Source organism: Cynocephalus volans, chromosome 4, assembly GCF_027409185.1.
Source record: "Cynocephalus volans isolate mCynVol1 chromosome 4, mCynVol1.pri, whole genome shotgun sequence".
Classification (NCBI taxonomy): domain Eukaryota; kingdom Metazoa; phylum Chordata; class Mammalia; order Dermoptera; family Cynocephalidae; genus Cynocephalus; species Cynocephalus volans.
In genome coordinates, this window is record NC_084463.1 from 109,942,922 (window position 1) to 110,087,100 (window position 144,179).

Sequence of the window (144,179 nt, forward strand, 5' to 3'; positions counted from 1 at the left end):
GCCATTCATTTTTTAAAAACCTATCAGAATTAAATAAAGGAAGATCATCTTTTTCTCTGCAGATAATAAAATCATGACTGCTATACTCTGGAAGAAATGAGAGTATAGAGCAGGAGTGGTTAAATCACAACCCTGTGGCCATATGCTGCTATTCAGTCCCAGATGTAGTCCCTGAAGCAAGCATGAAGAAGAAGGCATTGAGATATCAATATGACTAAACCATGTTTTTGGTAAGCATAATACACATTCCGTAAGTGTAAAATGAATGACCTAAAATTACATTAAAACAGTTATAAAACTGTCAGTTTTGTTCTATGTAATTTAAATTTTGATAAAAATTATCCATGACCATGTATCAGTGTCCATACTGAATTCCAGCTTTTACCCTTAGTGAAGTTGGCCACCACTGCAATAGCACTTCATACTTTGGCTCGTGGTAAAAAGAGGTTGCACGGCAGTTTACGTGGAAGGTTCTCTTGAAGATAGTACTGTAATCTCTATTGGGGGAAAGGGAAGATTTAACTAAATAAATCAGACCCCTAAGCTAGAAAAGGCTCTTCCTAAGAGAATAGAGATTCTTTAATATAAATATAATAAGATTTGAGTTGACCTGGTGATCCGAAGACCAGCATTAACAGCAGCTTAAACAGCATGCTTCTCCAAAGGTCTCCTGGACTGTTGGCTAGATGGCAGAGCTAGTTAAAGTGATCCCATGCTGTTATAGGCCCCCTTTATGTGTATTACATGGTCCAAGATAGCTTATCACTAGACTTCAAATAAATCAAAAGTGATGAAGTAGTATATCCCTGTCCTTTAGGGAGCAGTACAGCAAGCTGTGAACACTGCTGCCTCTTACAACTTATTCATATGACCATGCGTACAAAAGAAACTGGGCAGTGCAGTTTTTAAAATGGGGAGCCAAGTACCCAGACAGAAATCCTTTATTCTAGCACATGTGGGGGAGAGGATAAGTAATTTTTGTGTGTGAGATAATCATCCCCCCTCCAGGTTTTTTAAACACCAGATGATAATTCACCTTTATATGGATTCTGCTTTCATGTAGAGCTTGAAATTTTTCAATTAGAGTGAATATACTCCCTACATTTAAATGCTTCCTATCAGAACCTTTTAGCATTTATTTTAAAATGCTTTTAACAAGCCCAACAAACTAGAAAGATGGAACTTTTCTCACTCTGACAAAAGGCACCTACCAAAATCCTAAATCAACAGATGGCATAATCATATATAGAAAACCCTAAGGATTTCTATATATGAAGTTTACACATACAAAATGACTTAAAGGTTGCAGGATACAAGATCAATATACAAAAATAGGTTGTATTTCTATAGAGCAGCAATAAATGAACTTAAAGTGAAATTAAGAAAATTCGTTTTACAACAGCATTAAAATACTTATGAAAATGCTAAATTTATACACTGAAGACTATAAAACAATGTTGAAAGTAGAGCTAAATAAATGGAAAGACATTCCATGTTATGAGTTGGAAAATAATATTATGAAGATGGCAACATTCCCCAAACTGACCTGCAGATAATGGTGTAATCCCTATAAAACCTGTTACCTTTTTTGCAGCAACTCACAAGCTTATCCTAAAGTTTGTATGGAATAGCCAAAAGAATCTTGAAAAAGAACATGATTTAGTGATCATAATAGCGTGGTACTGGCATAAGCATAAACCAATGGAATAAGATAGAGTCCGGAAAAAAACCCTTACACTTGTGGCTAATTTACTTCCAACACGGTTGTCAAGATGATTCAGTGTAAGAGAATAATCTTCAACAAATGGCTCTGAGACACAGGATAACTACATGCAAAAGCTTGAAATTGGCCCTTTACCATACATCATACACACAAATTAACTAAAATGCATCAAGGACCTAAATGTAAGACTTCAAACTATATAATTCTTGAGAAAAAACACAGGCCTAAATCTTCACGACACTGGATTAGGCAACAGTTTTCTTAGATACAACACCAAAGCACTAGCAGCAAAGAAATGAGCAACAAAAGAAAATAATGGGTAAATTGGATTTCATCAAAATTTAAAATTTGGGCTTCAAAGGACACTTTCAAGAAAGTGGAAAGACAACCCACAAAATGGGAGAATATATGTGTAAATCATGTATCTGACAAGGGGCTAGTAGCCAGAATAAAGAACTACAACTCAGCAAAAAGGCAACCCAATTAAAAATGAGCAAAGAATCTGAATAGACATTTCTCTGAAGATAACACAAAAGGCCAGCATCACAGGAAAAGATGGGGAGTGACTGCTAGTGGGTATGGGGTTTCTTTGGGGGTGATGAAAATGTTTTGGATTAGATAGTGGTAATGGTTGCACACAGCCTTATGAATATACTGAAAACCACTGAAATGTACACTTTAAAATGGTGGATTTTATGGTATATGAATTATATCTTAAAAAGTAATTTTTAGGCTTTTGGTTAGAGTATGGTACTGATAACACCAAGGTCAAGGGTTTGAATTCCCATACCAGCCAGCCACCAAAATAATAATTTTCAGTTTTCTTAAAAGTCTCAAACGTGTTTGGTTAATGTTTTCTAAAAAGTAACATGAAATGTTTGTTACACATTTAATACAAGTTAAGAAGAGTTATGCTCATAGTTAGGCAGCTATCTGCATCTTGATGGAAAAAAAGATTGTATTCTCCCAAATATTTTGTTTTTCCATTCATTTTGTTTTCTAAATCCCATTACCCTATAGGACAAGCCCTACCTGGTGCCAAGGTCAAGGGAGGAATAAAACCTTATACTTTTATTTTCCTGTACATGTTGCATCTTCTATAAAATGATACCAGTCATGTTGCTTATTTGGAAATGTGAGCTTAACTTTAAAAAAAAAATAAAAAATACTGGCTGGGTTCTAACTTTGTCTCAAGTGTTTTATGTATATTAATAAAGCTATTGGTTTTCTTTTTGTCTGGAATGTTCTACTTAGTAATCAGAAGCCAAAATGACAGCTAGAATACTGTGGAGATAGCCAATTTCAAAGGAACACCTGGAATCTTTAGGGACTTTAGAGATAACATTTTGTAAATTAAGAGTATATTTTCCTCCTAGTTTGCCATTAACTAAACCTAATATACATTAATCACAATTGGTAAACCTTGGAGTTTATTATTTGAGAGACACAAGTTGGGTGATATTTTCAAAGATGAAATAAATGGGGTTAAGATGTAGACCAGGTTTAGAGAATTAATAAGATTGAAAATTTGCATTCATGCTGGAATTATTATAGGCCAGCTTGAAATGAGGGAAATCATGCAATTAGCCACTAACAAAACATTAGCAGTTGAATTATGCCTACAGATATGTCAACATATATACTGAGAACTACATATCTAAGATTGGAAAGGAACATTTTAAGTAATGTAATCATACAGTACTTCCAAAAAGTATGTTCTACTGAAACCTTGATTAACAATTAGTTCACTAACAATTAGGTTCAATAGTCACTTTCAGTGTGGAAGCTGAGTCAGGAGATTAACTAAATTGGTTTAGTCTGTAAACCAAAGATTCTTAACTCAGAGTCCATGAGTCCCAGGAAATTACAAACTTTTTAGTTTATTTGCTTACAGCTTTCACCAGAATCTGAAAGGAGTGGTCAAAGTGCTTAAGAAACCTCTGCTGTAAACCATAAAGTGAAATTGGAGGGAGAAGGGCTAACGTTTATTAAGCATCTGATAAGCACTGTTTTTTCATCTACATTATAAAACCTCCAAATTACATTGCAAAATAGGTGGTTTTACCTTACAGATGAGGTAACAGGTTCTGAGACAATGACACATCTATAGCCACAGCTCCCAATGGAGAGCAAGCCACTGGTTTGGTCTTAAATCCTTCAGGTTTAAAAAAGATCTACAAATCCATGATAGGAAAACAAATATATTACAGAAATAATTTAACAAATTAAAGTCACCTATAATCCCTTTTCCCAGAGATAACTGTTTTTTAAGAATCTAAAGCATCATTTCTCTACCTTTTTTTCTATACATATACTACCTTAATGATTATGTCATTGTATAAATATGCCAAAGTCAACCAATTCTCCAGAAAGTTTTGAGTTACTGAAATATTTCTGAAGGGGGTCTAGAAATAAGTTAGCTCTTAATGGGGAAATGGTCCAGCTGTATTTAAGAGGCTTGACTAGCGTTGATTGGCAGTGAACCATTTTCAAGCGATTAATTTAACAGGATGTAATAAGATAGAAGGGAGGGGAGGTGATTTGAGAAAAATCTGAAGATTATGGATGGCCCTGAATACTACGTACACTTGGACTGTTTTCTGTAGTCACTAGTAAATACTGTTAACACAAGGTTTCATTCATTACCTGTGACAAAATCAGAATTAAGGTTTCTCTCTGAGTCAGATTAGATTTATAGCATCCCATCTACCATCACCACCATTCAACTTTTACAACCATTCCAATAGGTTGTAGGATACAAAGATGTCCTGTAATTGCGATCTACAATTACACAGTGATTTTAAAATTTCTTCTGAGATTCTGTATTACAGTGCTTTCATGAGTAGCCTGGACGCATGGGACTTAACTAAACTGCATAAGAATACTTTGGTTAAAAAACACCTCTGATTACAAAACACAAATACAACATCCGGATGGTACAGAAAGTATAAATTAAAACCCCTTGTTTTTCATCTGAGCTCTTCTCCATAACAAAAGCAATCTATTAATTGGGTAAAAGACTATTTTAAATGAGCAGAATCCTTTAGTTTCAAGTAACCCGATCCAATTTTGTGTCCCTTTTTTTCCCCTAAGGGCCTAAAAGGTCAGCAGAACTACTTTAAATTTCTAAATATGTGTTCAAACGAAGCCCAAATAAAGTCGTGTTTTCCTTCGAATGCAGTTTGGGTACCAATTACAAAACTATGCTTTGGTTAGGGTCAGCCTAACCAAAGAAAGAGCAAGGTTGCAACCTCAAACTAGACTCAATTGTAAATCAAAACATTTTAACTTTCCTCAGGTACAGGACCGGCTATCTTTATCATCTTTTTGATTTATCCCCCTATCCATTCCATAATAGACTGAAATGCAAGACATCAAACATCATCCTGTTCTCTCCCAGTTTTTGTAAGCAGGATCAAATCTGCTACAGCGGGCCAGCCTCATCATTCTCTTAGTAATTCACTTCTACACCTGGCATGCTCTATTTAACAAATCTTAAATCTACACACTTGATCTCATTTTTACGTGGCCTGGTTGCCAAGGCATATATTTACAGAACGCTTCCTGAAATTACCAATATTTCCAACGGTTTAGAAAAAGGTTGGGTTAATCTATAAGAAACATTACCACAAACACCACAGCTAATCTGTACGCATTCTTAATAAAAGTCTAGAGAGCCCTACTTAATTCTTTCCCCACTCTTTTGACATTTAGTTCGCGACACACAAGAGGGAAAGAACTTAAAAAAGAACGTAGCGACACCATTTCAGACGACTAAAAATTGAGAGCCGAAACTACGTGAAAGCACAAAACCATCCGCAGTGTGTCCCAGCGGAGTCCAAGACAACTGCCCCGTGGCCAAGCCCCGCCGGAGTTTCTGCAGGAGCGGAAGGCTCACCCTCCCACCGCATGTGATGCCCCCGGCGACTGTGGAAGCGCAGGCAGGCTTGGAAGCCAGTCACCGGCATACAGCAGCTCTCGGGAAAGCAGAGCTCTCGCCCAAGACCAGGGGCCTCAGCCGGCACTGAGAGCCCCCAGGGAGCGCTCAGGTCTCCCATCCTGTCCTACTCCTCCCTTCCACTTCCTCCCCAACGGGACGATATTCGGCAATCGCTACACAAAGCTCATCCGGTCTCCACAACGCGCTCCGACAAGCCCACCGGGAGATTCAAGACCGCCTCCTCGCCCCTGTGGGGAAAATGGCGCCCGTCACCCCTTCTCTCTCTCGGGTAATCACAAGGACCAGCCTCCCTCCCTCGCTACAAAATGGCGCCCGCCGCTGGGGCCCCAGAATCGGCATAATTCACTTGTCAGTGTGGCGGTGTGAGTCTGGGATGAGCCGTTGTGCTAACCAGTCAGACGCAGGAGCTTTGATTCCGCATTTTGCGTAAGCCACTCAGGCGCGTGCCGTAAGGCCAGGAGTGGCTGACATCCCGCGGAGGGGGCGTGCGTAAGGAGGTTTCATTTTGCGTCGGCTAAATTTGGGCCAATAACAAGCAGGAAGCATCCAGTGAGTGACGTAATGGCAGCCCAATGGGGGATGAGGGCGTGCCTCAGACACACTATGCGGGTTGCGGGGCGTGGGGGCCGGACGGCTGTTTCCTGTCCTGGTGCATGGTGGTCGGACGAAGGAATTGTTGGAAAATTTTCTCGGAGGTTCGTATATAAATGTGTTTTTACCCAGTGTGCATTATTCTCCGCCCGGCCGCCGCCCTCAGCGCGGCGGCGCGGGCCCGCTTGGGCCCGGGCTCCGGCTCCTGCTGCTCAGCCTTCGCCGCAGGCCCTGCCGATCCTATGGGCCGGCCTCTGTAGCTGCGCCTCGGCTGAAGCGGAGTTTATTAATAACCCACGGCCGCCACTCTGGGGCAGCGGAGCCTTTCTCGCTAAGGACTCAACCCCCCCCCCCCCCCGTCTCTGCGCTGCGCCCCGCCTGTTCCCCTCAGGGGACCGCCAAGGGGAGGGAGTGACAGAGGGGAGGGTGGAGCCCTCGGGAGCCGGGCGGCGTTTCTCGGCTTGACCTCCGCGCGGAGCGAGTCCCCAGGCGCCGCCGAGGCGTAGCTCCTCGGGCTGGGACGTCGGGCCCACGGTCCGCAGCAGGCCTCAGCTGGGGCGCCGGCGGCAGGGCCGGCCATAGTCCCGTTCCGGACCCCGTCTGCAGATCGCACTCAGAATTTCCTCCCACCCGGATTGTGGACAGATTTGTTTCCTGACATACCATTTTTTTTTTTTTTGGTTAGGTCTCTGAGGCCTAATATCGAATATTAGAAATTTGGCAGTTTTGTCATTCTCCCTTTTTTCCTTGTTTTGTCCAATAAGTGAACAAATATTTATAGTCTCTTAGTAACATTTTGTTGTGGGACGAACCAGTTTTTATGCCCTCCTCTTTTTCTTTTTTAACATTGTTTTTTCCGACATTAAACTGAAGTTAAAAAGAGTAGGAAAAAAATACCATTGGCCAACTAATTATTTCTTTAAAATTAGCTTTAGCCTTTGCTTTGGAAGTGTCTAAATCAGCTGGTATAATCAAGTGGGGATGTAGTGAGAAGTTGTGGGTTTGAGATCGTGAGTTTTGTCCTGAATCTTAGTAAAAGATATGTATGTTTTTCTGTAGTTGAAAAAAACCTGTGCAATATTTGATATTTTTCTTTCTTGCTGGGTATGTAATTTAAATTAATTGCTAATGGTTTAGTAACAAAATGTGTAATAAGGAGATCACTCAAAGCATGAATAAGGATGCATAACTAATTTTTTTTTTACCCTGGTGTATTTTGATTATTTGGAAATTGTTTCATCAATTGACTGTCAGATTTTGAGTGCCTATATTTTACACAGCCCCCTCCCTTATTTTTTAAAAATAACATCTCTATTGATATAATTCAAGTACCTTACAATTCACTCATTTAAAGTGTATTATTAGGTGAATTTTAATATAGTCAGAGTTGTGCAGCCATCACCACAATCAATTTTAGAACATGTTCGTCTCCCTAAAAAGAAACTACAGTATGAGGGTTAGCAGTTACTCCCAATTTCCTCTCAGCTCTCCCTCTCCTCCTCCACTAATCTTATTCTGGACATTTCACATAAATGGAATCATACAGTAGTAGGCATTTGTGACTGGCTTCTTTCACTTAACGTAATATTTGCCAAGTTCATTCATGCTCTATAGCATGTATCAGTACTTCATTTCTTTTTATTGCCAAATATTTTATTGTACGGGCATGCCATATTTTATGTATCCATTCATCTGCAGGTGGACATTTAGGTTGTTGCCACCTTTTGGCTGTCAGGCATAATCCTGCTGTGAACATTCGTGTACAAGTTTTTGTGTAGACATAGATTTTCATTACTCTTAGGTACTTCAAAATGTTTGTGGAAAAATAGAGTTAAAAGATAATATGAACCTTTCCATAAACTTTTTGAAGGCCCTTGGTGTACTTAGGAGTAGAATTGGTGGGTTATATGGTAACTCTATGTTTAACCTTTTGAGGAATTATTGAACTCTTTTCCATCTTACATTCCTATCAGCAACTTATAAGGGTTCCACTTTCTTCACATCCTTCCGAACATTTATTGTCAGTCTTTTTGATTATAGCCATCCTCATGCATATGAAGTGGTATCTCTTGTGGATTTAATATGCATTTCCTTTATGGCTAGTGGTGTTGAGCATTTTTTCATGTGCTTATTGGTCATTTTTATATCTTTGAAGAAATGTCTATTTGGATCCTTTCCCATTTAAAGTTGGATTATTTGTCTTTCTATTTTTGAGTTATAAGAGTTCTTTCTGTACTCTAGATAGAAGTCCCTTATCAGATATATGATTTGCAAGATGTCCATAGTCCTTTGCTGCTGTCAAAGTCAATTAGAATATAGAGACAAATCTCAGAACAGTTTATTCAGATTCCTGTACCAGCTGGCCACACACACACACACACAAAAAAAAATTGGGGAATCACAGAATTGCAGTCCATGGTGTACACATAGACTGTGGTGGTCTCTGGTATGTCCAAAGAACAAAGAAAGAGCTGAGAGTTTTATTAGAAAGAGAAATACTGTGTATTGTTTTAAAAGAAAGCTCATTGGCATTGGAATTTGGCAAGCTCTGGTCGGTGAGTGATGGTGGTAGGTAAAACTAGTCTTAGAGTCAGGGCAGTTTGTTTCAACAGCTATTAGGTAAAATTGGTCTTGGGGTTATAATAGGCTGTTTCAGTAGCTGGGTTTGCAGAAAATTTTTGGAGTGGGTGCTATGTGCTTGAATGCTTTTTCCCCTTTGGCCCCTTGACTGTGATTTAGTTTCATATGACAAGAATGACCCAGTTTATATAACCAACTTTCATGCTGTACATTGGGATATTGCTATGAAGTGAGGGTTCATCTTGTTCTTCACAGAAAGGTGACCTAGGTGGATTGAGGAATTCTGCCTCTACTATTGCTTTAGCTGCTATTAATTAATTATAATGTGTGTGCAGCTTATGATCATGTGAGGAGAACTTTCTGCGTCCTGAGGTTTTTATAATTACTTAGTTTTGAAGTTTTATCTAGTGGTTTTTTTTTTTTTTTTTTGGAGGGGGGCAATTTAAATATAGGGTTTTTACCTAATTATGAGTCATTTTGCTCCTGCTTTATTTCAGGACATAGTGATTTTTGAAAGAATTGGGTTGCATTTGTCATTGCTCATTTCTGTGCTTAATTTGTATTTTAGGAGAGGCTTTGTGAGACAGTGTTCTGAACTTTATTGTGCTGTCAATGAAAATGATTTTGTTTTTAGGTGGATTTGGACTCTCCATAGAAAAAAAATTTTTGGAAAAAGAGTGAAGCACTTTTCTCCATATTGTCCTGTAAATCTAATCCCATTTTAAAACTGTGCTGCTGTGAGAACTCTGCACCCTATGAAAATATTTGTCTATTAATGTGTAAACATAGACATTTAATTCCAAATTACATTTCTTGTACTTAAAACAGCACTCCCATTTACTCAGCACTTAACTAACTGGCTAGGCACTGACTTAATTGATTTTGTTGAGTGGTTTACACATGTACACATAAACTCATAATCCTCACTACAAATCTAAGGCAAGTACCAGAGTTATCCCTATTTTGCAAGTGAGTAAATTGAAATTTAGAGTAACTTGTCCAGCTATTACACGGCAAAGCTGGGATGTGAACCTATGACTGACTCAAAAGCCCAGTCTCTCAACCGAGATTTTTATTTTATTTATTTATTTTTATTTATTTTTTTTTTCAACCGAGATTTTTAATAACCTACTAAGTACCCTCCTATTTAACTTCTAAAATATAAGGTGCCTGTGGTTCATAGAATGATACAGTATTTTGAATACTGTACATAAAATGATATAGCATGCATATTATTGTGTTATTTATACAGATTTTTCAAGTTAAATAATGACGAATGCATTTGACCCTGTATTAAAAATAGAGATTTATATAGTATGGATGTGATAGTCACAAGAGGTAGGAATGATTTAAATTAACAGCAGTTTATACATGATACACACATCCAGCAGCATGTTGTAAAAAGTGAGGCACAGTGAAAGGAAATTGGATTTCTTTTTCTTTCTTTCTTTCTTTTTTTTTTGGCGGCTGGCCAGTACAGAGATCCAAACCCTTGACCTTGGTGTTATAAAATGAAAATCTAATTTTTAATCTTGTCTCAAGCAGTTAACTAGCCATGACAACCTACAAATTGTATTCATTTGTTCAGCAAATATTTAGTAAGCACGTACCACTTGCCAGCATTCTTGTAGGCACTGGGAATTCAGTGGTGAACTGGACAGACAAGAGGCCCTGCAATCATGAAACTTACAGAGTTCAGTAATAAATTATGATAAGTGCTAAGAAGTAAATAAAGGTAGTGCTGTGATAAAGATTAAGGGGATGGTGGTAGAATGACACTTATTTTAGAAAGTAGGTGACACCAAACAATATGTGCAAAAGAAGGAAGAGTTAGATGTGTTCTAGAAACTAAAAGATCAGCATGGCTGGTGTGTTAGTCCATTTCTGTTGCTTATAACAAAATACTACGGAACTTATAAAGAAAATTTATTACTTACAGTTTTTGAGGCTGGGAAGTCCAAAGTCCATCTGGTGGTGGCAACAGTGACACAGGGGTCTCACATTGCAAGATGGTGGAAGCACAGAGAGTGAGAGACAGTCTCTCCTCTTCTTTTAAAGCCCTCAGAACCATGCCCATGACCACAATTTTTAATCTGTTCACTACTGCATGGTCCTCCAATCCAATCACCTCTTCAAGGCTCCACCTTTCAATTACCCTTATAGAATTTCCCACCCTCTAAAAGTCACATTGGGGGCTAAGCTTCTAATATATAAAATTTGGGGGAACACAATTCAAGTTTCAGTGAGTTTTGGGGGTACATAATTCAATCCAGTACAGCTGGATATGTATAAACTGAAGGAGGACAGATGTAAAGCACTGTGTAACATTCATTAGATGTTTATTGAACATGTAATCATAGGTTTCAAAAATCCAAAGATCCGTAAAATGCAGTAGCTTATGACAGCCGTATCAGGTGGGTGATCTCCCTTTTTTTCAAAAGAGGAAACAAACCCAGCAAGCAGACAAATTACCCAGGAGCTGAGCAGGATTCAAATGGATAGTATGCCAGCAAATTATACAACTGTGTACAGAGGAAAGCTATGACAGTAAAAACATGCTTAGTAATTCAAAGTGACCCGGACTACAAGCCAAAATAACAGCAAATGCTGTAGGATTCAGATGATAACTGAACTGCTATCTGGGAAGTGAAGGACAGACACCATGGAAGAGCCAGTGATGATGGTGTGATTAACGTCTGTTCCCTGTGCCTGGACTGCCATTTCTGCTCTTGGATCGTAGGAAATATTTACGTATTTATCTTTTTATGCTGAAATTCACATGCCCTCTTCTTTGTATCCCTGAGGCAAAATTAGGTACTCCTTACTCTTTTAATATTTTTGTTTATAGTAACCATTATCGTTTATTTATTTTTAATTGATGAATATTGATTGTACATATTTTTATGGAGTACAGAGTTATATTTCAGTACATGTATGCAATGTGCGATGATCAAATCAGGATAATTAGCACATTCATCATTGCAAAAATTTATCATTTCTTTGTGATGACAGCATTTGAGCTCCTCTCTTCTAGCCATTTGAGAACAGACAATGAATTATTTTTAATTATAGACACCTAGTACTACTGTAGACCACTAGAACTTATTTTTTCTATCTAGCTATGATTTTGTATCCATTAACCAATCTCTCCCTACCCCCCTTTCCTGTTTTTTTCCCAGTCTCCAGCAACCACAGTTCTACTTTCTACTTCTATAAGCTCAACTTTTCTTTTTTTTTGCTCCCATATGAGTGAGAACATAAGGTGTTTAACTTTCTGTGCCTGACTTAATTCACATAATATAATGTCTTCCAGGTTCATCCATGTTGCCACAGTAGTAGGATTTCATTCTTCTTATGGCTGTGTAGAATTCCATTGTGTATGTATATCACATTGTCTTTATCCATTTATCTGTTGATGGACACCTAAATTGATTCCATGTCTTGGCTATTGTGAAGAGTGCTACAATCAACAAGGGGGTGCAGATGTCTCTTTGGTATGCTAATTTCCTTTCCTTTGGACAAGTGTCCAGCAGTGGAACTGCTGGATCATATGATAGTTCTATATTTAGTTTTTTGAGGGACCTCCATACTGTTTTCCATGGTAGCTGTACTAATTTACATTTTCATCAGCAGTGTATGAGTTCCCTTTCTCCACATCTTCATCAGCATTTGTTATTTTCTGTCTTTTTTATAATAACTGTTCTAACTGGAGTGAGATGGTTTCTCGTTGTTTTGACTTGCACTTCCCTGATGATTAGTGATGTTGAACAGCATGTTTTCATATACCTGTTGGCCATTTGTGTGTCTTCTTTTGAGAAATGTCTTTTCAGGTTTTTTTGCCCATTTTTAAATCAGATTATATGGGTTTTTTTTTTTTTTTTGCTGTTGAGTTGTTTAAGTTTCTTGTATATTCTAAATATTAATCTTTTGTCGAAGAATAGTTTGCAAATATTTTTGCCCATTCTGAAGGCTGCTTCTTTGCTATATTGGTTGTTTACTTTGCTGTGCAGAATCCTTTTAGTTTGATGTAATCTCATTTATCCATTTTTTATTTTGTTTGTGTTTTAGAAGTACAGCTTAAATCCAGTGTTTCTTTGTTGATTTTTCTGTCTAGATGATCTATCTAATGCCAAGTGAAGAATATTGAAGTCCTCAGGTACTGTTGTATTGGGGTCTGTCTCTCCCTTTAGATCTATTAATATTTGCTTTATATATCTGGATGTACCAGTGTTGGGTGCATATATTTATAACTGTTATATCCTCTTGTTGAGTTGATTCCTTTATCATTATATAACACCTTTTTTGTCCCTTTTTATAGTTTTTGATTTAAGGTCTATTTTATTTGACATAAGTATAGCTATTTCTGCTCATTCTTGGTTTGAGAATGATATTCCAGATATCTTTTTTGAAAAGATATTCCATTTGTGTGGAATATTTTTTCTATCCCTTCACTTTTAGTGTATGTGTGTTTTTACAGGAGAATCGAGTTTCTTGAATACAAAAGATAGTTGCATCTTGTTTTTTAATCCATTCAACCAGTCTGTATTTTTTAAATGGGAAATTTATACTACTTACATTCAAAATTGTTACAGAAGAGCATCATGGCCTTACTCCTGACATTGTGTTAATTGTATTAAGGTTGTTTTGTATATCCTTTGTTCCTTTCTTCATCTTTTATTGTTTAGTGGTTTTCTGTAGTGGTAAGATATCATTTCTTTCTCTTTCTCCTTTGTGCATCTGCTCTACCAGTGAGTTTTATTTTTGTGTGTATTTTCATGATGGTAGTTAGTTACCGTCTGTTTCCTTCCAGATGTAGGACTCTCCCTTAAGGATTTCTTGTAGGGCCAGTCTAGTGGTAATGAATTCTCTTGGTTTTTGTTTGTATGGGAAAGAAACTATTTCTCCTTCATTTCATTTGCTGGATGTAGTATTCTTGGCCGGAAGATTTTTTCCTTCAGCACTTTGAGTATATCAACCCACTCCCTCCTAGCTTGTGAGGTTTCTGCTGAAAAATCTGCTGTTAGTTTCATGGGAATTCTGTTATAGATGATGACGTTTTTCACTTGCCATTTTTAGAATTCTCTCTTTGTCTTTAACTATTGACAGTTTGACTACAATGTGCCTCAGTGAGGATGTTTGTAGATTAAATCTATTTAGGAATCCTTGAGCCTCTCAGATCTGGAAGTCCTTATGTCTCCCAAAACTTAGGAATTTTTCAGCTCTTATTTCATTAAATATATTTTCGATGTCTTTTCCCTTCTCTTCCCCTTATGGAACACCCATAATGCAAATGTTTGTATGTTTGGAGTTGTCCCATAAATCTCATAAGCTTTCTTAATTCCTTTTTCTTCTTTTCTTTGTCAAACTGCTTATTTCAAAATAAGCTGTTTTCAAATTCAGAAATTCTTTCTTCTGCTTAACCTAGCCTGTTGTTTATGCTCTTGGTTGAATTTTTTATTTCACTTTACAAATTCTTCAGTTCCAAGATTTCTGCTTGGTTCTTTTTTATGATATCTATCTCTTTATTAAATTTCTCATTCAGATCATGAGTTATTTTTCTGATTTTGTTGAATTTTCTGTCTGTATTCTCTTGCATCTCACTGAGTTTTCTTAAGATTATAACTTTGAACTTCTTTTCAGGCATTTCATAGATTTCCTTTTCTTTGAGATATGATACTGGAGCATTATTGTATTCCTTTGGGTTATCATGTTTCTATTTTTTTTTCCTGTGTCTTGTATTCCCACTTTGATGTTTGGGCATCTGGTGGAATAGTCACTTCTAATTTTCTGTAGGAGCTTTTGAAGGGAGAGACTCTTTTCGTGTCAGTTGGGAAGGGGGTTTTAGGTTTGATTTGAGTGAGCACAGTAGTGTAGTTTCCATGTGATTTCTTTGACTGTATTCAGTGTTGGAGTTGTCTGCAAGTGCCTCTGTGGCATAGGGGCTGGGTCTTCAGCAGCTCCTTGCTGGAGTGAGTGACAATGGGCAGGATTGCTAGGTCTGCAGGTGGGACCTTGAGCCCCAGGGAGGTGCATTGGTGTGCTCAGTGACTCCTTAGCTCAAGTGGGAGACCCTGGATGGGATTGCTGGGGTTGCAGTTGGGACTTTGGGATTCTGGGAGAGTTGCTGTGGCAATTGGTTGTTCCTCCACTAAAGTGGGTGGGGTTGCTGGGGAAATGGGCCAGACTTTAGACTCTTTGGGAGAAGCTCTATAGTGCTCTGTAGCTCATCAAGATGAGCATAGAACCCTGTGGGAGGTTGCTGGGCTGCAACTGGGATTCAGACTTCTGGAAGAGGTGCTGTGGAGTTTTGAAGCTCCTCAGTTGGAATGGGAGACACTGGGCAGAGTCTCTGTGACTGTGGGCAAGATCTTGAGCTCTTAGGAAAGGTGTTGTAGAGTTCTGCAATTCCTCAGTGGAATTGGGGTGGGCAACCCTGGATCGGTTCATTGGTGCTGCAGCTGGGATCTTAGACTTCTGAGAGAGATGCTAGGGCACTCTGCAGCTTCTTAGGTGGAGTGAGCAGCTCTAGGCAAGGTCTCTGGGGCTGTGGGCAGGACCCTCCACCCCCAAGATAGATGCAGGGGTATTCTACAGCTTCTCAGCTGGAGTGGCCACCTCTGGACAAGGTCTCTAGGGCCATGGGCAGTACCTGGAGCCCCTGGCATGCTTTGCATCTTCTCAGATGGAATGGGCCACTCTGAGTGAGGTCACTGGGGCCATAAGCAGGACCCTATACTCCCAAGAGTGGTTTTGGGGTGCCCTGCAGCTCTCAGCTGGAGTGGGTGACATTGGGCAAGGTCTTAGAAGCTGTGGGCCAGACCCAATGTCCCTAAGAGGGATGCTGGGGCACTCTGAAGCTCCTTAGCTGGAGAGCGTGGATTTGGGTGGGGTTTCTGGATCTTTGACAGGTCTGTGTGTTCCCAGGAGAGGTGCACAGGCACTCCACTGAAGAGAGTAGGGACATTGGTGGTGGCAGAAGGCTCCAATCAGTCAGCTCTGAGGGTCTAGAAAGTGAAAGCATTGGCTCCCTTTGTCTCGGGGATGGCCTACACTGTGCTAGACCATCTGTTCCCAGGGGCACAGGATGCTGTGTGAGCTTGGGTGCTAGATCATTATGTGGTGGAATATTGAGGGGGCCTTAAGGATGTGGAGATGCCAGAGGTCTTGGGCTCCAGGGCAGAATGCAATTTGTCATTGGCCCCAATCACAAAATGGCTATGTACTGCAACAGCCTGGGTTGCAGGCGATTGGGGTACTTGGCCTGAATTCCCACTCTGGGAAAATGCAGTCGTGTGGGCTCCTAGCAGCTCCCTATACTGAGCTCATGGCCTGCACAGGCTGTGTGGCTCTCTTGTAGCTGGGATTGCAGGCATCTGTGGTAGGAGTGTGGACTGTTAGAGATTTTTCATTTACCTCATCCCCACAGTACAGAGTCTCTCCTGGCTCTGAGCTGATCCTGGTTGGGTGCTTCATTTGCTGCCATCTTGAGTTTCTGAGCCTCAGGGGGTCTTCACTATTTTGCTGAATTCCAGTGTTTTCTCTTACACACTCTATTCAGCATGTAATTATCTCTTTATTGTTTTCCCCTTTCTTTGTATAATCAATTTTGATTGTACAGGAGCTGGCTGCCTCTTGTCAGCCATCTAGAACCAGAATGCCTTATCATGTTTTTTAAATAACTAGTTTTATTTTAAATACCATGAAAATAATACTTGATAAAATATGTCTAGTAAAAATTTAAAGTTCCTTCCACTCGACCTTCATCGCCTAGTCCCATTCCTGGGGAATGTTTGTGGAAAATGGAATTAAAAGATAAAAATAAAAAATATAAACTTTATTTCTCATTATAAGCTCCATCAACTTCAAGACACTTTACTAAGTGATGATACCAGCCATTTAGTCCATCCCTAAAGAGCTGAGGGTCCTGGGAATTTAACCATGTCAATGCAGTCTTTTTAACAAGAAAAATTGGTGCCTTTTAAAGGTTTTTTGAGATTAGGAAACAAAAGGAAGTCATAAGGAGCCAAATCAGGACTTTAAGGTGAATGCCTAATGATTTCCCATCAAAACTCTCCCTTGTTTGATAAGAGGTATGAGCAGGAGCATTGTGGTAGAAAAGGACTCTCTGGTGAAGCTTTCCTGGATGTTTTTCTACTAAGGCTTCAATAGCAGTTTCAATAGAGTTAGGGACAGAAACCAGATGGTAATGGGAAATTGGGAAGTATTCTTAGCAACAACTTTTAAAGAAATCTAGGTGTGATAAAGAGGAAAGAGTTAGTAACTGAGTCTGAGGTAAGATTTTGCTTATTTGATTTTATTTTTGTGGTTTTTTAGTTATTGATGGGAAAGAACTGGGAAAGAGAGAAGGATTATGTCCAAGAGGTCCCTGAGGAGGAAAGATAGACAAAATGTAGAGAACAGTTTGGAGGAATTAGTCTTACCTTCTAGGAAGGTAATATGGCAGGAAGGTAGAAAGAAATAATGTGTGGAAATACAGTCAGGTGATAAGTCATCAGAGTGCCTCTCTGATGACTTTGACTTTCATATTTTCTGTGAAGTTGGAGGTCAATTAATTTGCTGAAAGTGAGGTGGTAGGGTGGAGGGGAAGGAGGAGCAGGAGATTTGAAGCAAATGGAAAATATTTAAAATAGTCACCATGAAAAAAACGCAAAGAAACATGTTTGTTGAATAGCTTTGGGGATTTTGAGGACGTTGGAAGAGTCCAAGAACTTTTATGGTCCTGCAGGACTATTCAATTTAACACTACCAAATAAATTATTAGATCTGAAAAGTGTTTTGTGAATATGAGACCTATACAAACAGTTATTTCTGACTAGAGGTATATGTTTTAACTATCCATGTTTAGTGCCATATTCAATGCACTTTTAGGCCAAGATCTACTTTGTTAGTGCTGCGCTAGGAGCGCGGAGACTCTCCCGCCGCGGGTTCCGATCCCATATAGGAATGGCCAGTGCGCTCACTGGCTGAGTGCTGGTCACGAAAAAGACAAAAAAAAGAGTTGTGTCAGGAATTCCCTCTGTAATTTTCACAATTGCCTAACAGTGTTTTGCTTTCCTTATTTTAGTCTTTCTGTGACAAAGATGAACAATTTGGGTAATAAAATAATAAATACAGTGTTCATCCTGGAGGAAATAAAGTACAATATAGCATTGTAATTTTTTTTCTTACTGAATCAAAATTGATTATACATGTTTTGGGGGTTCAACGTTGAGATATGTTGATCAAATCAATATTACAGCATACATATTGTTACAAATCATAATTATTCTTTATGCACCTTGTCCAATCTTTCCCCATCCCCCTCCTCCCTCTAGATTTCTTTTCTCCTTCTGAAAGAATAATGGTTACTATGTTGATTTGTTGCCTAGATCTGTCCAATGCTGAGAGGTGTGTTTAGGTTCCCCAATATTATTATAGAGCAGATGCTTCTTCTGTCTCTCTGAAATGGGCTTTGTGGAGAGAGACATTCTCTTCTTTTCTTATCTCTGCTGGTGACTCTCCTTGTGTCAGCCCCCTTCTCCATGACTCGGGTCCCCGGTTGTGGGAGGGGGGGTCTGGTCCCCAGATCCATGCCCCGGGCCTCCAGGTGGGGCCACAAGGTGCTGGCGGTAAGCCTGATTGTGGGGGGGGGGGGTCCGGTTACCAGCTCCATACCTTGCATCACTGGGCGTGCCCCGATGTGCTGGCACAATGTACCTGGATGTAGGAGGGGGGTCTGGTCCCCTTCTCCATGACTCAGGTCCCTGGGTGGGCCCCAAGCCACTGGCATGGTGTGCCTGGTTGTGGGAGGGGGGCCGGTCCCCTTCTCCATTCCTTGGATCTCTGGTTGTGGGATGGGGGCCTGGTCCCCAGCTCCGGGGCCCCAGGCAGGGCCACAAGGCACTGGTGGTGTGCCTGGTTGGGGGGGGGTCAGGTCCCTTTCTCCATGCCTCTGGTCTCCAGATGGGCTAGCATTGTGATTTTGAAATGACACAGCAACATCAGAAGTGGTGTTTGGAATATGTCAGCTCTCTTTCTTTTCTCCGCTGCTTCTGTTCCTCAAAATCCCTAGTCTCATTGAAAGCAACTATGGCATGCTTACCTAACTGCTCTGTGCAGGTGTGCCCTTATTAAAGTAGTGATAGTGCTCCTTTATTGGGGTTCGAGAGAATTTTTTAGTTATTTTTCACATCAATGGTTCAGTTAAGATCAAACCGTTACCAAAATGGACATTCCTGATGACTAGACCTAGATGTTCATTTCTAAATTCTTGTCTCTGTTCTCAGCTCTTTTTCTGTGTGTTTTTAGCTTTAGGCCTAGTAGTCCTTATCTCAACTAGTATTTCAAAGGTTTTAGGCTCCATCTACCCTGCTAGTTAGTTTCAAATACAGTATTTAGTTTCTGAATGGTCCTGAAACTAGACAGAGCCTTCAAGTTCCAACATTTCACCCATCCAATAGAATATTCTGCTGCCCCAATTAAAACTGGTATTATGAACCCTTTCCCCACACTTTACCCTTTAGCCTCCTGTGGAGTCTATGAAAACTCTACCTTATTTGCCAGCACATTCTAACTGCTCTATATTTAATTGAATTGCATTTCATCTCTGAAACATGCTTAGTCCCTGGATGTATTTAAGTATAGCTGAAGAGTTTTGAAAAACAGTTTTCCCCAGATGCTAATCAAAGCTGAATGACCAGGCTAACATGGAGAGGAACTTTTTATAGTAGGAAATTTATAAGGAAAATTTAGCATTCAGAGCAGGTAACAGAAAGACCAAGCTTCTCTTTTGTTTTTATTTGTTTGTTTTTTATTGACACATAATAAAGTTACATGAAAATCAACTACATTGTATATTGATAAGTTAAAATAAATAATAATAATAATTGTACATATTTGTGAGGTACAATGTGATATTTTGGAAAATGTGTACATTATGTAATTATGAAATCATGGTATTTAATATATCTGTCACCTCAAGCATTTATCATTTCTTTGTGGTAAGAACATTCAAAACCCTCTCTTCTGGATATTTTTAAATATATACTATGATATTGTTAACTGTAGTCACCCCACTGGGCGATAGAACACTAGAACTCCTACCAATTGTAATTTTGTTCCCGCTGACCAATCTCTCCCCATCATCCTCTCCCCTCTACTCTCCCAGCCTCTATAACCACTCTTCTACTCTGTATTTCTATGAGATCAGCTCTTTTAGATTCCACAAATGAATGGGATTACACAGTATTTATCATTCTGTGCCTGGCTTATTTCACTTAAAGTAATGTCCTCCAGGCTCATATATGTTGCCACAGACGACCAGATTTCATTCTTTTTATAGCTGAATAGTATTCCATTGTGTATATATACCACATTTTCTTTATATATTCATTCATTGATGGACACTTGGGTTGATTCCATATTTTGGCTATTGCGAATAGTGCTGCAGTAAACATGGGAGTGCAGAAATCTCTTTGTCATACTGATTTTCTTTCTCTTGGATATATACCTAGCAGTAGAATTGTTGGATTATATGGTAGTTCTATTTTTAATTTTTTGAGGAACATCCATACTGTTTTCCATATGGCTGTACCAATTTACATTCCCATCAACAGTGTGTAAGAGTTCCCTTTTCTCCACATCCACACCAGCATTTGTTATTTGTCTTTTCAGTAATAGCTATTTTGATTGAGGTGAAGTGATATCTCATTGTAGTTTTGATTTGCATTTCCCTGATGATTAATAATGGTAAGCATTTTTTCATGTACCTGTTGGCCATTAAAATGTCTACTCAAGTCCTTTATCCATTTTTAAATTAGGTTATTTGTTTTTTGCTGTTGAGTTGTGTGAGTTCCTCTTGTATTCTGGATATTAATCCCTTGTCAGATGCATAGTTTACAAATATTTTCTCCCATTCTGTAGGTTGTCTCTTTACTCTGTTGATTATTTCCTTTGTGTGTAGAAGCTTTTTTGTTTGATGTGATCCCATTTGTCTATTTTTGCTTTTGTTGCCTGTACTTTTGAGCTCTTATCCAAAAAATCCTTGCCCAGGCCGCTGTCATGAAGTGTTTCCCCTATATTTTCTTCTCGTTCGTTTATAATTTCAGGTCTTACATTTAAATCTTTAATCTATTTTGAGTTGATTTTTGTATATGGTGAGAGATAGGCATATAATTTCGTTTTTTTGCATGTGGATATCCGGTTTTCCCAGCACCATTATTTTTTTTTTCTTTCCTTTTATAAATTCTGCTTTTATTTATTTATTTATTTATTTTTAATTTTGGAAAATAATTGATTGTACATATTTGCAGGGTACAGAGCTGAATATCAATACCTGTGTACAATATGTGATGATCAAATCAGGATAATTAGCATATTCATCATTACAAAATGTAATCATTCTTTGTCCAGCACCATTTATTGAAGAGACTGTCTTTTCCCCAATGTGTGTTCTTGGCTCTTTTGTCAAAAATCAGTTGATTGTGTGTGTGGACTTATTTCTGTGTTCTCTATTCTTTTCCATTGGTCTATGTGTCTATTTTTGTGTCAATACCAGGCTCTCTTGGTTACTGTAGCTTTGTAGTATATTTTGAAGTCAGGTAGTGTGATACCTCCAGCTTCATTGTTTTTGCTCATGATCGCTTGAGGGTCTAGCGTCTCTGTTAAAAGTTCAGGTGAAACTGGCCTGAGATTAGGATCTGAGCTTGACGATTTCTGAAGGCCTAGTTTGTGTGGCTCCATGCAAAAGATATCTAAGATTTGTTAATCTAAATTTTGGGGGGTATCATTGCTTATCACAATAAAGATTATTTGTAGTTGGATTTCTTGCTTTTATACCTGGATCGTTAAATTTATGTTGTCGTAATACTTTGTTATTTGTTGGGAAATACAATGGGTCTTCAAAAAGTTCATGGAAAGATTCATGCTATTTTTTAATTGTATTTTTCCATGCACATTTTGAAGTACGCTTGTATATTTAGAAAATAAAAGAACTCCTACAACTCAACAATAAAAAAACAAATAACACCTGATGACTCTTTCCAAAGATGTTGTGTACATCTTACATGCTTATTTCCACAGAACCTGAGAATGTTGGTGACAGAAATGATCATGACATGATAATGGATATGGTATGAGCAACTGCAGAGTGTTCGGTCTGTCTTGTTTGGTCTTTTTCTTCACTATTGTTTTCCCCCATCATCATTTTCTAACAAAGGGCATAAATTGTACTACAGAGTCTTTTGAGAACTTTAAAAATAAGATGTGTTATGTACCTGCCATCACTTATTATCTCTGGTAATTGTAGTGCCCATTTGAACTCCTCTGAGTCCTTTCTCCCTTCACTGCACCATGTATTTGCCAGCAGTTTGTGTTCAGGAAAGAGTTGTCTCTGTATCTTTCATTTAGCATGGATATTTTTTCCATTAGGATCGAAACCATAATTGTTGAAACCTTCCTAAAGAAATTTAACGGTTACTAGCTTTTGGAAAAGAGAGAACTTTTATTTATTGCAGATATATCAGTTACCTGTTGATGCTATATGTTGTGGTTATTTGGAGATTTATAAATAATTAAATGGAAAGGATAATTGCTTAAGTTACGATATCATAGACATTTCTTAACATCATGACCAATTACCTTGTAATCTGCCTTTTGCAAAATTCATCTCTTAGATGAATACTGCAAAAATTGTGTACTGCTTGCTACATCTTTATAGGTGTTTTCCGTTCTATTTCCTTATCTTATTTCTGTAACAATAGTGACAATACTTGCTCTGAAAATTAGGCTATGCCAACCTTATACTTATCAGGGATCTTAAGAGCAGCATTCTAGTGTTACTTTGAGACTTCCTCTATTAGCCCCTGGAGGTGGCAAGAAAGTGTTGAACTTTCAGTCTGTTCTATGAGCAGTTATAGACTATGGATCTATGAGGAATACCTGAAAAATCACCTCTTGACTAATTTTTACTATAGCACTGATACTTTTCTGTGAATCTGAACCATAGTTGCCACCTTTGGTCCAAAGAGAGTGCAGTTCATAATGTTCCTAGACCAAAAATCTTCAACCAGTCCTAAACGTAAATGTAATGCAAATTGTTACTACTATCTGCATATTGCTCCTTCAAATATTGATGCAAAAATCAGATTTTTAGACCTGGAAAGGTCCTCAAGAGATCTTCTGGTCTGGTCCAGTTGCCTGGGTCAAGGCAGCTAAATTATCCCAGCTACTGTCTGAGATAACCCAAGGCCCACAGAGGTAAGGGGACCTGGAGGTAGAGGGAAGCAGGGCTGTCGTGGTGGTGACTGGGAAAAGAGTTATTAATTCATCCCTTCGTTCAATACCTATTGTGTGCCTACTATGTGCCAAGCACTTTTTAGGCACTGGAGTCATCAGTGAGCACACAGATAAAAATCTCTGTCTATTCTAGTGGAGGGGAAATAGATAATAAGCAAAATAAGTAAATACATGTAACATGTCAAATGATAAATACTATGCAGAAATATAAAAGAGGGAAGAAGGATAGGGTATACCATGATTGGGCACTTGGGAGGTTTGGTTTGAAATGGGGTAGACAGGGAAGCTCTCATTGAGGTGACATTTGAGCAAAGGCTTGAAGAGGTGAGGGAATGAACAATGAAGATACTGGGGGAAATGTTCCAGGTAGAAGAAACATCAAATGTGAAAGTACTGAGGCAGTAGAACACCCAGTATGTTTGAGGAAAAACAAGAATGGCGGTGTGGCTGAAGTGATGTGAATGGGATGGAGAGTAACAGGAAATGAGAGGCAAGATCATTGGCCTCTTAGGCCAGCGTTATGGACTTTTGGCTTTTACTCTGATGAGAAGTCATGGGAGGGTTTTGAGCAGAAGAGGGAAGTGACCTAACTTTTCCCTTCAAAGGGTACTGACCGCTGTGTTGAGAGGAGAGTGTGGGAAGGCTAATGGAGAAGCAGGGAGACAACTTAGGATGCTGTTGCAGTAATGTGGATGAGAGATGGTGGTGGCTTGGCTCAGGGCAGTAATAGTGAAGGTTGTAAGAAGTAGCCAAATCCGGGATAGATTTCTGAAGATTGAGTCAGTAGCATTTGCTGACAGATTCTAAGTGGGAATCTTCAGCCATGTTTAATCCAAACGACTCTAATCGTGAGAATTTTAGACATGGTACAAAACTGATGGGCAAGACTTATCAGTAAGCTCAGTAGTTACTGTTAAATTATGAAAAGCATGACTTGGACTTTGGGCTAATACTCTTACCCTGCATATAAAATGAAATTTCATCTTATTTCAAACATCATTTACATCCTTAGCAATTTTTTGTGGTTCATAAATAGTCTTTGTAGCTCTTATTTTATATGCATCATTCTTTGTTTTCAAGTGCTTTTATTTTTCTTCAAGGTAGAAAATGTTGTTAGCCCAAATAAATCGAGATTCTCAGGGAATAACAGAGTTTCCTGGAGGAGGAATGGAGGCTCAGCATGTTACCCTATGCCTGACAGAAGCCGTAACTGTAGCAGGTGAGCAGTTGCATTTGTAGGGATCGTGTGTATTTGTAAATATCACTTATCATAAGGAAAAATGAAAATTTACAACATTACGGTAACTTCCCTGTTCCTCATTTAGCTTAAGGTGACACAAACCTAAGCCTTTCTGTGAGCCTTTTTACCTTGATGTGGATTCTGGGTAGAGTAGGCAGGGAAATATTTTTTGTAAATGCTAAAAGAAATACCATTTGAGTCTGTTAAGCAAGCTGCCTTTTTCCTAATTAATTTCCAAAAAATTAATTTAATCAGCATGCATATGTGATAGTTGTCTAAAGGAAATAATTATTTTTTATAATAGATGGTGACAATTTAGAAAATATGGAAGGTGTAAGCTTGCAAGCAGTAACTCTTGCAGATGGCTCAACCGCTTATATACAACACAGTTCTAAAGGTATGTGCCTCACATATGGCTAATTGGTCAATACCAGCAATTTATAACATCAGAGTCGGAGTGTCTAGCAACTATGCTGCTGTTCCAATCTCTCCTAAATATGCTGATTGCATATGATCATTTTAAATAATGTTGATTTAACTTAAATTTTGTTTTGATAATTTTGGGACACCCTTTGAGATATTTGGATGATACTCTGGAGGTATCCAGATTAGTGGGGGAAAGGAGAGCAGGGAATGTCTCTGACCTATTTCTATTAAGACTTTTCTTGCTTTTTTACTTAAGTTATTTATTTATTCATTCATTCATTTAATATGTATGTATGTATGTATGTATGCATGCATGCATGTATACATGTATGTATGTATGCATGCATGCATGTATACATGTATGTATGCATGCATGTATGGCCGGCCAGCTGGTATGGGGATCCAAATCCTTGGCCATGGTGTTACAACCCTGAGCTCTAACCAACTGAGCTGACCAGCCAGCCCCAACTTCAGGTTATTATTTAATGTTTTTACAGAATATGCATAAGAGTACAGACATTTGGCTTTGCTTATGTAACACTTTCTCTGAGTCAGTGTTTACTTTGCTCCAGAAAATAGCCCAGCTCTCAAACTCCTTGTTTTTATGGAAACCTACTGAAGACGTGTGTGCAGACAAGTGTCATTATAGCCCCCAGGGGTGAGAATCACAACTGGCCTAACAAATAGCAACATATCTATCTCCTAGTTTCAGCTTCCCTGTGGTCAGGGTCACAGATCCGAAGTGGCTCTGAAAGGTATATGGAGGTTCGACTCATGTAGCCTGCTGTGATGAGCCACTCTTCCTCTTGAACTCATCTAAGTGTAAATTGGAGGGGAGGAAATATGGCTGAGGGAGGATTTTCTGCTTTCTGTAGGATCACTGGATGTGTTATTGAATTGCCTCAGAACGTTGAGGGAAGGATCAAGATGAACATGAGCTTGAGTAGTGTATGTTTTAATAGTTGATATCATTTTGAAATTGTATTAAGTTTAAGATTTTTGTTTATGCTAATTTATTGGCTTGAATCTTTTGTTCCAGATGGAAAACTCATAGATGGCCAAGTCATTCAGTTGGAAGACGGTTCTGCTGCCTATGTTCAACATGTACCCATACCTAAAAGTAGTAAGTATTTAAGGTACAGCACAGGAACCCTCCTGACTGAGTTCAGTAGTTGCTGTCTCCAGCTCCCTCTTACTACCTAAATTTGATCCTGATCTCTAGTCCTTCTTCCAAAAAAGGGAAATAAGTAGATGCCAAAGAGAGGATCTAAAGACCCTTTTAACTTTAACCCAAACCAAGACTTTCTCTCAAAGATAATGGAAAAGAAGTTATTGGACTACACTCTGGGGATAAATGGGCAGCAGTCCTAAGTGAGTGTTTCTCTTATTTGAGCTGAATCCTATATCTCTCATTTTCTTCTTTTTTTCCTGTTCTTTCAACTCTCCTCATCCCCTTGTATATATTTCTAAAACAAGTATTCTAATATCTTTGTAGCTTTAAACACATACTCAGAGCAGCTTTACTGAAATTATTTAAATGTTCAAAGACTGATAAAGCAAATATAGGTTGTTGTATAATGATTATTAATTCTTGTTGCTAAGTGAGTTAATTGGAATGTGCTGGAAAACATGGGATCTAAATGTAAACATTGTTTTTGAGCAGGGGACAGTTTGCGTCTAGAGGATGGTCAAGCAGTGCAGTTGGAAGATGGAACTACTGCATTTATTCATCATACTTCCAAAGGTAAAATAGCTTTGAAAATACTTGTATGAATAAAATAAGGGAAAAGTGGTAGTATGTGAAAAATACAACCTGCCTTTAGCTAATGAATTGTTGTCATGTAAAAGAATTGTGTTTGTTCTTTGAGGAACAAGATAGCAGATTTGGGCACAGTTTAAGGAAAAACTTTTTAGCAATTTGAGCTGTCCAGTAACAGGTTGAAACAGCAAACCCCTGGTTCCTGGAAGACTTCAAATACCGGCTGCTTTTAAAATATGAAATTAAACATTGAAAGTGAACTTGTTGATTTTATTTCTTCCTCTCAAATATAATTTCTTTAGCAAGGTCCTTTGCTTATTGTTTTTGTCTTTAATTAAATTTAATAAAAAATTTAAAAATATCTGAAGCATATATGACAAAACGTTAATGTTTATTAGCATCATATAGGGAGTACCAGGGATTTGGGGTGGAATGTGTAGAAGTGATGAGCACAGCTCTGTAGAGACTACCTAGGCTCAAATCTGGATTTAAAATTACTGTTTTTTAGCAGTGTGACATTAAGCAAATTACTTAACTTCCCTGTGCTTTAGTCTCATCACCTGTAAAATGAAGATTGTAGTAAGTATCCACTTCATAGAGTTGTTGTGAGGACAGAATGTGCAAATGTGTAAAGCACTTAGAACTGTACTTGTCATGTAATAAATTCTCAATAAATGTTAGCTATTGTTAGTGCTTTATAAAATATTTTGTTATAGAATGAAATAATATGTTTTAGAAAGACTTTATGTGGCATGGTGTGGGGGACAAGACCCCTGACCACAACCAGGCACACCGCCAGCACCTCGGGGCCCACCCGGAGTCCTGAGGCATAGAACCGGGAACCAGACCCCCCCCGCACAACCAGGCACACCACCAGCACCAAGGAGCATGCCAAAAACATCACCTGCATGTGGGTGGCCCACCACAGCCACCACAGTAACCACAGCTGCTGTGAAAGTGGCTAGACGTCACAACCACCATGCAGATGGCACACCAGCCACTGAGTGCATTGACATAAGGAGAGTCACCAGCAGAGACCAAAAAAAAGAATAGGATGTCTCTCTCCACAAAGCCCATTTCAGAGTGACAGAAGAAGCATCTGCTCTACGATAATATTGGGGGACCCGAACACACCTCTCAGCATTTGACAGATCATCTAGGCAACAAATCAGCAGAGAAACCATTACTCTTTCAGAGGAAGAGAAGAAATCTAGGGTTCTCAGTGGTGTGGGGGGAGGAGATGGGGAGAGATTGGACAAGGGGCATAAAGAATAAGTATAATTTGTAACAATATTCATACTAGTAATATTGATTTGATCAACATATGTAAGCATTAAATCCCAAAAATATGTATAATCAATTATGATTCAATTAAAAAAAAAAAGATACCACTACACAACTATTAAAATGGCAAAAAAAAAAAAAAAGAAAAAGAAAGATAACAGTTGTGAAACAAAGGGAAGGTTTTTTTTTAAAGTTAGAATACTTAAATTTGTAAGTAAATTTGTTTAACTGAAGTTGAGGAAAAGTAAACTCTGAACCTGTCTCTGTACCAATAGGAGTTAATTCACAGGCTCATTGTATGTGGCCAGATTTTTTATTTCCCAGTGCTATATATATCTTTGTATTTATAAGAAAAAAATACCATGGACTTTGGAATCATACTGACATGAGTTCAAATTCTGATTTCTTTACATTTTGACTTAATTATTAGGGTTTTTATTTTATTTTATTTTATTTTAATTTCCTGGTTCTTAAGGAAAGTAACTTTACTTCTCCAGGCTTCAGTACATTTGTACAATGTACAGGCTTCAGGGGAGTGAAGCACATGGTCCAGTGCTCATAGTAACTACTCAATAAAAGTTTGTTCTTCTCTTCATTTAAATATGTAACTGTTTATCAAACTTCACCTTTAATTTAATGCCATTCTCTTCCACTCCCTCAGATAGTTATGACCAGAGCGCATTACAGGCAGTTCAGCTGGAAGATGGCACCACAGCTTATATCCACCATGCAGTACAAGTCCCTCAGTCTGACACCATCTTGGCAATTCAGGCTGATGGGACAGTGGCAGGTCTGCACACTGGGGATGCCACAATTGACCCTGACACCATCAGTGCTTTGGAACAGTATGCAGCAAAGGTATGGCATATTATAATGTCAAGAACGTCCCAGATATACCTTCTTTATTTTTCATGAAAAGAAAAAAAAAAAAAAAAAAAACACTTTATCAAGAAACTAGCAATTCAGTGCCAAAATCAGTCAGCATCAAAGAGATCAGCATTTATCTGAAAACAAGTGAAGTGTAGAAAGAAATAATGGAAGAAAAATCAGGGCTTATAGAAACGAAATAGGTTGGCAAGTAATTAGTAAAAAGATGAGTGCTGTAAGAGAAATAGAGTATAAATGGAACTGCTTATGAATTACGAAATAGAGATTAGAAAGAGTGAAGGAAAGTCTCAATTTAAGTTTTACATCAGAAGGGCTGATTTTTTTTCCTGAATCAAACATATATCTCTCATGTAATTTGAAAGTTTTTTTTCTCCTTTTTACTATAGAAATTTTCCAACATACACAAAAATGAATTAATCCCCATGTACTTATCACCTAGCCTAAACCATTATCAAAATGCAAAACTTTTTATTTAATTCTTATAGGTTTCCATTGATGGAACTGAAAGCGTAACAGGTACTGGAATGATCGGAGAAAATGAACAAGAGAAAAAAATGCAGGTATGTAAAGCTACTTTTTTATATAAAAATTTCTCTTAACATTTCTAGCCCCTTCTATGGATGAGAGCAAGAATAGGGAAACTCACTACCTCTCCAGGAAAATCTCACAAGTGTGTGTATTAGGCAGCAGCTTTCTCAAACTACCTCAGGTGCAAGGTTTATTAATGGGTGGAAAGTGGCACTGAAGAAATAGAAATATCAGAGAAATCCAGGTGAAGCTTGCATCCTCGAATCCAAGACAATATTCTGGAATACAAAGCATTTTTAGAGACTAGTTGATATTCTGAGTGCCCCCACCCACGGCAGTTGTGGATCCTTTTTCTGGGATTCCATCATTACTATGACTGACTAACCTGTGCTACTTTGCTTTTTGTATCTTTTAGTTTCTTCTACTTCCAACTGATTCCCTCCATATTTTCCTTTTCAAATTCAAATTATCATTGTTCCTACTGGGCAAAGCTTTCTGGGCTTCACATGGCCTATGTGTTGGCTTCCCTTGATTCAAATGCTCACCTCGGGTCAAGTCATTGGCCATTCCTTACCCAAGTAATAGCTTAGAGCACCAGTGCTTCCAAAAGTTTGGTAGTAAGTACAAAGTAGTCACAGATGCATTCTTGAAGATTTCCCACAATTCAGAAATTCAAAACATGCATAATTCAATTGTTTTGAATTAGTGTTTTTGTGGTTTTTAGGGTATATTTCAGGAGAGTGTTCTTAGAGCTTATATAAATATAATCATTGTAGTGTATTCTTGCTTTAATACTACTCTTTATTTTCTCAGCAGTTATCTCTAAAATTTTGCTGACCGCTCCTTCATGGCAGTTTTTTTGCATTCTTCATAGAGTTTTGTCATATTTAACTCCTAAAGTTATTGCTTCAGGGCAACATTTTTAACTTAAGCATTAACATCATTCATTACTGACATCGAGTAATACTATTAGGGGTTATCAAGAAGATTTTACATTTATAGTACTAGCAAATGATAAAATAACAGGAATCACCAAGATCACTGGTAGAAATTTGATGCTTCTAAACATTGCTGAATAGCCAATATTTTTATTTACCAGGTAAAGTGGTACCACAAAGTGGCAATAGTATAAACACAGTTTGCAGTTCACTGAGCCAATTAGCTTTGAAAGTATGTGATTCTTGGCAAAATTTTTAAGTCTTTGAATTCATATTCATATTCTGGAATAAAATGAGACTTCAATATTTTTTATTCTGACTATGTCAAACCCACCTAAGTCAAACTCTTTTAAAATGCAGACACAGTGTAAATATATGCAAGTGATATAGACCAGTGGCTCGGAATGGCCCAATAAGTTCTCTCTTATTAGTGACTATCAAACAATTAAATTTTAAAATAATAAATAATATAATATTATTAAAACAGTTGTAACTATACATATAATAAACTAATATAGAATGGGTCTTATCAAAAATTAGTAAATTTATCATTGGGCTCTATAATTTTATAATATACTGCTGTTATAAAAACCTATTAACATCAGTCATTAATTTCTGAACCCAGAAACATAACTAGGAATTTGGAACTGCTGAAGCAAAATGTCATAAAAAACCTCATTACTCTTTATTTGCAGACATATAACCATCTGGTATAGATAACAATAGAGAAAGAATTAGAAGACAGTTGAAAAGGATTCCTTTTTTTTTTTTTTTTTTTTTTTTTTTTTGACTGTAGCTTTTTCTCCTTTGCCCTTTGTACCTTTTCCTTACAGACTAGATCTGCGCTGTCCAATACGGTAGCCACTAGCCACATGTGGCTATTGAGCACTTGAAATGTGGCTGTCCGAATTGAGATGTGCTGTAAGTGGATTTTGAAGACTTAGTATGAAAAAAAGAATGTAAAATATCTCATCAATAATTTCTTACATTGGTTACATGTTGAAATGATAATATTTTGGACATACTGGGTTAAATAAAGTAATGCTAAAATTAATTTTACCTGTTTCTTTTTACTTTTTCAATGTGGCTACTAGAAAATTTTAAGTTTCATGTATGGCTTGTATTTGTGACTCATTATATCTCTCTCCATTAGTGCTGGGCCAGAACTTCATAAATCCACCATCCTAAATGAATTGAGTACCATATTTGAGGTTGAGGGCCGAGTACATGGTATTAAAAAGCCAGAATATCCTGAAAGGATCATAGCAGATAAGCATAACCAGGAACTTGTGGGCTTGTCTCTTGATGCTCCTTCTACTTCTGGTAGTAATTACTTATGAACTTGTAAGTGTCTGTGTCTGGCAGGAGATTGGTAACTAATGGAATAGATTTTTTGTAAACAGTCTTTTTTCAAAGCTCTAGATTTATTTCATTGTGATATTTATAGTTTAGAGCTTTTTCTTTCATCTGTAACGTAAACATGCTAGTTGTGCCACTGAGCTGATCTCTGACATGAAACCGAATTTCACATGACAAGAAAGTCCTAGAGTATCAAAAGCAGTGATTCTCGTGTGGAGGCAATTTTGCCCCAGGACATTTGACAATGTCTGGAGACGATTTTGGTTGTCACAACTGGGGTAGTACTACTTGCATCTAGTGGGTAATATGTCCCACAAGGCATAGGACAGCTTCCCACAACAAAGAGTGATCCTGCTGAAAATGTCAATAGTGCTGAATTTGAAAACCCTGATCTAAAATAATCTCTTAAGAATACCCATGTGTTCATTTAAGCACTGTAAAGATGATGGGAGGTGTGTGTTTGGGGAGACCATGACTATTGTCGTTGCTTTCATGGTATACCACTTAACATGGTATTGAAATAGTACGTCATTTATAACCAAAGGATCTCAGTTGAGTTTCTACTGTTTACTGTATAGTAGCTATGTAACTTTAGGTAAGTTACTTAACTTCTGTAGATCTGAGATTTCTTCTCTGTTAAATGAAAATAGTAATCTTTGCCTTACCCATCTCATGAGGTTATGAAGACCAAATAAGATTTTCATTTGATTAATATTTTAGATCATACATGAGAATATAATTTGTAAATTTGTAAGCATCATATAGATATTAATCATCGTTGATGCTTTCTTTACATATTAAATTAGAATGAATACCAGGCTTTTTTTCATGGTCATCAGGGTCTATGAATAGGATGGCTGAATCTTCTAGAATCTGAGTTGGACAATTACCCCAAAACCTGTTTAGTATAGACAGTTTAAATGTGGACCATATTTTATGTTTATTTTCTGTACTTTTATCTAGCTGTGTGATCTTGAGCTAAGTAAACGTTGCTTTTCTAAGTCTCTTTTTTTAAATCTCTAAGAGAAAGGTATTAATTAGATCAGTGATTATTAATCAAAGGCAAAGGATTTTTTTAAAATAATATTTTTAGGTTTTTTTTTTTTTTTAATTCAGAGAAGTGCAAAGAAGAAAACCCAGAATGACCCATAATCTTACTATACATATAGCTATTGTGTGTATTTTTAAAATAAAGGTAATCATGTTTATGTTTAGAAAATCCAAATGGTATAAATTAGTAAAAATTAAAAATGGAGGACCCTCTGGCTGATAATAATCATTGTTAGAAATCTGTTTGGTTTTGATTTTTTTTCAATCTTTCTGGCATTGCTGATGTCTCCCATGGCTCCCTAAAAGTCCCTATGGTGCCACACTTCTATGATTAATTTCTTCAAAGAGAACATATTTTTTTTAATTCTTTAATTTTTCAGGAATTCTATTACAAGCAACAGAAATGGCTAATAAAGAAAAGAGTATAAATCATTTACACCAGAATGTGCAAGTTTATACACATCAAATAATAACAGTTATATCTGCCATGTGCATTAGGCCATTATAGTAGGTGGGAGTTTAAGTACTGAAACATAGAAAAAAATGCAGCAGTTATCCTCAGCCCTGCCACATCTCTCACTCCATGACTATCAAAGCTCTGCCCTGCTGAGCTATAGCATCCTGAAGCTTGATGGGTTAATAGCTTGGGCTCTAGAGCCAGACTACTTCAAATCTCACTTCTCAGCTTTTGACTATGGGCAAATTACATTACTTAACCATTCTGAGTCTCATTTTTCTTAGATAATATTTGATTCATTGAGTAGCCATTGGTGAGTGCTTTGTATGTACTGTATACCCATGGCATCCACCCATGTGATACCCACAATGTATCACATAAATGCAACTCCTCAATAAATGGTTGTTAACGTCTTTATTATTGAAGCCACCTTGGAATTCAGTCTTAGACCCAGTCCTGTATTTACCACTGGGATTTGCACCTCCTTAGAATATAGTGGTTCTATACACGTATTTGCCACTGTGATTTGTACCTCCTTTTAATGTTAAAGCCAGAGGGGAGTTAGGTTATCTATCCAGTGTAATGGTTTTCAAACTCTGTTTGTTGAGGGTCCTAGGATTCTTTGAGTTCTCTAGGGACTTGCAGGGATCTGAGCTATCCACACCTGCCTGGGCCAGCAACAGCAATTCCTTTATCTGTTTTACAGAGTGGAAATAGTGTATAAGATTTCATCTGTGAAAGGACTTTGATTCCTTCAAAAAGGAAAAAATCACCACTGATTTAGTACAGTACGTCCTTTATACAGATAGGCAAACAAGCCCTATGTGATTTGCACAATGTTACATGGTGAATTTATGGCAGAGCTAAGGTTATCTTTTAATTCTCAGAACATACATTAAGCAAAAATAGCAATGAAGTCATTTTCAGTACATGGTTTTGGAAGCTGATTAGTATTTCACTGATGTTATCTTCTAAATTCTCCTTGAGATGTTTCCCTTGTCATAATCTATCAGGTTGTTGTTCCTTTGACAAAGAGTAAATATATCCAATACAACATGATCCTGAAGTACCTGTAGGAGCTTTAGCCTATTCCCTTAGCTTTTGAATTTTGGATTCTGTCCATTTGTACCCCTAAAATACCTATAGAATAATCTATTGTTTTCTGTTTTCATCATATTTTTCCTGCATGTTTATGATTATACAAACTTCTTTTGGCCTCCTTGCCTCTTTCGTCTTTTCATTGTGTTCTGCACTATTACCAGAGTTCTCTTTCTAAAACACAGAGCTGATCTTGACTAGTCCCTTACTTTAAAAATTTTAATGCCTTTCTTTGCCTTCATTATCTAAGCTCATTCTTCAGAATGGCATCTAAAGCTCCTCTCAAAAGTGGTCCTGAACTTCCCTTTCATTTTCATGTTATTCATTCTGTTATGTAAACAAAATACTCTCATATTAAGTTTCTACTTCTGGACACACTTCCAAGCCTTTGATCATACTGTTCTTTCTGCGTGGACAGTTCTTCCTACCCCTCTTCTTCAGCCTTTAAATTTTACCTCTAGACAGCTTGCACTAACCTATAGCACTCCCCACTTCTGCATTTTGCCCCTGTTAGAACTTTGCATGGTCTCCTATGATAGCAATTATCATATCCTATTATAACCCATCATTAATAGGACAGTTTCAGTAGCTAGAATGAGAGCCCTACTAAGGCAGGGACTATATTTTATTTATTATTGTATGAAGTAGGTATTTAACCAAATCATCTGTTGAACATTTATTTTAGAATGTCTGTCATGGTACAAACTCTTAGGGGAGTATGGAGGAAGGGGTGGTTAGATTGGAGATAGGATAAGAAGAATGTAGTAGACACAAAGTAGGTTCCAAGTAGAGTAAAACATTTATTTGGGAATTGAGAGGATCATTGTTAGCCCAGAATCGGAGCTTTACAAGGAAACATTTCCAGTAAGAGGGGAGGGAATCCCATCATACCCAAACATTCTATGTCTTGAGATAAAAGCCAAAGTGGCTTTTTGACTGTCTTCCTTGGTCTCGTGGAGATTTTGCAAGCACTTTGTGCTAGAGGGCATTACTATTTCAGTTTTCTTTCAAGAGGTTTCTTTTGCTAGTTGGGTGTTGCTGCAGGAACTCACCCTATTCTTTGTGAGAACAACTTTAAGACAGGTCTGTTTTGGATAATTAGTTACTAGTAGAAACAGTTTTGTTGCAGACAGCCCTTATTAATAATTCTCATAGCATTCCAAATGCTAGTGACTTTAGCTGGCTTAGAAATAAATTCTGTTGTCACCACCCCACAGGCACACATTCGGAGACCTCAATAGCTTTCCCTAAACTGGAGTTTCTGACCCTTATCTTACCACCCTGAGCTCTTGAAGTCTCCACTGTAGACATTAGAATGGGAGCAGAAACAGGTACCTTTTTTGAAAAAAATTTCCAGTAGTCATCACAGGTTAGGATTTGGTGTAATTTCATTGGTTTAATTAACTTAGGTGACGGATTCTTGATACATATTTTATTCCAGAATTGAAGCTTCTAGTAAATTGGCCTAGGAGGGAAGAGAAAAGATTCAGATGTGGGACCCTCTAGGATAATTTGCTGCCACTAACCAGTCTGAAGGTGTGAGCTATTGGGCTTTGTCAGAGTAGGGGAGGTGGTAAGCACTCTTACTTCCATGGTGCTCTTAGGAGGAGGAGAGAATAGCAAGAACTCTTTTCTCTTGATTTGGAGTTTCATTTTAAATTAAAATCTGCTTTTGGAATTCATATAAAGCCTAAAGCCAATTCTGCTAAAGTAAAACTACACTTTAATATAGAGTCATGCATCCTTTAACAACGGCAATACTTTCTGGAAAATGCATCATTAGGTGATTTTGTGGTTGTGTAAACACAAACCTAGGTGGTATAGCCTACTACACACCTAGGCTATATGGTATAGTCTGTTACTCCTAGACTGCAAACCTGTACAGCATGTTACTGTACTGAATACTATAGGCAGTTGTAACACAATGGTTAGCATTTGTGTATCTTAACATATCTAAAAATAGAAAAGGAATTTTTCACCTCCATTACAATCTTATGAAACCAGTGTTGTAATATACAGTCCATGTTTGACTGAAGTGTTGTTTTGCGGCGCATGACTGTATGTGCATTTAAAAAATTACTGAATGGAAGGGCCAGCCCGTGGCTCAGTTGGGAGAGTGTGGTGCTGATAACACCAAGGCCACGGGTTTGGATCCCTGTATAGGGATGGCCAGTTAGCTCACTTGTGAGAGCGTGGTGCAGACAACACCAAGTCAGGGGTTAAGATCCCCTTACCGGTCATCTTTTTTTAAAAAATAAAATATAATTAATTAATTAAAAATTACTGAATGGAAACATGTAACATGTTAACAGTAGTTTTCTCTGGATGGTGGAATTATAGCTCACTTAAACTTTTTCCCTTTGTTCTTCACTGTGGTATCCAGATTCCTCCAACGTACTTGTACTGCTGCTATAATACATGAAAAACTAATAATAGTGAAGTTTTTAAAATATAGCTTATTTGTAACGGATTCATGGAGGTTCTTCTGTTTCTTGAGAAAGATAGAAACTTATTCCATTTATCTTTTTTTTTTTTTTTTTTTAGAAAGAAAAGAGGTTTATTTGGCTTACAATTCTGGGACAGCTGCATCTGGCACGGGCCTCAGGCTGCTTCTACTCATGGTGGAAAGTGGCAGGCAGCCAGTGGGTACAAGCAGATCACATGGCGAGAGGAGGCAGGAGAGAGAGAGAGGAGGTGCCAGGGTCCTTTAAACAATCAGGTCTTGTGGTAACTAACAGAGCGAGAACTCACTCATTACCCCTTCTCCCCCAGAGAGACCATTAATCCATTCATGAGAGATCCGCCTCCATGACTCAATCAGTTTCCAACACATTGGAGATCAAATTTCCACATGAGTTTTGGAGAGGACAACACATCCAAACTCCATCAGGAAGCTCATTTATAACTCTTTACTGTGTGTGCTTTTTCTCTGACACTTTGAACATGAAGATAAACTAATTTCTGTCTTCCATTACTGAGTCGTTTGAAACCATAACACTGACTTAGCAAAAAAGCAAACGAGTGAAAGGCAAGGTTTTGCTGTTACAGGTATATTAAATGAACTGCTGGGAAAATACATGGATCTGAAATTATTTGGGGTTATCTGTAGAGTTGAGCTAAACTCCAGTAACCTACAATTGATGAATCCCTTCATTCATTCAACAAATATTTATTGAGCACCTATATATGCCAGGACTTAGGTACATGGAATCTTAGGAATATAGTGGTGAAGAAAATAGACATGGTGCTTGCAAGGCTTTCGATTTAATATGGGAAATGGGCATTCAATGAATAATTAAACAGTCAAACATTGTTACAATTTTATTAAGTGATATAAAAGATAAGAGTATGTTATGAGAATTTAGACTCTTATTGCAATTGAGAAAAATCCAGTGTGGCTGGAGAGATAGGAGCTGGGTCATATATTTTCTTAGTATAGTAGGCGTATCCTCTTTGCCAGCAGTTTGTAGAGAAATTTGCAGACATGCTTTTGATAAGAAAATTTTACTAAGATATGTAGGTTTGAAGCTGGTAATTTCTTCCCTGCAGAATTTTCCTTTCTGAGGAGGAAGATCAATTTTCAAAGAACAATGGGCAACACCCACACTATTTGTTTTCATCCAGAAGCCAAGCAAAGGAGACAGGGTTGTTTATGCTATTGATGCTTGTTCCATCTTCTAGGATTTCATCAGGCAGTGTTTCCTTTATTCCAAGTGTTGTTTTGCTTGTACAGAATTTTGCTCAGAGTAACTTGGTAATCTACACCAGGTTTAATTTATTCTCTTTTGGCACTAATTACAGACTGAATTATTTATGTGGGAATAGTTTTAAAATCTGTGTTTTGCACCTTCCAGATGAAATTAGAATTACAGTATGGAAACTGCATGGGGAAAGGAAATCTCTTCCAAATTAGATCCTCCTGTGAGTTTAAATGTGGAAAGTAGGTGCTATTTTTTGTCCTTTGAACTTTTAAAAAAATAAACTTAATTTTAGTATAGTTTTAGACTTACAGGAAAATTGCAAAGTTTCTTACGTAACCCACACCAGTTTCCCTTGTTTTAACCTCTTATATAATTTTGGTACATTTGTCACAATTAGTGAACAAATATTGATAGATATTATTAACTAGAGAGCATATTTTTTTTCAGATTTTCTTAGTTTTTGCCTAATGTCATTTTTTCTGCTTTAGGATCACATCTAAGTTAGTACATTACATTCAGTAGTGATGTCTGCTTAGGTTTCTTTTAGCTTTGACAGTTTCTCAGACTTCCTTATTTTTGATGACCTTGACAGTGTTGCAGAGTGCTGATCAGGTGTTTTGTAAAATGCCCCTAAATTGAAGTTTGTCTGATATTATTCTCACGATAGGCCGGGGTTATGAGCTTTGGGGAGGAAGACCACAGAGGTAAAGCATCATCCCCATCCTTTCATGTTAGGGGTGGGTACCGGCGACATGACTTATGGCTGTTGATATTAATCTGGATCACCTGGTTGAGGTAGTTTTCTCCACTGTAAAATTACTCCCCCTCCCCAACCCTTTCATACTTTATACTTTGGAGGAAGTCACTGTGTGTGGCCTACACTTACGGAGTGAAGAGCTATGCCCCTCCTCCTTTAGAGTGGAGTATCTGCATCAATTATTTGGAATTCTTCTGCACAGGAGTTTTCTCTTCTCCCCATTGATTTATCTACTTAATCAGCCATTTATTTATACCACTATGGATTCTCATTATGCTTTGGATTATAATCTAATACTACTGTATTTTGTTGCTCAAAGTGTTCTAGCTTTGGCCATTGGGAGCTCTTTCCATTGATTTCTGTGTCCCACGAATGCACCCTCGTCACTGTGGGATTTTTGCAACACTTTTATTGCTTTCTGGCTCTACAAGATGCTCCAGCCTCCTCTTTTATATTTCCTGCCCCAGTTCTAGGTGCTATTTTTTCATCACATAAGAAATGTATTAAAAAATGAATACACTGTATAGTAATAAATATAGTAATTAACTTGACTTGATTCCATTTATCTTTTATTTTATTTCCTTTCCTTATAGTTTTAAGATATATTTCACTTACTAGAAAACTCACCCATTTAAAGTGTACAGCTCAGTGGTTTTCAGAAAATTCACAAAATTGATCAGTCATCATCACAATCTTAATTTTAGAACCTTTTTAACACTCCAAAAAAAACTTGGTTCCTTTTAATTCTGTTCACATATTGTAGCGATATAAATCCTTTTATGTCTTGTGACAGTTTTGGTGTGAACCTGTCAGTGTGTTATGAATATACATAAGACATAGTCCTTGACCTCAAGGAGCTGTTAGACTAGTAGGGAAGAGAAGGAAATATAAATATTAAAATAAGTTGGCTCAAGTGCCATGCCAGTGATATACACTAAATATTACTTGTATGCTGAGGAACTTAAGAATCAGCTCTGTCTGGAATGATGAGAACAGGCCTCATAGGTGTAGAGAGATGGATTTTCCTAGGCAGAGAAGACATGCAATTATATTATTCTTCATATAGACACTTTCAGTATGTAAGCATTTCCGTGTCCATTGAGAATTTTGCACACCTTTGATGTAAATATTTTATTAACATGGGTCCACCTTCATTCTGAAAATTGTGGTCTGCAACATTTGACAGGTACGCCACAGTACATGGGCATGGCTAAATTAATAGCTTGTAATTTAGCAATTACAGTACATTGAGATCTACTGCTTGTTTTTCAGTTGATTTAACAGTTGCAAGGAAAAAATCTACGTCTTCTATACTGTTATCTAATGCAGAGTCCCTCTCAGTCCCCCCACCCTCATTCTAGCCTCTGTAACTCCTCCATTGTATCCCATTACCATTTAAACATGTATAATACTGTAGTCGATCATTACCCAGAATGGTGAGGACCTGACCCATTCCCAGAGTTTAGATAGCTTTCTTCCAGAAGAATAGAATGATTTTTAGAAAACTATTTTGCCATATACAGTATGGTAAGAAATAAGTTTTTAAAATGTATCTACCTTAGGCTGGCCAGTTAGTTCAGTTGGTTAGAGCATGGTGTTATAACACCAAGATCAAGGGTTCGGATCTCCGTACTGGCCAGCCACCAAAAACAAAACAAAACAAAACAACAACAACAAATGCATCTACCCTAGAAAACATTTTATTTAACACAAATATATATAAATGAATTAAATGTATTAAGTCATAATTTTGTGCAGATCAAAAATATACAGGTTTATCTGGAAATGGGGGAAACATTATTTTAGAACCTAAATATTTAGCAATGTAAATAAAAATAATTTTTGTTTATCAGTTTCCACATTAGAAATCAGATTCTATAAAACACACTCATTTCCTTAAGAATGGGGATAAAAACATCATGCAATTTTTAAAAAGTTTATGAAACTTTTTTGGTAAATTATGAATTTACCAAAAACTCCATGTTGATCTGTGTGTTGTGAGGTGTGGAAGAATCTCTTATGGAAATAAGATATTTCTCTTTAAGGGAAATCAGAGAGATTCTAACAGCTTTTTGGAAAAAAGCCATGAGGGTCATCTGCTTAATTCTGTTATGCCTTTTATTTTCACATTTCTCTTTCAACCTGTAGTGTCTGTAGTGTGTCCTCAGTCATGATGATCTTTGCTCAATTATTTAAAAATTTTTACAATATAAAACATCTGGCAGAGTCATTTCTGACCCATGTATGACAGTGTACACAGATGGGATGTTGCAACACATTCAGCACAGAAGAAAACATCATTCTTCAATTTTTATGGTATCTTAATTCTAAAATTAGGTGGTCATCTTTTTTTTTTTTTTTTTTTTTTCTCTTTAAAGATGACCAGTAAGGGGATCTTAACCCTTGACTTGGTGTTGTCAGCACCACGCTCTACCAAGTGAGCTAACCAGCCATCCCTATATAGGGATCCGAACCCATGGCCTTGGTGTTACCAGCACCACACTCTTCCGAGTGAGCCACGGGCCGGCCCTAGGTGGTCATCTTTAAAAAGACTTTAAAATCACTGCTGTTGTTTGAATTCTTGTGGTGTTGCATCCTAGAAAAATGATGATCTACTGAATATGTTCAGAGCAGGATCATATGGATTGTGATGTTTCCTACAGATGACTTAAATGACCTAATCCCCTCTTTTTCATTGCTTTGAAATCCTTTTTAAATTGGAAGTGCTTTTGACATTTTTAGGACACATGTCCTTAAAAATCATATAGATACTGGTAATATAGATATGGGTATATCCCTTGAGTATGTCAAAGAATACCTGCATACAATACAATGGAGATGCTACTTGCATTGATTTTCTAGAGTGGGAATAGATTTGTGAGCCCTAGGTGTGCATTCTTATGGCTGTCCTTTTGACTTCCAGAGCCATTTACTTCAGCCATGGAATAAAATTAACCCAAGTCAAAGTGATAGAATCTTGGTAAAGTGATGACCTGAGTCTGGATACCCACATTACAGTTTTACCATTTTAATTCTGAAAATAGTAATGTCATCTATCTTATTTCCGTATAAATACAGTAATTTAAACGTACTGTTTGTCTTACCTAGATTGTCTTACAAGGACATGCAACAAGAGTAACAGCTAAATCTCAACAGAGTGGAGAGAAGGCATTTCGATGTGAATATGATGGATGTGGAAAATTATATACAACAGCTCATCATCTTAAGGTATCAAAGAAATGCCGTATCAAGTTATGAGAACACCTAGGATGTTGATTACTAACATGATATACTGTAGCATTCAATGCCACTCTTTTCTCCCTCTTATCAAGATACTGACACACACACTCGTACACAGACATACAAAAGCCTCTACATACTTTAGAAACTGTCAATTCTTTGAGGGCTTGGATTATATTTTCTTTGTCTCTGTATCCCTAATGTTCAGCATACTACCTGGCACATGGTAGGTACTCTGTATATTTGAATACATTTTGTCAAATATGGGATTTATATATTTATATGAGTGATGTGTGTAATCACTCTGTTAACAGTGATTTGCTAGACTCTAGCAAAAATTGGTGTTAATTTGTCATGTCTTTCAAATATTTGGGCCATGTATTTTTATTTTAATTGCAGCTAAACACAACAGAACATACCATGACGCATAATAATAATAGCTAAGATTGACTGAATAACTTACTTAATGTGTCAGGAGTTGTGCACTTAGCATATTTAGAGTGGTAGCTCTACAGCTCATCTCTACTACTTATCAGTGTGTAACATTGACATGTTACTTGACCTCTTGGTCCCTTATTTTCCTCATCTATAATATTGGATCATAAAAGTACCTCCCTCACAGTGGTTCTGAGAATTAAATAAGTTAATATTGTACATGTAAAGTACTAAAAAGAGTGGCCTGGTATGTGGTAAAAGTCCAGTAAATGTTGGCCACTGTCATAGTTACTCACTTGTCACAGCAGCCCTTTATAGTGGATACTATTATGTCTCCACTTTGCAGTGAGGACTTTGAGGCTTAGAGAAGGCAAGTGCCCATAGCCACACCACTAGGCAGTGGTGGAGCCTTGCCTCAGATCCAAGCCCCTCTAGCATCAGCCTGCATGCTGTGAACCTTACCTTGTACATTGCACTCCCTGCACTCTGTTCCTAGTTCTCATCATGTATATGTTTCAGGCAAACACCTTTGATCACTCTAGAAAAACTCAAACCTTAGATAACACAGCTCTTTATTTAAAATGAGTACTTATACATATATAATATTTAGGTCTGTATTGAGAATTATTGGGCTATAGTTTTTATGAAAAGTTATCTTTTATTTCTTAAAAAAGCATACAACAAAATCATTCATTACTGATGGAAAAAATAAGTCTATGTTGAGACCATCTACTACCTGAAAAATGCATAAAGGAAATAGAATCATGCCTGCATTTTAATAACAGGTTCATGAGAGGTCACACACAGGAGACCGGCCTTATCAGTGTGAGCATTCAGGATGTGGGAAAGCATTCGCAACAGGTAAAATATAAATTTTCTTTGTTCTTGGTTCCAAATAGGGGTTGATACTCTGGTTTCTCTTCAGATCGCATAAATCTTTCGCCTTTTACCAAATAGGGGTTGAGCAGAAAGAGTCCAGAGGCAGGAATTGACCCCTTGCTTTTGAGTCTACAGAAGTACATGGTCAGTTCTTCAGTCTCTCTCTTAACTGCCTCTTGTCCTGATTGCTCAGGGCCCCTTCTCTGTTCTCATTTTTCTCCACAGACCTGTCTCTGTTTACTGTGTTCAGTGCTTTTTACTCTACCTTCTGCTTTCTTTTAGCAAGAAAAATGAAAGCCATGCATCAAAAGCTGACATAGACCTTAACATTAGGACAGACCTTAGGGAACCATGGAAAACTCAGATTTAGCAGTGGGATGGGGCCTGCCCAGGGACATATCCAACAGGGCCAAAACTGGTACCAGGTCTCCTGACTTCCATTCCTGATTCCATTCTTGATTCTACTTTAAGTTTTTGGGGTATGAGTTGTGAATTACATCCAGTAAAATTGAGGCACATAAAAAAGAAACATATATACAACCTCTTCTAGAAAGAGATGAAAACTATTGAATTTTCAGTGTGACAGTCCTTAGTGCATACATTTTTAGTAGTTTTTCTAATGTATTTGCCTAGTATTTTATCCCTGGTGTTTACTATATTTTTCAGTAGCTTAATCTCAATGTGCATGTTTAGAGGGGTATTGTGTAAGTAAATTTTTCTTACAGGTTATGGATTAAAAAGTCACGCGAGAACTCATACAGGAGAAAAGCCATATCGATGTTCAGAAGATAATTGTACTAAAGCTTTCAAAACTTCAGGAGATCTGCAGAAACATATCAGAACTCACACAGGTACTAGTGTGAACAGAATATCATATCTTGGCCAGGCATTCTTAATCTGTAAGGAGGGGACTGGGGTAAGGAGTCTCTGGAAGAGTTTCAGGGAATCAACATCAGGGGCTTCTCTTAAATTCCTGAAATTCTATGCAATTTGCTGTTCGTGTATGTGTGCTTCTTTCCAGAATAAGGGCTCATATCTGTTAGATTCTCAAAGGAGGTCATGTCCCAAAAAAGACTGAAAATTACCCTAGACCACCATCACCCTCAGTTTTCAGGAATTATCTGAGCAACAAGCTTATTTATCTAGAATTACACATCAAATTCGTAGCCAAACTGAGACTAGAACCCAAGGCACCCAGTTCCTTAATATAGTATTGCTTCTCCTGCACTGAGCTGCTGCTAAAGTATCTGAACCTCTAACAGTCCCACAAAAGGAAAGACTTGTTACTTCCTTGTGATGATCTCTCCCCTTTAAATTTCTTTATTTCCTTTTCCTAAATGGTACTTTACTCGTATATCATCTTCCCTCCCTTCTCTTTCTATTTGATTACTTGTGGAATTGGTATTATAAAGGTAATTATTTGCTTTTGATCAGAGCTGAAAAAATTTCAGAAACTGTTGATAAGAGATATTATTATAAGCTGTTGACTAAGTAATTATTGCATAAGATTATTTAGTTTGGGGGTTTAGTACTGATGTTTTAAACATGGTGTGATAACTGTATCCTCAAATGCTTCAATTTCTGTACTTCTAAATATTCTGAAATTGTTTAGCAAATTTCCATGGAAGATTTTCCAGACATTAAGGTTTAACCTTTAGCTCAAATATGAGTATGATCCCAAATTGTCTTTACTTTACAATAATTTGGTTCCATTAATATTGATCAAAAACATCTGAATTGTTATCCCTTTGGTAGTATTCATTCAGCAGATCACATGTTCATACACCAGTTTTAAATCATGATATTTTCATTGGTATAATATTGAACTGAGTTAAGGAGCTTAGGGACTTCTATTACAAACATAGGTGATTTCAGTGCAAAAATAAAGCGGAGTGCTACAGAGTCATAGTAATAGCATATACAGGAATAATACAATGAAAGTTGTCTTAGAACAGTTGATTCCTTATCATAGCATGCCAGAGCTGGGAAGACTTTAGAGGTCATCTAGATTCATGGAGGAGAAGGGACTTGCCCAAAATAAACTTTTTTTTTTTTTTTTGGCTGCTAACTGGCATGGGGATCCAAACTCTTGACCACGGTGTTACAAGGTGGCACTCTACCAAAATAAACTCCTTGTTCTCCTTAGGTTGACATATTGAAAAAAACTCTCATTAAAGAAACGATCAAAGATTTCTGATCCTTTTATTTTTTAATTTTTTTTTTTTTTTTTGCTGGCTAGCCAGTACAGGGATCGAACCCTAGACCTTGGTGTTATCAGCACTATGCTCTACCTACCTGAGCTAACTGGCCAACCTTCTGCTTCTTTTTAAATGATTTCATACTTGAGGGCAGAAATCTTTTTAAATGGTTTCCACCAGCAGAGAAATCATAATTTAATTTGGCCAAAAGAAATATAACAAACTTACTAGATATATAGATAAATATTTATATCTATGTACACATTTGTGCAAGTATATACAGAGAGTTTTGGGGTTTTTTTTTTTCCTGCCCCAGAATTGTTTGCTTAATTTTAGCTCATTCTAGAAAAGGGCACATGGGAATCAAAAGCAAAGACTACTTCCTGCTTGACAGTTTAAAGGCCTTTTGGGTTCCAAGGTTGTATAAAGTAAATATGAAGGAAAGGAATGTAATTGGCAAAGTAGACTTTTCATGAGCTTAGATTATGAGAAAAGTAATATGTTCAGCAAGTATTTTTGATGTGTATTACGTGCTAGACACTAGGTTTTAAAAATAACAAAAATTATTTTTCTTCAAGTATTGTAGAATAAATAAAGTAGGAGATAAGCTTTTAGGGAATTCTAGGGTTATTCTAACTTAATCCTTTTTCTTGATTATTTTTCTTTTATATTTCTTTATGATGTTTCTTTTTCTGCTTTTCTCAGTTAATTTTTTAATATGCCCACCTGGATGATTCCATTTTTGAGAGTCATGCAATCAGTGATGAGTTTTGAATGCTGTTCAGGGTTTTTATTTAAATTTAAGTTTGGAGTGGAAGATGCTATTTCCAGAAAATAAGAAATGCCTGAAAAGGAAACTCAACACAAGAAGGCTAGAGTCTTGAGTGTGATCTCAGGCGGAATTGAAGGATAAGATATTTCAATTTTCTCTATGTATTTGCTCCATTTAATTTATTTCCTTTTGTATTTTTAGGAGAAAGGCCCTTTAAATGTCCCTTTGAAGGCTGCGGTCGGTCCTTTACAACATCAAATATCAGAAAAGTGCATATTAGGACACACACAGGAGAAAGACCTTATTACTGCACAGAACCAGGATGTGGGAGGGCATTTGCCAGTGCAACCAATTATAAAAATCATGTGAGGATACACACAGGTAACAACTTCTGATCTCTTCTTGGTCTTTTATCTTTCAAAGCTCAGTTAACTCCTGCCTTTTCCAGAAACCATTTTCAGCTAATCTCTTCTCTCCTTCCTACCACTTGGCATAGTAGAAAGGGATTAAGCACTTAAAAACATTTTGCCTTAGCATTTACACATCCATTCATTCAACAAACAATTATTGAGCATCTATTGCATGTTCCCCTGCCAGGCAACAGAGATACAGAGACAGATAAGACATTGTCAAGGGCAGTCTAGTTGGGGAGAGATAGTAGACATAGAATTGCTGCACAGTGTCTCCCATTGTGTGAACAAGATGCTGTGGGAGCAGAGAGAGGAGCCGTCATTTTTGCGGGAATGGGAGAAATGTTCTGGGAAGGCTTTACACAGAAATTTGACTTTTAGACTGAATCCTGAAGATTGCCAGGAAGACGGGAAGATATTCCTGGCAGGGGAGTAAAAGCATAAAGGTATGAAAAAGCATGATATTCCATACTCCATATGACTGGAATATAGAGTACACGTGGAAGATTTGTAAGAGGTGAGATCAGAAAAGTAGTCAGGGGCCTGTGCGTTGTGCTGTCATGATAAAGATATTGCTTAAATTGGACTTTGTGGAGCTTGTGGGACAGAGTGGGAGAGATGGCCTATGGTCTTTTTTTTTTTTTTTTTTTTGTAAACAGTTTTATTGAGATAATTCACATATTATACAATTCATCCATTTAAAGTTCGTGATTCAACTTTTTAAAAGTATATTCACAAGGTTGTGCAACCATTACCACAATCCAATTTTAGAAGAACATTTTCATTTCCCCTCAAAGAAACTACATACTTGGTAGCAGTCTTTTCCTCACCCGCACCCCCCTGCTATAAGTAATCATTAATCAACTTTCTCTGCCCATTTTGACATTTTCATATAAATGGAATTATACAATATGTGGTCTTTTTCATCTGGCTTTTTCATCTTAGCATAATGTTTTTGAGATTCAGCCATGTCATAGCATCTTTCTTTTTCATTCTTTCCTTTTTAAATTACTGAATAATATTTCATTATATGGATGTACCACATTTTATATGTCCATTCAGTCATTTTCACTTTCTGGTTAGTATGAATAATGCTGCTATAAGTATTTATATACAAGTTTTTGTATGGACATATCTTTTCGTTTCTCTTGTGTATATACCTAGGAGTGGAATTCTTGGATCATATGGTAACTCTGCATTTAACATTTTGAGGAACTTCAAATTGTTTTCCAAAGTGGGGGCACCTTTTTACAATCTCATAAACAATGTGTGAGGGTTCCAGTTTCTCTACACCCTAGCTAACAGTTATTATCTACTTTTTTCGATTATAGCCATCCTAGTGGATGTGAAGTGGTATCTCATTGTGGCTTTTGGTTGGCATTATCCTGATGACTAATGATGTTAAGCATCTTTATATGTGCTTATTGGCCATTTGTATACCTTCTTTGGAGAAATGTCTGTTCGGATCCTTTGCCCATTTTTTAATTGGGCTGTCTTTTTATTATTGAGTTGTAAGATTTCTTTATTGTATTCTGGATATAAGTCCCTTATCAGATATATGATGTATCTGATATTGTTACAGATATTTTTTTCCATTCTGTGGGTTGTATTTTCACTTTCTTAATGGTATCATTTGCAGCATAAAAGTTTTTAATTTTGATACTCCACTTTCCAGATGTATTTTTGGTGGGTGGGAATGGAAGGGCAAATGTGAGAGTAAGGCAGGATGTACATTAGTTTTACAAGAAAATTTTTAATATATTGTTATTACTGGTATTAAGGGTAAACTTCTCACGTTAATTCAAAATTAAAAGACATTTTCACAGAATGAAACTTTAGTTGCTTAAGTTAGTGTTTCTGAGGTTGTATTTTACAACCCCCTGGTGATCTTTGGAAATATTTTAAGGGATTCACTATAATACCTTTTTTTGAAAAGGGTAGATTAGCAATTTGAGTACTGTTATGGACAGAAGAGAAGCCTTAAGCAGATTTAAAGCAAGTTTGCTTTTTTAGAAGAAAATCATTCAGACAGTAATACAGAAAGAAGTTAAAAGGAGGTGAGATCATAAGCAGGAGATTAAGGGCTGTTAGTACATTCAAAATGAATGAGATAGAGAAGGATATAAGTGAAAGACATTGAAGAAATATTGGCAAAGGACTTGGTCATCAAGTTAGTCATGGGATTCTAGTCTGAAAGGGGTTAGATGATAATACCAAGATGGAGGAGCAGGTTGAAAAGGGAAGATAATGTTGCTGGTTTGGCATATATAGGTTTTTGGGCATCCTCTTACCATCTGTATTGTTGCTGTAATGATTTACAAAATTTTTACTGAAAATTTATGATCCAAATTGAAAACCCACTATAATGAACCTACTTTTGCACTCATTTTTCATGAAAGGAAAAATCTTAAAGTTGCATGTGAGTCTGAATGAGAGAAGATAGGATGCACTGAAGTCATATTTCTGATACAGTCATCAGTCATGCTTACATTGTGTAAGTGTATTATGCATTATTGCTATTATCTTCCCTACATTAAGTTAAAGTGCCTTCTAAGAATGTGGAGAAGCCTGTGAAAACCTAACAGGCCTGGAAAAGAAGGCTGTATATTAGAAGACATTGTATCTTGCTAATATAATTTGCATTCCTTTTACATCTTTTAAGATAATCATTTTTAAATTATAGTGTATGTTTGCAGTGTAGAAGGAAAACAAAATTCCTCACCAGTACTTTATTGTATCATTGTGTATTACTCTGTTACTCATAAACTTAAACCCACTAATGTTAAGTAATTACATAAATAATGTTTTTATTGCTTTTTATTATATGGACACATACTGGTGGATTATAACACAGGTGCTTAAGAGCCTTTTTGTGATATTTGGGGAATTTAGCTGGGGTTTTTGGCTGGGCTGGGAAAATATTATTTTTCCCATTTAAAGTAATGGGATATAGACTCATCTGAAAGTTTGCCATTGAGCATGTTTTATGGGCAAATTAGATTCCAATAAGAGAGATGCCAACATTAAGTTTGGCCATACTGCTATCTTTGGAACATTTAGATAGAGCAGTGCTGTCAAATGAGGCTGCACATTGGATTCACATTTTTAAAATAGACTGATTCCCCAGATCCTGTCTGCAAAGATTCTGACATACTGTACTGGTGTGAAGCCCAGGCATCAGCACATTTTCAAAGCTCTCCAGGTCTTTTATATGCAGACATGGTTGAGAATCATTGAAGTAGATAGATCCAGTAAGTAGTTTTAAATGTTGGTCTGACCCAAAAGGAAAGTCTGGGCTGGAAGAAAAGGTTGGCTAATGATCAAGTAAATGATACAGTAAATGCCCAAGTTATGCTGTAAGTGGAGTATAAAGATTCAGCCAGGTAAAATGCAAGTGCATTCTTGAAGGGTTGATTAGATTACCAAGGTGAGGCTGTACAGTTAACCAATGAGGAGCTCAAAAGCTCTATCCAGATCCATTCATTTCTTGACTGTGGTTTGGTGCCACCTAGAGTTTGTGTCTGCTCCAGACTAAATACCAATTGGGCTGATTTTCCAGGTTGAAACTGGCTTCCATTTCCCTTGACCTCACCACATCTTCCCAACAACCATCCACCAAGATAAGAACTTTAACCTGCCTACTTTGTGAATGGGCAACGGGCAGAGGACAGGAAGCAATTTCCAATTTATATCTAAGTCTTATGTTGCATTACATTAGTGTGAAATTTTACTATTTGTGATTGTTTTTATTGTGTTTCGAGCCGTCGGAAAAGATGCGGTTACCCAAGGAAGGTGTAAAATGAGAATAAACTAGAACATGCACATTATATGCACACTTGCATATGCACTTTTTAGAAATTATGAGTTCATACCACTACATCCAATTCCAATTTATCCTACAGGATTCTTTTTTTCCCTTCCTCTCTTCCAGATGTGTATGCCCCTTCTTCGACATCAAGAACCTTGGCTTCCAACCGCATTGAAACATTTACTCATTTGCTAATCTTTTATTACATCTAAAAGTTTCAGAAGCACTTTACCTATTATCAATACAATGAACAAGCCTATTAAAAAGAGTTAAAGATTCATTCGTAATTCTTCCCTTCTCCCCCACCACCTAGCCCAAGACTGGGCACTAGTCAAATACAGTATATATGAGTTACTTTCACTGATTTATTTTCTCTCTTACTCCCACCCCTTAAGTGTAGTTAAAAGTATTAATTTAAACTATGGTTAGTCTAATTTGTTTCAGTTTACTTTCAATTTTAGGTCCTTATACCACCACGGGTTAGTTTAGATATTTTATGATATTAAGTAAGTATTGTTAATTTTGTTTACATTTCGTTTTTTAAAAAAAGGATCCATCTTTCAGACATACAGTCTGAAATATTTACAGATGAATTGGAATGCTATTTGGAACCGTTTCAGAATAATCCTAGGTAGGAAGGAGAAGAAATATGTAGTAAAAAGTGAAACAATGTTGGCCATGAATTGATAGTTTAAGCTGGGGGATTGGTACATGGGGTTTATTATATTGTTTCACTTTTCTTTTGTTTATATTTGAAATTTACTATCATAAAAAGTTCTAAAAAGGGGCCGGCCCGTGGCTCACTCGGGAGAGTGCGGTGCTGATAACACCAAGGCCCCGGGTTCGGATCCCATATACGGATGGCCGGTTCGCTCACTGGCTGAGCGTGGTGCTGACAACACCAAGTTAAGGGTTAAGATCCCCTTACCGGTCATCTTTAAAAAAAAAAAAAAAAAAAGTTCTAAAAATATATGTACTGCTTGTAGTGTTCTCAAATTGTATATGGAATAAGCAAGTTTTTAGTTCCTTTTGTATTGCCTAGTTGCTATCAGTGAATACTCAGTAGCTTTTGATTGGATATAAGAAGTCAGATGAGGTTAAATGAAACATATATGTCCTTTTAGATATATTGACATGTCCAGCTATGTCTAATAATAGACTTTTTAGAAAATCCTTTTTTTGTTATCTCTATAAAACCTTTAGGATAAGCTGTATTCGTTATAATAATAATTGGATTATCATTGTTATTATTAGTATAGGATCATTAATGATATATAGATTATCTAGTTGCAGGAAACAATAAACTACAGTTTTATCAGAGTTAAACTGAGCAACATCTTCATCCTTTCTTTTCTCATCCCTTGAAATTAAGGGAAACATAGTATAGATGCACAGAGACAACACTCAGGGTGCAGACTGCCTTTTCAGCCAAGTCAGAACCATAGTCAGGGAGTCTTTTTTGTGTGCTGCCGCATGGTAGAATGAGAAGGGATTTGGCAATATTTATTTTTAGAGGTTTCACCCCACAATCCCCCTAGAAGGTATGTAATGATTATACCTACATATGTAAAAGTTGACTTTTTGTTGTTGTTTTTTGGTGCTGTTTTTTACTTAGGGGAAAAGCCATATGTTTGTACAGTTCCTGGGTGTGACAAAAGGTTTACAGAATATTCCAGTTTGTACAAACACCATGTTGTTCACACTCACTCTAAACCATACAACTGTAACCATTGTGGGAAGACGTACAAGCAGATCTCCACGCTGGCCATGCACAAACGGACGGCCCACAACGACACTGAACCCATTGAAGAGGAGCAGGAAGCCTTCTTTGAGCCTCCCCCAGGTGAAGATTTTGTCCATTATATGTGTTCCTGAGTTTGAGAATCAACAGTTAAGAACATGATTTATGATTCATAGCATTTTCTCAAATCATAAAGTTTCATTCATATGATCACATAAACTTATAATTTACAATTGTGATTAAGTGCTATGGAAGAAAGGTACTTGGTGCTCTGGGATGTCAGAGAAGTCTAGTCTGGGAAGTCAGAGAAGGCTTTCCTGAGGAAGTGACTTTTGGAGAGATCTAGAAGGTAAATGGAGGTCAACAAGGTGAAGAAGCACGGGTTGGGGGGAAGAGAAGCAAGGAGCAAAGGCAAGAGAACAGTCCAAATAGAGGGAATGGCACATGCATAAAGCCATGACATTGGAGAGAGCAGAGTAAGTTGGAGATACTAGAAGAAGCCTGGCCAGTATGACAGTTTGGCCTTGGAGGATGGTATGAAATGAGGTGGGAGAGAGATGCAGGGGCAGCCAGACTATTTGGGTCCATTAAGGATATTGGTCTTAGTCATAAGAGCAGAGAAGCACTCCCAAATAACTCTTTATTGATTCAAGGGCTATTAGGTATGTTTTAAGAGACAAATCATTCATTTCAATAAGAATAAACTCTTGGAAAAAATATTTTTGAGAATTACATTCAGTGACTTTAGTAAATAATTAAGCATAGGTAAATAGGTAAAAGGAGGTAGGTTTTTCTAAAACAAAACGAAACAGGTTGTCTTACAGTTTCATCAAATGCTTCTTTAGTGAAATAAATTTGAAAATTAAAAGAAGTCATCTTTTCTCCTTTTTAACAACTAATATTGAAGCATTGAAAAACATTTAGGTGAAAAAGTTGGCTGGAGAATAAGAAAAGAATAGATCACCTGCTCAAATGCTTTGCTTCCTGCTTCCATTACCCTAATCCCTGCTTCTCTGTAGTCCTAATTTGTCATTTCAGGTATTTGTTAGATGATAATATGAAAACAACAATTCCTTCAATCTTGAGTACTATATTATTTCCTAGCTAAAACATTGTGAACTATGAACACTGTATTCGTAGTTATATATTACAACATGTGGTGGGGAGATAATGGTTGAAGGGTACAAAGTTTCAGTTAGACATGAGGAGTAAGTTCTGGAGATCTATTGTACAGCATGGTGACTATAGTTAATAATAATATACTATATACTTGAAAATTGATAAGAGAAAAGGAGTAAATAAATATTACAACTGCTGAATGTTTTCATTAGAAAGCAGGCTTTAATGATGTCACTTAGTTTGTAAGACTTTTCCTTCCTAAAGTTTCCTCAGTCTATTCCTTAAATGTTGATATTTTAGATTATCACAAATTCTTGTATTCTAGAAAACAGTCTATAGTATAATAAAATACATTTTGTTTTTTTAAAAAACTAAACTAAGATTGCTTTTCCAAGAGTAGGGATAGATTTGTGTTCCTCTTCTCTCACTTGATCCCCTGAGTTTTGTAACCCTTTGGGATAATGGTATATAAATAGCTGTGGAACAGAACAAAAAGAAGTGAAGTAATGACTGTTATGGAAATAACACCTTGATGACTGTAGCCAGATTTAGTACATGCACCAACCACAGACTTTGAGAAGTACTCGTAGATTAGCTAGTATATTAAGTCCTTCTTTGAAGGGGAAAATTTTTTTTGCTCTCTTTCTGGTTTCATGGAAGGTAGAAAGTGATGGAAGAAGAGAGGGATCAGTAATCTTCCTGGTTGCCAAGTATAGCAGTAATGGACTATTGAAATTGCTGTTTACTTGCTGGTTCTTTATGAAATAAAGAAGTGGGTGGGGGTTCTTCTTCTGTTACTTATTAAATGATTAACCTTACCCCAGATAACATGCCATTACATTGTCTTTATACAATGATGTCATTGTGTTCTGATGACTTGCAATCAATCACTTGTGTTAAAGACCAAGTAAATTAGTATCAGGAGGTTGAGTTTACAGACCATTCAGTTTGTGGTTAATGTTTATGAAGATTGTCTTATCACTTTTAATGGCTTCTTAAGTGAATGCAAGACTGTTGTGCATACTTGTTATATTTGAAGGGTTATTTGCCAGTCAGTCTTTCCTATAGTTCCTCCCCTCCCTTTCCCCAACACACATGCAGTTTCACATAATTACTCCAACTAAGAAAAAAGAAAAGGTCCCCCAAAGTTAGAACATTTAAATTTGATGTGAAAATGTTTGATATAGTCTGCTTTAATTTGGTTTGCAAAAGTGGAGGTGGAGGAATTGGAAGGTGGTTCTGGAAGCTCTTTTCATGATTTAGAATATAATAAATGTACACTTTATATAATTTTCTTTTTAGTATTTAAGATGTCCTCTACTTTCTAAACAGATTGGTTGGTTGGTCAAATAAATAAGTCATTTGTTTTAAACAGGTCAAGGTGAAGATGTTCTTAAAGGGTCCCAGATCACGTATGTTACAGGTGTAGAAGGGGACGATGTTGTATCTACACAAGTAGCCACAGTAACCCAGTCTGGGTTGAGTCAACAAGTTACTCTGATATCCCAGGATGGGACTCAGCATGTAAGTATCCACCGAAAGCCAAACAGGTCAAATATTTTTCTGAACCTGGGCTTGAAAGGCAGGCTGGAACCCCTGCCTGCCTTTTTTTGAGGAAAACCTTGAATATCAGGGCACAAAGTTTGGACTTCAGCCTATAGGCAGAGGCAGACTCCTGAAGGTTTTTCAGGTTTTTCAGTAGTCTGCTGAAAGAAACTAAGTGTGAGGAGATTAGTAGAGGGAGAATATTTGTGACTCTGTAGAATCCAAATGGTGGTATTGGTATAGCTCAAAGGTAAGAAGATGAAGGTTAGAAGTACAGGGAGATTGAGGGCTTTGAAAAGTAATCGATCCATGTGAAACACAACTTAGAGAAGGGATGGGTTCTGATGGTTGATTATATCAAGGAGGTGAGATTGAGAAATCAGGAGAGCCTTGGCCAAGGTGACCAGGATATTATGGCATCCTGGGTATCAGTGATGGGCAAACGTGTACAATTTCCAAAGCGTGGAACTATCCTTACCAGGAATCATGGGAGTTTACTCAATTAGCTTCACAGTGTTGAGAGAACAGGTATCTTAATTTTCTCTGGAAAAGCACAACGTGATGGTTGTTCTCCGATAGCCAGAGTTGTCATTGTTTTCTAGATGCCAGTAGCCTGCTGAGCCTCGATTCATTTTTAAGCTCTAGCTAAGGTTGTCTTAGTACCTGGTGGAAATAGGCACATGGGGTATGATGTGCTTCTTTACCCTCCTATATCTCCCTCTTCTATGGAGAACTCTCTCTGTATCTATCTCTCTTAAAGCTTTAACCTTCCCGATTAATCTGCCCTTTGTTTTGATAACTATTAACATGCTAAGGTTAGCTAGGAGGCAGAACATATTCAGGATTGGAAAATATAAAGCATTCATACCATCCTATTCATCTCCCGCCCACCACCCCTCCGCCCCCCATTTTGACATCACTAATTCCATACAGTACTCTTTGTCCACTGGCTAGCATACAAGATTAAACATATTTACTTAACCCAGTTTTAACTCAGTATTAGCCCTAACAGTTTTTCTTGAATTAGATCATCACCTACAGAGGTCTTCTGGAGATCATTTGATGTAACCTTCCTCCCTGCCTGTACAGGAGAAATACCCTCTATATCAGCTCTGAAACGGCCACTATAATTAGGCAGTTTCTCTAAGAGGCAGCCTGTTCCGTTGTTGGATAATTTTTGTGTTTATCAGACTGGAATCCACCCCTATGTTATCCACTCACGGCTCCTTTCTGATTATACCAAATAAGTCTAATCCCTCTTCATAAATTCCAAAACAACTATCTTCTCCATCTCAATGTTGTATTTTCTCTAGACTTAACCTTCCCGTTTCCTTCAGGAATTAGATTTTCCATTCTATTCCTTTAGTCAGTTAAACAATAAACATTTATTGAGCATCAACTCCACACCATTTTGGTAGACTCAGTCTGGGGAGTACAGGAAGGAGGATATTACAGTCCAGTAGGAGAGGAACACTTCTAAAATGAATTATAATTTCTCATAATGAAGGGTATAATTGAGTAGTATATAAAGTGCTGCAGTAGCTTGGAGGAGGGAGTAAATGATTTTTCCTAAAAGAATCTTGAAGGCCCTTGTAGAGAATGGCCATTCAGTTGGGTCTTGAAGGATTTCCATGAGCTCACCTGGCAGAGAGTGAAGGAAAGGGCAAGTCATGAAAATATAACAGAATATGACACTCTCTGGGACTGCAAATGATTAGTTGTGGCTGGAGTGTCAGATGCTGGTTTGAAGCTAGTGGAAGATGACTCTAAGGAAATTGGTAAAGGCCAGGTCATGAAAGGGTCAGGAATGCCACGTTAGAAGTCTGAACTGTAGGCAATAGGGAGTTACAGGGGATTTAAGCAGGGAGCACAGTGAGATTTGTTTTGTTTTGTCTGAGAAAGGTGTCAAGGTAGAGGATGGTTAGGGAAGGGTTAAACTGGATACCTGGAGAGAAGTTGGATTATTGCAGAAATTCAGATGAGAGAAAAATAAATTAGCAACAGAGATGGAGAGGAGATGCATTTAATAATGTTGATTTTTTTTTTGATAACTAAAAGAGTTTATTCCATTATAAAAGGCTTATTTGCTCCCTCAGAGTAATCTTATACAAGGATTAGGCCCAGTCCTTAATCAAGATTGCCAGATATAACAAGAAACATTGACTGGTTTGTAAAATGCACTGTATTGCAGGTTAACATATCTCAAGCTGACATGCAGGCCATCGGCAACACCATCACAATGGTAACGCAGGATGGCACGCCCATCACAGTCCCTACTCATGATGCAGTCATCTCCTCAGCAGGGACACACTCGGTTGCTATGGTTACTGCTGAGGGTACAGAAGGGCAGCAGGTAATTACTTTTTTCTGTTATATCTTCTTTTTTTTTGGCAAGTGGCTGGTACGGGGATTTGAACCCTTGACCTTGGTATTGCAACACCATGCTCTAACCAATAGAACTAACTGGCCAGCCCTTTTCTGTTACAGCAATCAATTCGTATCTCAGTATTAAAGCTGTTACAAAGATGTACAGTATGGTACAGTGGTTAAGCACAGAAACTTCAGATTGAATCTCATTTTTGCACTTAGCTACTTAACCCTCAGAGCCTGTTTTTCCTCATGTATAAAATAGGAGTAATAGTTACATCTATCCCAGAAGGTCGATATAAGAATTGAATGAGATAACGAATATAAAATACTCAGTCCAGGTGTATATTAAGTGTTCAGAAATGCTGTCTATTCCTATCGTCATCATCAACATCAGATACTTAAGAAATAGCTTCATTTGCGAAATTTTAATTTTTTGAATATGTAATATATTCACATGATTTAAAAATCAAAAAATATATACAGGTATGCAATGAAAAGTCTTCCTCCCATCGCTGCCTCCATCAACTCAGTTTTTGCCCCCTACAGATAATCCACTTTTATTAGTTCCTTGTGTAGTCTTCTAGCAATTCATTAAATATATACAAACAAATACAAATAGATGTTTCCCTGCCCTTTTTTTTGATGGTAGTAAACTGTCCTGTTTGCATCTTCTTGTTTTTTAAACTTAATACATCTTGAAAATCTTTCTTCATTATATAGAGAGCTTCTTCATTCTTTTTAAATCTGCATTGTATTCTGCTGTATGGATTTGCCATAATTAATTTAAAGTCTTGTGCTGTTTCAAACAACACATAACCTTGTGCATATGTGATTTTGCATGTGTGTGAACAGATGCGCTAGATAAATCCCTAGAATAGGATTGCTGGGTACAGAGATGTATGCATTTGGTTTTTTTTGTTTTTTTTTTCAGGGAGTTAGGGGACTTTTTTTTTTTTTTTAATTTTATTTTGTCGATATACATTGTGGCTGATTATTGCTCCCCATCACCAAAACCTCCCTCCCTTCTCCCCCCGCCCCCAACAATGTCCTTTCTGTTTGCTTGTCGTATCAACTTCAAGTAATTGTGGTTGTTATATCTTCTTCCCCCCCCCCCGGTTTTGTGTGTGTGTGTGTGTGTGTGTGTGTGTGTGTGTGTGTGTGAGAGAATTTATACATTAATTTTTAGCTCCCACCAATAAGTGAGAACATGTGGTATTTCTCTTTCTGTGCCTGACTTGTTTCACTTAATATAATTCTCTCAAGGTCCATCCATGTTGTTGCAAATGGCAGTATTTCATTCGTTTTTATAGCTGAGTAGTATTCCATTGTGTAGATGTACCACATTTTCCGTATCCACTCATCCGATGATGGACATTTGGGCTGGTTCCAACTCTTGGCTATTGTAAAGAGTGCTGTGATGAACATTGGGGAACAGGTATACCTTCGACTTGATGATTTCCATTCCTCTGGGTATATTCCCAACAGTGGGATAGCTGGGTCATATGGTAGATCTATCTGCAATTGTTTGAGGAACCTCCATACCATTTTCCATAGAGGCTGCACCATTTTGCAGTCCCACCAACAATGTACGAGAGTTCCTTTTTCTCCGCAACCTCACCAGCATTTATCATTCAGAGTCTTTTGGATTTTAGCCATCCTAACTGGGGTTAGATGGTATCTCAATGTGGTTTTGATTTGCATTTCCCGGATGCTGAGTGATGTTGAGCATTTTTTCATATGTCTGTTGGCCATTTGTATATCTTCCTTAGAGAAATGCCTATTTAGCTCTTTTGCCCATTTTTTAATTGGGTTGCTTGTTTTCTTCTTGTAAAGTTGTTTGAGTTCCTTATATATTCTGGATATTAATCCTTTGTCAGATGTATATTTTGCAAATATTTTCTCCCACTCTGTTGGTTGTCTTTTAACTCTGTTAATTGTTTCTTTTGCTGTGCAGAAGCTTTTTAGTTTGATATAATCCCATTTGTTTATTTTTCCTTTGGTTGCCCTTGCTTTTGGGGTCGTATTCATGAAGTCTGTGCCCAGTCCTATTTCCTGAAGTGTTTCTCCTATGTTTTCTTTAAGAAGTTTTATTGTTTCAGGGTGTATATTTAAATCCTTAATCCATTTTGAGTTGATTTTAGTATACGGTGAGAGGTATGGATCTAGTTTCATTCTCCTGCATATGGATATCCAGTTATCCCAGCACCATTTGCTGAAGAGGCAGTCCCTTCCCCAGTGAATAGGCTTGGTGCCTTTGTCAAAGATCAGGTGGCAGTAAGTGTGTGGGTTGATTTCTGGATTCTCTATTTTATTCCATTGGTCAGTGTGTCTGTTTTTATGCCAGTACCATACTGTTTTGGTTATTATCGCTTTGTAGTATAGCTTAAAGTCAGGTAGTGTTATGCCTCCAGCTTTATTTTTTTTGCTCAGCATTGCTTTGGCTATGCGTGGTCTTTTATTGTTCCATATAAATGTCTGGATAGTTTTTTCCATTTCTGAGAAAAATGTCTTTGGAATTTTGATGGGGATTGCATTGAATTTGTATATCACTTTGGGTAGTATGGACATTTTCACTATGTTGATTCTTCCAATCCAAGAGCATGGGATATCTTTCCATCTTCTTGTATCCTCTCTAATTTCTCTCAGCAGTGGTTTGTAGTTCTCATTATAGAGATTTTTCACCTCCTTGGTTAACTCAATTCCTAAGTATTTTATTTTTTTGGTGGCTATTGTAAATGGGCAGGCTTTCTTGATTTCTCTTTCTGCATGTTCACTATTGGAGAAAAGAAATGCTACTGATTTTTTGTGTGTTGATTTTGTATCCTGCTACTGTGCTGAAATCCTTTATCAATTCCAACAGTTTTTTTGTAGAGGTTTTAGGCTGTTCGGTATATAGGATCATGTCATCTGCAAACAGGGACAGTTTGACTTCATCTTTTCCAATCTGGATGCCCTTTATTTCCTTCTCTTCTCTGATTGCTCTGGCTAGTACTTCCAACACTATGTTGAATAGGAGTGGTGAGAGTGGGCATCCTTGTCTAGTTCTTGTTCTTAAAGGAAAAGCTTTCAGCTTTTCCCCATTCAGGATGATATTGGCAGTGGGTTTGGCATATATGGCTTTAATTATGTTGAGATACTTTCCCTCTATACCTAACTTATAGAGGGTCTTTGTCATGAATGAGTGCTGAACTTTATCAAATGCTTTTTCAGCATCTATAGAGATGATCATATGGTCCTTGTGTTTGACTTTATTAATATGGTTTATCACATTTATTGATTTGCGTATGTTGAACCAACCTTGCATCCCTGGGATGAATCCTACTTGATCGTGGTGAATAATTTTACGTATGTGTTGCTGTATTCTGTTTGTAGTATTTTAGTGAGGATTTTTGCATCTATATTCATCAAGGATATCGGCCTGTAGTTTTCTTTTTGGGTTATATCTTTACCTGGTTTTGGTATCAGGATGATGTTTGCTTCATAGAATGAGTTTGGGAGATTTGTGTCCGTTTCAATCTTTTGGAATAGTTTGTAAAGAATCGGTGTCAATTCCTCTTTGAATGTTTGGTAAAATTCTGCTGTGAATCCATCTGGTCCTGGGCTTTTCTTTGTTGGGAGCCTTCTGATAACAGCTTCAATCTCCTTTATTGTTATTGGTCTGTTCAAATTTTCTACGTCTTCATGGTTCAGTTTTGGGAGCTTGTGTGTGTCCAGAAATTTATCCATTTCCTCCAGATTTTCAAATTTGTTGGCATATAGTTGTTTATAGTAGTCTCGAATGATTCCTTGTATTTCAGATGAATCAGTTGTAATATCGCCTTTTTCATTTCTAATTTTTCTTATTTGAGTCTTCTTTTTTTTGTTAGCCATGCTAATGGTTTGTCAAGAGATGTATGCATTTGTAATTGTGATAGATGTTGCCAAACTTCCCTTCTACAGTTGTGCCAGTCTACCTTCCCACCTGCAGGGTTTGAGAGTGCCTATTCTCCTTCAAGCATAGTTACGATAGTGGTATCATACTTTTGGATTTTTGCCAATCTGTTGTATTTTTTTGTAGTTTCTATTTTCACTTCCCTTAAAATAAATGATATGACTATATTTAAAAACTGTTCTTGAACTGAGCTAAAGGCACAGTCTCACTGCAGCTACCTTACCCTGTTCAATGAAAGAGTCTGTCAAAATTATTAGCTCTGAGTCATCCAAGTTCATTTAAAGGTTCAATACCATAACAATCAAATTTCCAGCAGGATTTTTTGAAGATATGGATAAGCTCATTCTAAAATTTACGTGAAAATACAAAGGACCTATAATAGCTAAAACAATCTTGAAAAATGAAGAACGAAGTTGGAGGTCTTATATACTTTGAAATACAAAATTCAGAATCATAAAACTTCTAGAAGAAAAGAGAGGTGAATATTCTTGCAACCTTAGGGTAAAAATTCCTTGGACAGTGTACAGAATGCACTGACAGTAAAAGAAAAAACTGATAAATTGGACTTAAAATTAATTCTGCTCACCAAAATACATTAAGATAAAGATTCAACAACCCCCAGACCAGGAACGAGATATTCACACTATATATATATCTCACAATAGACTTGTATTGAGAATATGTAACAAACTTCTACACATCACCAACAGAAAAATAAACAGCCCATTAAAAAGTGAGCAAAAAATAATTTTTTTAACGTGCTAGTTATTCGATTGCTCATTTGAACAGACCTCTCACAGAGAAGATACATAAATGACCAATAACACAAAAAAATGCTCAACATCTTTAGTCATGAAAGAAATGCAAATTGAAATCACAATATAATACCATTTCAGACCCAAGGAAATGGCTAAAATCAAAAGGACTAAAAAAACCCACTGTTGGCAAAGATGTGAAGCAATTAGAACATTCATATCCTGCTAGTGGGAATGTAAAATAAATGATACAACCACTTTGGAGAACTCTTCGGCAGTTTCTTGTAAAGTTGAACATACCTCTCTACCCTATGACCCAGCAATTCCACTAGAATACATACTATATGATTCCATTTATGTGAAATCTAAGAAAAGACAAAATTAATCCATTTTGGAGGGCAATTGATTAAATGGAATATGAAAACACTGCTCTGTATCTTGTTTTGAGTGGTAATTTCAGAGATGTATCTAATGGACAAAACTCAGCAGAACACCTAAGATTCATGCATTTTTATTGTATACTAAGTATACCTTATTTTTTTAAAAAGACCCAAAACAACAAAGCACAACTACTAGCTTTTGGGCTATCTTATGGAGTGGTCTCCCCTCATCAGTTTGCAGTCATTTCTGTGGCTCTAAGTTTCCAGGATGAGTTTATAGCCCAGCTTGGGTAAATACTCCTTAGACCAGTTAAAGTTGCAGATTTGGAAAAAAGGTAACCCTAAAACAAGCATTAACTCTTAAATTGGCTACAGCTCTTTCTTTATATGCATGGGAAGAAAGCAGTTAGTCCATCCCCAACCCAGTCTTCTTCTTTTTTAATTAAGGTATTTGGATTTCTCAGTCTCAATTTCTAGGTGCCTCTGGAAGCATGGTTAGCAGGTTACAGACAAAAGAGTCTATGCTCTCCATCTATTTTAGTTAATTAAAAATTATAAAAGTTATATATATATATATATATATATATATATATATATATTCCTAATGGAATACAATAGAGAGCCCAGAGATAAATTCTCACATAGATAGTTAATTAAATTTCAAAAATTAAAATATTTCCCCATACTGTCTAGCCGCCTTAAAAAAAAAAAAATTCAACAGTTTGATCACTCGGTGGGTGGGGTAAGGACAGTCTTTTCAACAAATGGTGCTTGGAAAACTGGATATCTACATGCAAAAGAATGAAGTTGTACCCTTACCTTACACCATTTACAGAAATTAACTTAAAATGGATCAAAGATCTAAATTTAAGAGCTAAAACTATTAAACTCTTAGAAGAAAACATAGGTGAGAATATTCGTGACCTCAGATTAGTCAATGATTTCTTGTTTATGACACCAAAAGCAAAGGCAATGAAAAAAAAATAGATAAGTTGGACTTCATCAAAATTAAAAACTTGCATCATAGGACACTACCAGGAGATTGAGAAGATAAACTACAGAATGAGAGAAAGTACTTGCAAATCACATATCAGATAAGGGATTAGTGTCTGGAATATATAAAGAACTCCTATAACTCAACAACAGCAACAAAAACCACAATTTAAAAATGAGCAAAGGATTTAAATAGACACTTCTCCAAGAAGATTTACAATGGTCAGTGAACACATAAAAAATGTTCAACATCATTATTCATTGGGGAAAAGCACATTAAAACTACAGTTGGATACCACTTTATCTCCATTAGGATGGCTATTATCCAAAAACAAAAAAAAGTGTTAGCAAGGATGAGGAGAAATTGGAACTCTTGTGCATTGCTGGTGAGAATGTAAAATGGTGCAGCCACTTGGAAAACAGTATAGTTATTCCTCAAAATTTGAACATAGGATTACATAACATAGGACCCAGCAATTCCACTTGTAGGCATATATACCCAAAAGAATTGAAAATAGACTCGAACAGACACTTGTACACCAGTGTTTGTAGCAGCATTATTCACAATAACCTAAAAGTGAAAATGACCCAAGTGTCCATAAACAAATGAAAGAATAAAATGTTATGTGTGTATATATATGTATATGTATATATGTATATGTACATACATACATACACACACAATGGAATATTATCCAGCCATAAAAAGGAATAAAGTACTGATATATGCTACAACATAGATGAACCTTGAAAACATTATGCTAATTCAAAGAAGCCTGACACAAAAGGACAGATATTGTATGATTTCACTTATATGAGGTATCCTAGAATAGGCAAATTCATAGAGACAGAAAGTATGGCTGGCCAGTTAACTCAGTTGGTTAGAGCACAGCCTTGTAATACCAGGGTCATGGATTCGGAACCCCATCCTGACCAGCCGCCAAAAAACAAACAAACATAAAGACGAAGAGTAAAATAGAGGTAAACAAGGGCTGAAGAGAGGGAGTAAAGGGAAAATATTACTTAATGGGTACAGTGTTGGGTTTTGAGAGGATGAAAAAGTTCTGGAAATAGATAGTGGTGATGGTTACACAACATTGTGAATGTACTTAATACCACTGAATTGCACATTTAAAAATGGTTAAATGGTAAGTGTTATGTATATTTTACCATAATAAAAAAATTTTTTTATTTTAAAGTTATATATGTTTATTAATGGAAAATTTGGAAAATTCAAAAATTATAAAGGAATGAACTAATACATGCCACAGCATAGATCAACCTTAAAAAACTTATTAATTTTTATAAAATGTCCATAAAAGGCAATTTTATAGAAACAGAAAGGCAGATTAGTGGTTGCCTGGGGCTAGGCATGGGAACTGGAATTAATTGCAGATGGCACAAGGGTTCTTTTTGGGGTGATGGAAACGTTCTAAAATTGGATTGTGGTAATGACTGCATAATTATACAATGCAATTAAAATAGGTTAATTTTATAATGTATAAATTATACCTCAATAAAGATTTTGTTTTTAAATGTAAATAAAAATCAGTTATAATCCTTTAACATTCAAATAATGAGTATCAACATTTAGGACTACTTATTTCATCTTTTTTTCTGTGTGTATATATACAAAATTAGGATTATAATAGTTTTTTATACTTGTTTTCCACCAAACATCATATTCTGAGCACTTTCTCATATCAATTCAATATCATTTTAAAAGGATTTTTAATATTTATAAAATCATCCCTCAAATGGATATATTAAAATTTATTAATTCATTCTACATAGATAAATTGTTATACAACCTTCCTTATTTTCATAGCAAATAAATTCTTGGATTAATGGTATAAACTGTTTTAAGCTATTTGCTACATATTGCCAAATTATTTTTCAGAAAGTTTTAATAATTAAATTATGGATCTTTTTCACTGTACTCTTGCTAGCATTGAGGATTTTTTTCATATTTGCATAATTAACAAGCAGAGGTTAAATTCTATTTTTATTTTTATTTGATCACTAGTGAGGTTGAACATGTTTTTTATATTAGCGTGCAGGCTGTTTTTTCTTAATTGAGGTTAAGTTTACATAGAATGAAATGCACAGATCTTAAGATTACAATTCAATGAATTTTGTTAACTTACAAATCCATATAACCACCATCCCAAACAAAATATAGAACATTTCCATCACCCCAGGAAGTTCCCTAGTGACCCCTTCCAGTCAATCTCCATCCCCTCAGACAAAAACTGTCCTGATTATACTGGTTTTGCCTATTCTTGAACTTTGTATAAATGGAACTCTTTTATGTGTTGGTTTTTCTATTTAACATACATTTTGGAGATTTATCCATGTTGTTGGCATGTAATAATGGTTCATTACTTTTATTGCTGAGCAGCATTCTGTTGGGTAAGAATATACCACAATTTGTTGATACATTCTTACCTTGATAAACATTTGAGATGCTTCCAGTTATTTACTATTATGAATAAGATGGCAATAAAAATTCTAGTACAAATGTTTGTAAACATATGCTCTCATTTCTCTTGGATAAATATGTATTAGTGGAATTGCTGGGTTATAAGATAGAGGCATTTTTAACTTTATATGAAAGTGCCAAACAGTTCTCTAATGTGGTTGGGCCATCATACACTCCCATTAGCAGTGTGTTAAGAGTTTGTTTCATATCATCACCAACATTTCAAGTTGTTAGTTTTAAAAATTTAAGCCATTTTAGTGGATGGGAAATGGTATATCATTGTGGTTTTAATTTACACATTTTTTTAAAAAAAGTCAATATGTCATAATCTCACTTGGTTATGATGTACAGTAGTCCCCCATTATCTGTGGGGGGGTACATTCCAAGACCCCTAGTGGATGCCTGAAACCCCCGATAGTACCAAACCCTGTGTATACTATGTCTTTTCCTATACATACATACCTATGGTAAAGTTTAATTTATAAATGAGGTACGGTAAGAGATTAACAACGATAAGTAATAATACAATAGAACAGTTATTACAATATACTGTAATAAAAGTTATGTGAATATGGTCTCTCTCAAACTGTCTTACTGTACTGTATTGGAGAAATGTATAATGACATGTATTTACCTTTATAGTATCATACAGAGAATTTTCACTGCCCTAAAAATCCTCTGTGACAATTTGCTAATATTTTGTTAAAGATTTTTGTGTCAATGTTCATAAGCCACATTGGTCTGTAATTTTTTTTCATTAAGGCTTGTCTCTTGTTTCAATATCAGGATTGTATTTGTCTCATAAAATAAGTTGAGATGCATTCCCTTCCGCACTGTTTTCTGATACTTTGTGTAAGGTTGATATTATTTCTTCCTTAAAAATTTGATAGAATTAATCAGTGATACCATCGGGGCCTGGAGTTTTCTTTTGGGAGAGGTTTTTGACTATGAATTGAAGTTTTTAAATAGATACAGTACTATTCAAGTTATCTATTTCTTTTTGTACCCAATTTTATGTTTTGTTTTTGAAGGCATTTGTTTCATTTAAGTTGTATTTATTGGCATAAAGTTGTTCATAATATTTCCTTATTATCCCTTCAATGTCTGTAGGATCTGAAGTGATGATGTCACTCTTCCATATTTGACACTGATAATTTGCATTTTCTTCTTTTTGATCATCTTTCTAGAGCTTTATTAATCTTATTAGCCTTTCATAGAACAAATTTTTACCTTTATTTTATCTCATTTTTTCTTTTTACATTTTATTGATTTCTGTTCATACCTTCGTCATTTCCTTTCTTCTATTTACTTTGGTTTAATTTTCTCTCTTTCTCTCTTAAGGTAGAAAATAAAATCATTGATTTTAAACCTTCCTTTCTTTTAGAAGCATCTAAAGCTACAAATTTCCCTCGAAGAATTGTTTTAGCTTCAGTTCACAAATTTTGATAAATCATGTTTTTATTTCCTTTTAATTTGAAGTATTTTCTCATATTTCTGGTCATTTCTTCTTTGACCCATGGATTATTTAGATTTATGTTGTTTAATTTCTGAATATTTGGTACTTTTTTAGATATCTCATTATTATTCATTGTTTATTTAATTGTTTTGGTCAGAGGACATGTTACATAAGATTTCATTATTTTGAAATTTACTGAGACTTATTTTCCATGTATATTTCATCAATTTCCCATTCTGTTCCATGTGTATTTTGGAAAGAATGTGTATTCTGTACTTGTTAGGTATAGTGTACTATAAATATAAATTAGGCCTAAGTGATTGATAGTGTTTTCAAATATTCTATAGCCTTATTAATTTTTTGTATCTTTGTTCTATCAGTTACTGAGAAAGAGGTATTGAAATTTGTAAGTATGATTGTAGATTTGTATCATTTCTCCCTTTTCGTTCTGTTAGGGGTTTTTTTGCTTCAATTAATTTAAAGCTTAGTTATTAGGTGCACACATATTTCATTTTAATTCCTGTAATGACTTTTTACTATATCTTTCTGTGTTACTTTTTTGTGGTTGCTCTAGAGATTACAATATGCATTCTTAAGTTAGCACAGTCAGCTTATACTTAATATTGTACTACTTTACATAAAATCTAAGAACCTTGAAACAGTATATTTTCACTTATGCCCCATTCTTTGTGCTGTTGATATAGTTTACATCTACATATGTTATAACTCCACAGTACAATATTATATTTTTGCATTAAACAGTTAATCTTTTAAGTAAATTACAGAAAGATGGAAAACGTTATTTTATATGTATCCCCTAATTTGTCATTTCTAGTGCTTTTTATTCCTTTCTGTAGATTTGAGTTTCCATCTGAAATCATTTTCCTTTGGCCTAAGGATATGCTTTCATGTTATTTGTCATATCTACAGATGACAAATTCTCTGTTTTTATTTATCTCAAAATATTATTTCACTTTTAGTTTGGAAGCATATTTTTTTTTTAGGATTTTTTTGCTGGATATAGAAATTTTGGTTGGCAATTTCTTTTTTCTTTCAGCACTTTAAATTGTCTCTACTTCATTGTTTCTGATGAGAAATCAGCCACCTTCATATCATTGTTCCCATGTATATAATGCATAATTTTTCCTCTGACTGTTTTCTAGATTTTCTCCCTATTTTTGCTTTCTAGTAATTTGATTATGATGAGGTTTTCTTTGTATTTATCTACTAGCCTTCTTATACATGTTAGTATTCTTTTGCTTTGTTTTGTTTTTTTAACCAGATTTGGCGAAAGTTTAACCATTATTTCCTCAAAAACATTGTTGTCTCATCTCCTTCTGGGACTCTAATTATAATTATATATATATAAATACTATATAACTATATGTATATAAAGTTATATATATATATAAGTAATTATATATGTATATAAAGTTATATATATATATAAGTAATTATATATATATAAAATCATACAGATGGCCCTCAAGTTATAATTGTTCAGCTTAGGATTTTTCAGCTTTACAATGGTGCAAAAGCAATTATGCACTCAGTAGAAACTGTACTTCAAATTTTGAATTTTGATTCAAAATTGTTTATAATTTATTATAAAAAAGATTTGTGTTAGATGGTTTTGCCCAAATGTAGGCTAATGTAAGTGTACATTTAAAGAAGGCTAGTAGGCTAAGCTATGATGTTCTGTAGGTTAGGTGTATTAAATGTATTTTTGTTTTATGATATTTTCAACTTATGATGGGATTGTCAGGATATAACCCTATTGTAAGTTGAGGAGCATCTGTATTAACTTGGTCTTGTTCCACAAGTTGCTGGGAATCTGTTAAGGTTTTTAAATTTTTTTCTCCTGGTTCTTCAGATGGGTAACTTCTGCTGATCTGTCTTTGGGTTAATTGACCCTTTCTTTTGCCATCATTGTCTTCTGTTATGCCCATTCAGATAATTTTAAATTTTAGATATTGTTGGTTTGGGTTATAGAATTTCCTTTTCTTATAGTTTCTTTTGTCTACTGAAATTCCCTTTGTGTTCATTTATTATGACCATCTTTTCTTTTAAGCCCTTGAACGTATTTATAATAGCTGCTTTAAAGTCATTGTCTGATAATTCCAGCATTTTGGTCTTCTCAAGGTCTGTCTCTATTGACCTCATTTTCTTTTGACTCTGGGTTACATTTTCCCCTTCTCATGTCTTCTAAAATTTTTTTGTTATATTCTGGACCTTGTAGATAATACATTATAGAGATTCTGAATTTTATTATCTTTGAAGAATGATTTTTTTTTTTTCTATCAGGCAATTAAATTATTCGTGGAAACTTCACTTTTACCCTTAGGTCTGTTTCACTTTTGCCATTAGGTCTTAGTCCTGGGACATAATTTTTACTCCTAAAGCATGGGCTGTGGGGTTTCAGTATAAAGCCTGAGGTGTTTACCAACCTCCTCTTAGTAGGATTGAAACTCTAAAGTCTGTCTCTCCTGTGGTGAGTGTTACTGAGAATCTCCTCAGCTTTTCTGCCTAACAGCTGCTGCTTTCTGCTGTATTTATCAGAACCTTATTGGAAACCACACATCTGCAGTTCAGGGGCCTTAAGGATTTGAAGAGAATTTATACACAGTTCTAGTTCTCTCCATTCTAGGATATCCTTTTCAACGTGCAGCCATTCTGGCACCCTACACTCTGTTATCTGACACCTTAAGTTGCCCCTGCTGCTCAGACTGGGTAGCACCCTGAGTGGAAAGTCTATTTAAACACTGATGTAACCCAGTGTGGCTTCCTTCTTTTGAGAATCCTGTCCAGTTTCTACCTGCTTTTCATTGCTCTCCAATGCCTTCAAGTAGTTGCTTTTTCATATTTATATCAAGAGTTTATAATTGTTACTGCAGGAGAGTAGGTCTAATATAAGCTATACTGCCATTGCTGGACTGAAATCTGTTTTTCTTACTAGATTATGGAACATTACTGGGATTGATCCAAGCTAAATATCTATTAGCTTAAAAATCCAGCATTGTAGTGGATTAATGGCCAAATAAAATAGCAATTTTAGTTTTTAATCTATTCTTCCTCTGATTTGGCTTGATAAAATTTTAGAATATTGTATAACAGTAGTTGTTGCCATTTTCCACACTACCTACATTGGGGCAGGTGGTGGTGGGGAAGGGTTTGACAGCCAGCCCATTACCTACATTGTTGAAATCTACGTTTGTGATGTAAAAGCCACAAAAGCACTTTTAACCTCTCTAGCAGATGTTTCAGGAGGAATATGGAAAAATTCTAGGGAGTCTAAAATGGTAAACAAGTATAAGAAGCAATATTGCTGTTTGTCAGTAATGCCACTGGTCCTTTCAGTTTTCTTCGTGAAATGGAAATCTAATTTTAAATCAACAGGTAGATAGGAGAAAATAGTGTATTTTATACCACTGATCCAAACTCAGGAATAAATAGATATTTAAGATGCAAATTAAACCACTTGTGTAACTTCCCAAGCAGCCACTTAGAGGTAATAGAACCTAGATACAACCACATACCCCTGGCTAGTGGAGGCTGGTGTAGCAGATCCACTTCTCCACTGTCCTCTACCCTGTTTTGCTGTTGGCTCACTTTATAACCTGAAATAAGTCCCTTCTCTCTACCTCAACTTCCTCAAATAAAAAAGTATCCAGAATAGACAATATGTAAGTTCTCTTCCAGAATTAGGCTTCTACAAGTGTGTGGTCAGAAAGGAGTTTTTCCTTTTGAAGACAATCCTTTACATTAAAGGACTTTAACCTATTTAAATCATGTATTTAATTCTTTGGGTGTGTGTGTTTTGTTTTGTTTTGTTTTGCTTAAGGTTGCAATTGTGGCTCAAGACCTGGCAGCGTTCCACACTGCCTCATCGGAAATGGGGCATCAGCAGCACAGCCATCACTTAGTAACCACAGAAACCAGACCTCTAACCTTAGTGGCAACATCCAATGGCACCCAGATTGCAGTTCAGGTGAGTACAAGGGCAGGCTGTCCTCAGTCAACAGCAGTGCTACTCATAGCTCTCAACCTTGTACACTGTGCTTTGGGTATAACCTTTACAGGAGTCAGGGCACACAATAATCTGTGTTACCTAGCCTGCTTTAAGGAAATTGCTGTGTTTGAAGTGGACTCAAAGAGACCAGCACTTTGTTCTCTACTATCTTTGCATACTCTAGGGGAATTTATAGCAAGAAAAAAAAATCTTCAGGTATGTGTCCCTGTGTGCACCCAGCCACCCATCTTTATTCTCAAAAGTCTAATTAGGCAGGATTCTGTAAAGCAGTTAAGAGCTAGTTTTTGGAGATGAACCTAGTGTAAACACAAACCCTAAATTAGTCCTTTGAGAATCCCTGCATTTTAAAGTGGACAATGTCAGAAGACTTAGAGCTGTTCTCTGAGAAGAGTCACTGGATTCAAGCAAAGAATCTGGAATCCTAGATGCTAGGTGCAGATTACCTCTCCTTAGGGAGAGTTGTTTTTCTATGTATTTATTTAAAGGTTTAGAACACACTCAAGAAAATGCCAGCCATTGGTTTTATATAGTTTATGGGTATAGAAGCTAAGGACTCAGGAAGCTCTCTGTCTCCGTTGGCCAAGGTGAGCATCTTTTATCCCATGTGTGTTTAAAGGGCTTATCTAAATAGAGACTGCATTATTTTCCCCTGTAGGAATTTTTGTGCTCCAGTGATTGGGTCAGCAGTAGTATGTTAACAAGCCCAAGGGCCGACCCTGTGGCTCACTTGGGAGAGTGCGGGGCTGGGAGCGCCAAGGCCACGGGTTCGGATCCTATATAGGGATGGCCGGTGCGCTCACTGGCTGAGCGTGGCACAGGCGACACCACACCAAGGGTTGCGATCCCCTTACCGGTCACAAAAAAAAAAAAAAAAAAAAACACCCAAGTATCAGAATTACAGAGAGAAATTTTACTACTGGCATATAACATTTCTTTGGCATTATCTTAACTACTATGGCTTTTGAATGGCAGTGTTTTTTTGAACTGTAGTGTAGTATGGCTTTTTAAATTGATGTGTGTGTTCCTGGTTCAGCTTGGAGAACAGCCATCTCTAGAAGAAGCCATCAGAATAGCATCTAGGATCCAACAAGGAGAAACGCCAGGGTTGGATGATTAATCCTCAGAACAATGGAGCAATAAAGCAGGAGGAGCCTCTCATCTTCGAGCAGGCAGCAGAAATCCACGAAGCCTGGGCCCAGGAAAATTAGGAGTTTTCCATTCCTGATACACTGTACACATTTTTATGCAAGAGTGGAGAGCATTTTATTCTTGACACATTTGTGTATATAACCCTTGGAATAGATTCCCAAACTGATTCATTGTGTACAAGGAAGTATGAAATTAGGGCAATACAATAAATGTTCATGTTACTTTTTTATCAGATTGCAAACTCCTAGGGTCTACATGCAAGACCAGTAAAGTCTTATGGAGTCTTATGATGGTTTTTTAACTTACTGTGAAAAAAAATAAAGGCAGTATCTAAAATGTTAAAGGTTCTTTATGTCAAACAATCATAATTCCAAAAGCCATCATGGATAATAAAGGATTGAAAGCCTTCAGAAACTTCCCCCAGTTAGTAGAATGTCTGCAGTTTTTGTTCTGTTATATACTTGTCCGTTTTTATCTGTATCTCATGGTTTGAAGACGATTTATAGTTTCCCATCCCTATTAAATATCAGTTCTTCAAGATGAAATGCTATACATTGGATTATGGATAAAATTACAAAGTTTGGTTATTTAAAATTAAAAAGCTAAATCCAGTGTTTTGGTTTTTCAAAAAATTTTACTCAGTGTTCAGTTTTTTGTCACTGTTTTTAAAAATAATGAACTATCAAAGTTTCACCACAGGCTGGTGCCTGGGATAACAGTGCTGTCATTGGAAATGGCTTTATTTTGAAAATTAGGTTAGTGACTTGGTGTAAATTATTTATTTTTGCTTATGTATTTTGTTTTAAATCTTATTCACCCTAAAGTTTATTATTAATTTTGAATACACCAATTTTTAAAATGTTACCTTTATATTTGTTTTTTTAAATTGGTGTGGGTGTGGGGGAAATGTTGCAGAAAATACCACAAAGGTATAGATTATAACCCAATGCACATATATTGAGAGTATGTTGTGTATCAAGCACAGAATAAGTACTTTTCCATATATTTTTATGCACACATAATTTTGTGAGCTATATGAGATTTACTATTTACCCCCATTTTGTACATGAGGAAACCAAGAGTCCAGAGATAATTGTCTTACCCAGGCCTTATAGCTCTGAAAAGGCAGGGCGAAGCCTTGAGAACCTAGACTTGCTGACTCCAAGTCCAGTGTGTTTTTCACTATACCACAGCTGCCTTAAGTGATCATTTGTAGCAGAGATTATCAAGATGACCTTTGACAATTTCTGATTGCCTAATGACCTGAGCACTTGAAAAACCATTTTCTAATGTTGGAAATTCAGCATAGAGAGTCCACCAAGGTAAAAAAAAAAAAAAAAAAAAAAAAAAATCAAGATGAAGGCCTGTTCTGCAGCAACCACTCCTGCACTGTTGTTCACTGAGCTTTGTTTGACAGAGAGCTAAAATGTGGCTGTTTTTCACTTCAGCCTTTACAGTACAAAAGGACAAATGTGCTGTTTTATTTAATGTAAATGTTATCTTTGATCAAGTTCTTTGAACTCTTAAAAAGGGTCATAATGTAGTCACTTGAAATGGGTTGGGGAGGGGATTGGTTGCTTTTCTTCAAAGCCCTTTATAGATGGATAACATTAGAAAAGGTCCTAGTCACCTACATATCCAGACTTCATTCTTGACAGAGACATTTAAACATGCAGAACTCTCACCTGAGGTCCGCTGAGGCTCAGAAAGGGCTGGCACGGTGGGATAGAAGACCAGAATCTGAAAAATCACAGGGTGGTTCTCCAGTCTCCCGGTGCCGGTCCTGACTGCTGATGCTCCCCAGGACCAAAACCCAAGCTGCCAGCCTCCTTTGGCCCCTTATATCCATCTTTGCTCAGATTCCAGGTCATTTCTACCTACCTCCATCCCCTTTGCCAGTTGGATTGGGATGAGCTGGACTGTTCCAGTGAGTCTGATTATCTCTAAGCTCAAAAGACAATGCTTTCCTACTGGCACCCAGAGAAAAGGGCACAGGGGTACTGCTGGTTGTCCTTGACCTGCCGTCCTGGGAATAGGGCCTCAGCAGCCTAGCAAGGTGGTGTATTTCCCCCGAGGGAAGACTCCGACCAATGGGGTGGAGTGGGGGGGTCACTTCACAGTGCAGGATGCAGAAAGGCGTCCTCCAAAGTTGAAAAATCCCAAAAAGGCATTTGATGGAACAGGAGTACACTTTAGCAAATGGAGCCAGTTGGAGCATAACTTTCTGCAATATGATCCAGACAATGCTCAAGGTAAACCTTTCAGTCCAAGAAAAACACCCTGCCCTACCCTAGACACAACTTGGGGTCACTACAAAGAAAAGTGAATTCCCTGCTAATCTGCACTCCTTTTAAGAACTTAGGAAATAGAGTAAGGGAAGGATTTGGCTTTCTTAATCCTTTACAGGTGGCAGCTGCCCAGAGGGCCAGATCTCTACTAGCTCCCATGCCCACCTACCAGGCCTTCTGGTGCAAACTAGTTTTGGACAATCTCACATGCTGCCTGCCCTCCCGTATGGCAGCCTGGGGCTAGGTAAGCAACCTGGGAAAGTGCACTCAGCACTGAAATTGACAAGATTCCATTTATCAAACCAAGGAACTTATGGTACAGTATTTCCTGGCTCAGATAAGATTGCAGGTCAGTTGATTCTTGGCAGACCCCAACAGTGAATGGGAAGTGGGAGGTGAAAAGGCAGAGGAAAGAGCTGAAGTCTATTGCCAAGGAAGGAAAGGGAATATGTGGGAGGTGGAGAAAGGCTGCCTCAGCCCACTCCACTGTAAGCACTTTTTATACTTAGGTTTCCTTTGCAGATGACGGGATCTTTCAAAGGATACTCCATCCAAATACCCTCTTTTCTTTTTCTGGCTTCATGGGCATGTAACTAGTACAGTTTGAACAAGCCCTACACTCAGAAGTGCCCTGCACTTGGAGTTTAACGCACTATAGTTGTGGTTTTGGAATTCTTAATGAATTTACCTTTGAACTTGTGTTTCGTAACTGAAATCCCATGCAGTAATGAAGCATGCTCTGGGGGCTTGGAGCCTGGGCTTATACACAGTCTCATTTCCTGCTGCCTCCCTGGAAGTGTTCTTGCTGCCACTCCCTCATGTGGCCTCCCCCTTCTTGCCCTCACCCTGCAACTGCTGTCACCCTCTGCCCTTGGCAGGGAACTGGTGCCAATGCAAGAAGGGTCCTTGTCCAGTGCATGGTCCCTGTGGAGTGGGGAATGGTGAAGGCCATCCCCACCACAGGCCAAGAGCACTGGCCAGCCTTAGCCAAGTCTTGACAGGGGTAAGCTTCTTGCCCATCCTCTACTGAGTGTGTCCCAGCTCTGAGTTTTATAGATACTTGGGGCAGCCTGTTTGCTGTGGGCTGAGGTGACAGGCCTGTGGGAAGGGGAGACCCCTGGCAGGAAGTGAAACCTGGCATCTATCTGGCCCAAGAGAATACCTGCCCTCAGGCACCTGTGAGGTCCCATGCCCTGGAGGACTCTCACAGGATTTGTGCCTTGGGTCTCTCTTCCTCCTTCTAACTTTCCTGTTTGTCTCTTCTAGCCAGCTCAAGGTAGCCTCCTGGGATGAGCCATAAAATTTGAATTGTGTGTGTAGTAAAATATAAATTTTACCATTTTAATAATTTTTTGAGAGGGCAGTAAAGTGGCATTAAGTACATTCATATTGTGCAGCCATCACAACTATCCATTTCCAGAACTTTTTCAACATCCTAAACTCTGTATGCATTAAATAACAACTCCGCTTTCCCCTTCCCCCTCAGCCTCTGGCAACCACCATCCTACTTTCTGTCTGTTATGAAATTGACTACTCCAGATGCCTCATAACACAATATTTGTCTTTTTGTGTCTGGCTTTGTGTGTACCTTTAAAAGCACCTTTTTCCTGCTTTTGACCAAGAGGCCCTGCATTTTCCTTTTGTATCAAGCCCCACATATTATGTAGCCTGCCCTGCTGAGGAACGTACTTCTAGTAGCCCTTCTCTTTTCACTGTAAATGTGTGACTTGTGTTTGGGGAATATATTATTTGTTTCTTCTTTTACATTATGGGCTCCCTTAAGACAACTGGGAATTTAAAATTCCCTGTAACTCCTGGAAGCCTTGCAGAGTAGCAAGTCACCTCTAGCTGTTCCCTCCAGAGCTAAACTCACCTGGCTTGTGATGTACAGAGAGAATCCTCTATTCTCCATGCAGGAGTTTCATTTTACTTCCAGAGCACAGCTGAAATGGAAAGACAGAAAATCATGCTGAGAGTGAAAAATGCTCAAAATTCAGGATAACTGCATGAATAGTTAAAATGAAAATTATCTGACAAAAGCTTTTTCTGCTCACTTTTCTGTATTCAGGTGAAAGAAAATGAGATTTCAGTTCTAATGTCAACACCAAATTTCTCCCTAGTTTGCCTCACCTCTGAAGGGTTTCCCTCGGACACACAGGACACAACATCCAACAGCTCTCCACAAGCCTGAGTACCTTTGCTGATCTGTCCCAAAGCCTCCAGCCTAAGAAAGGAAAGTGGGAAGCAGTTCTAATCTGGGTTGCAGTCTCAGTCCCAGTGCCCTCCATACAAATTTTGCAATTTCAATGGGAAAAGCAGAGAGGTAAAATCTCTGCTGTCCCAACAGGGTTGCCTTATCTTTTAAAATATGAAACCTTTGCTTCAAGCCAGTGGCAGGGCTTTTGTGCTGTTTAAAGGCCCTGGAAGGGCAGTAGATCCCTCTTTGGGAGTAGTTCACACAGTCACCAGATGTTTTACCCAAATAAAACTGATTAGGCAGGTTTCCCTCACCTTAAGACTTTTCTAACATCCTGAAGTTGCTTCATGTTCTTTTAACCAGAAAAGCAGGAGCAACAGAAAAATGGACCGTTTTTTTCTGCTAAGATGGCTTTTACTATTGTGAAGCTGCTGGAACCTTGTATTTCAAAGCCAAAAAGAAAGAAACAGGTTAATGAATGAAAGGCAATGGTGGGTCCTGGGGTTTGTCGGCTGCCAGCAGGAGGCGCTATGGAGGATCAGGGAGCAATTCAGGCATACAGCTTGCTTTTCACCACTTTCTTCTGGGACAATGAACCAGCTGTGCTTTGACTGGGACAGTGTTTTCTCTAACTTTGAAGGAAGTCGTTTCATGTCAAGAGTAAACAGAGTGAGAGTAAGAGAAGGTCACTGAGATGTCACCAAAGAGGAAATGCCCACACCAGACTTGGGAGACTAGTTTTGTTTCCTTGCACAATCTGACGACTTTTGGCTTTATTACCAGTTTTGAACACAGAAAATATTTCTGGGGGTATCTCAGATTCAGTCCTGAGATGCCAGTTGCAATCCTGTTAATAGAAGGTGCTGAGGACTAAATATCATTCTCACACAAGCACTTACAAGGCAAATCTCTGCCAGGTCTAAAGAGTCCCACCACTTATTCCTAGCAACATTCCATTCTCCTGTGAGACTGTGAGCATAACTTACTCTATCTTGAAAGCCCTTACCACTTGCTATATCCTTTATGTGAACCCTGCCCACAGAAGTCATACAGTATAATAATAGGTAGAAACAGCTTGCTGACCATAAAGAAAGGACCTAATGATTGAGTACTGGTATGGCTACAGCCGATTCAGCTACCTGCATCCCAAGACCATCAAAGATAATAAACATTGTCATAAGTAGTGACGTCAGCTTGTGTTTGAGCTAGTAATTGCTTCTTGGCTTTTTCCACCGCTTTGTGTGAACTGCCTATATAAATGAGTTCAAACATACGGTGGCATGGAGAAACTGTATGCTCCTAGGTCACTGTTCACCCAATCCAATATCCTGTAAATAAGTTACTCTCTTATTTAAAATTCTTTGCCTTAGTGCACGGAACTGCCTGCTTTGTTTTTGAATCTCAAGATACCCTCTCAGTTCGTTCAGCATTTTGTCTTTGCTCCACCTTCAGACAACTCCTAAGCCCAGTCTTAAGAGATGGACAGGCTGCTGGCAGTATTTGGCATTTGGCATTGTACTCTACAGTTCCAGGGGAAGGATTATAGGGTCACCTTCCTCCATCTCCAGAGAGAAAGTCACTTGCTCACCCATGGGCAGAGCCCAGTCCAGGGTCCCAAAGTCAACTATGACTGGAAACAGTAGGGTGTCAATAGCTTCTATCCCATGTTCTTGGAGAGAGGACCTTTTGTGATAAATGCCTTTTTACTGCCCTGCCCTTGGATCCAAGTCTAATAAGTGGGCTTCAACCTTTTCCCTGAGGATTGAATGTGCTTTGGTCACCTCTTCTGGACCCCAGACTTGCTAAAATGTGTCTATGGTTATCCCAGCAGAACTCCAAGGGACTATTCCTGTTATTGAAACTCAACCCAGTAGCAGGGGTCTTATTCCTACAGACTTGCCTCTCTTTTCACCTGTCCTTGAATTCTCCAATAATTCAATTATCACCCTTCAGAGAGGCTTGTTAAAAAACCCTGACACCAGTTTTTTGCCTGATTGCCATTGTTGACTATGCCTTCAAATACAGTGTTTTGCATGAAGGACCTCTAAATCACAGGAATCAAATAGAAATGGCATTTAAAACATATAAAAAGATACATAACCTCACTTGTAATAAGAGAAATTAACATTAAATCTATACTGAAGTTATTTCAAAATAAAATTTTTTAAAAAACCCTATACTGACATCTCATTTTTTCACCTGTCGAATTTGTAAATATCGGGAAAAAAGTTCATATTGTTGTTGGCTATGATATAGGTAAATAAGTTTAATGTGCACATAAGCTTTGACCCACCAATTCTCCTAATAATGTATCCTAAGAATATGCAGATGCTTCTTGATTTAGGGATGGAGTTATGTCCCCCAAAACCCATTGTAAGTTGAAAATATGGTAAGTCAAAAGTGCATTTAATACACCTAACAGACAGAACATCGTGGCTTAGCCTAGCCTACCTTAAACGTGCTCAGAATGCTTACGTTAGCCTACAGTTGGGGAAAAACATCTGGCAACACAGTGCACTGTAGAGTATCCCTTGTTTGCCCTCATGACCACATGGCTGACTGGGAGCTGTAGCTCACTGCCACTGCCCAGCATCGCAAGAAAGTATCATACTGAATATCGCAAGCCCAGGAAAAGGTCAAAATTCAGAATTTGACAATTGGGTTATAAAGGCTGGAAATACCTTTAGAAGGAAACATCCCAGCCTGCCAGAGTCCTGAGGCTTCAAGCCGGGGGAAGCTGAACCCAGCTGCAATTAGGCACACTGCCGCCACCACCCCAGGGCCCCACTTGGGTCCTGAAGCTTGGAGGTGGGGGAAGCTGAACCCAGCCACAACCAGGTAAAGAGCACACCAAAAAACATTTTCACACACGTAGCCCACCATAGACACCACAATTGCCACGGCTGCTGCAAAAGCAGCTAATCACCATAGCAGCAGTCACAGCCACTATGCAGAGGGTGTGCCAGACTCTCAACTGCATTGACACAAGGAGGGGCACCAGCAGAGACCAAAAAAAGAAAAAAAAAAAAAAAAAGAGGTCCTCTCTCTCCACAAAGCACACTCTATTCTAAGAGAAGAAGCATCTGCTTTATGATAATAGGGGAGGACTTGATCACACCTGTCTCAGTACTAGACAGATCATCTAGGCAACTGATCGACAGAAGAACAGTTAATCTTTCAGATGGAGAGAACAAATCTATGGTTATTAGAGGGGGAGAGGGGGGGAGGAGGAGAGATTGGATGAGGGGCATAAAGAATAAGTATGATTGGTAATAATGAATATGCTAATAATAAAAAAAGAAAAAACAAAAGCGAAATTCAGAATTCACAATATGGTTTCTACTGAATGTGTTTCACTTTCACACCGTCATAAAGTTGAATCATGTAAAGTCAGGGACCATCTATATTCACATATGGAGAAATGATGTCAAGGATACTTGCTGTAGATTGAATTCCCCCCCACCCCCCCAAGTCATTGAAACTTAATCTCCATTGTAACTGTTGAGGATGGGAAATCCTATTATGGTAATTGAAAGGTGGAGGCTTGAAGAGGTGATTAGATTGTGAGGACCATGCCCTAGTGAATGGATTAATAATGGTGGCCATTGGCATGGTTCCTAGGGCTTTAAAAGGAGAGCAGTTAAGACTCTCTCTGCTCTGCCATTCTTACCATGTGACACCCTGCATTGCTGTAGAGTCACCTCACCAGACGTGTTCCCTGGACTATGGACTTCCCAGACTCCAAAACTGTGAGCAATAAATAGTTTCTTTATAAACTACCCAGTTCCAGGTATTTTGTTATAAGCAACAGAAACAGATTAATACAACACTCATTATGAGCAGCATTGCTCATAACAGCAAAAGTTTAGACATAGCCTAATGGAGGTCTATTTAGATAAAATCTTGAGAAAGCCATGCTGCCTCAGGCTCCTCCAGGCCTCAGGATTGTGTGGGAAGGTTCCGGGTGGGTTCCTCTGGAGAGTTTTGGGATAGACTGGTCATAGGGTGTGGTAGGCTGAATAATGCCCCACCCTCACCCCCAGTATGTCCATATCCTAATCCCTAGAAGCTGTGAATCATATTTTATATGGCAAAAGGGACTTTGCAGATGTAATTAAGATGAGGAGACTATCCTGGATTACCTGGGTGGGCCCAATGTAATTACAATGGTCTTTATAAGAGGGTCACAGCAGGAGACAGAGAGAAAGTGATGTGGTAACAGAAGCAGAGGTTAGAGTGATATGCCTTGAAGATGAAGGAAGGGGACACAAGCTGAGGACGAAGAATGCCACGAGAAGATGAAAAAGGCAAGGAAACAGATTTTCCCCTCAGAGCTTACTGAGGGAACCAGCAAGTCATCACCTTGACTTTAACCCAATGAAGCTAATTTCTGACTTCTGACCTCCAGAACTGTAATAGAATAAATTTTTGCTGTTTTAAACCATAGGTTTGTGGTAATTTGTTACAGCAGCAATAGGAAACTAAGATACAGGGCATCCTGGACTTGAGAGCTCAGAGCCACTGGCCCAGCCCAGTCTTGCCAAGGACAAGGAGGACTTCTGAAGGAAGTGCCCTCTGAAAGGGAAATTCAGTCCCTGTTCTGGCTCTCCGTTTCCTCGTACATTTATTGGCATTAGAGTTTAACCTCCTTCAGGAGCAAGGGACTCTTCAGAGTAGTCATGCCACAGAACAGATGTCTGAGTGCCTAGGAAATGGCAGTCAGGATCTTCTACTCAGAGATTAGTTCATGGAAAGGCACTGGGAGTCTTCCATTCACACTGGCAGCTCTCACAACAGCATCTGTATCAAATGGCCCATTGGCACTTCCACCTTCTACAAAGAATTCTCCAGGCTCCTGTTCTTTCTGGCCCCTGAGTTTAAATTTCTGGAGCACATAGATGCACTGGCTAGATAGTCTTTCCCTCTCTGCAAGCTGAGTCACAAGAGTCCTTCCCAAGAGGAGAGAGAACGCCCTCTTGAGAGAACTCCAAGGATGACCAGACAGATGTATTTACCCCCTGGACAGCCTGGCAGTGTCTGATACAACTGCTAGGACCCAGCACAGTGGGGGAGCAGTAAGCCCTTCCTGCCTTCCCCCAACCCCAGGGCTCTATTTTAATCATGCTGTGTATCTGCTCTCCTCTCTTTCCTGAAGATGGAAGAGAACAGGACTATCTACTTAATTTTTTATTGGAAAATTACTGATTTTGAAAATATAAATAAGGCTATAGATTAACAGTAACATAGGTATATAACTCAGATTTTAAAACAGAGAAGAAAAAAGGTCTGAGAAAAATTTTTAAACTGCTATAATTTTGGAAGAACAGGATCAGAGAAAATAATTTTTATTTACACTGTATATTTCAGTATGATATTTTCCATTCTGGAGTACTAACTATGCACAACCTTATACCTGGGGTAAAATAATAGTAAGTAGAACTGAGGGATGATTCAGAGAAAAACCACAGCAACAGACCATCCTATAATATATTCAGTTTCTGGCCCATGTGATGGCACTGGTACCACCTTTTCTCTGGCAGGTATGCCAGTATATATCCTTCTGCTGTCATCTATTCCATTGCAGGTATGTATGCTTCCCATGGGCTATGGGTAGAATAAGACCCACATACTCTCTGATTAGTCTTGGTAACAATTTGCTAAATGAAGGGTAAGTGCCTGTCCAAGATGGTGTGTCAGTAAATATGGGGAGCTGCCTCTTACTTCTCACTTCTCCCAGGGCAGTCTGCAGCCACTGTAACTTATCTGTTTATCATGTTTATCTGGAGCTGATGATGCCTCTCTATCTTTTCCAACCTGTCTATTATTTTTTGGACTCTACTTATTATGATTATCATAGTATGAAGACAGGAAGGAGGGAAAGCAAGCAGATCAATGGCAGAATGTTCAGAATCTCCTATACCTCACTCTCCAAATTCAGAGTAGCTTTGAAAGAAAAGGACAATGTTTACTCATTAGAAATGATCAACACTACACAAAGTCTGAAATGCTCTCCTAACACATCTCCACCATTCCAAACCCTTTCTAGTGCTGTAAAACAAAGGATCATGACTTCAGGAAATGTTAAAATGAATTACTGAAAAGGAAAAACAAAGTTTGATTAAATGATTAAAAGATAAATTATGGGCAGAAGAAAACTTTTGGGGGAGACAGAAATGTTCTAAAACTTGACTGTGGTGATGGTTGCATAGCTCTATCAATTCACTAAAAATCACTGAGTTGCATACCTTCAATAGGTGAATTTTATGGCATGCAAATTTACCTCAATAAAGCCGTTCTTTTAAAAACAGGGGCTGGGCCGACCCCGTGGTGCACTCGGGAGAGTGCGGCACTGGGAGCGCAGCAGTGCTCCAGCCGCGGGTTTGGATCCTATATAATGATGGCCAGTGCGCTCACTGGCTGAGCACGGTGCGGCCGGTCACAAAAATGACCAAAAAAAATAATAATAATAAATAAAAATAAAAAATAAAAACAGGGGCTAGCCAGTTGGTTAGAGTACAGTGTTATAATAGCAAGGTTAAGGGTTTGGATCCCTGTACCAACCAACTGCCAAAAAAATAAAGAAAAGAAACCTTTTGCATCCAGACAATGGAATATTATGCAGCCTTTAAAAAGAATGAAGCAGTTCTATATTCATCAATATTAAAAAATCTCCAATAAATATTAAGTGAAAAAGAAGGGAGAATAGTCTTAATAACATGGTATAACTTCTCTTGGAAGAGTACATATATTTGCATAGACTATATATCCTTTATATATATATATATACACACACACACACACACACTTATATACTTATATATTTGTATCTCCTTTCTGAAAGGATATACAAGTACAAGAAACAAGTAATGTTGGTTGTTTCTGGAGAATAGTCAGGAAGCTAGGGATGAGAGGGAGACTGACTTTTCACTGTATACTTTTTTGTGCCTTTGGATTTTGTATTGAGCTTATTATTATCCTTAAATAAATAAAGTTGTTTATTTTAAAGAAAAAATGTTAATGACAGGCCCTCCACTGCAAGCAAATAACAGTTTGTAAAAAGATTTTCTATCTTTGGTCATCAAATTTGAGCTGTAGGTCTTAAATATAAAGCTGGCTGATTCAAGTTCATTATAAAAAAAATAGTTTAAATTTAGGCTCCAATGTTAGTGTCTTAGTCTATTTTGTGCTGTTATAACAGAATATCTGAGACTGAGTAATTTATAATGACCAGAGATTTATTTGGTTCACGGTTCTGGAGACTGGGAAGCCCAAGACTGAGGGGCCACATCTAGAAAGGGCCTTCTTGCTGCATTGTAACATGGCAGAAGGGATCACATGGTAAGAGAGTGAGTGTGCACAAGAGAGAGAGCTGAACTTGCTTTTATAACAAACCTACTCCTACAATAATGGCATTAATCCATTCATGAGGGCAGATCTCTCATGATCTAATCACCTCTTAAAGGTCTCCCCTCTCAACACTGTTGCATTGGGGATTAAGTTTCCAACACATGAAATTTGAGGAATACATTCAAACCATAGCAGTTACATTTGAAATGTAAAAGTATGATTAGCTGTTAGCAATATATTCTTTAAGAACTGGTAGACTACTTGTCTGGGCTACTCACCCCCTGAATATCCAGCTATTATCAAGGTCAGGACTCAACACAGCTGCTCCTATAAATAGAAAGGACCCACTGTCACTTCTCCAGGATGTCCTGATGTAATGAACATGCACAAGGACCTTGCCCCTATTGAGATCCATGACAGAAGTGCTGTGCTTCCCCTGACCTGACAGAAGACTTGTTTTTCTCCCAGTTTTTTTGTGAACTCACAGGCTGACAAAATAATGTCAGCTCTTATGTCTGTAGTCGGTATGTACTATTACTCTTTGCCTGGACAGGTAAAAAACAAAAACAGAAACAAAAAAACTGTTACCCTTAACTCTTTGGCTAGTTTCTTTCTCTTTCTTCCTCACTGAGTATCAGAAGAATATGAGAGAATAAAGCTTAATAGTTTCTTACCCCTACTATATATTCTATGAGTAAGGACCCACTCATTCAGAGAAAATGAGTCTGCTTCTAGCTCCACCCCTGGAACTAGAAAGTTGGTCCTTAGTCAGCCTAATGCACTCAACCACTTGGAAAATACTTAAAGTTCCCCTAAAAAACTCTTTCAATCAGTGACAAACCAAAACTGAATTACACACTATTTTAAACTAAATAGAAATGAGAATGTATAATCTTCAACTACATGTAGAAGTATGAATGATCCTCATAAATATAATGCTGAGCAAAAGAAGCTAGAAACAAAAGAGTACAGTACCAATTATCTGGTATTTGAAGTTACGATAGCGGTTGCACTTGATGGTGGTGGCGATGGTGGGGGGAGTGGTTAGGGATTAGAATAGAGCCTGTAGGAGAGATGGCAGGGCCAGCTTCATGAGCATGTGCACAAGGGCCTGCACTTAGACTCAGCACTTGGTTAATGTTCTGCTATCACCATTTAAAAGTTCTTAATAAAATTTGAACAAAGGACTGTGCATTTTCATTTTGCACTGCACCTCACAAATTATATAATTAGTATTGGGGGTTGGTAATGTTCTATTTCTTAATCTGGGTGCTGAATTGGTGAATATTCACCAAACTGTACATATTTTGGCATGTTTGCTTTTCTGTATATGTATTATACTTTAATACAAAGTTTAAAACACTGATTTATAGACTGTTTTAAAAATAACTCATTGAGACAGTACTTATGGAATGCAGCCAAAGTAGTATTCATAAGTAAATACATGGCCTTAAACATTTATTGCTGAATGGGAAAAAGTAAAAGTTCATTAACAAAGCAGACAATGCAGGAATAAAAAGGGGTGGGGGGAAGTCACAGTGAAGCAAAATATAAAGAAAGCAAACAGAAAAAAATTAAGGATAAAAGCAAAATGCATTATTTCAAAATCAGAAAAACAATATAATGGATGACTAAATCTAAGATCTGGTTCTTTGAGGTGGGAGGAAGAAAGCAACAAAACTGATAAACCACTAGCTAACAAAACAGAACAAAAAAATAATATAAATATACAAATTAGGAATGAAAAAGGGCTTATAACCATCAGTATAGACAAAATGATAAGAATTACAAGTGATTACTTCGCCCAACCTTATGCTAAGACAATTTAAAATCTGAATGAAATAGATAAAACTCAAGGAAATACAAATTACCAATAGGGACTCAAAAAAAGTAGAAAATCTAAAACAGATAAATAACCATGAATAAAAGCTGTCAAAAGCTATACTAAAAAAATAAACAAACAAACAATCAAAAAACTGAACTTTGATAGGTTAATGAGCAACTTCTTTCAAACTTTCAGGAAATCAATCATTCTCATACTATAAAGTTATTCCAAAAGATAAAGAAGTAAGCATACCAGTGTTTCAAGAAGCCAAAATTTCATTGTACAGCAGAAAAACTATTCACCAGTCTCATTTATGAGTGTAGATACTAAATGGCTAAAGATTATATGATTCTGCAGTATATTCTGAAAACAACTTAAGTACAGATTATTTCAGGAAAGAAAGAGTGGTATAATATAAGAAAATCCATTAATCTAATTCACCATATATATAAGTAAATTGAGTAAAAAGCAGAATAATCAACAGAAATGCTAAAAATTGTATATGTAATTTAATATTCATTCCTCACCAATATTCTGAGTGATAAAGGGATAGAATACTCCCTTAATAAAGATATCAATCTTGGGCAGGTACACATGCTCACATACACAAATACACATCTAATCAACCACATCTTAATATCTCCATTAAAGTCAGGAGAAGAATACACACCACCTCTATTATCTAATGCTGTTCTGGAAGTGCTAGTTCATGCAATTAGACAATAAACTAAAAGACAAAATACTAGGAAGGAGAAGAGAATTATTATCAATTACAGGACTGTCTACCTAGAAATCCAAAATAATTAAGTGAATAATTGTTAGAAACAATACAAGAGTCCAGAATGTTCTTTCTATATTTATTTTATACAAATTTAACTTATACTGGTCATTTTTCTGTGCTTTTGTGTTTTCTAACGATTGGTTGACAAGCATACCAACCCACAAGGCCCTGGAAGTCAGCAGAGCTTGGAGGGTGAGTGTGGGTATGAGCAGGGAACACTTGAGGCTTGGCTGCTTCAAAAAACCTTAAATAGAAGGCAGGTGATCCAGTCAACACTGGCTGGAGTGTGTGTGAGCAATCCTAATATTGTGAAGCTAGTAACCAGGGACAAGCATTTACGCTGCACTTGGAAATGAGGCTATAATAAACGAGAGGGATCCAGGAAGCCTTCTTCCTTCTCAGCACCTCTCCACAGACTGCAGCCAGAGCACGACGCTGCTTGTCTTGAGACTGGCAGGAGGGCCAGTCCAGATGAAGTGACCAGAGTAAGAAAACAGAAGTACAGCCTCCTTTCCCAAGAGCAAAGCTAAAGGAGGGAGAAAGGGATGTGGGGAGGTAAGGAAAGGTAAAAAGGGCTCAGCAGTAAGTGACCTGAAAAAGAGGAGAGTGCCAAGTACATCACAAAAGGCAAGGGTATGGATCTTCAGGACTTGCTTGTCATAATTCTGCCTGCCTGGTCCTGTTTTAGAGATAATAAGGTTTTCCTCCTGGCTCTCTCTTTAGTAGGCACCTGGCACTTTGACTTATTGTACTCTCATTCAATACATACAATGACCCTTACAAGTCAGATTTTTGGACGATTTTGCATATTTCTTCAGATGTTTTCCCTGTGGTAAATACATTTGCTTTAGGTTAATTTTCTTGCTTGTTTTTTTAAAAAATGGAATCATTGCATAGTTCTGCAACTTTTTTCCTCATGATATCATAGACATATTTTCATTTTGAACATATAGCTCTGGCTCAGTATTTTTGCAAAGCGTAATTACTTAGTATTTCATGAACATTTAGGTGGTTTCCAATTTTTGGTATTATAAAAATTATAAACTTCCCCCAGATTTCCATTTGGCTGATTTCCTCACTTCATTCACGTTCCTGCTCAAATGCCACCTCCTTAGAAAAACCCTCTTTGTCTCACTACTTAAACGCACTTCTATTCAACCCTCTACCACTTCTTAATCCCTTACTCTGCTTTTTTTAAAAAACAGCATTTGTCACTACTTGTCATATTTTGTATATTGATTTGTTTACTTATGTATTGTCTGTCTCCACCAGCAGCCTCAAAAATTTCATGACAGTAAGGACTTTATTTATATCACTGCTGTGTTCCCAGTGCCCAGAGGAAGCCAGGCCCATAGGAGAACCTCATTATGTATTTACTGAATAAACTCATTATACAGCGATAATCATTCTTTTATATATTTTTGTAAACCTATACAAATGTTTCAGCGGTATTGCTGGGTCAAAGAGTATGAATATTTAAATTGTAACAAAAATCATCAATCAGTTTTTTAAACAAGGTTATTTAATTCACTTCATTTTTCTTCTATAAAAGCCATATGTTGTAGCCAGAGCTGGAGCTGAGTCCTCTGCATGGAGACTCTGGTGTGGGTCTTTACAAGATGGTCAGTGAATTTTGGATGGGAGACTTGGTGAACATGGTCTCCTTCTAAAGGCTGGGGGTGAGATAGCTGTAGGTCTTGGAGATCGCATCAAAGGTGGCCTTGGTGAAGTTGCCCCGGGGGGCAGTGCAGCCCGTCTGAGGTGCAGCAGTCATCAGTTCTGGCCATCAGCAGCGGCTTCTTGGGCACAGGGGCCAAGACAATGCCACTGCCTCTGGGGGCAGGGATGAGGCACACCAGCACAGAGCCACAGCGGCCTGTTACCTTGGAAGGGACAGTGTGGGGATGGCCAATCTTGTTCCCCCAGTAGCCTCTCTGCAAGGGGACAATGGAGAGTTTGGCCAGGGTGATAGACAGCGGTGGCTACCTCCTTGGAGCACACCTCCTTGGAGCACTTAAAACCAGACTGAAGTGATCACTGTGGTTCCCGATGGCAACAAATGCCTTGAGCCTGGTCTGCAGAGGTCTTCTGCTTTTGTGCTAAATGCCTTGAACTTGGTCTGCAGGAGTCTGCTTTTCTGCCAGCATAATCTTCAACCTTGAGGGATGCTCCCAGGAAAAAGTCAATGATCTCAGACTCCTGATAGGCAGGTAGAACAGATAGATCTCCAGGGACTTGATCTTCATGGCCTTGACCAGGTGGCCCAGCTTTGTGACAGGGATCCACTCCTTGTCCTTGGCCTTGACTCTGTGAGTTCCGCAGCTCCATCCCGGCCCTGGATGCCGCCACAGAAGCCACTGCAGAAGCCATGGCGCCTTTCCATTCCAGGACCCCAGGGCCTCCTGCTGCACCAGCATCATTGCCATTTGGTGTTCTCTTGGAGAAGCCAAAACAATCTTTCAAAATGACACAAACTTACATCCATCCCAATAGTAGATAAGAACACATTTCCCCACAACCTCCATGACATAGGAAAATATCCATCTTCATAATCTTTCCTATTGATTTTAGAATTTAAAATACATTTGGGTTTTATGATAAAACAAAGTAAAGGTGTAAGCCTGACTCCCTCTGGATCCCATCTCCCTCATTCTCACCATCAAGTTGTGTGCCCTGCTGTCTGGACCGATGTCTAGACATCTCACTGCCCAATAGTTTGGCCCACCAGTTGGGTCCAGTGACCCTGACTTCATCAAGTCTCCCAGTTAATTCTCACCCTGCACCTTACCCCATTCTTGCTGGAGTAGGAGGAACTGGGCTTTAAGCCACTAGTATAGTAATACAGTCCCAGATATATCGTCTCAGTAATACTAGCTCTATGATTATGTGATGCAGGCATTTTTTCACCTCTCTGGGTTGTTACTTCATCCGTAAAATGTGAATAAAAACACCTCTTGGAGAGTTCCCATAAAGGTTAAATAAGATAAATATGCAAAGCATCTGACTCAGTGCCTATCATAGGGCTGGCACTAAAGCGTTCCCTCTCCCAGCTCCCTCAAAAGCACCCCAGCTCTTTGTAGCACTTAGGACATTTTAACCTGTATTAAGGTAATGTACAGTCAGTAAGATAAGGATGACGCTTGAACATAGTAGACACTCAGCAGATGACTGCCAAGCAGAGCTGATTTCTCCATTTAGGAACTACTACTTCATTCTCACCAGTATCTTTTCTTCCATGTACACATTTATACTACCAATCGGCTGATAATGTCACACACAACTGGATACTCTCTACCCGACTAGCCACTGGATGAACTCATCTCTCAATCCTGTCTGAGCTAAACACGGCCTTTTATAGAACTTTAAAACTGACTCACCACTGAGTCATCAAACATAGCAATACCCAAACACACTCCTGTTGCTAACAAAAGACCAGCATGGGATGTCTGTCTTATCTCCTTTCTCTCCCCTAATGAGATAGGGGCCCTTGACTCACTGGAGAAGAGTCATCCTATCTTTTGTGCTACAGTAATCTGAACAAAGCTGGTTTAAATTATCACAACATGGCCAGCAAACAACTGACAGTCCTCGTGGTCATCCAAGTCATTTCCTGTGTATGTCACTAACCCAAGAAGAGAGGCAATTACTCAATTACATGAATGTTTATTGAGCACCTGAATTCTGCTGGGCACTCATGATTCCCTATGTTTATGACATTTCTGTGAAGTGGGCTTTTCAGTTATTGAAATTCATTAAAAATAATGAGAAAAGCAGCCCTTTGTGCCTCTGTAAAGGGAAGAGGGAAAAAAAAAAGGAATACTGGAGAAAATGAGGCTACTCAGTTTCATTCCAATAGAGAGGAGTTATTAAATAGCAAATATGAGGCATAATGTTTTGGCTAACTGCCTCAGAGAGCTATAGTTTTAAAATATGTTAGTTAAGAAGTCATCTCTTATCTAGGAATGATGTGGTCAGTGGTCACTACTCTCTCTTGGGAAAAGTCCTGCAGTTAGTATCATTGCTTTACCAATTGCAAGTGAACTATCAAGTCTTTCAAGTTTAGGCTTGTGTGAGGCTGAGAGCTGCTGAGATAACTGGAAGCAGACCTGGAGGGCTCCTTTCACTAATAATGGTGGTTACAGCCAAGGTTTTGGTGTACAGACACAACTTTTAAGTACCCTAGCATGATCCCTCCTAGCTGTAGACTCTAAGCAAAAACTGAATGAGAATCTTAGATCTTCAAACGTTTTGTATAGAACCCATAGAAGTGATATATCCATATCTAAAGGATGTAATGAAATCTGTCCTTGACCTACTTCACACAAATATTAGGAGGATAAATGGAAATAGTATGTTAGTAGTCCTTAAAGATTAATTAGGCATGACAAGAAGTAAGGTTTACTTCTAAAATGCAAGCTTTCAACTGGTTACTTTTCTTGAGTTATGCTTCTCAAGTTCTTATTACATTGATACTATCTCTTTTGATTTGATTACCCTAGCTGGTTGTGCACAAACTCAACTGTCTATCCATATTAAGAAAATTTATTTTGTCAACATCAGGAGTCACAAATTGTATTTACTGACTATAAAGCCATTAACAAGTGTGGATTATTCTCAAACAACATTGCTATAATTAAAAGAACACATAACATTTATTGAACACTAACTATAGGCAAGGGACAGTGCTAGCCTCACATTTAATCCACTGAACAACTAGAGAGGAATTGGATTTGATTATACTGTACTCTCAGGGTGAGCTGATGAACACGTGGTGAAATGGTCAAATAATCACGTCCAACTCAGAGTATTAAGGCAAGTGACAAAGTAGAGAAATCTAATCTATACCTGAGAAGTCAAACAGGAGCAGTCTAGGAGTTACCACATTCTAGCCTGAGATCTGGATTCTTGGGGCCAATCAGCACTTGGTAACAGAACTGGGTTGAAGTAAGTTGAGTTTTGCTCAAAGGACAAGCAGAAGGGGAAAGGTAAAGATAACAAGGAAGATGAAGAAAAACAGTGACACTTTTTAAAAGCATATTTGTTTTTTAAGTGAAAAACTGAGATTTTACCAATGGGCATTTTTAAAAATTAGAAATCTATCACAGTAGGCTTTTTAGTGAAACAGATTATTTTGCTAGAATCAAAAGCATAAAATAGAAAAGAATCAGCTTTGGGTAAATCCTGACTAGTCTAATGAAACATTCCTACAGACTACATCACTGAGAAAAATTAGTTCCTAGTTCTGAGGGATTTCATTCAAAAGTGCAAGGCTCATATTAATAAGAATATGGACATATATTCATGTGCTGTATATATTAAAAATACTTGAGAGGGTGATGTAGGGATCTCAATTATAAATCTTCAGGGCAAGAATCTTGCTTACTTTGCTGCTATAAGGAAGGTCCTGACAACAGTGATATTAAAGTCCTTTACTTGCTAAGTCATGAATGTAAAGGGAATAAACAGGTTAAGTTTGTACTTGCAACAGCTAGAGGCAAGATTTTTCTCAGTTATTACAACATTACCACAAGCATGTGGATTCTGTAAAAGTTGCCCAGCAACATTACAGTAGAAAATACACTGGGAGGGGAAAGGAACTAGAAATTTGAATTAGATATGCCCTGGGGCAGGTGGGTGTAACCCATCTCCCTAGCACAGTGTGTGCTGTACTCAGAGAAGTATGACATTTTAAAAATCAGAACAGTCATGTAAAATTTCAGTTAGGACACTGCTGCAGTTAAACCAAAACACTGTGCCATGTTCTCACTGGAGGAGACAGGGTGTCGGTTTCTAAGTCATTTTGGCACTTTCGTTTTAAAGATCACTAGATTTTCATTCAGTTATTCCAGAAAGATTTATTAAGCACTTTCTCAGAGACCAAGGCACAGTTCTGGTTCCTGGAGCTCTAAAGACAAATAAAATTTGGTCTGGCCTTGGTGGGAAGCGAAGCCAGACAAGTAAACAAAGTAAGTGTTACATAGTCCATCCCAGGTATGATGGAAAGTCAGGTGCAGGGACTGCAAAAAGTCAAGGAAAGGCTTCATAGAGGAAATTACTCTAGCACAGAGTCTTGTTTTCAATTTTTAAAAATTCCTTCTTTTCCCCAACTATGCTATACATTTGTTGGGAACTTACCTCTCCCATTCTGTGTGAAGACTTGGGTGCCAAGAATTCAGTCCTGGGCCACAGACCGAGAACTCTTCCCTTCCCATCTGGAATCCAGACCCTTTTGCCCCAGCCTACTTCAAGGACCTCCCAGTTGAGAGAAGCAGACAAGTGGCAAAGTAGGAGTTGATAAAAAACAAACAAAACAAATACTGTTAAGAGTGTTTACCTCCAGGAGAGGGAATCGGGATGGGGATTGAAGGGGCAGGTGGGAGACTTCTGTTCCATTTAAATTTTTATCATTTGAGAAGACAAAAAAAAGCAATGGAGAAAAAAATGATAAAGAATCATGCCTGCTAAGCTCTACAAACTTTCACTGAATAAGTAGTAATTTTCTGTTCAAAATCTTAAATAGGCATATTTATCTGCAAACATGCAAATTTAGGAACTAAACAAACCAACAAATATTTAAGTAAGGACTCTTTTATGAGGGTACTTCAAAGAATTTATGGAAAGATTTGTATTATCTTTCAATTCTATTTTTCCACAGACTTTTTGAAGTACCTTCGTACTACAAGATAGTGAGCACCTAAGCTGCAACAGAATACTGCAATAAACAAGATAGAGAAGGTTCCCTAACCTAAGGGATGTCATTTTTCTAGAAGGGGATAATAATAAACCAACAACATACTTTGAGAAAGATATAAGCTTTTTAAGGAAGTAAAGCAGGGAGTTCTGAAAAAGCAAAGGGAGGAAGGAAAGTGAGATTGCATGGTTAGCAACAGAGGATACAGAATTCTTATATAGGAGGGGCTTAGGAGCAACAATCTAGTCAGGGAGAAGTGTCTCAGGGGCTTTTAAGGTTCCTTTTTACCTAGAGAGCACACTTCTTTTACACACAACACACGTTACAGATCAATAAAAAGTAGCTGTTTTCTAAAGGAATTTTTACTTACACTTCACATAAAATTAAGAAAACGTCAATTGTCCATATCAAAGAATTATATGTTAGGTGTGACAGGAGCGGAGGTGTTGGAGGGAGGGTGCTAAAAACTACTCCTTGGCTTTGGCCACTCTGGATCAGAGAATGCCTTTCCTTGAAACATAGGCATGTAGCGTTATTGTCCCTCAAGAGCTTAAAATTAAATTTTGATTAACATACAAAAAATACACATTTATATATCAATTAGCAAATGTCTGTAGATGACAGCTGTTGACTCTTCACTGTGTCTTCAGTTGTATAATACCATGAAATTTCCCATGCGATGTGCTAAGCACACCAAAGTGTCTTTAGAAATTCAGCTTGAATTTACTTAGCTTTTGAAAAGAATCAGAATATATACGACAAAGTATTAATATCGATAAAGTGCTACAATAAGAAAAATAGACAATAGAAATAAACGTAAATGGCTATTAAACCCATGACAACTGCTCGATAATACAAATAACAAAACCACATTAACAAACATTAAATACCCACTGGTGTCCAGAATTCACCGTGTGCTCTAACACACACACACACACACACACACACACACACACACACACACACACACACACACACGTTTGGCAGCTTATAACCTTTGACCCAGCGAATGTATCCTAAAGAATCAACACACACACACACACACACACACACACACACACACACAATATTTATCACAAGGTTATTTACAACAGAAAATTTGAAAAAAAAATTGTGTGTGCAATAAGGGACAGATAAAATCAGTTTGATGGGGTACTAGGTAAATTTTTCCTCAAGCTGTATTTAAGTTTGCAGGGAGCCGGGCCAATCCGTTTTGCCAACACATGCCACGTGCCGGCGAGCAAATATAAACACCATGGTGGTCGCATGGTGGGCACTTGGCTTTGTGCTAGGGCCCAATGAGGTGCTGTTTCTCTTTACTGTGGACTAGTCTAGATCCTCTGGCCTGGAGAAAGTCACCTCGCTGCGGCCACACCCGCCCCTACCAGTCACCCTGGGGCAGCTCAGGGGCTGCCCCCACAGCCGGTATCCTCGCCTCACGAACTCCTGTGTCCGTCCTGTCGCTGACTTCCGTGTCCGGCCTAAGCACATGGACTCACACAGTTCGGAAAGGTATTGAGGCCCGAGTCACCATTCCCGGCTCAGACCTTGACCCAGGAACGGGTCTGCCCACAGCACGCCCCAGTGGTCAGCCTCAGAGGGACGCGGGAAAAGAGGCCGGCTTCCAGGGGCAGCGCCCAAGGGCCATCGGTTCCCATTCTTTCCCGCTCGCTGGGACCTGAAGGCGCTCCCGGGCTGCCTACCCAGATTACGACCCTCGGTCGCTGAAGGAGCCGCCAGGAGGCCGCATCCAGGCCGGCGTTCGGTTCGGCCTTAGCTAGTCCTGCTCTCTTCGCCCCTCCCAGAAGGCCACCTCGGCTCTCCGGCGCCGAACAAGTGGCGCCGGACCGGGCGCCCGGCCTCCGTCCCTCCCTCATAGGCCGGCGGCACCGAGGCCAGCCCAGGCCAGACCCCGCGGGCTACGTCGGGGGCGGAACCAGCGGGTTCGCGCCAAAATCGCGTAGCTGGTCCCTCCCCCGCGGGCTACGTCGCGCCCTCCTGTTTTTTCAAAACCGGGGCTGGGCGGGGATTGGTGGGTTGGGCAGTCACGTGGTTAACGGTCGCGGGAAGCCGCGGAGCCCGAACCTGCGCTGGACCTGCGGAGACCCTGGCTTTGGCGCCTGGGCCGCCCCCCTCTGCAGGACAGTCCGCGCCGCCGCCGCTGCCGCCGCCGCCCGCTGCCCCGAACGCCCCGGAGCTACAGCCGGCCGCTGCGCAGGCCCGCCGCCGCCCCAACCCGGCGCGCCCAGTCGCACGTGGCGGACCCGCCCCCTGGGCCGTCCGAGTCCTGGACTCCGCGGGCCCCGGCTCTCCGGTCCTCCGCTCCGGCCCCAGCGTCGCGATGAGCTTCCTGAGCCGGCAGCAGCCGCCGCCGCCCCGCCGCGCCGGGGCCGCCTGCACCTTGCGGCAGAAGCTCATCTTCTCGCCCTGCAGCGACTGTGAGGAGGAGGAGGAGGAGGAGGAAGAGGAGGGCAGTGGCCACAGCACCGGGGAGGACTCGGCTTTTCAGGAGCCCGACTCGCCGCTTCCGCCCCCAAGGAGCCCCACGGAGCCCGGGCCCGAGCGCCGCCGCTCGCCCGGCCCGGCCCCCGGCAGTCCCGGGGAGCTGGAGGAGGACATGCTGCTGCGGGGCACTTGCTCGGACGCGGACGGGGCGGGCGGCGGGGCCGAGGGCGACTCGTGGGAGGAGGAGGGTTTCGGCTCCTCGTCGCCCGTCAAGTCGCCGGCGGCCGCCTACTTCCTAGGCAGCTCTTTCTCACCAGTGCGCTGCGGCGGCCCGGGGGACGCGTCGCCCCGGGGCTGCGGGGCGGGCGGGGGCCCCTGCTCGCCGCTGCCTGACTACCCCGGCACCCCGCCGCACAAGACTTTCCGCAAGCTGCGGCTCTTCGATACGCCGCACACGCCCAAGGTGAGGGAGCGAGGGGATACGGTGGTGGCCGCGCCGAGCGGCATGGGCCCCGAGCCCGCGCCGGCTGAGCCTTTTAAAAAGGCCGCGGCTCCAGAGCCGAGCGCGCCGCTGCCCGGGTTCGGTTACATAACCGCCCGGCCGCACCCCCGCTCGCTTTCCTGCGCCGCCACCAAAAGTTGGCAGTCCCTGTTTTGGGCCCTGCCCAGAAGTTGTCCGTTAAGATTATGTAACTGAACAATGGGCCTCGTCTGGGACTTCTTCATCTTACAAAGGGGCTGGTCGGCGCCGTCCAGGTGGCTGGTGATTTGCAGCCCCGAGGTGTCAGCCCCAAGTATGGCACCGATAACATGGTCTGCAAAGATGCTGCAGGGGTACTGGCCCGGACACCTGACACTCCCGAGCCATATGGTGCCTTTTAAACGCCGCAATCGGGCCTGTAATTTGGGCGGCGCAGGCAGAAGGAGTTCGATTAAAAACTTTTTTTTTTTTCCCTACGTTTATCGTTTCGTGTTATGGAGCAAAAGTTTTAGGTCTGGAGGGAGACTGCGCTTCGACTTGGGAGTAAAGGCTGGCCCTCCAAGCATTCATATAAAATTCAAGGTAGCATTTAAGCCTCTTTTGGGGCATGGTACTGGGCAAGAGTTTGTTTATATGCTTGGGTTTGCATTGCCCAAGTTCGCTCGGCTTTCGTGTGAGTAGGAACACCCTACTATTGATAAGGTATCTTAAACAGGTGTGCAGCACCTGTTTGTCGAATGGCCAGTGAGTGGGCAGATTACCACGTCTAAAACTTTAGTAGTCACAGCAGATTTAAATACGGACACTTGCCGAAATTGAGACAAGTATCACATTTGTAATTACGGTTAGTATGGAAAAATGTACTTTTTAAAGTGAGTTCGTTTTTTCAACGTACGGGTAGTCATAAGCCTCTGTAGTAAGTGTGCTGTTTTTGATCGTTGCTGTTTATTAGCTGACTTGCCCTAGGCGAAAATCCCTCTGGAAGTGAGGGGAGGAGTCCAGCGGGGGTGGCTTTCAAAGCCCTATCTAGGTGGGGGAGGGGAGCTTTTATGGGGCTTTCTGACTGCTTTCTGTTTTTAGACGAGTTGAAAAGGTTTGTTTAACTTTTAGCCACTAGATTGAATTTAGCTTTAGCCAGCATTCACATTCTTTTTAGGGTTAGAGACTGATTCTACTCGGTTGTCTTTTTCCGAAAAGGTGGTTAGTATCCAGCTTTCAGACTCCTGAGTTAGCTTCTTGTTTATTTTGCTTGAAATATAACAAAGGCTTGTATGTTGATTTGACCTACACATTTAACTACGTGAAAGGCTGGTTGAATGTTAGGTTGAGAAGGCTTACTTTCTATAGGACTTGGATCCTAAAAATTTTATTTTTCCTTCCATAGAGTTTGCTTTCCAAAGCTCGAGGAATCGATTCCAGCTCTGTTAAACTCCGGGGTGGTTCTCTATTCATGGATACAGAAAAATCAGGAAAAAGAGAATTTGACATGCGACAGACTCCTCAAGTGAATATTAATCCTTTTACTCCAGATTCTGTGTTGCTTCATTCCTCAGGACAGTGTCGTCGAAGAAAGAGAACCTATTGGAATGAGTAAGTCGTTTACTTAACAGTTTGGTTCCCCATGCGACCCAATATTGGTTTGGTATAATTATCAAAATTTAGTCTCTACTGAATGGCATGTATGCTTGTGTGCTCTGAAATCTTTTCTTTTACAAGCACCTAATTCTCAGGAGATAGGTGGGAAGTAGTAAGCTGTGGAAAGAAGTGGTGTGAGAAAAAAAGGAATAAAAAGCCTAGATATCTTGTAGGAAATCTACTGGTGTCAAAAATGAGGCAGGCAGAGAGTTGATTTAGAAAGGCTTTAGTTTTGATATGTGTGGTGGTGTTGGCTTCTGTTTAGTGAGTATAGCTCAGCAGGGACAATATTTTCAGCTGGGCTGAATCTTGTGATTATAAAATTAACTAAATGCTAACTTTTCTGTTTTTCTCCATCAAAATTCCACTTCACTATACACTTTATCAGATAAAGTTTTGGCTCTCAAGTTGATGTATCTGTCAGATATATTGATGGAAAAATACATAATATTTTTTTCAGTTCCTGTGGTGAAGACATGGAAGCTAGTGATTATGAGTTTGAAGATGAGACAAGACCTGCTAAAGTAAATAACTTTTTATTTTCTTTTTTATTTCTGAAATTTGATTTCCTCTCTCTCTAACAAACTATGGTATATACATGTTAATTAAGCTTTAAAAATTAAAACAAGGTAGAATGATTTTTAAATTTCACATGTAAAGTCTTCACCATTGCAAAAAATGATTTTAATATCTTTGTATTAAGGATGCACTTTTTATTACAGAGAATTACAATTACTGAAAGCAATATGAAGTCTCGATATACAACAGAATTTCATGAGCTAGAGAAAATTGGCTCTGGAGAATTCGGTTCTGTGTTTAAGTGTGTGAAGAGGCTGGATGGATGCATTTATGCCATTAAGCGATCAAAAAAGCCATTGGCTGGCTCTGTTGATGAGTATGTATTAAACATTTTGTCTTTTGCTCTTTTGTCCTCTGATATTAACAAACCAGTAAGGTTTTAGGTAATCAAACACTTTAATTCTCAAACATTTAATTCTGAAACTTTTGAGGTTATAATGATTTAATGAGGTCCTTTTCATTTTGTACCATTAGTTCTAACTGGACTTGGTAAATAATATGAATAGTCTGATTTTAGAGCCTTACGTAAATTGCTTATTTCTAGTCAGCATCCGAGAATTCACAGTAAAATGGAGGTTAGTCTTTCCCGAGTCCTAGGGCCAACAAGGTTTCTTCTCTCTGACAGTCTACTTTAATGGAAGCTTTGGAAAATCTCATACAAGTTTTAACCCCCTCTTTCTTAAGCAAGTTGTTCTTCAGCCTAACAATAGATTAAAAAAGTCAAGTTTATTTTATGAAGCTTCAGATAAATTAATTCAGTTTAGGCTTGAATAAAAATGACTTACTATTCTATTAATCTCCAATTTCTCCTAGGCAGAACGCTTTGAGAGAAGTATATGCTCATGCAGTGCTTGGACAGCATTCTCATGTAGTTCGATATTTCTCTGCATGGGCAGAAGATGATCATATGCTTATACAGAATGAATATTGTAATGGTGAGAAATGAAATGGTTTTCCCGTAAACTTGTGAGCTTGAGAAAATGAACACCAAGGAAATATTTGTTATCTAAAGTCTTGCTCTATTTGTCTCTTTTTTCTCTTATAATTTCAAAGATAGAGGTCTAACATGAATTTCAAGTGCAAGTAATGATTGCCCCTTCTGAAGCATGATGTGTATACCTCAGTAGTAAAACTTGTATTTATGTACCTGTCACTCAAACTGAGTTTCTTGAGAGGACAGTGGTCTTGCCATATATATTTTGTTATCTCTAGCACCTAGCATAGGGTGGGAAGCATATAGTAGTTAGTAAGATGCTTTGTTGAATGGATTCTGCCTGCATCTAGCCTTCCCTTTTTATTTCATTTTGCATGCTGCTAATACTGATGTTGGTTATTCATAAAAGGACAGTGACTCTCCACTGATCTAAATTGAGCTATTTCTTTAAGGCATTCTATAATCCTGCCTCATTTCTATCTATCCAACCCAGTTTACCCTTAGAATCCACTAACACTACTCTTTCGGTTCTTTAGCTGGTCTTCTCTCCCTCCTCTCCCCTCAGAACAAAAGAAGCTTGTACAGTAGTCCTTTCTTATCAATGGTTTCACTTTGAATAGTTTCAGATACCTGCAGTACAGTATGATAAGATACTTACAGAGAAAGACCACATTCACGTAACTTTTAGTACAGTATATTGTTATAGTTGTTCTATTATTAGTTATTGTTGTTAATCCCTTACTGTGCCTAATTTATAAATTAAACTTTATCATAGGTATGTATATAGAGGAAAAAATATGGAGTGGGGTATATCTACTGGGGGTTTGGAACATATCCCCTGTGGATAAAGGTAGACTATAGGTTTAGCTTTGGACCTCTATATAGCTTTCAATTTCAACAAGTCCTTAAAAGGTCAACTTGTGTCCCTCCTTTTTCATCAAACCTTTACCAAAATCCCGGTCTGAATTCTGATCCTTACAGACATCTGTTATTATTACATACTCAAATCTTCATATATAATGTATTATTTCTATTTCTGTATATCTTCTGTGAATACAGAGAATTTACAATTTAGCGAACACTTGAGAGGAGATAGCAAAGACTTATTTTTGTTGATTCTCATTATTTCTTCCTTAAATAAACAAGACCAGCCATCTTATAACTTGTGAATAAATAAGTGACAGGTATGGATTTGGGTTCTCCATATTTAAAAACAGTGAACAAACAGAAGTAAAAGATCTGTTTCTCAGACCTGACTCATTGTCATTTTATTAGTTCTCTACACTTGAAAGAACTTGATTGTTCAGTTTATAGCATTGCTGCTAGTTTGTTTCAGCTCTTGAAATGTTTCTGTTCATACCTTCACAATATTTATGTAGATATCTCCCATGACCTTGTGGACTATTCTGTTTCTTAACCCTCATTTTTCAGTCATTGCATTTAACATAGAACAACTTGACCATGTCATCTCCATTCTCTTTTTGCTGGACATCATCTCTTTTTAAGTTTCTTTCTTCCTCCCTCTCTCTTACCATGTTGATATGAGTGGTTCTCTTACAGAGTATTTATTTCACTAGCAGTCTGGAAATCACAAATAATGTAGCAACTTATCTAATAACGTGGTTGTGTAATTCAGATGATTTTGAGAAAACTCTCTTGGGCCTAGGAGTTGGGGAAGAGTGCTTAGTCTTGCTACGCTCTCAGATTACAAAGACTTTGTCCTGTAATAAACTTAGATGATAAAATAATCTTTTGAAAATAATTTATTATTTTGGAGCAATATAAAAACAGGTAAAGAATATAGATGTTTAAACAATAAATAGACCAGTGTGAAACAGGATTGCCTCTTTGTATGGTTATCTGTCCTATTTAGAAAGAAAATAAGGCTATCTAGATACATTTGTGAGCTCTGCCTTATCTTTTGTTTAACTTTCCACCATTCCTCTCTCCACATCTTTGATTATCCTAATAGGGCTGATTTTCAGATCTTTTCCACAGTTCCACAGGGAAAGGATTCTGATATTCATTTGTACTTGTCGATTAACTGATTATCCTTTATTATGACTGAAATTTCCTTATTATCTCAAACAGTCATTTGCATTATAAACCTTTTATCTTGGTTTGGTGATATAGATTGAAATTTCTAACCTGGATAAACAAGTATACAAAAATGTTGATGGATAGGAGAAGAGAACCTGAAATTTCAGATGAGCGTTTTGCTCTTCTCACCTCTCTTGCACTTCTGACAATAAGATAGAAAATACTGGCCCAGCTATTATTGCTGGCCTTCTTACCAAGCTTGATCTAGGACTTAGCTTGACTTGTCTGACAGGCTTATTGGTCTCCTCCCTTCTGGAACCCTCTCCACCCCCCACCCCCCCATTCAAGATTTGTACAAGTTAAGTATGGAAAACATGCTTAAGACTGGGATATCCAGATGTGTGATTTATTTTTATTTTAAAAACACATTTGACATTTTGTTATTCAGTTTTGTTCAAATTGTAGGACCTCCTTTCCTGACTAAATACATCATTGACCTTCCTGATTTTATTATCCTGGCTCTGATTTTATTATTCCTAAGCTTTAAACAGAAGACTTTTTTTAACAGCTCCTTATTGCCTCAGATAAAGTGTAAACTTACAAAGTTTTTAAAAATATAAACAAATTAACTGATTGGCTTGACCAGTAATATAAAAGCAGTTCTCATTCATACTAAGAGTAGTATAAATCAAAACTATACTAAGATACTGGTTTTTACCTATAAAATTTATAGACTGTTGTCAAGAGTGTAGGGAAACAGGTATTCTCATACATTGATAATGGACGTGTATCAACAGCCTTCTCTGTGGGGTACAGTGTACATACCCTTTGAGTCAGTGATGTTGTTTCTAGAAGATATACTAAATATGTGTGAAATGACCAATGTACAAAGTTATTCATTAGAACATAGTATTTAATAGCAAAGGTTTGGAAATAATTTTAAAATGTGTGTTGGTTAGGGGATTGGTTAATGCATTACCCTTAAATTATACAATGGAGTTCTATAGTCACACAAGAAAGAAATGGGTAGTGTTTGTATACTGGTACAGAACGAGCTTTAAAATAATGGACATATGCTATCATCTGTTAAAAAGGAGCTGAATACATAAGAAACTGATAACATTGATTTACTCTAGGAAAGAGAACCAGGTGGGTTGCTGGGGTATATGGGTGAGAGAGAGACTTTAAATTGTATTTTGTATCCATGTGAGCATATTACCTATTGAAAGAATAAGTAAAATTTTGATGTCACAATCAGGTTGAAGGAAGGAGGTCTTATTTTTCAATAAGAATATTTCAGAAAGAAGAAAAGGCTGATTTTTGCTATTTTTGTTAGGTGGAAGTTTAGCTGATGCGATAAGTGAAAACTACAGAAGCATGAGTTACTTTACAGAAGTAGAGTTGAAGGATCTCCTTTTGCAAGTTGGCCGGGGCTTGAGATATATTCATTCAATGTCTTTGGTTCACATGGATATAAAACCCAGTAAGTATTAAGATCCTCTGACCTGTATTCTTTGGGGTTGTAGAGAATAAATTACTTTCTTATTGCAATATGAAAACATATATCTTATTATGTTCTTTCATTGTTAGTTTTAAAAGACCTTTAACAACTATTTACAGTATTGTTTTATGATTTTATTTTACCTCTTCCCCTTTACCCCCCCCCCGAAATTTGAAATGAAAAACTCTTTTATTAAAAGCTGGAATAAATTTGCTGCATCTTATCAGAGCCATATAGTCTCAAAGTAGGATTCTGCTGGAGAGACTAAAAACCTGTGTTTAAAGCTCTTATAGTAAGCCAGAGCATATTAAAATTTTTCCCAATTGACCCAAGTTCTTAACAGTGGATTTGTTCAAATTAGTGTCTGTTTAAGGACCATGAATTGCATCTGGTTATATCCGTTTTTCTTTTTCAGGTTTCACCCTTCCCCTACTTTTTAAAAATGACACACAGATTTGTCTTGTAAGGTGTCTTTTCTTCTGGATTTGACTGGTTGCTTCCCTGTGTCATTTAGCTTGTTTCTTTCTCCCCTGTATTTCCTATAAATTGGGAGTTATGACTAAGGGTTGGAGGATTTGAGTTCAAACATTTTAGGCTAGATGTTTTTAGGTTGAATTTAACAAGGTTATTTTGGGGGGGGGGGGGTTCTGTTTGTCTTGTTTTGAAATCTATTGAAATATGTGTTGATTCATAGGAATTTAAGTCACTTTATATAACATATCTTAATCGTTTGAGTTATGTGTAGAATTTATTATTTTATGTTAATTCACAAGTTTTTATTTTCAAAAGGAAAAAAATATATTTGGACTGATGGTGGTAAATGTGAAATGAATTAGTAAGGTTTGGCTATACTTACTCCTGTCGTGTACAAAGTGTCAGACAAATATGAGGGGTCTTCAAAATAAAAAAAAGTTCACGGAAAGATTCACATTATCTTTTAATTCTATTTTTCTATGAATTTTTGATGTACCTTTGTATAGTAGAACCTTATATTACAAGGTACAGAAGTTGAAAATATTAAGGGATGTGAAGTTTAAAAATCTTCAGATTCACAAATACCACCACAAAATAAGTTGTCCTGTAAATAAAGTGAAACTGGATAGATGATTCCAGTAAATATAACACTTTTTAATTTAACACTGTTGATAAAATTATTAAAATGAAATCAGCCACTGAAGTTTATGTTAATCGTGAGGTTAAATGAATTTGATGAAAAAGGTCGTGCGTATACAGTAGAAAATAATGAACCACAAAACCATATTGTTGGGATGTGAATGCTGTATGGTTAGCCAAACTCATGGGCTAAGTGACTCATTCTTTTCACACTAGCCTTTTAGCACTAAATCAAAATTTGCACTTTGGCAGCATCACAAATTACTGTTATAACCTTTTGTTTCTAAGTTAATAAAACTGCTGAAGATTAATATGCAGATGACAAGGGTTTACTGCATTGGTTTCCAAGTGTTCAGGGATCAGTGCTAGGCTAGAAAGTATATTCTTAGAAAATACAGCCCTGGTTCCCATCCCCTGAAATTCTTATTCTCATTGGGTTTGGGATAGAACATGAGAATCTGCATTTTAAAAAGCATTCTGGATGATTCTGATGTTTGACCTTGTTTGTGAACTCTGGTTATAATATTAACTCTTTGACAGGTAATATTTTCATATCTCGAACCTCAATCCCAAATGCTGCCACTGAAGAAGGAGATGAAGATGACTGGGTATCCAACAAAGTTATTTTTAAAATAGGTAAGAAAAAAAGATAACTAGATTGTTACTTTAAAATAAAGAGAGAGGCTGTTTTGTTTTTTAACTCTTTCTTTTTGGGGAATTGGAGAGTGTTTTTAACTCTTGACTATTTTTTTTTTCCAATACTTGCAGGTGATCTTGGGCATGTGACAAGGATCTCTAGTCCACAAGTTGAAGAAGGTGATAGTCGTTTTCTTGCCAATGAAGTTTTACAGGAGGTAATTTTTCTCCTTTAATAATATTGCTTGCTTTGTGACACTTATCAGTTGATAGAAGAATATAAATTCAGATATATTAAAATTTTAAGTTAATAATTAGTAGAATGGAAATACAAAATAGAGAAGTCCGTGAAGGCAAAGATTTGTAATGGAGTTGTCACAAAAATATTCCCATATACTGCTGGTAGAACTTTAAAATGACATAGCCTTTTTGGAGATAAAAGTATTAGTATCTATCAACATTTAAAAATCATGTACCCCTTGACTCAGAATTTTTACTCCTAGTAGTTTCACCTATAGAAAATTCAAGGGCTGGCCAGTTAGTTCAGTTGGTTAGAGAGCAGCCTCATAACACCAGGATCACGGATTTGGATCCCCATACTGGCAAGCCGCCAAAAAAAAAAAAAAAGAAAATTTGTATAAAACACAAATTGAGAACAACGTAAATAAGGATTTACTAGTAAAAGAATGATTAATTATGGCTCATAGTTTCAAAAAGTGTAAGAGCAAATGTTTTTTGATAACAGTTTTGAATGAATAAAATAAGTAGAACAATATAAAGTGTAACTGTATGATCCCATTGCTCTTTCTATACACACACACACACACACACACACACACACACACACACACAGGAGTTTCTTCTGAGAGGTGAATTGGGCTAGTGCTAAAGAACAGGAATTTACTTTTAGATATGTATTTAAATTTTTCCCTCTGAGGAAAGTGGTAGATTAATGGATACAAAGCTATGCCAGCCACCCTTAGTGAATCAATATACAGTATAAGCCTGTATTGAAACAACACACTGTACTTCCCAAATATGTACAAATAAATGTTTAAATAAAAATAAATAAATAGATTTCCTCCTGAGAATGTATATTACTTTGTAATTTAAAAAATGAAGAAATCTCCCTAAATTAAGCAGCTTGTTTTCTGAATAGGTTCTAAACTTAAATGTGGTGTTGAATATTTTGATTTAGTCCTATTTCTCACCTAAGTCATCACTGAGTAGTCTTGTTTTATAGTGAATATTTTTTTACATTTCCTTAAAATAATTTTTTAAAAACATTTTACAGAACTATACCCATCTACCAAAGGCGGACATTTTTGCCCTTGCCCTCACAGTGGTATGTGCTGCTGGTGCTGAACCTCTTCCCAGAAATGGAGACCAGTGGCATGAAATCAGACAGGGTAGATTACCTCGGATACCACAAGTACTTTCCCAAGAATTTACAGAGTTGCTGAAAGTGAGTGTTTTGTATATGAAACACTTTATTGACACTGTTCAATATTGTACTAAATTATGTATCTTTACCCTAAGTTTACTTCTCTTTTTAAGGTTATGATTCATCCAGATCCAGAGAGAAGACCTTCAGCAATGGCACTGGTAAAGCATTCAGTATTGCTATCTGCTTCTAGAAAGAGTGCAGAACAGTTACGAATAGAATTGAATGCTGAAAAGTTCAAAAATTCACTTTTACAGAAGTAAGTGAGGGTTTTTTGTTTTTGTTTTTACTTTCTTGTTCTCATAAGTTCCCAAATTTTAAAGAGGGGTGATTTAGGCTTTCTGCTCCAACAAAGGAGCAGTTTGTATGTTATACAATGAAAGTTTGGGGACTTCTGCCTTAAATTAGTATTTGACCTATCGTATTTGTGTTGTTTCTAAACCTTGAAATTATGAACTTTAAAAATGTTAAGACTAGCATATGTTTACAAGTGGTAATAGTCCCCAAACCCTAAATTGTAGTAAATGCTAAGTGACCCTGTACCAGTTTTTTTCTTCCCAGACTCTCACCAAATATTAACATTTTTCTTGTAGTGTTCTGTTCTACTTATTTTATGAAAGGATGAAATTAATGTCAATTAGTTTAGTTCTTGACTCTCATATTTGACCTGAATGACTTTTGACATTTTTGGCAAGCTGGTTGCGATGATAAAGTCTTATCAAAAGGGGAGAGATATTGGAGAGTATTTAGTAAATAACCATAGATCACATTTCTTAATCTTTTGATTTATTGCTGCCATTTTGATTTTAACCTAATAAAACTGACTTGAAAGTACTTTATATTAAATTTTGAGATTTAATGTTTAACTTATAAAAATTTTATATTAAATATTAAAAGGTGTATTTGCCATTGGTTTGATACTCATCATAGTTTATACAAACAGGAAGTAAGGTTTTCCTTTTGTTTCTGTTATGTAAAGATAGATTCACAGCATAAATTGGAGTTTTATTTGAAATTATTTTTTAAGACTCAAAGTCATTACTAGCACTAGCATCTTTGTTATTTGTGTCCAAGTGTATATGATATTTTAATTCCAAAAGCACAAAATAAAATCATTTTATAGGTTTATTTGTGTAGAAGATGAAGTTTCACATTACATCTGAGGATAATGATGGCATGCAGATATCTCCCAATTGATACTACAATTTGTGTTTGGCCTCTTAGGATCTGTTCCTAGAATTAATATATGAGGTGAAAAGTCTTGTTTTCTATTTTTATGTTTTTAGGGAACTCAAGAAAGCCCAGATGGCAAAAGCTGCAGCTGAGGAAAGAGCACTCTTCACTGACCGGATGGCCACTAGATCCACCACCCAGAGTAATAGAACATCTCGACTTATTGGAAAGAAAATGAACCGTTCTGTCAGCCTTACTATATACTGAACTACTCATTTCCCACCTCCCCCGAAAAACTGTGACAAGAGGAAGCTAGGTTGAAATCACTGCTAGAATCCAGTTTGCAATTATTGTCTTGATTGGTGTCAGTAGTTTTACTGAAATACTTTTTAGGACTTTTATTTGTGAATTACAGTTGAATACTGTATTTTGACAACCCATTGTTATATCAGGCTTTCGTCTAGTCTTACCTTTCTGTCTTCTGGAGGATGCCAGTCACTGTTGGATGTTCCACCAGCCTTTCCAGGGTTAACCACTGGTGGTGTGCTGCTTATAGATTGCTGTTGCATTGTAATAAAAGGTATCTTTCCTTGTAGTGACCTGTAAAAAGGACTCAAGGGCTTTATTACAAACATATTCTCCCTTTGAAAAGGGAAATACTAAAAGACAGTACTACTCAGCCTTCAATGTACCTGTGTGTCAATCTTATATTTCTTTTTTATTTTTTAATTGTGAATTATACTTGTATATCCAACTGGGAGCACTTTGTAGGCATTGCATGAACCACAGAATGATAATTCTGTGGAAGTATTGCCTTGTGAATTTGCTGCTATCTTAGTTTTGTCTTTGCTGTAAAATTGTAGCATTAAACAATCATCGTTTTTAATAGGCTTTCTTTTTGAAACAATTATGTGAAATGTATATAGCTGCTCATGATGAAAAGCAGCTATTTGCCTTTTTTTTCCTTTGAACTTTGAAGCTAGTGCATTGGAAAAATGCACCTCCACCCCTTTGGAATGCTGTATTAATGTAGTATAATTATTACTGGTTTTGTAATTTTTTCTGATAATGTCCTTCTCTGGCTCTTTTTAAAAATGTTTCCTCTCTCCTCCCAAGGTTTGTACTTAATTGTATTGTTAGTCTGTTTTTAAATGTTTTGCCTGCTTTCTCCTCAATATTTGTATATATAAACTCATCTTGGTAATACTGTACATAGCTGTTTGAAATGCCAGAATGACTTCTGACTATTCCAAATTTTTATCTGTGACTAGCCATTTGACTAATAAATATCGGCTAACATATGTTGCCCCCCAAAAATAGAATTTGTTTATTGTTTGTTTTCTAATTAATTTTGGTTTAAGATACCTTTGCACTTGTCTATTTGACTTGTGTTTTATTAACATTGATTGGTATATTAAAAGTCACTCTGAGCTTACCTTAATTGTCTAAATCTTTGTGGTACCTGTTTTCTATTTTATCTCTATTATTACTACATTGTAGAATGTAGAATATAAGGTATATAAAGTACTAAAAGCAGAGTATATTTTTGATGGACTATGAAACTTATTGACTATTTATTGATGGGTTTTAGTCCACATTAGTTACATTTGGGATTCAAGAAAATTTACCCATCAACTTTGATATTTTTTGTCATTATAAATATTTAATAATATTATATCACATTGCATATTATGCATATGACTTGTCAGAAATGTATAATGTAATTTAAAATAGCTTCAGATTGTTAGGTGAATATAATGGATATGACTCATGACTTTCTAATTTGGACTGAGTCAAGAAGAGAGCTTTAAAGTAGAAAAGGTTTTAATTCTCACCAAACTAGGCAGGATTTTTAAGAAATAAGTGCAAATTGAAGAGATAAACAATACTAATTCTACTGTGACATCTTTTTTGGATGTAGATTAGAACCAGAGAGAAAGCAGTGATGACCTTTGAGCTGATAAAAATAGATGTGAGATCATTGTGCTTTGATCATGGGTACATCTTCAGGCTCTTGATTAGGGTCTATTTCTTTCTGCTAACATTTCTAACAAGCTTGATTATTTTAGTTTATTGCATCTTAAAAAGCAAACTTTAGAGGTGTAAGATGAATTGATGCAGATAGGGAAATTAGACAAAACTTAGAAAGCTGTATGGACTAAAGCAGGTAATTTACATATTTCAGTAGCCACTGAAGACAAAGTTATAGAGAGTATAACAATTGGTGTTCATCTCTAAGTTACTGAAGTGCACTTTTCTAGTGCCCTAGCTTCAAAGAAAAATTCAGATGTTTTTCATCAAGATTTAAAGTAAATTTTTCACATACTTTTAAAGAAAGATTAAGGAGAAATAAATCTGGTGTCTGGTGTTCAAAGGGAATTCTTCAGCCATCTGAAACCTAATGTGAGAGTTGGGCTCATATTCAACATAAGATAATTTTTGTTGAGTTCCTTCTATGTGCTAACTGGTAGACCAAAGACCAGTAAGAAGTAATCTTTGCCCACTAGGGACTTAGGATAATATAGAGGAAACCCATGTAAATATATAATGACAATAAAATGAGGTAAATGCTATCTTGGAGGGATTGTGCAAGGTAGAGTGATTGTTAAAAGACCATACATATCTTAGAAAGGCTAGTGGTAGATTGGAGAATGAATGTTCAGAGTAGTTTGAAGGCCATAATAGTAGTAATGCAGGTAGGAGTTAGGACCTAAACTAGGACCCCATTGTGGATAGAAACAAGAGAATGGGGATTTCATTAGATAGGAATTACTGTACTTTGAGCAGTTTTTGTTTTTGTTGAAAAGAATGAGAACTTGTTAAAACATCAGAGTTGGGGGAAGCTATAAACGCTTACATTGAAGGGTTGAAGAATTTTCCAGAAAATTTAATTAAAATGCAAAGGTTTGTTACTGTTTGGGATAGGTATTTACCATTGATAAAACAAAAAAAAATTTTTTTAGAAAACAATTTGGTAAGAAAGAAAAATTTTAAATATTGACTGTGAAGTTGGGTAGGAAGAATCACATATTGCAGATGACTGCAAATTGAAACTGTTGCCTTAACTTTATCCTGCCAAGAATCCAAGAGCAGTACCCTTTTTTTGGGCAACTGGCCAGTATGAGGATCCAAACCCATGACATTGGTGTTACCAGCACCATGCTCTTCCAAGTGAGCTAATCGGCCAGCCCCTAAGAGCAGTACCCTTTAATTAATGAAGTAATATCTTTTGAAGAGCTAATTCTCAAGCTTTGATTTTCATTGTACTGATCGAGAGGTCAAGAAATGATGACATTTTTAAAAATTCATAACAGCTGGGTTTGGGTAATGCTTCACGCTGTCTCCCAATTTTTAAGCAGCAACTTCCTGACACTAAAGTAGTTTCTCTTCCTCCCCAATTCATCAAAGCATTTCACTGACTTTAGCCAACAGATCAAAAAAGTTATTGCATCCTTGAAGTATTTTTGTGAAAATTTCAAAGGTCAATTAAAGCAATCAACAAGGAGGACGGATCAAAAAAGAATTTTCAAAATGTTTTGAATATTGTGAAAATCATAAGTGAAGCCTGGATCTAGGAATTTGGAGGAAACTGCCTCATTTAGTATTTTTGAAGGCATTTGAGTAACATTTAAAAGCATCACTGAAACTGATTGACATTGCAGCGTGTGTGGCTCTAGAAGTTTCTCCTACAAACCTGGTAGTATTGTTAGAAATATTTCAGAAGCTCAGCAAAGTAGATTCTTATAAAAATGGAAGAGTAAGACATTATTGAAACTGTCCCTTTCCCAATGTTTAGCTTTCAAAAACTTTAAGAAGCATTCATCTGAACATCATTGAACTTTCTTTTTCTTTGTGGCAGATGACCCTAATTTTCAATGCAGTTCAAAGGTCTCTGGAATAAGGAAAAATATCTATGTACGCTCTAGGAAGATTTACCAGGAAAAGATGGTATGTTCTGTCCAAACTTCACTAATCTAGGAGTCTATGAAATCTTGGCCAGTCCAACCCATGAAGAAAAATACCTCAAAGTAACATTTATATCATAATTTATATTGTTTAGTTTTATATGGTTAATAAATATTTTGAAGAATATATATTAGTTTGAGTGTTGACATTTTTATGGCATGAATGGGTTTTCAGGCTTGAATTCCAATTTATGCCTACTAATCCATTATGCCAAGTGGGAAATACAGGTTCAGTATACAACGACTCAATTTAGGATGATTATCCAGGAGAGGAGTTACCTTTTCGTAGGTGAGAATATGGAGGCTCAAGGGAGTTATATAACTTAGGAATCCTATTTAGTAAGTAGCAGAGCCAGAATTCCAGCTCAGCTCTCACAGCAACAAAGCACAGTGCTTTTTTGTCCCAGAGAAATGAAAGTTGAGGACAAATACTAACTAAAGGACAGTGCAGGCAACAAAGGAGAATAAGAAGCGGTCTGAGAGTTAGGAAAATTGGGGGGAATCTGGTGTCATGAGGACCAGAAAAAGAAGTTTGAAGGAGAAACTGATTAACTGTTACAAATGCAGAAAAGTTTAAGAAATGATTCAAAGCTCCGCGAAGACATCTAGAGTTCATTAGGAGATCTTTGCTGAACAGTGTCAGTAGAAGGAGAACAAAAGCCAGATTACAGTGGGTTAGGATGTAAATCGGATATGAGGAACTAGAGACAGCAAGTACAAATCATTTTCAAGAAGCATGACTGAAAAAGAAAGGGAGGAGAGGGCTATAGCTAGAAGAGAATCTTCTTTGTTTTTTGTTTTTGCTATCATTATCACCTACTACGTGCTAAGTGTTTTATATATATAATATCCTTTAATCCTTATAAGAACTCTGACAAAAACCCATTTTACACATATATTTATTGTACTTTATCTTTTTTAGCCAGTTGAATTTAGCAGTGGGGGGTGATGGGGGTTGTGTAATCAACTACCATCAGACTGACCTACATATGATAGAGAGGTAAAATACATTTCCCATATTACATAGCTACAAGTGTCAGGATTCAAACCTCAAGCATTTGACTGATCCACTAGCCAGATTCGTAGCAAGTCCTCTGAGCATGGAGCAGAGGAGGAATGAGTGTGGATGAGAAGTTTGAAAGTGTTTGGGGGAATGCAGGCAATGGGGGAGGGGAGAGTTCCAGCATGGTGGCCTTGCCTTTGCAGTTGGAATTCAGTCCTAGGGACTGAAATTTCCATAGGGGACTGAGGACAGACACACATGTAGGAAAGATGTCATGTCTTTCCACTGCCTTCTTTCCTTCTGAATGAAGTGGTTAAAAAGTTTTCAAAGTATTCTATATAGCTATTTAAAGCAATGTTTCAAGGATTTTTTTTTTTTGACTTGGGGAAATGTATATGTTATAATGTTAAAGTGAAAAAACCAGCAAGTGAAGTTGTATATGTGGGATTTTTTTTAAAGCATTAAAAGAATGGAAGGCTAACAATGGCTATCAGTTGAGTGGTGGGATTTTGGGAGTTTTTCCACTCCTTTTTCCTTTTTGAACTTTCTGTATTTTAAACACAGCCTTTATTTTGTAATCAGAGAAAAAATTAAAAATATTTCAAGTTATTAAAATGCACTTGATACAAATTGGCAAGTCACCTGGCCTGCAAAGTTTTGCCCAATGATCATGCCTGTGCTCTCCCCAAATTTCTGATAATGGAGACCAACTCCTTGAATACAGGCGTACCTATATGATCTGGGCTGTGCCAAATGGAATTTTTCATGGAACTTTGTAGATGCTTCAATTGCTATGCTGACAAAAATGGGGAAGCCAAACTTCCTATTGCTTGGAAAAAGCCTATTTGCAGGAGGAGAGAATGAACCAACACAAAGCAGAATGGAGAAATGAGGAGAGCAAGATCTGAGTGTTTTAGTTCCTTAAGCCAATCTTGGTTTGACTCCACGAGCCTGTATATATTCCTCTTTTTGGCTTAAGCTATTTTGATGTGTGTTTCAGTGGCTTGAAATTAAAAGAGCTTGACTAATGCAACATATTTCTCTAAACTGTCAGTCATGAATTAGATCTTCTAGATATTGTATGACTGAGAAAGGTATGCCAAAGATCTGAGGGTTCCGGGGCTAATCCCTTTGTTGAGGTTCCTGCTGTGTCAAGAATGGCGCACGACAGCAGCAGACCCCACAGCATCTTCCCCTGGCTGCCTCATTTTCCCGGTTACACATGGTTGTAGCATCAACTTCCTGGTGGCTACTTTGTGCAAAGCACAGGCATAGCAGTTTCAGAAAGAATTTTGCTGGTAGACTTAGATCATTGCTGAACAGGATTAGACACCACACAGTTCCTTTAACAGCCAAAGAGACTTATGCAGCCAAGTGATTTGGACAATAAAATGAGTAGTTTGTTTCCTGGTCTGCCACACACTATTGCTATGAAATTCAAAGAAGGTATTCTTTTTCTTCTTTTTCTTTTTTAATGTAGTGGTATAGCCAATGCATGTTTTTATTTTTAGTTTTAGGATTTTTTACTTTTTAATTGTACCTATTTGTGGGGTACAGTGTGTTGTTTCAATACATGCATATGTCGTACAATGAATCACTTAGGGCAGATAGCATATCCATCACCTAAACATTTACTTTTCTTTGTGGTAATTATGCTCAAGATCCTCTTTTCTAGCTATTTAGAAATCTACAATATAATATTATTAGCTCTATTCAGCCTAGAGCACCAGAATTTAGTCTTCCTATCTACCTGTAACTTCATATCCTTCAATTCACCTCTTCTCTCCCGCACCACCCTTCCCTTCCCAGCCTCTGGTAGCTATTATTATTCTCTCTACTTGAAAGAAGCTATCTTGAAGAAAGAAGCTGGAGATAAAAGCCAATGAGATTGTATTTGACATATGAAATTGGGAAAGGGGGATATCTTAAGCCTCCTTATTCTGGGGGATGGAGCAAATACTAAATTTAGGAAGGCGGAGGACCAAGCTCCACCACCACATGCTTCTCATTTAGATTCCTGGCTCCAACATTGAATGGACTGAAGTGCAGAGTGGAATTGCACCCATGTTTACTTTGTCAATTGCATGCTTTGTTTCATCGTTTCAATCACCATTTATTTTGAGAACCTGTTCTGTGCAAGGGGTCACTAGCTAGTGCTAGACATTGAGATATAAATGAAAACAAGATAATCCTCCCACTCTCTCCACTGTACAATTTAGCGGAGGCAGAGACAGAAACCATTAACTATATACAGTAAAATAAGTGTTCTTTTATGGCAAACATACATCACTATGGGGACCAAATGATAAGCAATTAATCCATTGGATAGAGAGGTGGGTGTTGCTATTCCCGGGAGAGGTGACACTTCATCTAGGTCCTAAAAGATGAGTAAGAGCTTGGCAAGTGCATGAGGTAAAGGGTTTCCTAGGCAGAGGGATCACCATGAACAAAGCACAGAGGAATGAAACTGCTTAGGATATTAGCAGGTGAGAGCATAGCATGTGTTAGAGGAGAGAGAAGCAAGCTGACTTTGCACAATGATACTGGGAAGCCAGTTTCCCTCTGTGAGGTTCATGGTTTCCATTTCTAGGGTTTCAATTCTGCAGTAAACAAACTGCTGAGAAATATGAATTTCTGTTTATTCTTATTCAGACAGGAGCAGAAAATATTGATGAGTGAGAAAGTGAAAGAAATGTATATAAAAGGTCCTAGGCCTTGTTAGTCAAGGAATAATTCACAACAACCCTGAGAGGAAAAGGACAGAAGAACTTCTGTCACAATTGTGACCCTGGCCTCTTCCGAGCTCCATCTTTGGGCAAGGGTCCAGAGCAGCTGCTCCTGCCACAACACCAGGCCTGCTCTCTACTCCTTCAGCGGGCCAGTTCTAGGCCACATGTCCCCTGTGCCATCCTCCAGTCCCCAGTGTTCCTAGAGATGCATCCTCTGTGCCCAGGTTCCTGTGCCTGAGACTTGGGCATTGCCACCTCCATGCCCCTTTCTATATTCTGCTCCCTGAATGCTGAGCAGTCCCAGCAGAGATAGGACTAGGGGCTGGTGATGGAGGGCAGGGCTGTACTTTGGAGCTGAGCATCTCCTCCCCTTTGGCAGAGCAGCTGCTTCTCCTTCTCACTCCTTGCTGCCCAGAGAGAACCAGGAAGAATCTAGGTCCCTCTCCCACCTAAGGCAGTATGCATATGTTAAGTCACAGTAGTGTGGCTGGTGGGAGCTTGGCTGGGGGGGAGGGGCTTGCCAAGCAGGCTGGCTTTGGGGTTTAGTGCAAAAGCTGAAATCAACCAAAGTGGCCAGAGGATGAATAAGAGCTAAAACTTTAGGGAGCAACAAGGGCCAGTGCAGAAAATCAAGTTCAAGTGCAAGCCAGAGACAGAAGGCTAAGATCCTGGCTTGGATCAGGAATAAGTGAGAAAGGGCTGGGGCAATCACCAGCGGCCTCAGCTGCTTCACTGGTTGTCAGTCACACTTGAGGTCACACACACACTGACTCACACATCTTCGGGGCCAGAGAATACTCTGTCTTCACCCGGGTAGAGACCCAGACCCATTTGAGGAGTCTGCAACACAAACTGTCCTTCCCCTCTCTTTTTCCTCCACACCAGGTCTTGGAAGGAAATCCTTCCTCGAGCACCAGGCGCCTCATGTAACCCTGAAGTGCGTGCAGATTTTGACTGGTATATATTTCCCTTACCAGGAGACTTCAGGACTCTCCCTTTGAGCGTAATTTTAAAAAAGAGAGCAACCGGAGAGGAGATGGTAAGAGGGAGGGAACAGAAGGAAGGGTTTGAGTAGGTACTCTAGCAGGACGCTTGAGAGAGCTGAGAAGGGCTGAAGCCTTACAAGGCAACAGAGGGGGACAGCTGAGGGGCTTGAGAGGCACTGACAGAGCAAGAAGAGAGGGTGAGCATGTTCCTATGTGCTTTGGTGTATGAACTTAGCATGGGCAACCTGCTAAAGCTATTTGACTGTGTTTGGGGGAAGGATTAAAAAACACTTAGCAATGAGGGGTGGCTGTCCATATTCTAATTCTAATATTCTCACATTTCCTACTACCCTGAAAATTGTCCTATATGAGACCTGGTGGCTGCCTCTGTGAGCCCACAGTTCAGGAGATGATAGGAAATCTAGAAACTTGTCCTGAGAGGACATCTTTTTTCAGCTTTACAGATGACCCTATCTCTTGTTTAATATTCGCAGTAAAGCAAAGTCCATTTCTAAACATGCGGACAAATGCACCGCACCCGCTTACCTCTACTTGGCTCCCTACTCCGTGACTCAAGTTTACTGTCAGCCCCGTCTGTGGATGGAAAATTCACATTTGAGCAGTTCAGGACTTTAAGGAGAAAATTATGTGTTTTTACATCTACCAACTTTAGTAGATGTAAGATGCTATGTCAAGGTTGTTTTAGGTTTACAATTTCTGATTATTAAGGGCAATGAACATTTCCCCATCCACTTGGGTACTGATTTTATTTCTCCTTGTGAATTACATACTTACCTTCTTCGTCAATTGAGCTGTTGGTACTTTGTTTTTATATATTCCAACAAACTTTTATATATTTGAGGTATTATCTGCTTGTTATTTGGTACAGACATTTCCCCCAAGCTGTTTTCTTTTTAAAATCCTACCAGATTTTTATATTTTTGAATGTTAGTCTTCCTTTGCAGTTTCTTTTGTTGTTCTAAGGTGTTGAGAATGCTGACATTTATCCCTAAACATAACCATTTTTATCCTATTTATTATAGTGTTTCTATGACTGTTCTTTAAACTAGCTAGCATTTTAATCAACTTGGAATTTATTTTGATGTATGATGTGAAACTTACATTTTTTTCTTAAAAATTTCATTCATTCATCCGAGCATTCCCTACATAGTTAATCCTTCCTTACTGCCGTGTTTGGAAATATTACTTTACTATGTGCCCCATCAGGATTATATAGGTATGTTTGTTCAGCCTCATTCTTTTCAGATGATCTCAATTTCTATTTTTGGCTCTGGTCTTAGGCCCCGTCCAGCAGTGCCGAAGGAACATCTCGCCCCCTTCAGGCGGCTGTTGTTTGCAAGACCTGGGAAGCCTGGGGCAGGGCCGCACGCCCCCTGGTCTATGTCCTCTGAGCCCGGGTGGACGTGTCGCTCTGTCCCCGCGGGAGGATTGGGGATCCCTTTAACAGTCCTCCTGTCCAAGTCACCTGGGACCTCGAGCTTTCCGGGTCCCATGTCTCTAGTACTCGGTAGTGCCAGGGCTTTACCCTGCCAGTCGAGTGGGGACTGTCCCCTTCCGGGCTCTCCTTTTTCCGTCTTTCCACCTCCCTGACTCCAGGGCAACTCCCCCAACACGCTGCCGGCACAGCTTGGCGCCAGGGCGCGCAGTTCTGGCGGTCAGCGCCGCATGCAGCTGCACCGAGTCTGGGCGCCCGGATCGGTTCTGGGTGCTGACTTTCCAGCTCACTCAGAGCTGCTCTCTGGGCCCGCCTATTTCCCTCCACTTCCCCGGCTGTCCCCTTCTGGCTGTACACCCTCCCAACAAGGGGCCCACGACTGGAAGTGTCGTTGAAAAAGACACGGTTCTAACACGAAAAATAAAATCTTTTATGTATTCAACAGATGTGCGCATACCTACTGTATGCCAGATACCGGTGTCTGATGAGCCAGCCTCGGGCTCCGAGAGCCTGGCTGGGTTGCCAAAGCCTAAATCAGGTTACGAGCATCTCGGGGCATGGGTGGAGGGAGGGGAGGGAGATGGGGGAGGACCGTCCTAGAGATTTCAGTGACAGAGAATGCGCTGGGCCACGCGCCCCTCCCCTCACTATCTGCACATTCATCCGCGGTCGAGGTGCCGCACAGCCGAAGCCGGTCAATGTCCTCCCGGCCCTGCGAGCCGCTCCTGCGCTGGAAGGTCGTGCGCTGCCCGGGTGGCTCCTGTCCGCACCCACGAGAGGGAGCTCGCGGGCAGGGAATTCTGCGGGCAGCGGCAGCTGGGGACGGCCGCCCACGCCTGGGCCCCTCGGGGCTCCACCCGGGGCCGCTTACCCCCAGCGACCCAATGGCTGCGCTTCGCGCTCTTTGGACACGCGCTGATAATCCACGTCTGGAAAACCCGGTCACAACTGGAGAATAAAATTTAAATACATGTGAGACAACCAGCGGCTGCCCATTTCCGGGAAAAAAAACCAAAACCCTGAAAAGCCGGGGCTGGCTCCCGGAAGCCTCGGATTCTCGGACTTCTCGGTCGGGAGTCTGGCGCCCTCCAGTATCTGGGCCCTGGGGCAAGGGAACTGTCGCCAGGACCCCTCCAGGGCACTTGTAAGACTGACTGCTGCAGGGATGAGGGACCCTTTTAACATGTTTCTTGAATTTGCGCAAACATTTACTGCCCCTCAGAAGAACATACGTAACAAGAAGTCTCTGAATTCAGTATTTCTTTTAAATGAATTTGTATTTATTCATCACAATACTATCAACAGACTTGAAAAATAGCGTGCACGTCGTACAGTATGTAGGACGTTGTTTTTATTCAGAACGGTCAGGGGTTCTCAATCTGGGGTATGAGTGGATAGTATTCGGGGGGTCCATGAAACTGCTGAAATTGTTTCAGATTTTGGGGCTGATGTGCAGTTTTCTTGGGAAGAAGGTATGTATCTTTGATGATTACCAAAGAGTTCACAGCCATAGTTTGGTTAATAAGTCCTGGTCTAAAGCGAACGCTCAGTGGGTTTACGATTCTGAGCTTTTTGCCCTAACCCGACGTCCCCGGATCTGGACCCCTGCGGGAGAGTTTGGATCTCCAGCGAGGGTCATAGAGCGTAGACTTGACTGTCTCTCCTTACAGGAGGGCCCCCCAACCCCCACCCCACAAATACTCCAGGGACACAGATGGTTTCGTTTTAAAGCCAAGTTAGGTTCAAGTAGGTTTACTTCTGCATTTCTCTGAGCTTAAATAGAACTTTCTGGTGGGTTTTTTCCCCCAGGGTTAGTCATGCAAACGCTCTATGCCTCACTTAGTGCTGGGTTTCGGCCTCTGGGGCAGCCCTTCTGCACAGGCTTGTCCCAGGACTTCTCTGCAACGCTCGGGAGTTCCTGGGGGAACTTGAGTGCTGACCTCACTGGGCTGGGATTTTTCCTCAGCCTATGTGCCCAGGGCGTTAAAACATGTTCCTTTTATGGAAAAAAAGAATACAAGATCTTAACCGTGGAGGAAAAAAGATAACCAAACCACCCATAATCCCACTAATCGGCCTAACACAATAATTTTGTTTTTAATATCAGCTCTCTCATAATTTTACGTTGCTGTGATATGGTAGAACAGTAATTATATATTAAAAACTGTTCAATTTTACAATCTGCTACTTTTCCTTAACATACCATGAGCATTTTACTGTCTTCATAATTTATGTTTTTAATAGCTGTGTGCTTTTCCACCCTACAAGCACACTTCATTTCCCTTTGTTGCACATTTGTATGGGTTCCAGCTTATTGGTGTTTGTGTGGGTGTGTGGGGGTGTGTGTGGGTGTGTATGATAATGGTGGTGTTGTGTCATGGGTGTTGTGTTCAGAGAGTTCACACCGAGTTCTCTTCTGTTCTCCAGCCAATTTCTGGTGTCACGATGAACTCTCCAGAGAAGCCATGCTCATTGACTCACTCATTCATTCATCCAGCTAGTATTTAACCAATGTCTACTACATGCCAGGCATTTGTCCAAGCACTGAGGATACATAAGTGAACAAGACAAAGTTTCTGCTACTATGGAGCTTGCATTCCAGTTAGTGGAGACAGACAAAAAACAAATATATATTTTACAATGTATGTACATGTACATATATATGGTAATGATAAGTGCAACAGAGAGAAATGAAGCAAAGTAAGGGAGATCGGGTGTACTTTTTTTGTAGCATAGTCAGGGAAAACCTTTTTGATAAGGTGACATTTGAGCAGATAAGTGAAAAAAGTGAAAGAGCAACCCTTTTGCAAATCTGGGGAAATGACTTTTTAGAGAGAGAAAACACAAGTGCAAAGGTCCTGAGGCAGGAGTGTGCCTGGTATGTTGGAGGAGGGCAGCGTGAGAAGAGTGGAGTGAGCAGGAGCAGTGAAAAGGGGATTCAAATAGAGAGGAGAAAAGCCCGTGATGAGTCCATATCCTGCGGGGCCTATGGGCTTTTACTCTGAGATGAGGAGCCAGTGAAGAATTTTGGGCAGAGGAATGAGATGCCCTGACTTAACTTTTAAAAGAATCAATTTGGTCGTTGTGGAGAACAGACTATCAGAATCTGGAGGCTGTCACAATAATGAAAGCAAGAGACCATGTGGTGCTTCAGAGCAGGGTGAAGTGGTTAAGATGGAAAGGATAGCCTGGGCTTGGATCCGACAGGGTTTGTTGACGGGTTGAATGTGAAGTTTGAAAGGGAAGAGTCAAAGATTATTTAAAAGCTTAGAAAGAATGGAATTGCTATTGAGTTTATTGAGTTTTGTTGTTGTTTGTTCATTTGTTTGTGATAAGGGAGACAGGAAATTAGGAATTTAGTTTTGGAAATGTTAAATTTGAGACATCTGTTAAAAAGCTAAGTGAATAAGTAGGCCATTGATTATACGAACTCGAAATATAGGGGAAAAGTCAGAGCTGATTTTGAAGATGTCAGTGAAGATAGAATACTCAAAGCAGGAGATGGAATGAGGTCCAGTCCAGACCTCTCTCCCCAATCATTTATCCAGCTGTCTACTTGACATCTCCACTTGGATGGCTAAAAGACAACCCAAGCTCAACGTGTCCAAAACTTAATATCTGATCTTAACTCACCCAAACTACTCCACCTGCAGCTTCCCCCATCTCCGCTGATGACAGCACCATTCTTTAATTGCTCAGACAAAAACCTGGGAGTCAGACTTTACTTTTTCTCTCACCTCCCATATCCAATCTGTCAGAAAATCCTATTGGCTTTGCCTTCAAAATATATCCAGAATCTAGTCCACACACTTCTCACCACCTTGATTGCTACCGTACCGATCAGAGACACCATTAGTTTTTTCTTGCCTGGGTTACCGCAATAGCCTCCCAACAATTTCCTCTGCTTCTGCAACTACCCACCCTCTCTCCTATCAGTCTATTCTCAACATGGTAGCCAGAAGAATTCTTTTAAAACATGTCAGATCAAGGCCGTCCTCTGCTCAAAACCTTCCAACATTTGCTGTTTCACTCAGAGTAAAAGACACAGATCTTGTAATTACCTGCACTAGCTGACCCAGAGCCTCCACCTAACCCTACCTCCGACTGTTCTGTCCATCACTTACTTTGCTCCAGCAACATGGGTCTCTCTGTTCCTCAAACATGCCAGACACACTCCTTCCTCAGTTCCCTCTGCCTGGAATGCTCTTTTCTCACCTATCCCTCTTTTCTTCTTCCTAAGGTTTTACTCATCTAGCTTTCTCAGTGAGACTGCTTCTGATCACCGTATTTAATATGCAACACCTTTCACCCTGTGTTCCTGATCCTGCTTTCCTCGCTCCCACTTTTTTCTTTTTTATATACCTTGTTACTTTATAGCATACACACACACACACACACACACACACACACACACACACATTAATATGAGCTCTTTGAGAACAGGGATCTTTGTTTTATTTGTCTTTTTTTGTTTGCTTATGTGTCTGAAGTACCCAGGACAGTGCTTGGTAAATGGCAGATGCTTGATAAATATTTGTTGAGTGACTGAATGGTTAAATGAGTCTGATGGTCTCCAAGGCAGTTTGTGTAGGTGAGGCTGAATGAAATATGGAGGTGAGGGAAGAAAGAGGTCAAGAGTAGATATAATGTTGAAACTTGTTTTGGGCTGGGTGAAAGGTCTGGGTAAAAAATTACTTGGGCTCTGAACCAAGGCAGGGAATAGAAGCATATTTTTAAAATGTCATGCTCTGTCTGCTGTGAGTCTTTAAAAATTGGAAGTTAGAGAAACCATGTCATTTGTTCATTCATTCATTTATTCACTCAATCATTCATCAAATGTTTTCTCTGCACCTACAATATGGAAGATACTGGAGTATCAAACGCTGTGTGCACACAGAGCCTTCCTGAGTTAAAAGGTGAAGTTTCCAAGTAGATGAAAGAAGCGGTACACTCTTTGAGCAGGATATTTGTCTCAGTCTCCCAGTGCTACCACCACGTTGTAGGAGCAGCCAAAAATCTCACAGTTGGGAAAAGTGAAGTGAAGTGGCTGGTGCTCTTCTAGCAAATATTGCTGTTTTGCTGCTCAGGAGCTCTGGGCCTTCCTTGGCTTGAGGAGAACACAAGTACAGGATCCATGCTCCAAAACATACCCAGCAGCCATCTTCTGCAACTGTGTAGGCTGAGACCCTGCTCAGCCTTCCCTTCCCTTCTGCACCCATTGGGAACTGGCTGAAGCAAGTCCAGGGGCAGGACATGTTGACTGGTGGAGTGCCAGGAAGACCTACCAATTAGACCAGTTAGAGAATTATCTGGGTTAACCAGCAGGTTTTTCAAACATGCAAGTCCCCAATAGGATGAGATGGATGGGTACCAGGGTTAGCGGAGCTCCAAAAGGAGAATCTAATTGCAGGCACTATGCACAGATAAGTTCTCTGGATCCCAGGGTCCCGGAAGTTGCTGGAGACACAGAGGTGTATAGCAGTTTCATCCTTTAAAAAAAAAAAAAAATCTTTTAAAATTAATTATTTATTTTTTGGTGGCTGGACAGTGTAGGGATCAAGTCCTGGACCTTGGTGTTATCAGCACCACACTCTAACCAACTGAGCTAACCAGCTATTCGAGTTTCATTGTTTACTTCTCTGCGTGTATGAGTGTATGCGTAACTTGTCACATTGCTTTAGGCCTTCAGGGCAAACACAGATCTGGATCTAGGCCAGGATGACCCAGGAGTCCGGCTTTTGACTCCTCTCCACTCTAGCTACACCATGTCCTTTCTTGCTTGGGGTCTGGCATAAAAATCATCTCGATTTGTAAATGTGGTTGATTTAAAGGAAATGAGATTGGGTGGGACAAAGAGGCTAACTTTTCACTTTTTACATTTTGGTGTTATTAATTCTCAAAATGAGCAGGAGTCATTTCTGTTACTTAAAACAATTGGAAATGGAGGCTCAGGAATAAAATCATTCAGTTTCAAGAAGGCCCTGCAATTGAGTTCTTAGTATTTGGACTTAAGAGACTTTCAGAAAGTTAGTCCTATTTTTTTAAAGAGGAAAACATGGAATAAAAACACGGGCATACTTACAAGCCAGCAAGCATCAGTACTCTGACATCTCTCCCCTCGCCTCCACCCGCAATGTTACTGCCTCGGTTTAGGCTTCATGGCCTTTCTCCTGGCCTATAAACCCCATGAGGGCAAGGCCATGGTTACTGTTTTACCTCGGGAGCATGGTACAGTTCCTGACACAGAGTGGCCAGTCCATCAGTAAGTACTAAAAGTAAATGGACTATGGCAACAATCTCAGATTGATCTCCGTGCTTCTATTCCTACCCTCGCTGCTAATTAAATTCAGCAAACATTCATTGATAAACTACTATTGACTTCAAGCAGCAGTCTTCAAATGTTCGAGGTCTCTATGCCCCCAAGTCACTTTGAGAATTTGTATTATAAGTTTAAATAATTTCAAACGATATAATTTCTGACTTATTGTATATATTGACATTTAAAACTATTATAACACCTTTAAAAATGTATCTAATAGAATGCTATAATAAATGCCATGCCATACAGAAATGTATCTAATAGGGGCGGGGAGGGTCCAAAAAAAAATGTATCTAATGGAATACTGTAATAAATACCATGGCAATTTGATACGCACCATCACCCATTAAAAAAAAAAATAGACAAACACCACTGTTTTCCTACAACCGCCCTGCTTGCATCAAACTCTGTCTTCTCTGTACCTGCACCTGCAACCAAGGAGCCGAGTGTTGCTAAAGAAGAATCATGGAACCAGCTGACTGCTTTTGTTTAAATTAATGATTACAAACCCTGAATGGGCTCTCAGTACCTGCCTGGCTGTCCTTTCCAATTTCCCTAATAAAGTCCTTTTGTCTTTCCCATACCTTGTCTGTTCTCTCTTCGCAAACCTTCCATGTCCTGCCCATCCCTCAATTTCAGCAGATAACCTCACCTTCCACACTTCAATGAGGAACTCGAGGCCAGGAGGCAGGAACTCCCTCATTTTCCCACCAACAGGCTCTACCCCTGCTTGAGGCTGCTCTCTTTTTCCTCCTGTTGCAATGCAAGGGTAGATCTCGCCAATCACCAGTCAGTCTCTCCTTCTGGGCTCCACAGCCCATTGCTCTGTATGCTATTAATGTATGTGTCAATCTGGATTATTCCCTATACCCCCATCTTTAACCCTCTCTTGACCCTACATCCTCTTCCAGCCACCATCCCGTTTCTCTGTTCTCATTCACAGCAAAATTCTTAAAAAAGTTGTCAACTCACTGCATTTCTGCCTCCTTGTTTCCCATTTGCTCTTTTAAAAAAATGTGTGGAATGTGTATTCACTGACTAAAAAGTGAGCTTGCATGTTAGACAGTGATAAATGCTATACAGAAAAATAAAGCGGAGACAGTTAGGGAGTGTATGCGGGGGGACTGTAATTTTAAATGAGGTGATCAGGTAAGACCTCACTGAGAAGGTACATTTGAGTCAAGACCCGAGAGAGGAGTTAGTCGTACAGATATCTGGGGGAAGAACGTACCAGGCAGAGAAAATTGCAGGAGTAAAGACCTCAGGGTGGAAACATGCCTGAAAGACTGGAGTAACTGCACAAAACAACAAGGAAGGACAGCGAGGCCAATCTGCCTGGAGCTAAGTGAGCAAGGTAATGAGAAGCTAGGAGATAAACCTGGCTTAATAAAGGGGCCAGACTATGTGGTGCAGAAGTCGGCAAACTTTTTCTGTAAAATGAGAGATAGCACATATTGTATGATTTGCAGGCCACGTCTGGTCTCCATTGCATAATTTTTCTCCTTTTTTTCTTTCTTTTTAAAAATTGTTTAATGATCCTTAAAAGTGTAAAAGTCTTCTTTCCTCTGACAGGGCAAGGATTTGGCCCGGCTGGCCTTAGTTTGCCACCTGCTTTCCCGCTCGCCCCATCCGTAGGACCTCATAGGCCATTGTAAAGATTTTGGCTTTTATTCTGAGTAGAGGAGGTATGACCTCTCTTGCATTTTGGAGGGTCTCTCCTCTGTTGTATGGAGAATAGGCCAAAGGGTGCGGGGACGGAGAAAGCAGGGACTAGAGTATACTGGAGTTTAGGTTATATATTGTGGCGTGATAAACTACCTCACATTTCAGAGGCTTAAACAACAAACTTTTTATTATTACTCATGGTTGTGTGGGTCAGGAATTTGGATTGAACACAGCAGGGTTAGCTTGTCTCTACACCAAGCAATTTCTGCTGAGACTAGAATGTCTGATATGACTTCTTTATTCCCATATGTGTTGCCTCAGCTAGGATGGCGCACACATGTGGGGGCTGGCTGCAACAGCTCCCCTGGGGTCATGTGTCTGGGGACTTAGTTCTTACCATGGGTTGGATTCCTCAGTTTGCCTCCAGGTGGTCTCATTGCCTCTGCCTCTTCATGTGGCCTCTCCAGTAGGGTAGCCAGACTTTTTTCATTGCAACTCTGGGCTCCCAAAAGCATGCAAGTGGAAGTTGCCAGGCTTCTAAGACTTAGGATCACCACTGGCAAGCATCATTTCTGCCACATTCATTCTCTTGGTTAAAATAGGTCACAGGACCAGCCCAGATTTGAGGGGAGGGGACCACTCAAAGTCATGAATACAGTAGCTGTAGTTCATTGGGGGCAATCACAGTGACAACCCAACACCACTGAATTGAAAGTTATTTTGATAATGTAGGCAAGATGTGATGGTAGTTTGGACCAGGGATTAGCAATGGAGATGGTGAGAATTCATTGGTTTCTGGATATATTTTGAAGTTAGAGTTTGCTGATGGCATTGAATGTGGGTGTGAAAGAGAGAGGAATAGAGGACAACTGTGAGGTATTCAGACTGATCATGTGGAAAAATGCCATTTACTGAGAGGCAGAAGACTGAGGGAGGAGCTGGTTTAAGGGGACTATTAGGGGTTCAGATTGAAATTTTAAGCTTGAGATTTCTATTGAACATACAAACAGAGGTATCAAGGAGCATCTGAATATCGGGTTTGAGAAGTCTGGTATAGATCTATAATTTACAAGTTGTCAGTGTACAGATGGTATTTCAAGCCATGAGACAGGATAATATCACCAAGGCAGCCTGAAAGCAAGGAAGAGAAATTTCCAGGTGCCAGAAATCAAAAAGCAGCCCAAAGATAGCATGGCGAGAGGAATCCAAAGCTAGGACAGGATAGATCTTAAGCCACTGAGGATAGGATTAATGTTGACATGGAAACAGGAGATGATGCCTTGGCCCTGATAAGGTTTGGAGCTGGAATAAAGGTCCTATCATAATGTATGAAAGATTCCATTAAATTCTAGCAGAATGAATGAAAATTGGTGAATTGGAATCAATGAAGAAATTCCATAACATCGTGGACAAGAAGATATTCCTAAAACCTTTCAGAAAGAAAGAACAGTTTTCTACAAAGACTCAATGATCAGAATGCATCTGAATTTTTTGCCTTCTCATGGAAAGCTAGAAGGCAATGGAGAAATGCCTTCAAAATACTGAGGAAAAAATAATTTTCAACCTGGAATTCTGACCCTAAGTGAGGGTAGAAAAAAATACTTTCAGACATGCAAAATTTCAAAAAATGTTTCTTGTAATGCACTCTTGGGACACAATAGGAGAATTTCCTCCACTAAAACGAGGAGATAAACCAACAGGGAAGAAGAATGGGAAACAGGAGACCAGATGTATTCATCACAAGAGAGAGGTGAAGGAAACCCCCCAAATGATGGTGAAGGGAGAATCCAAGATGACGATTATGTGGCAGGCTTACAGGACAACCAGTCCATACTGGAGCAAGTCAGAAGGCTCTAGCGGAGACTTCTTCAAGTAGATGAAATCAACAGAATGCCTAATATAAATAAATATACTTGAGAGGAGATTTACACAGCTGGAGGAAGGCTTGAATGCATTAGGATAAGTACATAGAAAACTAAGTAAATAAAAACACATGCAAATTTTTCAAAAGAAAACCAAAACTAAAAATAAAATTTGCCAATTGATTGTAATATGCATCATGATTTCAGAAATGTTAAAATATGAACATATGTACATGTTAGAATCAAAATCCAGTAGCTCATTTTGTAAGAGCCTGTAAGTGGCAAGAATCTCTTAGTTTTTATTTGCTGAAACTTGATTTCCTTCCCCAAAATTCTTGAATGATAATTTGGCTCAGAGTAAATTTTTTTCATTTCTAGGGCTGAGACAGAATAGGGCTAGGTCTGTGAACCAAACTGACTCCATTTTCCCTGCAGAAGATATTTTGTTACTTTTCCACTCCTCAGTCATGAGACCCCCCGCCCCCCAGGGCACATGGTTACCCCATACCCTGATAAAAGTAACTGAAAGAGACCATGGGACATAACTGCTCTGATAAAATAAACTGAGATAAGAGGGGAACAGATCTTCACTGAGTTGCAAAACCCCTTCCCCAAGGCTTGTTTCCTGTAACTGTAAAAATTAAGTTACAGATATACCTTAAGACCCTTTTGGGAATTCCCACATGGGAACAAAGCTTCAAGGTGATTGCTACAATGACTCTTGTGGGGCAAGGATAATGAACACCACCACCATCTTGGACCTACTGAGCAGGTGCAAGGATCAATGCCCTAACTGAGCATGTGCCCATGACACAACCAAGAAGAAAAGAACGGATGACACTCCAGAGGTGCAGAATGATGACACTGCCATGCACTCCACAAACCCTTTCCCTACAAAGGACCCCGAACAGCTCACCTCAGGGGCTAGCTTTCCTGTAGCTATCCCCCTTATGCATAAGTCTGTCTCCTCTTTTAATAAAGCATTGCTTGCTTTACTGCTGGGTACATTGTTCATTTCTATGACTTTGGGACCCAAGAGCCTAATTTGGTAACTGGGCTTTTTCTTCAGCTCTGGAAAAAAAAAATCTCAGTAACTTTCTCCTCAAAGATTGCTTTTTCCACCATTCCTTCCAGTTTTCTTTCTCTGGAACGCCTATTATTTTATAAATATTTAAAAGTTTTAATCTGTTCTCCACATTTTTAACTGCTGGGTTTTTTAAAAATTTATTTTGTGCTGTATTCTGAATGAGTTCCTCAGTTATGTCTTCCAGTTCTCTAATGTACTGTCTGAGTGTGTTCAGCTTAGAGTTTCTCCAGTTTATGGCCTTTTAAATGTCAACTAGGGTATTTTTTATTTCAGGGATTTCTTTTTTTTTAAAAGATGACCAGTAAGGGGATCTTAACACTTGACTTGGTGTTGTCAGCACTACGCTCTCCCAAGTGAGCCACAAGCCGGCCCTTATTTCAGGGATTTCTTAATTGATTCTCTCTCATATTGTTTCATTTCTGCTTATGTTTGCTTAATTAACTTGCTTTTGAAATGAAAGGTATGTATTCATTTCTGAACATTTATAACATACTTATTTTAATGTCTTTTTATACTCCTTTACAAATTTCCAGGGGAGATTTGAGAAAATTTCTGGTCTGATTGTTAATTTCAACGGCTATCTTTTTCACCAGTAGGATCTTTCAGATGTTTTATAATTGTGGTTCACAAGCTCTTTTTTCTTGAGAAAGTATCTGTTTCTGTTTACTTTCTCTCTCTTTCTTACGTTCCCTTCGTCTCTTCCCAGGATGCCTCCCTCTGGGCCTCAAACTATGGTCAGGGTTTAGGATTGTGATTCTCCATCCCTGGATATTAGGGATATGTTGATCTAGTTGTGGGACCAGCAGCTATCTTGACAATTCCTGGTGGCAAGGTGTCGTCTTTGCTCCTAACCTCCTTAGACTTGAATAAAGTTGCAGTCCACAGGTTGACAGCTATTTTCTTCTTTCCCCCAGCAGTGGAGCCCACTTCAGCCTCTGGTACCAAGCTGTGAACTTCAGTCTGCCACACTGTGGGGAGAGCTTTATCCTCCATGGCAGCAGAACTCTTGCCCAGCTGCCAGGGTCCAGCTTGCAGGCTTAGAGCCCCATAAGCCTGAGACTTCAGCCCCTCTCATTTATTGTGTTTCTATTCTATTTCTGGTTCATGGAGTTATGTAGGAGCCCAGCTATGTCTTTTTAAAAAGTCATTTTTATATTTTAAATGCCATGGCTATGTTTTTGAATCAAAGGGGTTTTTGGAGACATAAGCTCACTTCCTTGCATTGATTTCAACCTCCTCACACCTGGTTTCTGTCCCCACCCCTTTACTGAAACCATTGAGTTAATGTCACTGGGGATCTCTAGGTTGCAAATTCCAATGGACATTTGTCTGTCCTCATTCTCCTTGGCTCATGGTCAGCTTTGACGTGACTGGCCATTCTGTAAAACTCTTTGTTTTTCTACCCAGCACTCTCCTGGCTCTTATCCTCGTCCTCTGCAGCTCCTCCTGCTCTCCTTGAGCTCCAAACATGAAACTCTACACGTCTGAGCCCCAGGCCCTTTTCTCCATCTACATGCTCCCTTTGAAGATATCCTCATTCCCATAGTTTTAAATACCATTTATAATCTGATAACCCCCAAATTTTTACCTCTGGCCCAGATGTCCTATCTGTGCTCCAGACTCAGTCCAACTTCACAATTCCACTTGTATGTTTAATAAAACAGCTTAAACTTAATACGTTCAAAATAAAACTCTTGGGGCCGAGCCCGTGGCGCACTTGGTAGAGTGCTGCGCTGGGAGCGCAGCAACGCGCCGCGGGTTCGGATCCTATATAGGACTTGACCAGTGCACTCACTGGCTGAGTGCCGGTCACGAAAAAACGACAAAAAAATAAAAAAATAAAACTCTTGAATTCCTCCCTGACACTTCCTCTTTCAGTTTTCCTATCACAGCACATGGCACCATCATTTACAAACTGGTCGTCAGCGTTGATTCTTCCATTACTCTGTCTCCTGCTGCGATAGATCCATCACAAGTCCTGGCATTTCCACCCTCCAAATAAACCCCAAATCAATTCACTTTTCCCATCTTTACCACCACCTCACTAGACAAGCCACCATCTCTTACTTGGATTATTGCAGTACCTTCCAAAATGATCTGACAGATGAAAAATGATATCTTATTACAGTTTTATATTATGAGTAACAGTAACTACATGTTTTTTATTTTTAGAATCTAGTTGTGTTTCCTTTTCATGACCTGTCTTCATCTTTGTCTTCTTCTTTTTTTTTTTTTGGATTGTTGCTAATATTCTATTGATTTTCAAGAGCAATTTATAAAGAAAATGAGTTCTTTACCTATTACGTGATTCGTAAATACTCTCCCCAATTTTTAGAAACTTTGTTTTATGTGTTGTTTTTTTTCCCTGTGTGGTTGAATATATCAGATTTAGAAAGTATCTTCTAAGTTTTGCATTATGCTTAGAAAGGACTACTTTAATCTGAAAATTTGAAATTATTTTAAAAACATTTTCCATGTTCTTTTTTATTACTTTTAGGGACCATTTTTTTCTTTCATTAACTTTTTTGCTCAATTGTAGAATTAATGTGGTATAAGATTGGGATAAATTGGATTGTAATCCAACTTTATTATGTTTTAGATTACTACCCAATTATCCAAAACTATTTATTGAATAATCAGTTGTATCTCTGCTGTTTTGCAATGCCACCATTAGCACATAATAAATGTATACATATGAGGGTACTTCAAAAGCTTCATGGAAAGATTCATATTACCTTATAATTCTATTTTTCCACAAACTTTTTGAAGTACCTTCACATTTGAGTCTTTTTCTAGACTTTCTATTCTGTTTCACTGATCTGCTGATCAATGCTCCATGTTTTAATTACTGTAAGTTTATATTTTACTATTTGGTAGGGCTTGTTCCTCCTTTCTTGCTCTTCTTTATCAGAAATTTCCTGGCTATTTCTGCTTGTTTATTTTTTTCAGGTGAACTTTAGAATCAGCTTGTCTGTTTCAAAAAATCTATTAGTGTTTTTATTAAAATAAAGTTTAATTTATGGACTAACGTGGCCAGATTGGCATCTTTATGGAGTGTGTGTGCCTATCTAAGAACGTGGTGTGCCTTTCCGTTTATTCAGTTACCTTTTTCTGTGCCCCAAGAGAGATGAAAAGTTTTCTTTAGCAAGTTTTCCTTCTTTGCACATTTCTTGCTAAGTTATTCTCAAGTGTTTTATTGTTTTTGTTGCTATTGTCAACAGTGTTTTCTTCAATTTTATCTTTCAGGTGCTTGTTGCTTGTATATTTGGAGACTAATAATTTCTCTATAGTAATATTTATTCAGTTTTCTCTCATAAATTTCTAATTATTTATAATAATTATTTATTTGATTCTTTTGGACTTTTCAGGTCTGTCTTATTTTTAACCAACCCCTTCAAGTTGGTCTCCTTTCCTATAAGAAGTCAATACTTATTTACACTTATCAGTATGTACACCTGTTTGCTTGTTACTGCTTCAAGTATTTGGGGCTCAATTTTCTTTTTGCTGAAGAGTATTCTTTATCATTATTTTAGGAAGAAACTGTGGGTGGTCATCTCTGTTAGTCTTTGCATGTTGGAAATTATTTTTATTTCCCTCTCATTTTTCAATGCTTGTTTAGCTGGGCAGAATTTTATTTTGCCAATTATTTTCCATCAGTAACTTTAAGCTATTCCTTTGTCTTTCGGCATCTATTATTGCTGAAGAGTAGCTTGCTGAAGTTTGTTATTCTTTTGAAGTTACTTATCTTTTTCTACTGATTGCTTTTAAGATTTTTGTTTCTTTTTGGGGGGTGGGTCCCCTTTCAAGAAAAAGATTTTTTTTTCTTATATTGGATGTTCTTCAGTGTTACTATGCTGACTAGGTATGAATTTATTTATATTTTTCTTAGTATCCTGTGACCCGTATCTGACAGATTTTGTGAGTTCAGGTGCCACTGGTACGGAAACACACTTGGGGCTACAGTTTTTCGTAGCTAACTATTTTCCTCCCATTGGTCCAGGCCAATGACAAGTTTTCTTGCTCTTTCTCCAGGGTAGTAAAAAGAGTTTTTCTTTTCTCCTGTGGAGAGTAGATAGGACTTTTGTTCCAACTCCAGGTCTTGTCAGGGCTCAAGGCCTCACTTTCTGTTACCACGTCACCATTAAAATCCCATCCTTAATCTCTGACACCTCTTCTGTCTTAGCTTCAGATTCTCCTCACTGGGATAGCTTTGGGCTCCCTTTTGATTTCTGACACCTGGGAATTTCTCTTTCTTGTTTTCAGCCTTGGATATATCTTAAGAGAAAATTATCTGGCATTCTATTTGTTTGTGTGAGGTGAGCTCTGCTTCAATCAGTAAGCTTGTCTGGTTTCTAGATACAATTTTGGAACATAAAGCCAAGAATTTGACTCTCCTGACTGAATTCTTTTGAATTCTCTCTCCTGGGTCAATAGCCTCATCCCCAAGATCTAGTACAGTTTAGCCTGCCAAAACTGAGTTTCAGTTACCTGCAGCCAAGCTTTAATACAATGGGGTTCAGGAATTTCTGACCTTCAGGATAAAGTTCAAGTCCCCCAACCATTCTCACCCTAAATATGTTTATAAGTCTATTTCCTGTTATACTCACTTATTCACCCAGTGCTTTTGACCAACCAACATGCCTGCCATTCTCCATGTGCTCCTGAGCTTTCTCAATCCATGGCCCTGCACTGCTGCTCCCTTTCCCATATGCTTTTGCCATGCCTGCAGGCCAAATCCAACCTTTCAAAGTCCAGTTCAGCTGGAGATGCTATGAAGCAAGGCTAATCTTTTCAGCCTGAAGTTTTCTGTGCTTTCCCTGTATTTCTGTGACCGAGGAAGGCCACTGTGGTGTAAAGGACAGAACCTGTAAATTGATATCAGGACTTTGGGGTTCAGGACCTGGCTCTGCTACTCCTTAGCTGCCTCTTTTTACATATTTGATGTTCAAAATTTTTAATCTAAAACAAGGGTGGAAATATTTCCCTTTTATGACCCTGTGTGTGTGTGTGTGTGTGTGTGTGTGTGTGTGCTTTTTTATTTGGAGGCTAGCCAGTATTGGAATCCAAACTCTTGACCTTGGTCTTATCAGCACCATGCTCTAGACTGTTTGGTTTTGAGTGACAGAAAACCCAGCCCAAGTTGGCTATTTTTCTTTTTTTTCTGACCGGTAAGGGGATCGCAACCTTTGGCACGGTGCTGTTGACGGTGTTGTTGGCGCCATGCTCAGCCATTGAGTGCACCGGCAATCCCTATATAGGATCCGAACCCTTGGCCTCTCCCGAGTTAGCCACGGGACTGGCCCCAAGTTGGCTTCTAACAAGAGAATATAGGTGAAAAGTCTAGGGGCAGAGATGGCTACAGGCCTGGGTGAATGCAAAGCTCAAATGCTGTCATCAGGACTTGGGCTCTCTCCTCTCGGCTCCACCCTTTGCTCTGTCACCTTTGGGCTCAGGTTCAAAGAGTGGCAAGCGGGCTGGCAGCAGTCCCAGACCCAGTCTTTCTGCTTCAAGTCTAGCAGATGAATTTGAGAAACTCTTTCTCGGAAGTCCCAACTAAGTTCTTATTGGTTCTCACTGGGTCATGTGCACATCCCTGAGGAGGTCACTATGGCCATGAAAATTTGATGCTTGTGTTGGCTGGGGCCCAGGAGACTTGTTCGACCTCAGACCCTTCGGTGCATTCCCAGGAGCAGCATATGAGACGAGCATGGGTAGGTAGAATTTCTCCAGTGAGAAGTTAGGCTGTATTTCCAGAACAGTGAAGGATTCTGGACGAGAATAACAGCAAATGTCTACTGCAGATGTGCTGAGGATCAAATGAGATAATAATACAAGGAAACTGACTTCAGAAAGTCCCATTCAAATGTAGACGATGGTTATTACTTGGTTACATCTCTCTGTGGCACTTAGCACTTTCTTCATTCTATCCAGAGGCATCTAGTTCAAGCATTATCTTCCTTACTCTATCCTAAGCAGCTAGACAGCAGAGTCTGCATTCTAATCCCTGGAACATTCCACCATTTCTAACTCAGCACCTAGAAAACAGAAAGTACTCAATAAATAATGTGGAATAACCCAATGAATCAAAAATCCAAAGCATTCCTCCAGAGTTCTGTTAATCTCTAGGCCAAAGTCTCGGAAGGCTTTGGAGAACTTTAACGTTTCCCTGAAGTCATGGATAAATCACCCCTGGCTTTTTTCATAATGGGTGGGGGTGGGGTGAGATAAATAAATTTCAGAAAGATATGCCCTGGCATTGATTTATTGACCTGGGCAAGCTAAGGGCATTCAGAGAAAGAAGTGTCTTTTTTAGTTTATTTATTTATCTAATTTCAGGTTTATTTTGCTTTCCTACCCTCATTAAGAGGGGTGGGCTTCAGGAAAGCGCAGACTGAGTGAAATACCGTCCCACAGGCACTGACCAGTAGGGCAGGTTTGGGGCTCTTTCCTGCTCCTGGAGGCCTGAGCTTCCAGGAAATTTTAAGTTTAATTAAGGAACTGGATACAGTTTTAGCTGAACAACTGGGAGCTCAGCCCACTGAGTGTGTTCTCTTCATCTCCGGGGTTGTGTTCATTTCCTTAGATTGCCTATCTGATCATGCAATCTGGAGCTACTGGGAATAACTGGAGTTTGGGAAACAGAGCTATTAAAAGAGGGAATGAAGCACCCAAATCATGTCTTAAATAATCTACATGTGGCCCCAGCTCCAGCATTGGTCTGGAGCTGCTTTTTGGTTGATTTGATTTTGCGATAGAGACAGTAACTCTTTTCAGTCACAAACGTTAAGTAGGAAAGGCGATGTGGCTTAATTTGTAACATACTGACCCACTAGTTTTCAACCTACCCTATCTTATGTTGTTACAATGGTGCTATTCTAGGATCCTGGGCAGAAACAACAGGTCCATGTTTTTGAAGAAGGAAAGTTCCATGATCATAGGAATTCCGAAGAAGTACATAAGCATATAACTCAATTGCAGAGTCATTGTTGAAAACAATGTTTCACCTCTTGTACAACAAAGACAACTGCTGAGGGGTAGGGGAGTGGGAATGAGAACTGTCCAAGGGCATTGTTTGCAGGCCAGTGGTCACCAAAGGAAAATCTGAGCTGGGCAGATCAGTAGCACCAGACTGGTGCTTGGCAAGTTCTGCGACGTGGGCTGCATGGCGCTTAAAAGTAACTCCCTATTTACAATCTTCACTTCCTGGATGGTCCAAGTCACTACAAACTCATTTCTGGAAGGATATCCCTTGACTGCCACGTTGTGAACCTGCCTCCCTTTCATATCCCTGTCTCTTCCCCAGCTAGCATCTCATCTCTCTTCCTGACACCGGCTTCCTCGCTGTTCTTCAGCAATGTGCTCACAACTTCTTTGGGAATGCTTCCCTTGCCTAAACCTGCCCTGTGGTCTCTCTTCCCCACATGCAGCCACAGGTGCTCTGCCCAGGGACCTGCAGCAGCACGGCCTTATGGGAAGAGCCTGGATTTTGAAGCCATACAGACATGGGTTCTAATCTTAGCCCTTCTATTTATTTATTAATAGGGTGAACTTGAACAAGTTGGACTTGAACTGAACCTGAAGGGGATGATTTATCATAATGGACTTCTGTGAGGATTTGATAAGACAAAGGACCTACGGCAGAGAGCAGGTTGACTCTTTATAAATGGTTCCTGTTATTAAGAGTGAAGAGCAGGCTGGAGCAGAGCAGACACATCACTCGAACACCCCCTTCCTACCACACCAGTGATAACATCTGACCAACGCATCAGATGTTTATCCTTCTCTGAAAAGTCCTGCAGACACGGAGCCTTCACTTCCTCATTTGTAACCTGCTCTAATGTTTCACAATCTACCTAGTCAGGAAATTGTTCTTAATATCTAACCTAAGTTCCTCCTGCTACAATGTGTCACAGCACACTAATTTTTAAAATAACACACAAACAGACCCATGAAAATGAGCAGATTTTTCTGTGAGTCAGAGGCATTCGCGGGACTTGGGTTTTCTCTTATCTTCAAAAAACCAGTGAATATTTGTTGTGTGACCACTACCAACCAGGGACTGTGCTGCTTTAGGCTGGTAACTTCCAGAGAGGTGTGACAAGACTCCAGCTCCCTTGGGGCTCATATCCTCTTGGAACCAAGAGTCTCAGTCTTTCTCCTTCCCTCTTATTTTTCAGTTGCAGACAAATGACTATGCCAATTTATGAAGCCTAGGTACATAGCAAAGGAGTTTAGTGGAACTGATCACATTGGTGGCTAATCAATGGCCAGATATACAACTTGGCTCTGGCAAGAATTCAAATAGAAATTGTGTGTTGTTCTTCAACATTTAAGCAGTCAACACTAAAGAGCTTTATGCGACAGGTCATTTCATTTAGATACTTGAATGCATTTTGCAGCTAATCCTTCTTGCTGGGATGTTAGTATAGACCACATCTTTTCAGATATGTGGCCCAGAACGTAAGTGTCTAAGAAGCTCCCATTGGAGGGAAATGTTTTCTCTGTCTGGCAGCACAGGGAGATCTCTTGACTTTCACACAGGTCCATTCTGACCCTTGCTCTGAGCCCGTGGCTGAGGTGGCTCCCTGTGGACCACAGACAGCCTATAGATGTGTTTTGTTTGGCCCTGTGGTGCTTTGCTTTTGTTTATTAAGTTGAATTGGTTGCCCAAATCTAAAAATTGACAGATTCACATGATCCAGGTTTCTGACTTTTCTTGAAAAATGGAAGATCTGGCAACACTGAAGCTGCATTTCCTCATGGTAATGTCACCTGGATGTGAGTGGAGATGCTCCCTTTAGATGGCACCACGATTTCCTACTGCCTCACTTCCGGTCAATCTCATTCATGTATGGAAATGGCCTGGGCTCTGAGGGCATTTGAATTGGGGACTCTTGGCCTGTGAAGTCTCCTTTGGTCATTGACAGAGAGCACAGCTGCTAGTGATCTGTTCCTTTGGGCTCTGCTCTCTGCTACTCCATGAGAAATATCGGCAGGTCAGTCTGAGATTCCTGCAGATATATCTTTCCTGAGTTTATATTTAATGCCCACAGCTGAACATATTTCACCACAGTTGAAGACATTCCTCATGTTACCAGTCAGTCCTCACATGAGGATCGAGGGGATGAATACCTCTTTGAAATTAGTCTCTCTGTACTGTTTCTAGGTTTTTTAAAAAGAAACATCCTCTACAACTTCCAGTATAATTGATGCTCATTTTATCAAATTCATATGGCTAATAAACAAAACTTAGAAAATAATTTCTTAAACTTCATTTTCTACATTTAAAGCCTGATTACAAACCATATCTCTTTTGAGCGAAAATAATAGAAAACCTTGACTCAAAATAGCTTAAACAACAAGGTAATGTGTGATCCCGCATAACATGAAGCCCAGAGGCAGGATGGACTGCGCACGCAGTGTGTCTGGGCTCAGGCTCCACGTAGTGTGATTTTCTTGCTTCTAACCTCCTCAGTGTACTGGCATCATCCCCAGCCTAGGGACTTGTGGCTGCTGCAGTGCCACCATCATATCCAGACATGACAATACGAGGAGGAAGTAGGGCTTCTTACTATTTCCTTCTTTGGGGAGACTGTGGAAACCTCTTCCAGAAGCCCCATGGCAGACTTTTACTCACATCTCATTGGCCAGAACTGTGTCACATGCCCATTCCTAAACCAATCACTGGCGAGGAGAATGGGATTGCCAGTTGGTTTTTACTAATTATCCCAGAGTGGAATGAGTGTTGGAGGCTAACATAAGGATCACTACACAAACTTAATTAAATTACCTTTAATAATCCAAATTATGATAAATCCAGTAAGACTGATCCCTTGCACATTTCAAACATCCTAAAACACCAAATACCAGATGGAAACACAAAAATAAAATAGTCACGAAGGTATAACTACACTTAAATCTAATTTTAAAATATTGAAAACATGGGTTTATTTCTCATTGTTTCTCTACTTATGTTTATATGTAATATTTCTAGGGTTACAGTAGTATTATTAGATCCCAAATAAAATAACCCCATCTCATACTTGCCAAGGTTGCAGGTTATTCATGTTAGATTATTTACTTGTAATTGATTCTTGGCTGGAGCAGGGGACTTGGTGGCACCTTCTAAACCTGAGCTGGCATGCATCAGGATGCATCCTCTATCCTTTTTATAACAGCTTTACTGAGATACAATTCACCCATTTAAAGTATACAATTAAATGGTTCATAGTATATTCAGAGTTGGGCAACCATCACCACACTGAGTTTTAGAGCATTCTCATCACCCCAATAAGAAACCCATTAGCAGGCACATGCCATTTCCCCCTCCTCCCAGCTCTAGATAGCCACCAGTGCACTTTCTGTGTCTACGGATTTGCCTATTCTTGCCGTGAACCATCGTGCTATAGGGAATGGCATGGGAGCCTGAGTGATACCCCTTGTTCTGCAGGCTACAAGGGGGGCCCATGTGTGTGGCACGGCTCCGTGGAATTTCTTGTTTGTTCACCTTTGGTTGCTTGATAAGGCTTCCCAGAATTAAACAGCCTAACCTTTTGGCTTAGTATGGCTTTGGGAAATCCCCTGGAGCTTCTCAAAGGACATGTTAAAATACATCAAAATTAATTGGATTATTAAAAAGGCACTGTCAGTACTAAAGGTGTTTTTGATGCATGTTCCCGGTATGGGTTGGCTCCATTTAATTTTGTTATTAATCTTCCTTGTTAGTGATGTGTGCATTAACCCATTGTGGCTGTGGTCATGCTCTTGTACGTGTGGAATGAAGTTATTATGTTGGATTTCTATCCACATTCCCCCAGGGAGACGGTGGGTCTGGGTGCTGTAATGTTTATAACTAATTGATCACAACAAGTTACAGATTTCTTTGTTTCTCCCCACTCCCACAGTTTCACTTGATTTACCAAGAACATGTTCCTTCCTTAGTAATAATAAGAATGATATAGTGTGTTTTTGTTAGTTTGAGTAGGATCATTTAACTTTTCACTTTGTCCCCTGTGCTGTTCCCGGAGTCTACTGGCAGGGAAATAAAAGGTATAAACATTGTGATTTTGATTATAAATTAAAATGATCAATATAGAGTATAAGCAATATTAAATTGTTAACCATAACTAATCAATGTTATTAAAATCAAGTATAGTAAGTACAAGTAAGATTTAAAAAGGGTTAAACTGTAAATTAAGAAGGTTAAGAATTATAGTTTAAACTAAAAGTCTGATGCTCTTTAAAGCCAAGCATGCTGCTATTGTATACTTTCCTGGCCAAGAGCCACAGGCTTTGGGGAGAACTATTGATGCATGAGTAGATGTTTTTGTTACAGCATGAGTGCCTTGGAACGTCTTGACCTTTCTTTTTCAATAGAAACAAAATTAAAAATGTTTTGATTAAAAGATAAATCAATGTGTAAAAGATTAGGTAAAAACATATAAATAAAGCAAGATTTTTGTGGTTGTTGTCCACACTTGCACTAGACATCTGTGGTCCGTCTCTTCCTTTTCACCGAATCCACACCACCTATTCAGGTCCAACGAATCCTGCGGTGCTGGTCTCTGGCATATTCTGGACATTTCATACAAATGGAGTCATATACTATGTGGAGGCTAGGCACCGTTTAATCATTGAACTTTATTTGCTCCATCAATGGCACATGTCATGCTTATACCTTCCTATACCTAGGGGATTTCTTGAAATTAGGTATTTTTAAGGGTTTACTTATTATCATATAATTGGTTATACTGCCTTTGTCATACGTGGATCAAGTTGCTTGGAATGATTGGAAATATGTACATGCCTTACATATTCGGCATTCACTCCTACCATTTCTTCGTCCAGGTCTTCCTTCCTTTCCTCTTTCCTTTCTTCCTTTCACAAATAGGTATTGAGCATCTTCTCTGTATCAGGAATTGTGCCAGGCACTGAGGATCCATCAATAAACATGCAAGGATGGTCCTTCCCCTTGTGGACTTATGGTTTGACGGAGGGCGTATACCTTCTGCTGATGACTTGACGAGGATGCCATGCTATGTGGGTGCTGCTGTTACCATTCCAGAAATATTCAGTGGGCCCTCAGAGCAGCTTCCTGCTCCTTCCCATATTTTCAGTCTTTTCCCATATCTACTACTATCTAACTGTTGACATGCTATCTTTAGGTATAAAATTTCCATCATTTATGCAGAATTTTTAGTTATCTTATTAACACAGTAACAACTCATAAAATAAATATGTATCAGATTTGCTTTGTTGTCAAGTTTTATTTGATTACAATACTAAACTTCATTTATTTCACACCTATACCTAGATTCTTCCCTAAAAGGGTTAAACTTGAAGCAGAAACCAGATCAGTTACAAATAGCCAAGGTATAGATATGCACAGCTAACTGGAAAAATCTTTCTTACCATTGAGCTCTAAATATATTTTGGACCAAAAAAGAATGCAAACAAATTTTCGTCAATGAAGAGAGTTCTGAATGTTGATAAATGATTCAAATAAAAATTATAAGGGAGGGGAAGACTTATTAGCTCAGTCAGTTAGAGCACAGACTTATAACCCCAAGGTCATGGGCTCAGTTTCATGTACTGGCCAGCCACCAAAACAAACAAAGAAACAAACAAACAAAACTATAAAGGAGAAGAGGTTACAATAATAGATTTGGTGAGGGGTTAAAAATTAAGGAATTAGGTGGTAGAAAAGATTATTTAAATTTTTATATTAGAACAAAAATAATACAGAGTTGGATAAAAATGGAAAGTTTTAATGCAAACTTCTAGCCTTAAAAAGAAAAGTATTCTTCAGGGCTGTTACCTGGAAACAATGTCATTCTACTCCCTATCAAATTGATTTGTACACCAACCTCCAGATTTTGAATTCTACTATCCCTTAAAAAGAAATCAAGGCTTTCTGAAGCATTGTCAATTCCATGTCTGAAGGAGAAGAATATCAGGAGGAGCTTGTAATGTTCAAGAAAAGGACGCTTTCCAAAATATTTGAAATAGTGCCAATTAAACAATGGAGCCAATCAAAGAGGGTTCCCACTGGCCACATTGTGATTCTTTTGAGCATAAAAAAATAGTAATTACAGTTAATTATAGCATTTGTAAAAGTCCATGAGTCAAAATGAAAAGTTCACAAAAAGTATATAAAAAGGTAATTGTATTAGTCCATTTCTATTGCTTATAACAGAAGTACCTGAAACTGGGTACTTTGTAAAGAAACAATATTTATTGCTTACAGTTTCAGAGGCTGGGAAGTCCAAAGTCCAGGGAACGTATCTGGTGAGGGCCTTCTTTGGCAGTGCTTTACAGCAACACAAGGTGTCACATGGCAAGAATGGTGGAGCAGAGGGAGGCTAACCTCCTAAACACCTAAAATTCATATGGAATTTCATGGGACCCTGTATAGCCAAAACTATCCTGAGAAAGTACAAAACTGGAGGCCTCAAACTTCCTGATTTCAAAACTTCTTTAAATCTATAGTAATCAAACCAGTATGGTACTGGCATAAAAACAGACATACAGACCAATGGAATAGAATAGAGAGCTCAGAAATAAACTTTCACATATATGGTCAAATGATTTTTGACAAGGGTACCAAGGCCTTTGCCCACAGAAACCATGTGTAAATCTCAGGCACTTCTTCAGGCTCTGCCTCCCATCCTTGGATTTGGATCTTAGGTTTGGTCTGGTCTTCCTGATTTCTTTCTTTCTTTCTTTTTTTTTTTTTTTTGGTGGCTGGCTGCTACAGGGATCGGAACCTATAACCTTGGGGTAATAAGGCTGAGTTCTAACCAATTGAGCTAACTGGCCAGCCCTTGGTGTCCCTGATTTCTGTGCTTCTGTTTTTTTTTTTTTTTTTTTTTTTTTAAACCACACACCCCTCCTCTCTGTCTAGTCTTTCCAGCTTTCACTACTCATTTGAGGGTCTGCCCGGCTTCTTCTTTTTTTTTTTTTTCCAATTTTTTTATTGTGGTAAAATACATATAAGATAAAATATACCATCTTAACCGTTTTTAAGTATACAGTCAGTGATATTAAATACATTCACAACATTGTACAACCATCACCAGCATCCATAACTCTTTTCATCTTAGAAAACTAAAACTCTATGCTCATTGAAAAATAATTCCCCATTTTCCTCCTCCCATAGCCCCTGGAAACCACCATTTTACTTTCTATATTTATGATTTAGACTACTCTAAGCACCTCATATAAGTGGAATCATATAGTATTTGTCTTTTTGTGACTGGCTTATTTCACTTAGCATAATGTACTCAAGGTTCATTCATGTTGTAGCATGTGTCAGCATTACCTTCCTTTTTAAGGCTGAATAATATTCCGTTGTATGTATATACCATATTTTGCTTATCCATTCATCCATTGATGAACACTGAGTTGCTTCTATCTTTTAGCTATTATGAATAATGCTATTATGAAAGAGGCATACAAATATCTCTTTGAGACCCTGCTTTCAATTCTTTTGGATATATACCCAGAAGTGAAATTGCTGGATCATATGGTAATTCTATTTTTAACTTTTTGACGAACCACCATACTATTTTCCACAGTGGCTGTATCATTTTACATTCCTACCGACATTGCACAAAGTTTCTAATTTCTCTACATCCTTATCAACACTTGTTATTTCCTGTGTCTGTGTGTGTGTGCGCGTTTTGATAGTAGACATCCTTATAGGTGTGAGGTGATATTTCATTGTAGTTTTGATTTGTATTTCCCTAGTAATTATCATATGGAGCACTTTTTCTTGTGCTGATTGGCCTTTTGCATAACTTCTTTAGAGAAACGTCTATTCAATTCCTTTGCCCATTTTTAAATTGGGTTGTTTGTTTTTCTGTTGTTGAAATTTAGGAGTTCCTATATATTTTGAATGTTAAACCCTTGTCAGATATATGACTTGCAAATATTCTTTGGGTTGCCTTTTTACTTTGTTGATACCGTCTTTTCAAGCACAAAATTTAAAAACTTTTGTGAAGTTGAATTTGTCTGTTTTTTCTTTTGTTGCCTGTGTCTTTGGTGTCATATCCAAGAAACCACTTCCAAATATAATGCCATGAAGACTTTGCCCTATGTTTTCTTCTAAGAGTTTTATAGTTTTAGGCTTTACATTTGGATCTTTAATCTATTTTGGGTTAATTTTTTAATATGCTGTTATGTAAGGGTCTAACTTCATTATTTTGCCTGTGTATATCCAGTTTTCTCTGCACCATTTGCTGAAAAGACTTTTCTTTCCCCATTGAATGGCCTTGGTACCCTTGTCAAAAATCATTTGACCATATACGTGAAAGTTTATTTCTGAGCTCTCTATTCTATTCCATTGGTCTGTAAGTCTGTTTTTATGCTAGTACCATACTGGTTTGATTACTGTAGATTTAAAGAAGTTTTGAAATCAGGAAGCTTGAGGCCTCCAGTTTTGTTCTTTCTCAAGATAGTTTTGGTTATTCAGGGTCCCATGAAATTCCATATGAATTTTAGGTGTTTTTTTTTCCTGCAAAAAATATCATTGGGATTTTGATAGGGATTGCACTGAATCTGTAGATTGCTTTGGGTAGTATGAACATCTTAACAATATTGTCTTGCAGTCCATGAACATGAGATGATTTTCAATTTATTTGTGTCTTCTTTAATTTCTTTCAGCAATGT

General features: G+C 38.5%; 3 protein-coding genes across 11 annotated transcripts; 2 read left to right on the forward strand and 1 right to left on the reverse strand.

The window, feature by feature from the left end:
- Positions 1-5,892: 5,892 nt before the first annotated feature.
- On the forward strand, positions 5,893-73,141 carry ZNF143 (zinc finger protein 143). 4 transcript variants are annotated; one of them, XM_063093095.1, is made up of 16 exons: positions 5,893-5,952; positions 24,251-24,369; positions 24,695-24,787; positions 25,856-25,939; positions 26,477-26,560; positions 28,521-28,717; positions 29,233-29,307; positions 41,744-41,863; positions 43,096-43,171; positions 43,915-44,040; positions 46,361-46,540; positions 51,993-52,220; positions 54,613-54,761; positions 56,974-57,135; positions 70,991-71,137; positions 72,213-73,141. In XM_063093095.1, the coding sequence occupies exons 2-16, from the start codon at positions 24,258-24,260 to the stop codon at positions 72,294-72,296; spliced, it is 1,917 nt and encodes a 638-aa protein (XP_062949165.1). In that variant the 5' UTR covers positions 5,893-5,952; positions 24,251-24,257; the 3' UTR covers positions 72,297-73,141. The 4 variants fall into 4 exon arrangements, with proteins under 4 accessions (XP_062949165.1, XP_062949164.1, XP_062949167.1 ...); XM_063093094.1 differs by lacking the exon at positions 5,893-5,952 and adding an exon at positions 6,293-6,379; XM_063093097.1 differs by lacking the exon at positions 5,893-5,952 and adding an exon at positions 6,293-6,379 and having other exon boundaries at positions 26,480-26,560.
- Positions 35,596-95,358, reverse strand: LOC134374945 (uncharacterized). Of its 5 annotated transcripts, none has more exons than XR_010023372.1 (5): positions 95,161-95,358; positions 92,902-93,018; positions 76,747-76,840; positions 76,490-76,559; positions 35,596-35,642 (listed from the first exon to the last, which is right to left on the reverse strand). XR_010023372.1 is itself a non-coding variant. In XM_063093099.1 (3 exons), the coding sequence occupies exons 1-3, from the start codon at positions 95,332-95,334 to the stop codon at positions 88,801-88,803; spliced, it is 693 nt and encodes a 230-aa protein (XP_062949169.1). In that variant the 5' UTR covers positions 95,335-95,358; the 3' UTR covers positions 86,476-88,800. The 5 variants fall into 5 exon arrangements, 1 of the variants encoding a protein (XP_062949169.1); XR_010023371.1 differs by lacking the exon at positions 35,596-35,642 and adding an exon at positions 56,245-56,423; XR_010023373.1 differs by lacking the exons at positions 35,596-35,642; positions 92,902-93,018 and adding an exon at positions 56,245-56,423.
- Positions 95,359-95,726: 368 nt separating this feature from the next.
- WEE1 (WEE1 G2 checkpoint kinase) lies at positions 95,727-108,801 on the forward strand. 2 transcript variants are annotated; one of them, XM_063093681.1, is made up of 11 exons: positions 95,727-96,365; positions 97,768-97,973; positions 98,479-98,542; positions 98,741-98,913; positions 99,411-99,532; positions 102,908-103,054; positions 104,726-104,821; positions 104,954-105,039; positions 106,116-106,286; positions 106,379-106,524; positions 107,552-108,801. In XM_063093681.1, exons 1-11 carry the CDS (start codon positions 95,799-95,801, stop codon positions 107,703-107,705), a joined length of 1,932 nt encoding a protein of 643 aa, XP_062949751.1. In that variant the 5' UTR covers positions 95,727-95,798; the 3' UTR covers positions 107,706-108,801. The 2 variants fall into 2 exon arrangements, with proteins under 2 accessions (XP_062949751.1, XP_062949752.1); XM_063093682.1 differs by lacking the exon at positions 95,727-96,365 and adding an exon at positions 97,413-97,476.
- The last annotated feature ends 35,378 nt before the right edge of the window (positions 108,802-144,179 follow it).

Coding starts and splice junctions, on each gene's coding strand:
- ZNF143 (XM_063093095.1), top strand. CDS start 24,258: ATGTTGTTAGCCCAAATAAATCGAGATTCTCAGGGAATAACAGAGTTT. Junction 26,561..28,520: donor TATTCATCATACTTCCAAAG/GTAAAATAGCTT, acceptor CCACTCCCTCAG/ATAGTTATGACCAGAGCGCA. Junction 54,762..56,973: donor CCCAGGATGGGACTCAGCAT/GTAAGTATCCAC, acceptor ACTGTATTGCAG/GTTAACATATCTCAAGCTGA.
- WEE1 (XM_063093681.1), top strand. CDS start 95,799: ATGAGCTTCCTGAGCCGGCAGCAGCCGCCGCCGCCCCGCCGCGCCGGG. Junction 98,543..98,740: donor ATGAGACAAGACCTGCTAAA/GTAAATAACTTT, acceptor TTTTTATTACAG/AGAATTACAATTACTGAAAG. Junction 106,287..106,378: donor AATTTACAGAGTTGCTGAAA/GTGAGTGTTTTG, acceptor TCTCTTTTTAAG/GTTATGATTCATCCAGATCC.
- LOC134374945 (XM_063093099.1), bottom strand. CDS start 95,334: ATGAGGGAGGGACGGAGGCCGGGCGCCCGGTCCGGCGCCACTTGTTCG. Junction 93,019..95,160: donor GACCGAGGGTCGTAATCTGG/GTAGGCAGCCCG, acceptor CTCAACTGGGAG/GTCCTTGAAGTAGGCTGGGG. Junction 89,203..92,901: donor CTTCACACAGAATGGGAGAG/GTAAGTTCCCAA, acceptor GGCTTCTCCAAG/AGAACACCAAATGGCAATGA.